At 38.6% G+C, this 120302-nt stretch overlaps 6 protein-coding genes across 6 annotated transcripts; 1 reads left to right on the top strand and 5 right to left on the bottom strand.

Annotated features, from left to right (window-relative positions):
• Nucleotides 1–2297: 2297 nt before the first annotated feature.
• LOC128736113 (uncharacterized) lies at nt 2298–8654 on the bottom strand. The gene has a single exon (XM_053830594.1). It carries the CDS (start codon nt 8652–8654, stop codon nt 2298–2300), a length of 6357 nt encoding a protein of 2118 aa, XP_053686569.1.
• Nucleotides 8655–15075: 6421 nt separating this feature from the next.
• LOC128737393 (transcription factor grauzone-like) lies at nt 15076–17309 on the bottom strand. The gene is made up of 6 exons (XM_053832020.1): nt 17116–17309; nt 16906–17053; nt 16126–16849; nt 15892–16071; nt 15629–15827; nt 15076–15328 (listed from the first exon to the last, which is right to left on the bottom strand). The coding sequence occupies exons 1-6, from the start codon at nt 17254–17256 to the stop codon at nt 15134–15136; spliced, it is 1587 nt and encodes a 528-aa protein (XP_053687995.1). The 5' UTR covers nt 17257–17309; the 3' UTR covers nt 15076–15133.
• A 2581-nt stretch (nt 17310–19890) lies between these two features.
• On the bottom strand, nt 19891–23344 carry LOC128733885 (alpha-1,3-mannosyl-glycoprotein 2-beta-N-acetylglucosaminyltransferase). Its single transcript, XM_053827735.1, has 6 exons — nt 23273–23344; nt 22086–23171; nt 21720–21824; nt 21567–21657; nt 21336–21506; nt 19891–21280 (listed from the first exon to the last, which is right to left on the bottom strand). The coding sequence occupies exons 2-6, from the start codon at nt 22997–22999 to the stop codon at nt 21167–21169; spliced, it is 1395 nt and encodes a 464-aa protein (XP_053683710.1). The 5' UTR covers nt 23000–23171; nt 23273–23344; the 3' UTR covers nt 19891–21166.
• A 2123-nt stretch (nt 23345–25467) lies between these two features.
• On the top strand, nt 25468–31072 carry LOC128734277 (nuclear pore complex protein Nup160 homolog). Its single transcript, XM_053828376.1, has 18 exons — nt 25468–25666; nt 25815–25917; nt 25982–26277; nt 26340–26535; nt 26594–26769; nt 26828–27040; nt 27142–27329; nt 27384–27896; nt 28114–28222; nt 28296–28566; nt 28626–28826; nt 28887–29005; nt 29064–29630; nt 29697–29878; nt 30013–30310; nt 30379–30539; nt 30602–30805; nt 30975–31072. The coding sequence occupies exons 1-18, from the start codon at nt 25573–25575 to the stop codon at nt 31017–31019; spliced, it is 3936 nt and encodes a 1311-aa protein (XP_053684351.1). The 5' UTR covers nt 25468–25572; the 3' UTR covers nt 31020–31072.
• Nucleotides 31073–35043: 3971 nt separating this feature from the next.
• LOC128736112 (homeobox protein MSH-D) lies at nt 35044–48716 on the bottom strand. The gene is made up of 2 exons (XM_053830593.1): nt 48431–48716; nt 35044–35897 (listed from the first exon to the last, which is right to left on the bottom strand). Exons 1-2 carry the CDS (start codon nt 48714–48716, stop codon nt 35044–35046), a joined length of 1140 nt encoding a protein of 379 aa, XP_053686568.1.
• A 54331-nt stretch (nt 48717–103047) lies between these two features.
• Nucleotides 103048–105510, bottom strand: LOC128736111 (uncharacterized). Its single transcript, XM_053830592.1, has one exon. It carries the CDS (start codon nt 105508–105510, stop codon nt 103048–103050), a length of 2463 nt encoding a protein of 820 aa, XP_053686567.1.
• Between the last annotated feature and the right edge of the window lie 14792 nt (nt 105511–120302).

Genomic DNA, 120302 nt, shown 5'->3' with positions numbered 1-120302 from the left:
GATGCGGCTCTCTACTCACGGGTCAAGATTCATTCTGCCTGATCTCTGACTGTGTGCTGGAGGGTGAGCTAAAACAAAAGGAGAGCCGAACAGTCATGGCCAGCAGGATGGCCGTACAATCGCTCAAACAATCTAAAAATATATAACGTAATCCTATATATCCTATCCTATATAAAAGTAATAAAACGGGGCATACCACAATAGTTCAAAATACTGGACGCAGTGGTAAGAGTACCCAACAGAAGAGGAAAATATATCAGCTTTTACATGAATCGGCTGCTGGCGTCATAAGCTAGCTATTCGTTATGAAAACTTTGGTTAAAATGCATTTATGTCGCCGCATTAATTAGAAGACAGGGATACCAAAGGGAGTCTCTCAGTGTTACTTAGATTCTTTTGCAGAGGTGGGCACCGCTAATCAGCTAACCGCTAACCTTTTAGCCAGCGAGTAGTGCGCTCGCTAGGTTTTAAATATGTTAGCGCTTTCATTAGCTTCCGATAAGTTAAAGTGCCACTAAATAAACTACTAGTCGCTAATTTTAAAAATAATAACAAAACTAAGTGTGCGATTTCTTGTAAATTGATAAAATTGGTCGCTGCTGTTCGCGACGCGAGTAAATATAATTTATTCATGGCTAGTTGTACTATTTCTAAAAATTATTTGTAAAAATTAGTGGCTGGTAGTTTATTTAGTAGTACTTATATTTATAAGAAGCTAATAGAAGCCCTAGCACATTTAAAACTTAGCGAACGCACTACTCGCTAGCTAAATTGTTAGCGGTGATTAGGGGCCGATTAGCGGTGATTAGGGGCTGATTAGCGGTGCCCATCTCTGTTCTTTTGAAAAGTTTCGCGAGATATCTTCCACGCCAAATTCCCGAAGAAGATCTTTCTGTGGCTGACGATCAGAGTGAAGAGAATGTTCAAGTCACGGTTATTTTGTTCAGGGTTTCCGGTGAACGAGGAAATACGAAGATACAGTATGAATTACCTACCGGAAATTGCCGCCTTCATAAAAAAATATCTCGAAAAGAATGTGGTCTTTTGGCCGGACCTGGTCTTGGCCCATCAAGCCTAAAGATCACTAGAGGAGATGGACCAGCTGAAGATGAAGGTTGTACCGACGATCATCAACTCTCCCAACGTCCCCCAACTGCGATCAATAATTAATTTTAGGGTGAAGCTCAAACGGAGCAATTACTACAATAATTTTGTGGCCAAAACGGAAAAGGACCTGATCGCCTATCTTTTGATCGACTATAGCGAACATTCCGGAGAACAGCTGTAAAGTCAACTGGCAGGGCGTCGAAGCATTTTGACGGAGGACTACGTCTTTGTTTACTATACTGGGACTGGGTAGCACTTTGTGAAAACGAAAATAGAAGTGTAACGTTTGAATGAAAGATTTCAAATGCTAATAACTACCAAACTACTGAACGAAATTGAACAATTTATATGTCGTTGGATAGATAAAATGACCAGCAATTTTATGGAGGGCGTAAGAGAGCAATTTTGTGGAGGGCGTAAGAGGGGGGGGGCTCCTATACAAATGAAACACAAATTTCCTCAAAGCTCGAGAGCTAATCAAGCAAATGGAACCAAATTTGGTATGTGGTGGTTTCAGACGGCAAAAATTTTTTCTATGGTGAATTGAGACCCCTCTGCTCTTTAGGAGGGGGGCTCCCATACAAATGAAATACAAATTTCCTCATAACTCTAGAACTAATCAAACAAACGGGACTAAATTTGGCATGTGGGGGTTTTTAGAGGTGAGAATTTTTTCTACGATGTACTGAGACCCTTCTCCTTCTAAGATGGGGGGTGTTGCGAATGACACCGTCTTTTAGTTGCGTACTTGGCAGCTTTAAAGCTGTAATTTTATTTAATATTTTAGTTATTAATATAATACGATAGGTAAGTATAATCAATTACATATTCAGTGTTCTTTCCGTAATTTTCCAGGTTCTACGTCTGCGGCCAACGGATTCACCGAGGATTTTCTACAGGTAAGTATGGTAAGTATCGTTTTAGGTTACAAACTCAACGCAACTTTATGCAGTATTACAATCACTTAACGTACCAGATGTTTTCTGCTCACTAGCTATTTACAGCTTACTTTATTCGACGGCTTGGCAAATTATCTATGATGCTAAATCAATTGCTTTAATAAGTTTAACTATACTTTCGAACGGCTCACTTACAAACGACGATCAATTTTGCTGACTAATGAACTACTTTGTAAACAAACTAACCCGTCAATCCGTCAATGTACTTGGTCGTAATGAAAGGTAAGTTGTTCACTTCTCCGTGACGAGGGGCTCGTCGACATCCCCCGACCCGTGAACCACTTCCGTTTCCGAAGCAACTACCTCCGTATTTTCACCGGCCGACACATCCAACAGCGCCAGCTTTACGGCAGGCCTAGCGAACACTCCTCTACTTGTCTGCACCATAGCCCGTCTCACCTGACCCGACTTATCCGGAAAGATTTCGAGTATACGCCCTCGTTCCCATTGATTCCTAGCATGTTCGTCGACGATTATGACTAGATCGCCCGGTTTCAGCGGTTTTACTGCTTCGAACCACTTTGTGCGCCTCGTTAACGTCGGAAGATATTCCCGCACCCATCTGCGCCACAAATTGTCCACGATCTGCTGCGATAGCTTCCAGCTGTCTCGTAGGACGTTTCCGCTAGTCATACCAGTCACTGGTTGCTTGATACCGATCGATCCGTACAGCAGGAAGTGATTTGGCGTGAGAGCTTCATCGTCTGCTGGCTCCAGAGGAACGTAAGTCAGTGGTCGCGAGTTTACAATCGCTTCAGCCTCCAACATAATCGTTTCTAGCACCTCATCGCTGAGAAGTCGCGGGCTCTCCGACACAGCCTTCATCGCCGCCTTCACGGACTTAACCATTCGCTCCCATGGTCCTCCCATGTGCGGAGCTGCCGGAACGTTGAAATGCCACTGGGTATATGCGTTGGTAAATGTAGCTGCACAGTCCTCGACTATTCGCTGGATCTTCTGCTTTTCTTCTGACAATTGGCGGTTGGCGCCCACAAAGTTTGTGCCATTGTCCGAGAATACTTGCAACGGCGCCCCCCGTCTGGCAACAAATCTTCTGAATGCCATGACGCAAGCTTTCGACGAAAGACTGTGAGCCAGCTCGAGATGTATGGCCCGTATCGTTAGACATGTGAACAGACAAATCCACCTCTTCGTCACGCTGCGCCCGACTTTTACTTCGAAGGGTCCCATGTAATCTACTCCGACGTACGTGAACGGTCGAATAAACGGTGTTAGGCGAACTCTCGGTAAGGATCCCATCAATGGTGGGGCAGGGGCTGCTTTCTTGACCTTACAATGCTGACAGCTTCTTCCCACTTTCCGCACGAGTACCCGAAGTTTGGGTATGTAAAATTCCTGCCGTAGCTCATTGCAGACAGTTTCGCCGTTGGCGTGCAAAAACCGTCGGTGGAACGACTGTACTAACAGAAACGTGATACGATGATCCCTGGGAAGAACTACAGGATATTTCGTTGCATATGGAATGTGCTGTGCACTTCCAATCCGACTTCCTACCCGAACAACACCACATTCGTCGAGGAATGGTACTAGCGAATGCAGCGAGCTGCTTCTCCCAACACTGCGACCATGTTTCAACTCATCAACCTCTGCCGAATACATCTGCCCTTGAGCCTGGCGCCATAAAGTCACCTCCGCTTTCATGAAGTCGTACTGATCCAGATTCTGCCGCCGACAATCTCCGCCCAAAGCTCGCTTCCAGACTCTCACTGCTCGGTGCACGTAAGCCATCGCACGCACTAGACGATTCCAGTTCGAGAAACGTTCGACGTTAACTATGGGTTCTACCGGCTGGTGTACGGCCACCATGCGAAGTTCTTCGCATGCAGCATTTTCTTCATCAACCGCTACTGATTGTTTAGGCCACCGCTCTTTCGATTCTCGTAGAAACGTCGGTCCTTGGAACCAACGATTTTCCGGGTCGAACGACGGTCCGGTGTTCCACTTTGTGGCATCATCAGCCACATTGAGCTTCGATGGTACGTAATACCATTCGTCCACGCTGGTAAGCGAGAGAATTTCACCGACTCGAAATGAAACGAACTGATGATAACGGCGGTTATCCGAACGAAGCCACGCCAAGACTGTAGCTGAGTCTGTCCACAAATACCGCTTCTGAATGTTGATGGTGAGCGCCAAACGAATATTTTGTATCAAGCGCGCTCCCATCATGGCAGCCTGCAGCTCCAATCGAGGAATTGAAAGCGTTCGCAGCGGCGCTACTTTTGTTTTTGCCGCGACCAATGAGGACCAGGCACCTTCATTACCCGACATTCTTAAGTAAGCTACACAAGAACAAGCGGCTGTGCTCGCATCCGTGAACACATGTAGTTCAATTTCATTCACTTCCTCTGGTCGAAGAGGTCCGAAGAAACAACGGGGCACCTTTACTTCGCCAATCGCAACGTACAGTGCAATCCATCTACTCCATAGATTATACAGATGCTCTGCTATGGGCTCGTCCCAGCCAGTACCTGTTCGCCAGATCTCCTGCATCAAAACTTTGCCTTGTACTACAAAGTGCGCGACAAATCCCAGCGGATCGTACAACTTCATCACGGTTCGTAGAACTTGCCGTTTTGTTGGGACTGTTTCATTGTTTAACGCTTCTTCTAACTCTGGCTGATCAAAAGTGAAATGATCCGCTGCAGGTACCCACACCACACCTAGAACGCGTTCGTGTAGCTTTTCCTTTTCGAAGGCCAGTGATTTACTGTCTGGTGATCCAGTCTCTCCTAAGAGATCGAGTACATCCTGCGAGTTGGACAGAACTTTCCCGAACTCAAACCCTGCTGCGGCGTGAATCCGTTTTACTTGTTGGACAAGCTGTACGGCTTCTTCTACCGAGTCGACACTGCTGAGGAAATCATCCACGTAGTGGTCTTTGATTATTGCGTTTACTGCCCTGGGGTATAGATCTGCATAGTCTAAAGCGTTTCTGTTTTTTACGTACTGTGCCGTGCACGGAGAGCATGTGGCCCCGAACATTGCCACGTTGACCACGTAGACCTGGACCTCATCCTCTGAATTGGCGCGCCATAGAAAGCACTGCGACCACTTATCCGCCTCACGAATGAGAATTCTCAGGAACATTTCCCGAATATCGGAGCATACTGCGTATTTGCCTTCTCTAAACCGCAACAGAACTTCTACAAGTGAAACGAGGAGATCCGGACCTTTCAACAGCATGTCGTTAAAGGAAACACCTCCTGCTTTCGCCGCGGCATCCCAAACCATTCGGATTTTGTTCGGTTTCTTGGGATTTGTCACCACTCCTAACGGGAGGTACCACACTCGTTGCGAGTTGATGTTAGTCAGCTCATCCGCTGACACCTTACGGACATACTGCTTCTGTTCGAAACTTTCGATTTGCTCATTAACCCTTCTGCGCAACTCCGGATCTTTTGCGAGCCGTTTCTCCAAACCTCTCAACCTGCTAACTGCCATTGGGAAGCTATCGGGGAAGTTAACATTTTCACTTCGCCAGAGCAGGCCCGTTTCCATACGAGCTCCTTTCCGTATCGTTGTCGATTCTAGGATGCTGCGTGCTCGCTTGTCTTCCTCAGCTTCGAGCTGTTTCGTCACCACGGCATCCTCCACGGCGAAAAACTTCCGCATTGACTCGTGCAGGTCGATATTAGTCATTTCTTCGCAGGTGTGAACATGCAATTGTTCAACAGGTTCCTTATTTCCGGAGTTTCTTCCGTATACGCACCACCCCAGCCTAGTTTTAGTTGCGACTGGCTCATTGCTAAGGCCCTCGCGCGTCTTCAGACTGGTTAGCAGATGCACATGCTCTAAACCGACGATCATGCCTGGTTTAGCGCTAGCGTAACTTGCCACTGGAAGTCCCTGCAGATGCGGGAAATTATTCGACAGCTCAGCGTAATTCATTGTTTGACTGGGAAGTCCCAGGTCCCGCACCGTCCGCACGTTGCCCAGTTGAAATATTTTCTCACTGGAACCGGATATTTTCACGCTTAAGCGCCTGGAAGTCTTCTCGTGTCTGCTGATCTTTCCCGTCCAACTCAACAAAAGATCGTCAGGCGTACCTTCGATGCCCAACTGCGCAGCGATTCCTTCTTCCAGCAACGTCGATGACGATCCGTCGTCTAAAAACACGAACGTTTCGACTTGCGTCCCATCTCCATACAGCGTGACTGGTAGATACCGAAACAGGGAAAACGACTTCGTTTGGTGATGATTATGATGAACGGTTTCATTAGATCTCGCGCCGTCTGCTGCGTCACTCCGGCTACTATGCAACAGCATGTGATGGTGTATACGGCATCCATCTACTCCGCATTCTTTTTTCGAACGGCACGGCCATTTCCGATGCGGTATCAGGCACAATCTGCACAAATTCTTCTGCCGCATTGCCTTCCACCGACCTGCAATGTCCAACGACTTGAAGTTGTAGCAATCGATGATCTGATGGCTGTCTTTGCCACAGTAGGAACAGGCTTTCGAGATAGATTCTTCGGCTGAACTCTCCTTTCTCACGGTACTCGCCGACTGAATCGCGTGTGTGAACAACTTTTCCTTGTGCTTTTTCTCCACCTTCGGCTGCTGGGCGTAATTTTGAACTGAATCTCCTCCAACGCACAACTCAGCAGCAAGATTCACTAACTCTGACATAAACCCATTGAACGTCGCCAGATTGACGTGCACAAATCCTTGCTTGAAGGATGCCCACTGCATCTTCAACGGAGAAGGTAGCTTCTCTATCAACTCCTGAAGCAGCATCGGGTTGGACAAGTGCGCTTGCTGGTCGGTCAAGACAATGTGATCAACGAGATTTTGAATTACTAAACCGTAAGCGACTATGCTGCTCAGGTTTTCCGACTTCGGCGGAGGAGCATTCCTGACCTTCTTCAGCAATGAACTGATCAGTATCTCGGGCCTTCCGTAGAGCTTCTGTAGCGTTGCCATTACGTATGGAACGGATGCGGGCAAGAGCAGACGACTTTTAACTGCTTCCAATGCCGCACCCACTAAACTACGCTGCAGCCGAGCTAAATTCTCAGCATCCGTGTACCCGCAGACTTCCGTCGTGTTCTTAAACGAACTGTAAAACATAGGCCACTCTTCGGGATCCCCGCTAAACTTCGGCAACTCCCGCGGCATGACTTGCCTAGCCGCCAACTGGGCGCTAGTTGGTCCTATCCCACTGATCGACGGATTGGTTCTAGCATCACCTACTGCTGGTATTACTGGAACTACTGAAGACGAAATTGCCGTTCCTGGATACTGAAATGGAGCTGAATGTCCAGAATGAACATTCGGATCGCTTGCAATGCCAACCATTGAGGACAACGATGGATATCCGAATAACATAGGCGCTCTATAAGTCGAAGTTGGGTTCGGTACTTGCAACGACGGTTGAGATACAAAACTACCAGTCAAACCATGTGGAAGCAGCCCAGGTGCTTTCGAGACTACACCTGTTGCAGAATAAGAGTACGGGTCTGCATTCGGCAAATGAGACAATTGACTAGTAGTAGCATAAGTAACGCTCGGCCCGTACGGAATTGCCGGAATCAACCCATCTGAGATGGCATTCATTACAGAATTCGAATAAACTGGTGCCGTACCTAGATGACCAGAAACATTTTGGACACCGATCAACGCAGAAGTAGGATTCATTGGCACCGCTGGTACAGACGACACTATCGTCGTAGAAACGATCGGGGCAGCAACCGCGAACGTTACTATACTTTCACCAGTTGTTGCTACTACCGCCACTGGAACTGTTGAGATCGCAGATATACAGGTTGAGGAGCTTCCGGGCATCGATGTAACGGCTAAAGCTTCGTATGACTTCGCCAAAGCTGTGACGTTACCACCGGGAACGGGGATCGTTAGATCCGGATACAGCATACCCTGATTCAGCGCAATCATCTGGGAGGAGGTTCCTACAATCGAACAAACTGTGGTCGATGGCAACGCAGTAGTTACAGGATTCACCTTACTAACGGCGGCAACTGGTAGGGTAGCTTTCTGTCCGGATATAGATGGCTTCGACTGTCCAATTCCGTCCCTTTGAACGTCTTTGGCGATCCACTTCTCCATCCGTTCGCGTTTACTTTTTACGCTAACTCCGCTCTTCCTACTGCACGACTCCTTTTCGTCTTCTATCTGCGCCATCAACTTGTACTTTTCTTTCAAGTACTCCTGCTCCTCCTCTATCTCCTTCAACTTAGCCTCCTCTTCCTGCTTCCGCGCACGCAGCTCTTCTTCCGCGCGCTTCTTCTTTAACTTCCGCTGCTCCTCTAGCAGTTGCAAGCTGAGCTGCAATTTCTGGGACACCCGGCTACTCTTACTGACTGACGACTCGTTGAACGACACAGCCGACTTCGATCCAACCTCCGAGTTTGCTATGCAATCACTGCACTTCCAGCTTTTCTCTGGCTCCGCAATCGATTCGTTCACACCCGCGCAATGGAAGTGTACCCACGAATCGCACACGTCACAACACACCATACCTTCCTGCACATCGGTACGATCGCACTTTTTACAGAACTTCGCGTTGCTCGCGGTGGTCGTCGCGTTATCGTTTCCGTCTGACATTTCGAAACGCGATTTAGTTCTCCTACCCGCTGATTGACTATAACACTGACTGATTTCTAATTTCTAACCTTACTTAGGTAACTATTCTTAGGACTAGCAGCTTACAATGGCTGGGCAGAACGAAATGATACTGACTAGTTGTTGTAGTCCGCACCCAACGCTGCAGATGAAACCCGTTGCTCTGGCAATGACGTCCTACTTCGAGGCTGGCAAACTTCACAAATCATCCAACTCCGGATGAATATCTTTAAAGAATGTTGCGAATGACACCGTCTTTTAGTTGCGTACTTGGCAGCTTTAAAGCTGTAATTTTATTTAATATTTTAGTTATTAATATAATACGATAGGTAAGTATAATCAATTACATATTCAGTGTTCTTTCCGTAATTTTCCAGGTTCTACGTCTGCGGCCAACGGATTCACCGAGGATTTTCTACAGGTAAGTATGGTAAGTATCGTTTTAGGTTACAAACTCAACGCAACTTTATGCAGTATTACAATCACTTAACGTACCAGATGTTTTCTGCTCACTAGCTATTTACAGCTTACTTTATTCGACGGCTTGGCAAATTATCTATGATGCTAAATCAATTGCTTTAATAAGTTTAACTATACTTTCGAACGGCTCACTTACAAACGACGATCAATTTTGCTGACTAATGAACTACTTTGTAAACAAACTAACCCGTCAATCCGTCAATGTACTTGGTCGTAATGAAAGGTAAGTTGTTCACTTCTCCGTGACGAGGGGCTCGTCGACAGGGGGCTCCCATACAAATGAAATATAAATTTCCTTATAACTCTATAACTAATCGAGCAAAAGGAACCAAATTTGACATGTAGGGGTTTCACAAGGCAGGAATTTTATCTATGGTGAATCAGGACCTTTGTCTTCTTTATGAAGGGGGGATCCCATACAAATGAAATACAAATTTGTTCATAACTCGAGAAATAATCAAGCAAATGGAACCAAATTTGGCATGAGGGTTTTTTTTGATGCATGAATTTATTTTATGATGGTTTGAGACCCCTCACATGTTATATGTTCTGCTCTGTAACAAGCGGTGAGCTGTGAAAGTAAACTAGTAAAACATTCTCAGATCAAAAGATAATGATTCGACGCCGCTAACTTACGTACCTGTAGCCATTCATGCTAACAAAGGACATTCGAATGGCACGTCGTATTTGCTATGAACGTGCTTTGGCTTTAATATTATTTGTGACCAATGGCCCTTTTAAAGGCCACAAGCGAGTTAAAGTAAGATTATTGAAACATGTCAAACTACGCCTAATTTTAATTTTATTTCACCATCTTCGACTACGTCGTACAGATTGCATACTTAATAACTAATTTATGCCTCGGATTCTATTACTAAACACATTTCTAGGCAGAGTAAAATCGAACACATTACAAACGTCGTTGAAGGAACGCAAGCAGAGATTAAAACAATTATTCACACCATAATTTGTTCTGTGGAATTGGATGGCCAATAACGGTGGATTTCGAAGCCGACGAGGAGGTACACGGTATCTGGTACAGGAGTTCCGGGCAATCCACATTGCCTGTTATAAGGTCGAATATAAATAGACGCTGCTGTTTGACGCGCCGGACTCCTAGTGTATCCAGGCTAATCAGTTGACAACGGTCTATGTAACTGGGAAGATTGACTGGATCATTCCACGGTAGCTGACGCAAGGCGAATCGCAATTTTTTTTGTGAATTCGCTCAATCGCAAGGATCTGTGCTACGTGTGCATGAGCCCAAACCGGGGAAGCATACTCCAAAACGCTGCGTACGAGAGAGCAATATAGCGTCTTGAGGCAATAAACGTCAGTAAATCCAGACGCATGGCGTCGCATAAAACCAAGCACGGTGTATGCTTTAGCAGTGACTCTACTTATATGCTCGTCGAACCTCAATTTAGAGTCAATATTAACGCCTAGTTCGAGAATAGGGTTAAAACGTTCCAGATAATCCGATCCCATGCTGTATTGATGAAGAAAAACAGTGTTACGGCGACTGCATGATATTACTTTACACTTATTGCTGTTAACACGCATCCCGTTGTCACTGCACCAGACTAGCAAACGATTAATATCCTCCTGTAATGCGACACAATCGGCAGGGGCAGCAATCACCCGAAAATTTTTTAGATCGTCGGCAAACGATAATTTCGATGATGACAGCAGCTCGACCAGGTCATTAATATAAATCATAAAGATGAGCGGGACAAGCACACTGCCTTGAGGGACACCAGACGATATGTCAAATGTTCTGGAGCGCACAGAGTTTACTGTAACGAATGCTTTGCAATCGGATAAGTATGAGTAAAGCCATTCGGTAAACCATGAGGAAAATCCGATGTAGTTCAGTTTTTCAATAATGAGGTTGTGTGGTACAGTATCAAAAGCTTCCGCCAAATCAAAATAGATCGTATCCACTTGCCGCTTAGTTTCTAGTGACTTAGATTCTGAGACGTAGCACATAAGATTTGATGTTGTCGAACGATACTTCATAAATCCATGCTCTCTGTTAGAGATGATCGGTGCAACTGACCTGTATATAGTTGTATGGAGTAGTTTTTCGAATACCTCGCTGAGGCTGCAAAGTATGGATATGCCACGGTAGTTGGTGACCGATTTGCAACTTCCGGACTTATGGATCGGCACAATGGACGCCATTTTCCATGCATTTGGGAACGATCCACTACTGATTGGGCGGTTAAAAACAACGGTAATTGGTGATGCAAGCGAAACGGCGCAGTTTTTTAAAAATACTGGTGGTAGAGTGCCTGTTCCGGGTCCTTTCGATGAATCGAGATCTTCAAGAGCTTTCCGAACCTCGTCTATAGAAAACTGCACTAGTGGTAGATTAATATCACGGAGCGATATATGCTCGAAGCCGTTGTGTTGCTATACAGGTGATGCTTTACCAAATCATATGTTGCGGTAAGGACAGCTTTGTACTCATCCTCATGCTCCCGAAATTTAGCTCTATCAGATTCGCTTTTAGTAAAGAAATATTGGTTGTGCATTTTACGGAGGTTGTTACGAAGGTTTCGAAGCTGAGGGGTCCACCACGGTTGCTTGAAGTTGGAGACCAACACTTATCTTTTTTTGGGCACATGTCTAGTGATAACACCTAAAAGTGAATCATAGACAGTAAGTAGCATCTGGTCAACTGAATCAGTGTGAGAAAATCGATTGTCCCACTCCATGTCCGCAAAAATAGAGTTCAACAGATCATAGTCACATGCAGAGTAGTCAAATCTGATCTGATCAACTTGGTCGTCAGATATTGTCGCGTCCATCTCGTCAAGTAATAAAATGTATGGTTCGTGATGATAGTCTACAGGCAACAGTGAAGAGAGCGGTGCTACTATATCAAGATATTCTGGGTTATTGGTAAATACCAGGTCCAAGAGCCTACCATTCGTGTTGACAATATGATTAATTTGTCTCAAGCCATTGGAAAACATTGCGTCTGTAAAGTGTAATTCCATCTCAGCTGCGGCACACGAAGGAATAATCTTATTTAATACAATAATCTGTGGGCTGGTCATTCATTACTATTTCAACCTTTATGATCCATATAAGCGATCTTTAAAAGAAATCTCTATGTTTCAATGGTTGCAGGCGTTGTACTTATGAACCCCCGTCCACGTATTTTCAAATCCACTCTTGCATTCAATGATATGAAGAATTGAATCTGAATATTTCGCTCTTCCCTTTTAATAATTCACTTAACCTTCCTAGTGCATTGGGGTCGTTTTCGACCCATCGGCATACTTACAAAGCTTGATACTCAGTAACGGAACGAGCTAGAGACTTGAAATTTTCTGACTTTTCCTAACTTTGGAAAATTAGCATTGTGGGGGAGTTTCAGCTTTCAGCGACATCTGGAAGAGCCACAGCAAAAAAAGTTACATATTATGCATTAAGGGTCGAAAACGACCCAAGTTTTGAAATTGCTCTCATTCATCCATTTTCAATCCGAATTTCGTTTTCTTTACCTCGTTTGAAAGATATGGCCAAAAACTAGTACCCAAGGTATGTTGGGGAATATTTGTTGACTGATGGCCACTTCTGCGTCGGTTCCGGAACACCCCCTACCAAGTCCCGGGGAACATTGTTATATTTTGAGATAATTCATTTTGCGGCACATCAAATCACATTGGCTTGATAAAATAAGACTAGTGGAAGTACAACGGGGACATTTTGGACCCGAATGGCCCCTTCCCCATCAGTTACGGAACATCCGGTACCTGGTTTTTGAGGCCAATTTTGAATTTTAGGATGATTTCTATTGCGGCACGTCAAATTTCATCACATTGATAACATAAGACTATTGAAAGTATAATAAACACATGTTGAAGGCAAATGGCCACATCAGCATCGGTCCTGGAACATCCGGTACCCGGTTTTTGGGGACATTTTTGTATTTTAGAATAACTCATAATGCGACATATCAAAACACATCGGCTTGATAAAATAAGACTGATGGAAGTAAAACAATGTCATTTAGAAGCCAAATGGCCACTTTACCATCGGTACTGGGTCATCCGGTACCAGTTTCGGGGGACATTTTTGACTTTTGAGATAATTCACCATGCGGCACCTCAAATCACATCGCGTTGATAAAATAACAACAATGGAAGTATAATGGGGCGTCAGTCGCATATAATCCGGTACCCGGTATTTATAATGAACCGTAAAACGGGGTAACTCGGGGCATATGATTTACCCTGTAATCCAAAAATGTCCCCAAAACCCGGATACCGGATGTTCCGGAACCGATGGTAAAATGGCCATTTGGCTTCTAAATGACCTTATTTTATTTTCATCAGTCTTATTTAATCAAGCCGATGTGATTTGATGTGTCGCAAGATGGGTTATCCTAAAATACAAAAATGGCCCCAAAACCCGGGTACCGGATGTTCCGGGACCAATGCTGATGTAGCCATTTGCCTTCAAAATGTCTTTATTATACTTTCAATAGTCTTACGTTATCAAGCTGATGTAATTTGACGTGTCGCAAGATAAATCATCCTAAAATTTAAAATTGTCCTCAAAAACCGGGTACCGTATGTTCCAGAACCAATGAGGAAATGGCCGCTTGGGTCCAAAATGTTCCCATTGCACTTCCATTAATCTTATTTTGTCAAGCCAATGTGATTTGATGTGCCGCAAAATGAATTATCTCAAAACATAAAAATGTTCCCCGGGACCTGGTAGGGGGTGTTCCGGAACTGACGCAGAAGTGGCCATCAGTCAACAAATATTCCCCAACATACCTTGGGTGCTAGTTTTTGGCCATAGCTTTCAAACGAGGTAAAGAAAACGAAATTCGGATTGAAAATGGATGAATGAGAGCAATTTCAAAACTTGGGTCGTTTTCGACCCTTAATGCATAATATGTAACTTTTTTCTAATGCATTAGGAAGGTTAAACAATGGCACTCACAGATTACATTAGTCTTTGATCAAATGATCTGATATAGTCCTACGTCACCCTTCCGTACAGACCTTACGGCTGTATACCTTGTAGTTTTTTTATAGAAGGCTTAATAAACGTAGGATTTAAAAAAAATGTTTCATTGAATTATTTTTTGTGATTTTTTTTCATCGCCTGGAAGGAACACTGATTTAAGATACAATGGGGCGGTTGGGTTTCCGCCAAGGCCGCCACAATGTCACGCTACGGCTCTGTCTATAATTTCCCGCTACCTCTCGTCAAAGTCTGATATAATTTTTATAAATACAACTGGTGGTCAGAAACAATAAAACTCGCAAAATAATTATTTTACTGTTTTGTTTTTTATTTTGTTTGTCTAAACTATGGAACTGAGCTACGTTTAGTTTCAGTATCATCTGCAGAAGTTTAATAAACGTATCTATATGTATTGAATAAACATTTTACTGTACGTTGCATAACAGTCATACAAACGCATCTCCTACGCAAATAATCAGCATTGTGCTGTTTAAATTTTTCTAACCCAATTGAACAGGCATTGAACTGAGGTGTTCAGAAACAGTTTGAAAGCAGTAATGCAGCATGTGCTGAATTAAAGCTGCAGGTTAAACGTTCAAAAAGCAAACATTGTTCCTTGGGATGTACGCCTCCCTCGTACAATAACCGTCCGACCAAATAGAAGTGGTAGAAGGGTTCATGTGTTTGGGATTCCTTGCGTAGATTTTTCAAACGATCGGTGTGTAAATATTGAAAATCGACCAAGAAACCTCTGCACTATTAACGGTCTGAACCTGACCACTTTTCGTATATACATTTTTTGGAATGACACCCAACACCTAACCTTGCCGTAAGGCGCAGTCCTACGTCAAAAACATAAGAAAAGCATAGCGGATATACCTATTTTGCCACATATCGTTTTTAACAGATTTATTTGTTCGTTGTAATCGATTTTAACATTGTATGATCTTAATGTGAAATGGTTCTACTCTTTCTCAAAACCAACAGGCTTAGCTGTTAATCTCCGCTTTAGTAATTGCTTCATTTTCCCCAATAAATGGCAGTTGACTTTTTCGTTTCAATTCCTCCCATTCATGCGGATGTGCTTTTTTCTTGTGCGCATGCATGTTTGCTGAAGAGTTGAATGTTTTCGCACAAAATGGACACTGATATAACACTTCTCCCGTATGGGTCGCCATGTGTTCCTACAAACAGGTTGCATTTTGCAGTTATAAATAATTTCACCATATTAAGCCTGTCCGCACCATATTCAAGACAGTGCCCAATTCTGGACAGGTGCAAGTTTGTCGTAAATATTGACAGAATGTTGAATATTGACAGCTATTTAAATAATTTAATTACTACCTCTACTAATTTATTACAAAAACTGTTTGTCGATATTAGAGAAAAAGGTACAGCTATTCAAAATTCAAGCACTGTCTTGGAGAACTATATTGGCACGGGAATTGTAAATTATATACTTATCACATTAGCAGTTAGCTTACTATCAATGAAAACTGCCTTTTGAATGCCTTTGTACAAAGGCTACATTGAAACAGTTTTTCTTTTTTATGAACGAAACTAATATGACTTTGTAGGGCCAACACGTTGGGGGCTTTTTTCCCGCAAATTTCACATTCGTGTGTACTACCTTCCCCATCATGACGCAGTACATGTTTACGTAGACTACTAGCATTTTTCATCCTATAAGCAGACAAACAAAATACTATTGTACAATACAGTTTCTGTGATAATGCAAAAAACATACCATTTCAAACATATTTTGCACTGCATTCTTACTTGTTGAAAGGTAATATCATGCTCTTTCCGGTGTTTCTCGAATTGCGAGCTAACTTTGAAACTTTTTGCGCAAACATCACAAATTAACATTTTTGCAGGTTGGTGCCTTAAGCGCATATGAACGTTTAGCAGACTAGTGTTGGCGAACCTGAAAATAATTTATTTACGTATTATTTGATTCTTTCAGTATGTCTTTTCTTACGGCTTGTTGCATATTGGGCAGATGCACTTTTTATCTTCATCAGATAGGTGTTGTAACTGATGTGCATTTAATTGAAACTTTTTTGCAAACGAACGGTCACATTTGCTACACTTGTGCACAAATGATTCGGGAGAACCATGCTGCGCCATGTGAAGGTTTAAACCTGCGCTATTGGAATAGGTTTTATTGCAGGTTACACATTTGAAAGCATTTGGATTAACGTGTCGCGTTACATGCTCTACCAAACGGAATCGTTTGCTAAACTTTCGGTTGCAGCATGTAACGTACGCTCGTGTTTGATGCACTTCTCGGAAGTGTCGCTTAAACTCTAGAAATCTGGTAAAGCATAGAGCACATTCTTCACACTGTAACTTGCAATGATCTGCGATTTTCAAATCTTCGTTTTCGATTTTTTCGATAGCTTTGTTGTTGTGCTTTGTTTTTCCGGTTTTTCTAATGGATTTGCACTCGAATTCTTCGTTGAAATTTTCAGCTGCAGATTCATCTGCCGGGTCTCCTGATTCTGAAATCCTGCCTTCGATAATTGTATCAGAGGATAGATATTCTGAAAACTCCAGATGTTCTTCTTCTAAAACAACACCATCATTTTTACCATTGATTTCAAACATCTCCTTCGCAGGACTAGGAATTGTAAAAGAACGTACAACTGCTTTCTCCGAAGGCTCGGTTTTTATACTCGCCGTCTTAGCAGGAAATTGCGTTTCTAAATGGTTACAAGCTTATCATTAATTCAATATAATAACATGTCATGTAACGTACCAACTTCTAGCTCGATGTTGAATTTATCTTCTTGTATAGATATCCTTTTTTCATTATGAGCTTTCCTAACTGCCAAATAAAACATATGAAAAAGTTTTACTTGCTCCCAGCATTCTTCACAAACACATTTGAACTGAAGCTCATTATGCTGCAAACAATAGCAAGTTATATTATGTTACTATGGCCTAAACATTATTAATCATAAGTTACCTGAAACCAAAGGTGCTGCAACAAAACAGGACCTATGTTAGGGTCCAGGTTTTCATCGAAACCAATAGCAATTAAATCACACTTTTCATTTAAACATACGGCACACATGTTTACCTCTAGGTATTCCACTTCAATATCCATGTTTAACCCCAATTCCTAGATTTAATTATGATTTTTGTTCAAAAACATTTCGATCAACAAAATATTTACAAACAGAGCAAACAGCTGTCCTCTCCGAGGCAGCCCTTTCCGTTAATTTTACTCTGGAATTAGGGATGCGCAGTTAGCCAAAGTTCGATATTGTTGACAAGAGTATAGGGTAATCGATTTTATCGATAAGTTTTTCAGGGTTTTGCTCGTCGTTTTTGTTTAAAGTTTGAATATTTAAATATTGAAAAGAAAAAATTGAATAAATAAATAATAATAATTTTATCCCGCATGTATTTTGCAGTAAGGACACTGCACGCAGTCTAAAACCACAAGCGCTTCATTTATAATGGTACTCACCGCTATGTTTCAAAATTTAGCGAATTTTGAGTGCCTTGCCGCCTTTGTAATCTATATAGGTATCTAAATGTCTCTGCAAGTATCCGTCGCAACAAATGGAAGTCGAATAACGACGACTACAGAGACTATAGATTACAGAGGCGTTGAGACACTCAAAATCCGATAAATTTTGAAACAAAATGGAGAGTACCATCATAAATAAAGGTAACTCTCCGCTTTCGTTTAATGGTTTTTGAGTGTCTCGGTGCCTCTGTAATCTATAGTCTCTGTAACGACGACACTTGATTAAAAGCCTGCTCCCAAACGCCGTTCATGCTGTAACTAGTGCGACTGGGTGGCAATCTCAACATTGCAGCGCTCGTGGTTGAACATTTATATTAATCTGTCCCAATAACATAGGGCAGTCAATTCTACATTGTAAGCTATCCGCAGTAAAGTGCTCTGGCGGTAGTCCTGCGAACACGGAGAGATTCTAGATCGATCAACTGACAACGGCTTTCATAGCCGATAGGGCTATGAAGACGGAACGGACTTCTCCATGACAGCTCTCGCCAAGCGAATCTAAGAAGTCGACGATGAACTGACTCAATTCTCTCAGCGCTGTTGTTGCAGTAGTTAGGATTCCAAAAGGAGGAACACTATTCCAGAATTGACCGCACTAGCGAACAGTACAGCGATTTGAGGCAGTATATCAGAAAATTTTTTCGCGATCCTAAAGGACCTTGAGGCTTTGACGACAGCATTCGAGATGCTTGTACCACAGATTGTACGTTAACTGCGAATCTAAGATAATACCCAAGTGTTTGATATGCGAAACACTTGCAATTACTGCGCCTTCGAGTTCATGACGAAACAGAATCGGATCTTTCTTTCGGGAAAATGTGATTGCTGAGCACTTCTCCGGGTTCACTATCATATAGTTCACGTCACAGCAGGTGGCAAAGACCTCGAAGTAATTTAGATGAAGGTGACAGTCGTCAGTCGAGCGGAGCAGAAAAATCAGAGGGTCTAGGTGCCTTCCTTGAGATATTCCTAACCACCAACTGTCGATCGGTGAGATATGAGCAAACTCATTGCAAAAAATTATCGCTAACACCCAGTCTATGTAGTTTTGCAATTGTGATGGTATGGTTTATTTTGTTAATGGCGGCCGGCAGGTCGGTGTATAAAACATCTGTTTGAGCTTATTGGGCCATAAACCTTCCGTTATGTATGATGACACCGCGGATTAGCGCTGGGGAGTGATCAGCACTTACAGTGCATCAGATATTGCTCACAGTGCGAAAGCAGAGCTTCCATGACCACCAGCTCAAATAGTTTCGAAACTCCGCTCAGCGTTGTGATAGTTACGTACCGATCAGTTAGATTCGAGGTTCCATGTTGTTCTAACGAACCAGCCGTCGTATGTTCGAATCTCGAATGGGTGGTGGTGCTATAGCTATATAGTCAGTAGGATCGTTACACTGGCCTGCGAAGTCGGTCGATAAAGAAGGGTAATGTATAAATATGGTTATAGTCAAGGCTTTACTTTAGTATTTGACAGGGGACGTAGGTGCAAATTTTCAATACGGTGGGTAAATCCCAATGCAGATGGACATTCGAAATAAACGAGCAACGGGGTCAGTAAGCAGGCTGCGTCTCTTCAGGAATACGGAAGGTACCTCATCGGGTCCAGGATTAGATGGCCACTTGAGCATAGTCACGACGGCCATCGAAATTATCTCGACATTGATATCAATCATATATTGGGACATTGTTGACTGCTAGGGCAACACGTTCTACGCTTGGTGAAAACACTTGCAAACTTCTTGTAAAGAAAACGGGCTATATCCTGAGGAGCGGCAGCATCTTTCCCTTTGTATTGCATTGATGACGGGAGCCCAGCCACTTTACGTTGCTTGCTTACGTAGTTCCAGAAAGACTTCGGGCGGTGCTTCAATAATCGAATACTGCGTTGATACCGCAAAAAGAATTGGCGACTGACTCGCTTGTACAAAGTATTAATCCTCGGATAATGGAGTTTTAGTGAAAGCGTGCGATACTTCGTGAATCGTCTTAATGGTGCTCTTTTGTATAACTTCAACCTGCGTGGCTTATTTCTTGTGTCAAGAGGGATTTGCACCTAAAATTCCGGGAATGCTTGCCACAGTAATTAAAGAATTGGCTAAACGGTAAAATTTGTGAGTCAAGATTGAAAAGTAACATGGTGCTTAGGAAGTTTCTCTGATATAAAAAAGTAGGACTGATATCACAGCCAAACACTGGCTTACATAATACAATATTATATTATTGTTTTGTGTTTTGTTTAAACAGGCAAAATCATCTTTCAGAAATCTTTTTAAAATAATCGGGCGAATTTGAATTAATTTAATTATTCTTGCCTCATACGAATGCATTTCAGCATTGTGTAACTTCGCCAGTGTAACAAACTGGTTAGCCAAGTATCTTGGATAAATCCTAAAGTATCCTAAATATGCTCATATTTTGATTTCACTGATAAACGTACTCTATTGTATCGGCTGTACACTAGCATTAATGTAGAGTCAGTTCTGGTTTCATACGAATTCGCTGATGGCTGAAATAATTTCAATTTAGTGTTAAGCTACCTTTACTTGGTTGACAATCCTAGCTTTGTGAATCATTTATTAGCCCATTTAAAATGTTTTCAAGGTGCAATGATTTTTCGCGCAACAATTATTGTTACGTTTTTTAACAATTTCTGACACTGCATAATCTTCATCATACTGATGTTCTACATAATGCTTGCGCACTTTCACTACTCTAGTTATGATGCATGTCAAAGAAAAGCCTGCAATGCGTGAGATAATTTATAATTAAGTTTACATTTTTATTACTTCATGTTTAGTGTTGAATACTCGTATTATTACGAATGTACAAATATTATACATATGTTCAAGAAAACTAAATATTAGATTGTTTTTTAACTCATGGTTTCTTTGCAATGAAAGGAATCAAAATAAACTCGTTTATATGTTTAGTACATTTTTTTTATACATGAAAAAAGTTAATAGAAAAATGCTGCCAATGAAGACAATAATGCCGGTTTTGAACTGACTAGTTTCAAACATAATTACAATTATTTTAAAGATTTATCATCTTTTTACCTAGTTAAAAAAATAAATTTTAATTGCCGAGACATTTTTAAAACAATATTTTTATACCTTATTATTAAAACAACCTTACTATGCATACAAAGTTGTGAAAACGAAAGTGTTTTAGGTAAGATTTTGAAAGCAGCTATGAAAACTAATGACCGACAGAAAGGAATGAAATGCTATGAAGCATTTGATAGGTGTCGATGAGGAATAAAAACAGTACAGTCTCATTCTATCATAGAGCGTCTTGTATCTTGCGTTAGATTGAGCATATTGCTTCGCGGGAAACAATAGAATTTCAGTCCATTAAGACGCCCCAGAAATAGTTTTCCTTTCAGAAAAATGTACCAGTTTCAGTTTTGCAACCCCAGTAAATTGCTTAAAAATACGCTAAAACTTTCTCGTCGTTGAAAATGTGCCCGTTGCTGTTAACTCCAAGTGAGATCATAGCCCTTCCAGTTAGTGTTTGGCGCCAGATAAACTCTCTGTCCATTATAGAAGAATGAAACAATACCATGGTATGCTGTACGAGGAACTCCACTCTAAATAGAAAAAATTTCTAGTATTAAGTCAACAACATTAAGCTTTAGGTTTCACCTTGAAGTCGTCCATTAAACCCAAGCTTTTGGTAGCTCGTTTGTACTGTTCTTTGGTAAGGTATGTAATTCTGATTGGCTCTTTTGTTGCCACCTGACCTCGTTTGAGTTCGTCTAGAGTCACAATTGGGCTCTGGTAAACTGTGTTCAGGAACATATTATCGTAAATGGTCTAAAAAGAATAAATGGGTGATCTGTTTTGAAACCTAGCCGATTTTCATCTTTGAAATACCTTTTGCAAATACGTTAAATTCATTTTGGTGAAAGTGGTAAATTCTTCGCTTAGTTTAATATATTTTAGGTGTTTATCAAAAAAGAGACCACTGTAAAACAAGAATGATAGAATTAGCTCTAAGAATCGTTTGTTTAAAAAGTAAATACATACTTTGACACTCCAATTTTTCCGAACGTTCGCGTTCGTGGCAGTTCCGGTCGGATACAAGCTCTTTCTTTACGCTGTTCAGGCTGCCGAATCCAGTCATCCCAAAATCTGGAATTAATATAATCAATAAAGCCCGTATTTTTCCCGTGTTTCCATGTATATAATGGTGCTTTTATCACATCATTATGTAATGTTTATTTGCAAGATATTAACCATAAAGCTTATATAGTTGAGAAAACAAAATGAAAATAATACATAGCTTAAAAGTATGAATCAGATACTGACAAAACCACTTTATTGTTCTGAGCTATCTCTTTCTAATCTCAATTCAATAAAATTCTAAAAAATGTTTTTGAAAATTTAACTTACGCTTTAGGCCATTTTGGTGCCAATTCTTCCCACAAATCCTTAGTCATCATCCATCCGAGGCCTGGGAAGAAATCAGACCGGTAAAGTAGCTCACTGGCAGTATTGTCAATTAACCCATCCTTGCCATTGTCATTCCAAGCTGAGATACACCACAAGGAGCGATCTTTTTTTAAGACGGGATATGTTCCTAAGAAGTATTCGTAAAAGTCCGGAGCAATGCTCAAGTCGTCTTCTACGATAATAACAGATTCAAACCCTTGTTTGAAAACTGTTTTTAGTGCCCATTCATAGTGTCGGGAAATTTTGTAGTATCCTTTGTATTTCTTTTCTTTCGGCAGTACAGTAATATCTGACTGATCAGGTTGTCTAATTAGTGTGACGTTCTCTTTATACGACAATATTAAATTGCGTGTCGGTTCGTGTTCGCAATCCTGAGAAACAATAATCGGAAATTGATCAGCTCTGGGACGATATTTAATCAAATCGTCTAAACATTTGTTAACCGAAAGCCTATTGCAGGCGAATACTAACACTGGTATTATCGGACTGTTCAAGTCATCATTTATGTATTTCAAATTAAATTTGCTGAGTATGACTTCTGCCTCTGGTCTTACTGGAGATTCTGCAACCTCAGCTGGTGTATTGTTTATTTCAATTTCATTCGCTAGTGTAGGCAACGGTTCGGAACTAGTAACTTTTTCTTCTTTCTGCAGGATTCTAATAATTTCACGATAGAGCTTTTCTCTGTTATCCTCCTCTATTTGTATGTTCTGCTCTAGTAGACGAACTTTTTGCAAAACTTCCGACCTTTTTTGTGGTGTGGTATCCTTGAAGTTCCGAAGGAAAATTAGATACGTGGTGAAAATCCATCCTACCAGAATCGCAGCTATAAAAATAGTTTTACGTGGACGCATTTCCAGTATTTTCGGTATTCACAACAACGTTTAATTATTCGGCTGAGCTAAAACTCGTCTTCCAGCGTGTAAGATTCAGCCCATCAGACATAACAAAATGTCTCGAAGGCTACGCTCAGGGATGTCCAGTAGAACAGTAATCATTTTCAGCATAGCTCCAACGTGCCATGTTCTATAAAGTAAATAATCAGTAACAAGTAACGAATTACCTTGAAAATCGGAAATATGAAAGAAAACTAATAAAACAAATAATTTAGTAGGTACGTGGATTACTTTTTGCTTATCTTTAATTAGGGCTTTTGCTTACACAGCTGACAGCGACGGTCTTAGGCTAGAGATGCCAGTTTTCTGGAATAGTCAAGAAAGAATAATCAAGATAAATCATCGAAACGGATTCATAGCCTACACTCTAAAATAGGTTTACCAGAGCAAATAGCTAATTACCAGGGGCTTGCGATGGGTGCCATGTTTTTGTTGCCAACATCTCAGCACATCTCGACAAGGTTGGCAGCAAATCTACCTGTCAGACGGGCGCTATTTTCTTGCATTTCTTGAAATAGCGCCCTTCGTTAAGTCGACTGTCAAACACCGTTCGTTAAGATAGGGATAGCACCCCGCTGCTAATTACTCGTATATCATAATACATCGCACGTTTTCTCTCCGTACATTCCTTTAGTTTTACCGTGAACACGCGGAAAGAAAACATGCGATGTATCCAGCTTTTTACGAGCCATAATGGCGGTCGTGTTCGTAATATTTGAACAAACATTTTTGACATTTCCCTAATACATCGCACATTTTCTTTCCGTACATTCCTTTAGTTTTGCCGTGAACGCGCAGAAAGAAATTGTGCGATGTATTAGGCAAATGTCAAAAACGCTATTCAAATATTACGAACACGTCCGCCATTATGGCTCGTAAAAAGCTGGATTAGGGAAACACAGACTAAGACGTAACACTTCGAACAAATTTTCTAGCAAAACATCGTTTCAATGACACCCCTAATACTTGGAAAAAACACTAGCATCACCTGGTGCAGTCTTCGCGCTACGGAAAGCAGCTTGCTATCCAGCTTTTTACGAGCCATAATGGCGAACGTGTTCGTAATATTTGAACAGCATTTTTGACAGTTCCCTAGTACATCGCACGTTTTCTTTCCGCGCGTTCACGGTAAAACTAAAGGAATGCACGGAAAGAAAACGTGCGATGTATTTGGGAAATGTCAAAAATGTTGTTCAAATATTACGAACACGTCCGCCATTATGGCTCGTAAAAAGCTGGATAAATTGAGCAATGCTATCCAGCTTTTTACGACCCATAATGGCGGACGTGTTCGTAATATTTGAACAGCATTTTTGACATTTCCCTAATACATCGCATGTTTTCTTTCCGTGTGTTCACGGTAAAACTAAAGGAATGTATCCAGCTTTTTACGAGCCATAATGGTGGACGGGTTCGTAATATTTGAACAGCATTTTTGACATTTCCCTATAATACATCGCACGTTTTCTTTCCGTACATTCCTTTAGTTTTACCGTGAACACGCGGAAAAAAACATGCGATGTATTAGGGAAATGTCAAAAATGCTGTTCAAATATTACGAACACGTCCGCCATTATGGGTCGTAAAAAGCTGGATACGGAAAAAACGTGCGATGTCTTAGGGAAATGTCAAAAATGCTGTTCAAATATTACGAACCCGTCCGCCATTATGGCTCGTAAAAAGCTGGGGTGACATTACGATTCTCGTTTCGAGTGATTTTGGTTCGAGACGCCCATTTGTTTAACGTGGTCGAAACGAACCAAAATCACTCGAAACAAGATGCGCAATGTCACCCCTGGATAGCGCATCAATGTGCGAACACAGCGCACCACCTGCGACGTAGTTGCGACACACAGAACTAGAATAAAACCGAATGTCGCACGTCGATTATTACAGTTTTCAATTGCAACAACTATATATACACACTTAAACGATTCGGTAAAACTTACCGAAATCTAAACAGCTGAACGTTCGGTAAAATTTTTTATCCAGCTTTTTACGAGCCATAATGGCGGACGTGTTCGTAATATTTGAACGGCATTTTTGACATTTTCCTAATACATCGCACGTTTTCTTTTCGCGTGTTCACGGTAAAACTAAAGGAATGTACGGAAAGAAAACGTGCGATGTATTAGGGAAATGTCAAAAATGCTGTTCAAATATTACGAACAGGTCCTCCATTATGGCTTGTAAAAAGCTGAATTGCACAAACATTACTAATGATCTGTAAACGTCGATTGGCCCCATCGAAATTTTTACCGAACGTTCAGCTGTTTAGATTTCGGTAAAATTTTACCGAATTCGGTGCTTTTTGTTAAGTGTGTAACAAGTAAGCCCACCGTGCGTGTTATAAACATCGCAGTAATGCTGTGTCCTGTGTGTGTTTGAAGCCGCTGTCAAAATGGTCAAAAGAAGCCGCGCGCTTGTTTATCGCTGATTCGCTGCATATGTTGAATGCGGTGTCGGGAACTATTTGATTGATAATTAAATATATTCACGATTTGATAAATTCCAAGTTAAAGTGATTAAAAATGAATACCTATCTTCCACTGCAGTATCGTGAAGTTCCGATGAGGCATCTTTCGCCAAATGTAAGTAGTTGGCGAGAGATCAACGTAAGTACGGGTAAGTTTGTTTACAGCATCTCAGAATTACGCAAATAATTTGGATAGTTGATAACTTTTCTACAAAAGACCACCCGGTATAGGACACATCTAGTTTTTCGCCGAACTTAATATTTAATCAACTAAAAAACCCGAGTTAATATTTTTAGGAGGGATCCACAACATGCTACAAGATGTAAAAACTTCAGAGCAATGTGGAGGTTATAATTTTGCTGAACGTGAGGACTATCGGTCGAATCGCTTTATTTACTGGTAACATTCCTAATATACATATTATTTCTGACGGAAAAATTTAAATGCTATAGTTTTTTTGCAGGCGTACTTGCGGGGATTCCATTTTTCTCTGTGAGATTAGTATGAATTTAAACTTGGCTAATAATCATTTGAAAATTAGTTTCGACGAAAGCCCGATTTTGTCGGTCGATATTAGCGGTAATCAGTTGCAGGTGATTTTACTAATTGTAACTGTAACAAGTGTGCACCGGATTTTGTTACGACACCCAAAAGCTAACAGTGTGAATCCTGATGGAATGCACGAGTCGGTGTTGGCATCCATCACCAAGGAGCAGATATGTGATGCGTCTTCGTTCTATGTTATAAGCAACGATATTGGTATTGTTATTGATTCCGCATTGTGGCGTTGATAATTCAATTTTGTAAATTCATTCCTATAGGTCAATCTTTGCCCTTAATTGCGGCTGCATATCGGTTAGAACATGACGCCAACGATTGTGACGCCTTTTATGCAGTTTCGACAGTGTCGGCGCTATATTTATTTCAAATGGGAAGTCTAGGAGGGGTGAAAATGACCGAACTAAAACACAGTCAACTAATTTCTCGTTTGTTTTCTAATTTAACGGATGCGTGGAGGTAAATGGTTTGAGTGGCGTTTTATAACGTTTCGGGGTAATTCCATTGTAAATTTTAGAAAAAAGAACGCCAACACTCCTGATCAAGTAGTTTCATTATTATTCGGCCAAATAGAAGGCCAATCAGTATTGTATGCTTTCTATCGTAATAATATTGCTCGCATTTGGTCTCTAAACGGATCCTGCATTGGAGTAGAATGTCTAGTTAAACATTCTGATCAACGACTGGAAGGATGTAAGCTCTTTTTCTTTAATGCTATATTCAGCTATTAGCTATTAGTTTATTATTACAGCCCAGAATTTAATGGTTCGAAAATCCGGTTCCCTTCTTTGCGTATTTTTGGCATATTCGGACTGTTCGGAATTTATCATATTCCGCCCTGTTGTCGATGATTCAAGTAACGTCAGTTTGAATAAAGAAGCTGATATTTGGGCCCCAAATTACGATCTAATCGATTACAAAATATCGGATCAAGCTATTTGGGCCTTATGGTGTAACGCTGAAGGTAAGAATAAACTTTTCCTAGATTAACATTTTCATTATATGGCAATTGGAAGTCATGCCATTTAAGCTGCCTTGTTTGTTTTGTTTTTATTTTCACTACAGGTGAGATGAAAGTGTTAACATGTTCATTCAACAGTGAGTCGTGTAATTTTTGGCTTCCCATACTACTGGAAACAATGGACGACAAGTATATGGCAAAACTGAAGGGAACTGATTTGAAACATGAATATTGCAATCGTATATTTCACTCTGGCAAGTTTCATAACAATGTTATTGCAAAAACTCTTTCTGTACGTATATTGCATTAGTTTGCTTCTGTTTATATTAATTTATGGATCTTGTAGATGTTCAACCGAAGCTTCAGTTATTCCGGTTCTGTCATCTCTACGGCTGCTTTGAAACGTCACGTATGCAGCTATATCGATGGAGAGTTGCAGAATGAGCGAAAAATGCAAAATATTACAGATGAAGAGTTTATAGAGCTATCGTCGACCTTGTGGGAAAAGTTTTATTTGTGCTGCTGTCAATACAATTTCGAAGCTTGTCAGCCTGTCGGCATGCTCGTACTTGAAGAGATCAATGTTTCCTGTTTGATACGGAAGAAGTTAATTTCCTTTTTTCGACCATGCGATGAATTAGAACGGGCACTGCTTTCGGAGAACTATCCTGGAAGTATAGCTCGTATTGGGGAAAAATCTGTGCAAAAAGATGTCGCTGTACTAGTGCGAGTCTTGAAGCAGATTGATAAATTTGTACCGGAGGATGAGGCAACAGAAATCGAGTCCTGCTTAAGCCAGTTGCGTTCAATTAAGGATGTTATGGCAACCATTTCTACTTTACAGAATCTTGAAAATCAGGTGCGTATAACCATAGATTAACTGAGATTTTTGATAGCTCTTTTTGGCTTTTTTCTGTTGAAAAGAATATGAAAACTATCAATTTGTTAAAAAGAATGATTCTGTTGTTGTGTGAATGGTTATTCATCCAGACGTTTGTTGGTGGTATCCGTTTATTGTATAATAATTAACTATAATTCAAATTGTAAAATGTTACATCAACGTTGCTTCTTTACAGTGTAACCTGACAGCTGTAATTCAATCCATCGATGATCTTCCCAGGTCTGTAGCTGTTGTCCTTCAGATGCTCAAGTTGGATTATGATTTGCCTCCAGCGGAGACCAGTTGTATGTTTGTCGATTTAGTAGTATTTGTTTTTATATAGGTACCTAAGTGCAAGCTATACTTTTATTTCTACAGTGTATCCCAGCTTGAGAAGTCTTCCCTTTGGTGGTCTTTTGGGAGTTCAGCTGCTAACCGAAACCGTCCGCCAAATGATTCGACTTCGTTTTCTAGCCGTAAGGAATTTAATTATTTTACAACATCTATTGTTGAACAATTCTGCACTAAACTGCAATGCAATGGAAATTATTCGTTCCAAGTGTATTCCCGATAGTGAGGTGTTTCTTCAATCATACTATGTAATGTATTGGATCGCCATGTCGACTGTTGATTATGCAGCTGTTCGCAGGTATTCAAATATTATTTTTAGGCCCACGTTTTTCTTATTTAATCCGTAATCCATTTTAGTAAATCGTTAGAGAGCGATGCTTCCTTAGTGATTGGACATGAAGAAGCTTACGGTTTCGAGTATATTTCATTGTTGCATCTTTTTGTTGCTACAAAGGGACTTAAAGCGAGTATGGGGAACGAGATGAAGCACAGTATGATGAATAATTCCGACTGGTTCAACGTTTTGCTTGATATTTGCAACGGATTGTTACGTCTAATGTAAGAATACCTGTTTGTGATGCTTGAACTATTTATAAATATAACTATATAATTTTTCAGCTGGCCTGTAGCGGGCGATTTCACATTCGGACAGTGGCTCATGCAAGGCGAAATGCATATCTTCATAGAAGAGTATGTTCGCTTACTGAATTCTTGGTGCGAGTGGAACAACTGCTCTCGTAATATATAAAGTCTTATTTTTAACAACAATTGTCACATTTGATATTAATTTTTAAGGGAATTTTATTCTGGCCAAATCATACCTCTTAAACGGCGAAAACTCGAAAGCTTTAGATTTGTTTCCACAATCAGCAAAGGGCATCCTCAACGAACCTTATCTAATCACTTTTACCAAATCATCGGACACTGTCTCTGTGCCACCGGATGAGATGCTTAGCCTTTATTACCTTAAAGTGATACGACTATTCGAACATTATGGTGCATACGACTGCATTAATGTTCTGGCTCAAATCGCAATAGGAACGTCAGTACAAAGTAAACAACAGGCGATGTTTCAAAGCATAGATTTTAGTAGTCATATGGAGTTGGGACACTACGAAGAAGCATATCATTCGTTAGTTTACAACTGTGAACAGACGCGGAAGAAAGACTGTTTGCGTCAATTAGTGTGGCGCTTGTTCCAGGCTAGAAAGTTTAACATTTTGATTGATCTTCCGTACTACGGCTTAGAGATGGAGTTTCAAAATATTGTGGAAATGCACGCTCGCTCAGTGGAGATCACAGAAAATAGCCACTATGACTTTTTGTATTCCTACTTTATTTTGAAGGGTAATATGAGGAAAGGTAAGTCATGCTATTAAATTTTCCCGTCCAATCTTTATAATTATTTTTACTTGTGTTGTGTTCTAGCTGCTCTTATCGCGTATGAAAAAGCTATGAGATGTCAGTTGGAATGTAATTCGCAAGTGTTTCTCAAAATGCGTTGTGAGTCCTTGTTAAAATGTGTTAATGCATTGAACCTAGTAGCTGCTGATTATGCCTGGATCGCTAAGCCCACTGTTTTCAAAGAAAATAAATCTCAGGAGGAACAGGTATTTTGATTACTGTTTTCAATATCACTTTTATTTTTAAAAAACATGGCTAATAAGTGAGTCGTGCAAATCATTCAAAGCTCTAGTACACTGTTCTGAGGCCTTTTTTACCCTCAATATTCAATTTTTTGCAGAAATCACAGATTGTAGTTATCAGTTTGGCTGATGTACGGAAGGAACTGATGGTGACGGAAGCTATCCTGGTAATTTCAAAACAGCTAGAAGACTATAAGGCAATTCTAGATATCGATATCGACGAGCTCATTGTCATTTTAGCGAATGCTAAGCTATATGCAACCGCATTTAAGTTAGCGCATGCTCTTGGTAGAAGTGTACTTCCAGTTTACGAGAGTCTTGCAGTTGCATGTGTAATGTGTGCTATGCAAGATGCAGCTGATAATTGGGATTGGTTACATAAAAATAATCTTGAAGGTAGAATAGCGCGTTTCATTTGTTTTGTTTTGTTTGTTTTGTAGCGCGTTTGCGTTTGTTTTTTGTAGAATCGATAATCAGTTCTGACAGTACGGATACTGCATGGAACTTCCTGCAATATTGCCTATCAAATCAAACCAATGACCAGGATGCTTGCTATGGATCAGTAATGAATCAAATCATTTCCAAAAATGCATTTCCTCCGCAGTGGCTCACAGATTGGTGTATGGTAAGTTTGGATAATATTTTATTTTGTACAATAATGGTATATATGTTGATGTTCTATGGTAGAATAAAACGCCGACAAAGCTACTGCAACTATACATCGATTATGGACGGCTCGAGGAGGCATATGACATCGCAGTTAAATTAATCCAATCCCACTTAATTAGTCGCTCTTCTATAACATCGCTCCATTTCAACCGGTTTTTGTTACCTATCACGCTGATCGATCGTCTTCTAAACGAATTTAGCAAGGACGTTAAGTTCCAAGAGGTATGTAGCAGATGATAAACATGTTTAAAAATATAAATGCAGTTTTTATTGCCCTATCCTTAACTAAATTTAAATTATTGTCCTTTTCTACTTCTAATTATTTGTTATCTAACTTTATATACAGGTTTTATGGTGTGCTAGAATATTAATTTTGAATTTCTGTTTGCAGCAAATCAACATTCTCGGGGAGCTGATTAATTGCATTGCAACTTAAGGATCTTTACTAATTGTTTTGAAATAAAAAAAATCTAACAAGTCTTGAAATGGTAATCAAAAAAAAAAACTCTTCCACCGAACTGTCCTTCATTAGTCTCACAAGAGTAAAGGGTCAAACAGAACGCGATTCCCATTTGTCGAATTGGCGCTGATGGATGCCTTAAAGCAGCATTCTGTTTGGCCGTTAAGGCCGAGCCAGCGCTAGCATCAAGCAGCGTTGGAGCGAACGAGAAAGATAACATTTTGAAAATCTTGAACATTTTTTAAATAACGCTACAACATAGTTTTTCGAATGCATCATTGTGTGAAAACGCGTACCTGATATGATATGTCACTACAGCTGAGTATTCAAACCATCTAGTAAAAGTGCACTCTCATTGAAAGTTTTGCTTCGTCTTTTTTCTCTCTAGTGCGCTGGCTTGGCCTTAAAGAACACAATAACGTATGCATTAAAAAAATTGACTTTTTTCGGATGGTGATAAAAAAAACTAAGATAGCTAATTGAGTTTGACCAGTTTCCCATTTTATATTATCGTGCAAGCACCATATTTAAAACATTGCCTAATTCTGAACAGTTGCAAATTTTTCTTAAATATTGACAGAGCTCTAGCTATTTAAACCATTTTAATAATAAGAATTCATCAGATGTGATTAAATTGTTTAAATAGCTAGAATTTTATCAATATTTATGAAACATTTACAACTGTTCGGAATTAGGCACTGTTTTGAATATGGTGCTTGCATAGCTTACTTGCAAAAAGAATTCTACGCCCTTGCGAGCGGCTTTCCGCCAGTTAACCGGAACATTCGCCATGGCGGACGAAAACATGCGTGTTGGCATGTTTTTGAGTTCTTCGTTTTATTTATCAATTCCTCTTCAGTTTTCGCGACAAAATTGTTGGAGTAGATCTTACGCTTCAGGTTAGCCCAGAAATTCTCGATGGGACGCAGCATGGGGGACGTTGCGCGGGTTCGCCGACTTCGATATTCAGCCGCTCCATCTCCTCCAACAATCGCTTCGAGTAGTGGGCCGACGCCAGATCCGACCAGAACACCGCGTCATCGCCCTTATGGTGTCTCTTGGTGAGCGACGCAACTTCCGGCAGGCACTTCGTACTATAAATTTCCCCGTTTACGGCCAGTCCGGAGCGAAAGAAGAGCGGCTTTGACAGCCCATTCTCACTGATTATCAGCCACAGCAGCACCTTCTTGGGGAACTGGGTGTGTGAAATGAACTTCACCTCGGAGCTCACTTCCTTCGTGGGGGGAAGTGAGATAGGTCTCGTCGTGCATCACCACCACCACTTCGTGATTCGCCGGGAAAATCGTATTGACAATCTTATTCAGCCGCTGCCGCTGTGTCGTTGCCTGCAGCTCCGAGACCAGTGGACGAGACTGCCGCTTCCTGACATGCATGTCCATGTGCGTCAGGTACTTTTTCACTGTTTGGCACGTTACACCGACCTTCCGATCAAGCACACGCACCGATGTAGCCACTTTTCCCTCGGTCTTTCTCTTCAGTTTGGAACTTGTCGCTCAGGGTCGTCTGCCGTCCGGAACCGGCCTTTCTTTTGATGCGATCCGATTGTTGTCCAATAGTGCCAAGATGTTGTAGACGCCGGCGCAGCACGATGTCCGTTTTCGACGCGACAGGGTACTGTCCTTTGAACGCGCACACTTCTGAACGGAGTAGTTTCACTGTTTTCGCAACTGCAATGTTATAGCCAAGACCGCACTGTTGTTACCGCAACTTTCCTCTTTTCGCATTAGCCATGACTACCCACTACGATGTTGTACTGGGTTCTCCCATATATTAGTTCAGAAATTCATGATATCTTTAACCTCCGGTAGGCCATCTCTGTAAACGGGCTTTTCGTTGCTAATTCGCTCATAGAACGCTTTCTCGTGATCACTGAATATCTTATTCTGTTGTCGTTGTTTTGCAGAGTCGGTGTAACGCCTTTGATGCTTCGATAAAACGCTTAACTGCTGTATTAGTGTGTCGATTCTCTCCGTTAGCTGGTGCGCTCCCAGTGGACGAAGCTCAGTAGGCTGCCTGATCGTAGCTACATGGCGGCACAATGGCGGCTGTTCTTCCGCCATTTTTATACGCAGTCTTCTAATTGCAACTCGTTTTTTTAGATTCTCTGCTCCAACCGTCTCGTCTCAGGTTTCTGGCGCTAAGGCTCACGCGTCACGCCGTTCCCCAATTGGGGCATCTCACCTCTGGGCGTTGTGCGTAATACTAAGCTTCTGGCAGCCGCGCCAGCTGCACAAAACACTATAAACTGCAAATCTTCTAGGTGCTAGGCAGCATCCAAATGCAATGACAAAACGTGCCCATTAAGGATATTGATTGCTTTTATTAGCTTGCGGGAGAATCGCAATTTTGGTAATTTGTGCCGCAATAGCTGGTCAGTATCGCGAAACTGTGCGACTGCTTCGTCCATATGGAAGTCCAACACTCCTATTCTGTATCTCGAACGAGTTTTTATTTCGTTCGACTTTGCCTCGATACATCACTCGCTCTGTCGTTCCTCCTGTCTATTTTGTTACAGACCTGTTATTGTTGTTTTTTTTTAAGTTTCCGACGAGGTAAATTAGGAATTACGCGATGCGGTAAGCGCACGCACGGTAAGCGACCGGGACCACCACTCAAACAAGGATGGCGAGGATCGCTCGGGATGCGTCATACCTGCAATGGATCAAAACGTTACTAGAGGGTTTGACTTAACTCTGGAAACCACTAATAAGGCAAGGATGGCAACACTGGATAGAAGCAACCCAACAAACAGTTTTTTTGTTTAGTAGCTTATTCAACCATGGCATAGCTAATTACCGGGTAACAAGCGCTTGATAAGCCGTTATTCAACACAAATGTTTGTTGTGAAGACAATGACGGTTTCAATGGGAATGGTAATTAAATTAAGGTAAAATCCATCATAAAAGGGTAAGAGAAGATGAATAGGAATACCCGAAGAACAGGTATGAAACACTTAGGGTAGATGCTCCAGTAATGGAGGGATTATGTCAGGGGATAGTATTTAAAGACAATTAGTTCTAAAAGAATTTGTAATTTCTGTACCAACATGCTACATTTTAGCTACATATACTTTAGATAAAACTGTTTATAATTATATACATTTAACTCCATAGTCAATTCGCTACTGCGTTTTATTGGCTGTCGTAAGCTGTCTCGGCAGGCAGAAATGCCTCAGGGAGGCTTCGATATACGTTCACCCCCTGGGCTTAGGCGAGCTCTTATGGTCTTGAGGTGTAGGATCCTATATCGTATGTATAAATTGCGCGAATGTAGTCAGGAGAAAAACACACGACAGGCTGCAACGGGTTGAACATGTAGCAAGAATGCCGGATGAGTAAGGATGCCCCGATAGAGCCCGTCGGCCTCGACAAACCGCGTACTCGTTAGGAGAGTGCTGTCGACGAAGATGTTAGTGTAGCGGGTGTTAAGGGAATAATAGCTCAAAACTGAGTAACTAACGATTTCCTACTTACCGTAAACGTATTGTAAAGAAATTATTTTTTTTTCAATCAATCTATTTGCGAGAGTAAATGGGTGATTTATTTTTTACGTTAATATAAGTACGTTATGTTGTTTCTTTTTTCAAGAGATCACAAACTGTAAATCAACCTGAACGTTTTATTTTGTGTTCTTTGGTATGAGAGGAACATTAAAAATATTAAAAATATTAAAAATACAGTCACACAGCGATATTTCGATTTCATAACGGTCAACAAAGTATTGCGTTATTAATTGGCAGCGCGGTACGCTGGAAATTCAACAATTTTTTATTTCTTTTATAAGTTAAGAATGTTGAATTGAAAGAGTTGTCAATTATAGCACACTTTCAAAATAAAATCGAGAAAGTATGTTTGATCGTGATGAAATAGAAATGTTACTGTGTGATCTATTTAGTTTTCAATGTTTTCTTAAAATTATAGTAATTGTGCTTTGTTCGTCACATTTGTAAATACTCGGGAAGAAATCCATAGAATCACTGTCAATCTTTATCATCAACTTCCTCACAATCTATCTCACTGGATGAATCCATCGAAATATCTTTCAGTCTGTTGTGTTCGTCAGAATGCATGGTGCCATTCAGGATTTCCCTTTGCTGAGTTTCACTTATTCGTGAGCTTTGACCACCTAGCAGACTACTAGGATTTCCGAAAGCTCTTTCTAAGTCTGCTATACCGGAACCACTTGTTGAAGAAAGCTCTTCGTTAACCAATTCGGAAGGACCAAATTTGAATGCTCCATAGTAACCGTCGATAGTTTCCGTTGCAGTTTTATAGAACCTGGGATCCTCTTCCATAGTTATCGGTTTGAACGAACCAGGTATTCGGTTAAGAAAGCTAGTTGGTTGAGTAGGTACTCCGGATTTTTGAAAATAGTTTACGGTGTACCCATTGCTTGAACGACTGGCAAACGATGGAACTCCAGGTTGATTAGAGGGAATTGGTTGAAACTGTCGCATCGCTGGATGAGTTGGGCCTATCGAAGGGGGTGTATTTAAGAGCAGTGATTGCACTGGAGTGGGACCATTTGGACTCTGACTAAAGAGCCATAATCGGTCCCCAACTACCATCGGTCGGGCATAGTTTCCGATTCCTAGTTGCGAGTAGTAGTGCGATGCCAGTTGCTCAACATCAGCGGTGTATTTGCGTTTCCATTTGGTTCGACGATTTTGAAACCAAATCTTGATCTGCGTTTCAGTAAGGTGGAGTGATTTCGCTAAAGCGGTTCTTTTAGCAACAGATAAATATTTTCCACGTTCAAATTCTGTTTCCAGGGCTTTTATTTGAGCAGCAGAGAAAGCTGTTCTTGGTCGCTTCTTCCGATCATCGCTTGTACCTGAAAGAGAAAGCAAATCTGTTAATTTAAAGACAATTTGTGTCCCATTTGAAAATTGTCATCATGCTGATTCTGAGTAAAAATAAGTCCAGAAAAATTCTAAATTTATACTTATACTACTGCTTTGCATGGCACTAATTATGTCGTTTAGGGTTTTTTTGCATTCTGTTTCTACGGCTGAAACCGTTCATTCTGTCGAAAAGCAATCAATCATTTTTGAACAGCATTTGATCGTTTTCTAATTGCCTTTAAACTTCACGACCAGAAAGTCAGTTGACCTAAACGGAGGCATCTGAATAAGTAGAGCGGAACAGAATCGTATAGTTGGTTGGTATTTTAATGATAGCCGTTGTCGCTTACTACTAACGCTTGGGAGCGCAAGCGGATTTAAGTTAATATGGGAAGGATTTAGATTTGCTGGGCACCAGCGTAGTACTAAGTTGTGATGTACAAAGTGGTATAGATTAATAACCGCTTCGAAAAGATAATTATTTGTCTTCGCCTTTCGGATATTTTGAAATGAAAATTCCGAAATTCCTAGCCTAACCCTCTAACGGGCAACATCGTAAAAACGATGCGATCAAGCTAATGACTATTTTATCATGAAAGGACACTCAAAAGAACCTTAGGTTCTGATTTTCATGCAAAAATAATTATCTGGAGCAACGCCAGGTAAGAAAAAGTCCAATTTCTCTTTTTCGTTTTTCATGTCTATCGCTCTACCCAGATATTTATTCAATTCAAATATATTCCAAAATTGAAATGAAGCATAAAATTTACTCATAGAAAATTTTTTAGGTCAATCATTTTGTTCCAGATGTTCTTTTTCTTCAAAAATAAAAACGGGAATATTCGCGCTTTGATTATTTTCGGAATTTTTGTTTTTGACAGATGATAACTTTTGAATGCACAGTCAGAATGTTGTGATGTTATTATCAAAACGTCAGGAAATCTGTTCTGAACACACTTAGCATATTTTCAATTCAAAGCAAAGTTCATATGCGGCTCTGGAGCTCCAAAAGCGATGGCCGTCTACAGAAGGTTGGTTGGTTCGCCCCAAGATGCTAGAATTATAGACAAGTGTTGGAGTATTTTGGTTACTAGTTAAGGTATATTTGAAGATATATTTTGTATCTTTTGGATACCAGAATAGTGATTATCATGCTGGTGGCAGGCGGGCGCGTGAATCCCCTTTGAAAATAGTTCCTTGCTGGCGGTACGTGCCGGGAACCAATAGAGTATCGTAGAATGGATTTCGAGGATGATTTTGAAGCATTAGGTCAATAATTAAATTGTTACGTAGCGGAAATTCGAAAAATTACCAAAATGGCGCCCGTTTTTCCAAAAGAAAGATTTTCATCAAAAATCGCCAATTGGCAGCTCATTAAAATTTGAAAAATTGAGATATCAAAAAACGGCTATGTAACAATTTAGATAATTCATTTTTACATCTTGAAAAAAAAATTCAGCCAAATCGGTCTACTAGATTCTGAGATACACGTAGGGTAATTGATCTTGAGTAGACCTATTTAGTGACTTTTAAGACCACCACTCACACTCCTGCTTAATTTACTCGTCATTTATAAATAATATGTGGAGATGTTACTATTTGTTGGAAAGTACCAGCTTTTTTCTATATTACCAGTACTTTAAAAAAGTATAACAAATATGTATGTACTACACAATTACAATTTTGCTTTAATTTTGCCTAAAATTGTTCAGATAATTAAGCTTATACTTAGTTCTATCCAAAAATATATATCTTTGCTACCTCGGAGCTTTCCATGCGCCCCTGCAAGGTATGACACTAACCGCATTGCTTGTTTACTTGCTGACGAGTGATTTTCCTCTTGTAATCCTTCTCTTTTAGTTATTCCTGCATAAGGGTTGTTGGTGTCATACCTTGCTGGGGTGCATGGAAAGCTCCGAGGTAGCAAAGATATATATTTTTGGATAGAACTAAGTGTAAACTCAATTATCTGAACAATTTTAGGTGAAATTAAAGCAAAATTGTAATTGTGTGGTACATATATATATATATATTGTACCGGGATGTTGAATCTAAACATACTGTCGATAATTGTAAGTGGTAGGCACCATACAATTGTTCTAGCGCTATCGAAACATCAGTATTCAGTCTAGATTTGATCCCTTTTGAACATCTTTTTAGATAATTTCATTTCTATAATGAGAAATCATTCGATTTCTTATCAAAATGACTTAAACCGAGCTCTTGTAAAAAAATGGCCGGCAATTCACAGAAGGATATTTGAAAAATTGTTAATTTTATCCCAAACAGATTAAAACAGGTCATCAAGGATGTAAATGGTCCTACAAGGTAGCAGTTGAGCGAGAAAGGACATTTGTTTCAACTAATAGTTAACTGTCCGAATACTTTTTTGGCTGCATTTTTAGCCAATTCAAACTATATGTACTCTATCTTCAAAACGGAAAGCTTTTCCCCGAATTTTTGTTGTGCATCTAAATATGCTTTAGTTAAACATTGTTTTAAAAAATATGTGGTTCCATTCTTTGTAAAAATACTGCGCAAAATTACTAAAAGAAAAATTTATGCGCTGCTGTCCGAATACTTTTTTGGTTGACTGTAGGTATCTGTGTGTTTCATTTGTGTATTGGAAATTTATTATTACCTATTGTTCAGATACGGTTGAAACGATTTCCAGGTCATAATCTAGTCTGGTCTATTAGTTTCAAAAATTTAAACCATTCATTAAAAAATACGTAATATAACTTGTATTATACGTAGTTTATCAAGTACACAGCGTTGAGTTTTTGTTTGGAATATTTCGAAAGGTAAAATTTTTACTGATGTAAGACTACGTCTTACTGCAAAGTTTCAAAAGGTTTGCGACAGCTCCTGTCGAACTTTTTGAACATAAAACCGTTGAATCGTGAAAAATTCGTTGATTAGCGGTAGGGTCTTTTTCTAATTCCCGTCGTAATAAGGAAAGCCATTCTAATTTTCATCATTTGCTGGATGGATTTAGTGAATACTCCAAAAGTTCTTGTACTGATTTGACTAAAACACACTTACCTTCCGATCCGTGAACTTTGAAATCACTGAAAAGCGACTATTAAAGCATATTATTGAAATTACGCAACTGACTTTATTGCTAAAATTCGTCGTACCGTTTTAAAATTCGTCCATCAAAATTTTTCATCGTCCGAACTAAAAATCACAACAATGTTTACGAAGCTAACGCGCATGTATTTGTGTAGGACGGCATGACAAATGTTATTCTACAAAATTTCTGCAGGTCAGGCAAGTTTTCCTGGCTGTAGAATAACGACAATGCCTTGCGTTAGTTATTTTCATTTATGAATGACGGAAATTAAAACAATTAGTCGACATTGTTTTCTTCCTAGCACGAAACACGTAGGAAATTTGGCTGGTAGGACTTCTTTAATGATAAAAAGCATTTAAATGGATCTCAGCTCACTTTGATTGATTGCGTATGATAGACAACTAACTAAAATATTAGGGGATAACTAGTTTTGCATTGTGTGTCATAAAAATGCAGATATTTTTAATAATTTGTGTTGGGTAGGATGGGAATAGGCAATTACGACGATGTAGTAACATACCCTAATTATTCAATTTTTTCAGTTCAAAAATGGTCTAGATGATTTTGCCACGGTTTCGATTTTGGCAACATGGCCGACACGCATTTGTTGTCAAATTCGAAATCAAACTGTAAATGTTGCTTGATAAAATAAGACTTGGTAATTTTACTAGGTCTATAGGTTAGGTTAGAAACTAGGTTATAATTCTAAACTATAATCGATGAAGAACTATACCAGATAGAAAGTAGGAAGAATAGGAAGTTTCAAAAATAAATATATTAGATCTCAGGGTCACTCAATTTAGGTGGAGAGGGAGGTATTAATTTTGTCACAAGTCAGAAGGGTGCTTAAAGAAAATTTTAGAATCCCCAAGAAAAGAATTAGTGGGGTTGTGTATAAGATACGACCACGAATGTCGTAGTACAACGTAGTTTTGAATATTTTACTAACCTGATTTTTAATCTATCCATCAATCAACTAAAAGGTGACGTGAAGTCAACCTACTTACTTATAGGCGGAGTATAATTTTACTTTATTCTGAGCCTCACAATTATTTTAACTAAACTATTTAGAAAATTATCAAACACAATATTATTTCTTTAGGCATATCCAGTTCGAAAACGGTCCAAATACTGATCCAAATTTTATATTTTTGCACCATATCATTATATGCTTGTTTAACGTGTTTAAACTATTTCTTATCCGAGTTTTGTCAAAACTTAACCTAATTTATTGCTGTATTTATATGGAAAATACAGGACGTTATTCGTTCATGAAAAAATTTGTTTGATTCCAACCATTTTTACGATTTTGCCCGTTGACCCCGTAGAGAGTTAATATTTCAAATAACTTCTTTCATTCTTCTGCGCATTACTTTTAATGATACAAGAATTGCCTCGTTTAGCATAATTTGGGATGTTTTTACACAGGGCGACCAAATTGGGAAAATTTTACTCTGCCATTGCCAGATTACCAAAAGTGCTTCGTGCTAAAACAAATACGTAAAATCCAATTGAAAAAGTGAATTGTAACTGCTTTTCTGCTAAATGCGAATGACGCAAAAATAGCTCTTTTTACAGAAGGCAATTTGTATCCTTCTTATCTTTTAATCCATCTTAGCTTTCAATCAATAATGGTTAAAATTTTTTGTACAATACAGAGAATAAATTAAGTTTACATAATTTTAAGCATAAAATAACATATGTTATGCTAACTAGTTAGGAAGACTTTTTAGTTTCAAAACTAGAGGATACAATGTACAAACACTACGAAGCAACTACGAAAAAGGAAGAGTAATAGTTAGTTTTATTAATATAAGTTTTTATTTGGGCTATAAATTAAGTTTACTTTCAATATACCAGTGCTTATAGATTAATTATAAACGGAGATACAAGTGACAACAAGCAGTTTCAATGAATATTCAACGACGTGTTCGTTAGTGGTAGGCAATGATAGCTACCGTCAGTGATGTCTCGAAGCGCAAAACTAGGTCTACTCTAAAATCAATACTATGTCTACTCAAGATCACAAAAGGGATTTAAATTTTTAAGAAATTTGACCATTTTACTGGTTTTACTGAACTTTTAAATACCTAAATTGAAATTACACATATTTTAACATCATTTTAAGTCTATTGTTTTATTTCAAACCAGAAGGGTTCCGGGTAGTAATAGATAGAAAATACTCTATGGTGACTGCCAAAACGCTGAAAAACAGCTTCTTTTAAATACGCGGCAATAAAGTAGTTTTAGCTATAATTTTAATTTAATTTTAGTATATTTACGTATATTTAGTATATTTGGAGGTTCAAACCCCCTCCCCCTCAGAAGAAAATTGTTTCCACACTTTCAAGCTTAAAATTTCACAACCAGCTGGTTAGAGCACAGGAAAATGTTCGAGGCTGGTTGTACAATCCTGGTCGGCGTCGTCAGCAGCTTAGAACCGGGATGGTTCGTGCTGTTTTAAGCTCCATACAACTCGATCTTGGATTATTCGTCGCCCATTTCCCAGCGTCTCTAAAGTCGCAGTTTTTTACTGAATAAATGTCGCTCTAGGCCTTTAGGCCATCTCGCGCCTGTACGATTGATTCATGCTTGTACGCCGCTAAATGTCGTTCGCAAAGGCGCGTAAGTCCTCCGTGAGCACGGTCTGTAGATCTAATTGGGGGTTTGTACATTGTCAGGTTCGCATGTTAATCGCAGCGTTTTGCGAAGGGTAAAGTACTCGGACGAACCAAAAAGATGCGCACAGATTCTCTAGGATTTCTAGCGCTGGAATCGTGTGAAGGAATTGTGTAGAGGATTCGCACTGAATGTCTCGTTTATAGAACCAGGATTCATATATGAGAATCCAAGAGTTGAATCCACGGGATACCTATAATTCGGTAAAGGAATCGCCTGCACTATGAAATAAGAATCTATACCTATAAAGAAGGATTTCTGTCTGTCTGTCTGTCTGTCTGTCTGTCTGTCTGTCTGTCTGTTTTGTGTTCCTTATAGAATCAAAAACTACTGAACCAATCGGCGTGAAAATTTGCATGTAGAGGTTTTTAGGGCCAGGAAAGGTTTTAGTGATGGTTAGAGACCCCTCCCCCCACTAAGAGGGGGGGCTCCCATACAAATGAAACACAAATTTCTGCATAATTCGAGAACTAATTAAGCAAATAGAAACAAATTTGGCATGTGGGTGTTTTCGGTGACAAGAATTTATTCTAGGGTAATTTGAGACCCCTCCCCTCTTTATAAGGGGAATTATAACTCCTCTCTCCTTTAAGAGGGGGGGTTTCCATACCAATTTCCTCATAACTCGAGAACTAATCAAGCAAATGGAACCAAATTTGGCATGTGAAGGTTTTCGAGGGCAAGAAAATTTTCTATGTTGAATTAGGACCCCTCCTCACTTTAAGAGGGGGGGCTCCTGTACAAATGAAATACCAATTTCCTCATAACTCGAGAACTAATCAAGCAAATGGAACCAAATTTGGCATGTGTGTGTTTTTGAAGACAAAATTTTTTTCTATGATGAATTGGGACCCCTCCCCACTTTAAGAGGGGGGGGGGCTCCTATACAAACGAAATACAAATTTCCTTATAACTCGAGAGCTAATCCAGCAAATGGAACCAAATTTGGCATGTAGGTGTTTTTGGAGGCAAGAATGTTTTCTATGATGAATAAGAACCTCTCCCCACTTTAGGAGGGGGGGCTCCTATACAAATGAAATACAAATTTCCTCATAACTCGAGAACTAATCAAGCAAATAGAACCAAATTTGGCATGTGGGTGTTTTCGGTGACAAGAATTTATTCTATGGTAAATTGAGACCCCTCCCTCTTTATAAGAGGAATTGTAACTCCTCTCTCCTTTAAGAGGAGGGGCTGCCATACAAATTTCCTCATAACTCGAGAACTAATCAAGCAAATGGAACCAACTTTGGCATGTGAAGGTTTTCGAGGGCAAGAAAATTTTCTACGGTGAATTAGGACCCCTCCCCACTCTAAGAGGGGGGGCTCCTGTACAAATGAAATACAAATTTCCTCCTAACTCGAGAACTAATCAAGCAAATAGAACAACATTTGGCATATGGGTGTTTTTTTTGGTGACAAGAATTTATTCTATGGTGAATTGAGACCCCTCCCCTCTTTATAAGAGGAATTATAACTCCTCTCCCCTTTAAGAGGGGGGACTTCCATACAAATTTCCTCATAACTCGAGAACTAATCAAGCAAATGCAACCAAATTTGGCATGTGAAGGTTTTCGAGAGCAAGAAAATTTTCTATGGTGAATTAGGACCCCTCCCCACTTTAAGAGGAGGGGCTCCTGTACAAATGAAATACCAATTTCCTCATAACTCGAGAACTAATCAAGCGAATTGAACCAAATTTGGCATGTGTGTGTTTTTGGAGACAATTTTTTTTTCAATGATGAATTGGGACCCCTCCCCACTTTAGGAGGGGGGGTCCTGTACAAACGAGATACAAATTTCCTCATAACTCGAGAACTAATCCAGCAAATGGAACCAAATTTGGCATGTAGGTGTTTTTGGAGGCAAGAATTTTTTCTGTGATGAATTAGGACCTCTTCCCACATTAGGAGGGGGGGCTCCAATACAAATGAAATACAAATTTCCCCATAACTCGAGAACTAATCAAGCAAATGGAACCAACTTTGGCATGTGAAGGTTTTCGAGGGCAAAAAAATTTTCTACGGTGAATTAGGACCCCTCCCCACTCTAAGAGGGAGGGCTCCTGTACAAATGAAATACAAATTTCCTCCTAACTCGAGAACTAATCAAGCAAATAGAACAACATTTGGCATGTGGGTGTTTTTGGAGGCAACCATTTTTCCCATGATGAATTAGGACTTCTTACCTTTTTAGGAGGGGGGGGGGCTCCCATTCAAACGAAATACAAATTTGCTCATAACTTTAGAACTAATCAAGTAAATGGAACCAAATTTGGCATGTGAGAGTTTTAAATGGCAGAATTTTTTTTCTGTGGTGTATTACGACCCCTTTCCCTTTTAAGAGGGTGGGCTCCCATACAAATGAAATACAAATTTCCTTATAATTTGAGTACTAATCAAGCAAATGGAACCAAATTTAGCATGTAGGAGATTTTTGAGTCTTGAATTTATTTTATGATAGTTAGAGACCTCTCACCCCTGTGGTAGGGGGATATGGACTCTCATACAAATAAAACAGAAATTTTGGCGAAACTCAAAAACTAATCCAACTCGAGAAATTCGAGACTCTTCCATAAAACATTAATCAATAACAAGACCATAAAAACTATCTATAGTAACACTAGATCATTCAGGACGAGCCGGTCGCGAGTGTTGCCGGTGACCCGCCGTCGGAAGCGCCGCCCACTGGGGGACTTGCAAAACTCGAGAAGTGATAAAGATCATCCGAGATTCATGATTTATGTACAACACAGGTTAATTTGTGGCAATACGAAGTTTGTCGGGTCAGCTAGTCCTCTATATTCTAAAAGCAGGATTCCTGGAGTGTTAGTAAGGGTAGGCTCGATGCTCTGCTTGAATATACCGCAGGATCTCCTAATTTGTGTTGTTGTCCGCGGCTGTCAGCGATCCCACATGCACGAAGCACGAACTCAACTACTACCTCTTGTTTGTCGCCGTCAAAGATTACCGTCTGTGAAAAAGGCACGTTCGTCTCATTAGAACCTATATCATTCATGTATTTGGTCTTCAACACGTTTATATCAATCCCAATCCTTCAAGCCTTCGCTTTAAATCTAGCGCAACTAGCCTTCCCGTGGTAAATTTTCTGTCTTTAATATCTAACTGACATGCGTAGCCAAGGAGGTTGCTACCTTTCCTGAAAATCAGGCCTCTCGTTTCGATATCCTGTTCGTCGGATCACCTTAAGAGCGATGTTAAAAATCATTCAGGAAAAGCTGTCTGTAGCACCCTCGTCGCGTCTCGAAAAGACCCTGGGCTCTAACAGCCTCATCCAGCCGAGATTCAACATGCAACTGAGGTACGTACGAGCCAACTGGGAGGCCAAAATTCTAACATTTGTCTTCTATTATTTCAATTTAATTTTTTGTCAGTTGAAGAACATTCCATTTCAACCAAAATAATTTTTAAATGAAAAAAAAGATGAAATTTAAATTATAATTTAAATTAAATTTAAATGAAAATTATTTTGGTTGAAATGGAATGTTCCATTTCCTGAATAAACTTCTTCCTAACTAAACAGTAAGGCTATGTGAGATTTCTTTAGGATTTAGGATTTCTTTAGGAAATTAGGAGAAATACCAAGCACAGAAAATTGACATATAAGGAAGAACTCTTTAAAAACAGATTTATCAATTATAAGTACCGTACCGTTACCATTTTGTCACCTATTTGATTTCAATTATCACCGAACAACGGTTTACTAGAGTAGGTACAACCCAGATAACACAAGATCGTAATAGAAAGTGCACATTAAGTCGTATGCATGTCAATTTTACATTGGAATTGCATAATGATTAGAGTATGTCAAGGCGAAGTGTACAATAAGTTGTTTTGCGGTCGTGCGTGTCGTCATATACAACTTATTGCTATGAATTGTAGAGCAGTATAGATGACTGTAACATTTAGTTATATCTTAATCGTATATTGAGGATTATTAAGTTGCGTGTTCCAAAAATTGTTGTATAGAATGCTAGACAGAATTATCAAAATTTTTGCACGTATATTGCCTCCACTTTGGTACTTATATGTTCTTATGTGGTGTGAAATATAACTTTTTCGTGCGGATATGATTTCGTATCTCTCAGTTGCAACCGAAATATACAAACCAAATTGTTTACTGGGAAAAATTATTGCATTGAATATTATTAAATAATTAAAATTAATTAATATAATTTTGTTTCCCAGTATCTTTCCTTTTTCAAATTTAAATGTAGTTTTAGGTTTTTGGTTGAGATTTTGTTTTTTCAATTTTTATACATTCGAGCGTATAAGGGAATCCTCGAATTTTAAGTTCTTTTAGCAACAAGATAACTTTCTCCTCTTCCTTTAATAGAGGCAGAACCATTTATTGTTTTGCGTTATAATTTTCGTTTCTTAGGAATTTCTCATTGCAAACTTCCGCACACATTGTTCCGCTAATCAACTGTGGATTAGGGATACGGATATAATTTCCTATTCACGAAAATTTTTGCACGCCGGTAATATCATTAGGCTTTCGCGGATTTAGTCTCCAGAGAAATAGACAATTATTGGTATTGTTTTAATCAGACGTCCAAATAGTGGTAAAATTTGAATAAAAGTTGAATCAAGTAAAAATGGTAAAGTAGGACCTAGCTTAGGGGCATTTGCGAATAATGTGCAAGAAATGGACAAAATCTTAATTTTTTCCCAATTATTAACCACTACGTATTAGAACACAAAAATAGGAACATATGGTTATTTATTTAATCAAATATTATGAATGCGGATATATTGAAAAGTATAGAAAGTAATACGGGGAAAATTTGCTTTTCGTTCAGATCTAAAAGCTTAAATTCGATGAGTGATTTCTTAATGCAAACTGTAAGCTTTCGACGTATTTTGGCTTTACTAAGAGTTGGATTTTATGAGGTAATTTTTCTATTCCAAATATTTGTTTCCTAACAATCATGTTTGCACATATTTGAAGGTAATGACATATATTTGTGTTTTGATTGTTTGTAGTGCTGCGATAATATAGATATTGTTAGATATTATTCAAAAACCGAGAAGTGGGCAACAATTGGGTGGTGAGCAACAATTGGCAAACTACCCTAATTGCTTATTCCCGTCCGGTTCATCTCCCCAAGTGATTTCTTGTCATGATAGACCAAGGCCAAGTCCGACTGTTCTCTGAGCGATTGCCTGCTACTCAGATACAGCCAGCCTCGACTGCCGCATCCGCATGAGCATGTCTATTTTGGCGAAGTACTTCTTCACCGTTTAGTCGGTGGCTCCGACCTCCCAGTGCAACGCGCGGAACGATGAGACTATCTTGCTCTCTGTCTTGAACTTTAGCTTTTGCTGCACTTTACGGTCGCGCAGCACTGTCAGGCGGCCAAGACCAGGCTTTCGTTCAACGCTTTCACCTTTCTCGCGAAACAGGATGTTGTAAATCCCAAATTGGCTCTATTCACTGGATATGAAGAGCTTCACCATGTTTAACGTGTTCGCTCCGGTGGTGTGGAGCTGGTAGTACGAACAAAGCATCGAGCGTAATTATTTGACTGTTTTCGCTAGAGCTGCTGCATGCAAATCAACTGACAACGTGGGCTGAAAAATAGCCTGTGTTATTGCTAATGCTTTACTGATATGCAGGCCCTTTTTGACGCCCCCAAGAGCGAGCAACCTAGGCGGGGGCCAGTCTGACCAAACGCATGCTAGGGTGCTGCTGACCGTTGACATGATGAATGATTGCTTCAAGTAATCGTCATTTTCCAGGATGCTTTCAAGAATTGGCTGCGTTAGTGTGAGATTCGATTTAAAAAACTGAATCGATTTTTCTAGGGGGGATGGCCCAAATCTCCCCTAAGGGGGGCTTTTGACGTATCGTTATATCGTGTCCCAGTAGGCAATTACCAGGTTTTTTATATCATTTTCCTTTGTTCTAAGAATTCTCCTCTTCTGAGAATCTTGATTTTTCATCTCGCAATTTTGATTTTCATACGCTGTTCTAGTCGATTCTAGCCAGTTTTTTAATTCATACGCTGGAATTTCGGTAAACCTGCTAAAGAACAACAAAATTCAGAACATAGTTCATCGCTTCTCTGCTTACTATTTACTGTACTGATAATGCTGAAGCTTGAAACCAATGTTAAAAGAAATCATACTAGGATTCATCAGAATTGAAACCCAGTATATAACTTGCCACCATCAACATGCAGATGTTTCTAACTAATGTGTTTAGTAACAATGATGAAAAAGTAAGATACGTAATCACAAAGATGTTCCTTGCAATTTTGCTTTTTTAATAAAAGTAATTGGTATATAACTTGACAATTTTGTAGTTGACCGTTATTGTGTAATTTAGATGAATGACGTCTTCCGGAAGACTTCAAAGACACCAAATCTGTAGAGCAAGCCAGTCATTGCGTATGTTCGAATCATAGTTTGAAGAGTATTGCGAAGTGCTTCAATAAAAAAGCGTCGTCCGCTTAGAAGCAATGAAAATATTTTAGAACATAATCCCTTTTATTCGGCAGTTACACTTATAACTTGGAGCAAATTATCGTGCTAACCCCTCCTCATTATACAATCATTTCACAATTGACTTTTTCCCATTTTGGATATTTTTTCACTGCCACCCATAGGGAATGTTTGTGAAAAATTGTGCAAAGTGTGTGTGATACTTTGGATGAAGGCTAAATGTTAGAGGGTTCTCCCAGCCCTCTGTCGAGAAGCTTTATTTTATTATTAAAAAAATTGCCGTTGACATAACAATCATTACCGCTGGCACTTTCTTCCGATGCTGACTCGCTGCAGTTATCCATAAGTTCATCATTACAGCTAGAATCTGGTGAAGTGGCATTTCCCGTTAGATATTCACTGTTTGATTTTTCGTATTGATCTTGTTTAGAGTGATATTCCGTTTGCAGAGCACCAACGTTCGTTTCACTATCACATTGAGCTTCTTCAAATTTCTGCTTTTCCGGTTTTGCCAATAAATGTTCTATGCTAAAATTATTTTTCACTTTTTTGCTGCCTGCACTGTTGACATTATTCGTTATATCCATTTTAGTACTAGTTCAGTCAAGTATTAATATTAATTTACACTATCCTTCTAAAAGACGCACGTGTTAATCCGTTGACGCACCAACTTTATCTGAATTTCATAAAACAGCTCGTGCACCGCCTATCTCATCATTGAAATAACGAAATCTGCATTCAGGCTGACGCAGGAGATCATGTTGTGTTTTTCCCATTCACACTATCTTTCCTGCTTTTCCCATGTTCATTCTTCGATAGAGCGCTCAGTCTTCTAAATTCTGCGACAAGTGAGAAACGCCCTTTAGCCGGTGTCATTTGGCTGTGGGCGTGGCTATTTGAAATCGTTCGCATCATTTAAGAAAAGCAAGGCGATAAATCATGCTAATTACTACTCAAGAAATGATCTTCTCTTCGAGCGCGCGGGGATGCCTCGGTTGTGGATGTTTACGGGGTCTCGACCGAATGCCGTCGCACTAATTTTCTCTGCTGATCATCACTTGATGCTAAATGGTGGCTGATGGGTTTGAAAATATTTTCCGAATCGAAACTTGGCTATGAAAGTGTCGTGATTTTTCGAGATTTTAGTGAATAATTTTCAGAATATTTCTTCAAAGAAATTCTTGATTTAGTTAAACCTGGCTTCAATATTTTTTATCACTTGTTAAAATTCACTCATTTAAACTAACCTGTACCTTTTATTAACAACAAAAGAATAATTTCAGTTCTCTAATGATGGCAAAAAGATGATCGTTCACCTGCTGGGTGAATAGAACTTTGGGGATATTCCAAATTACCGTTCTCTATGGCAGTGCTAAGCAGGGCATTTTCAATTTTCTTCTCGTGTTCGTTTGATCTTATTTCAAGCAATTATCATCGCTTCATTTCATCGTTAGTATCCCATATGTTTGCGTTATAGGCGCGATATTTATTTTGAAAATTGAGATGTTGAATTTTGACGTCGGAAATTGCGCACCCTACCGAACGTTGGGAAATTAACGGAATGAGGAACAGGGTACGGTTACTACACAGCGAGGCGTTGATGTCATATAGACGGGACACTCCGCCAGTTGAACGGTAATGAGACTATGCGCGTTGTACGGATAGGCATTTATGTGACCGTAATTAGGACCTCATTTTTCAAGCTCGCGCGCACTCGGGAATGGCGCATGTGATTTTAATTAAGTCTGAATATTTGGAGCGATGCCTGATAGTTTAATGGCAATCTGTTCGCGAATCAAAGCATTTGCGGAAGTTCTGGCAGGTTATGGACGAAAGCATGAGATATTGCTGTGATTTCGTAATGAACAAAAAATTGAAATTCGTCACGATGTTCTGTACAGTATTAAGATGATACACTATTTGGTCGGTGCGATTGTATTACCGGTGATCTTTTGCATGTATGCGTATGCCTATACCTATCTACCTAATATTAGTCTAATATTGTTAAAATAAGATTAGTATAACAGTTCAGTTGTTACTTGCTAAATTTTTAACTTGTCCACAGTTGCTCAGCGGTGGTATGGTGTGGGAGGATGTACAGTTATGGTGCGGGTGGCAACCCCGGCTAAACTGAAACTCAACACGTAATTGCGGTACGCTGATAGGGAACAAATAAATGCGAATCTTCAATCGATGCAACACCAGTGGAAGAATTATTACAGGGCAATCCTAGATATTGGCTGAAAAGCTATATCCGGAGTGAATCTTAATCCACGATTGGCGTAGCAAAAGATTATATAAGTAACTTAGCCAAAGACATAGTAGGCGTAGTTTTTATAGTTTCTATCTTACAGGGCGTTTTATATGAAGGCCTCTCAAAAATCACTTTTTCGCTAATTACTTCAAATTTAATGGTTTTATTGCATCATAATGTTTTACAAAGTTGTTTCTCTTATCAAAAGACAAGTTTTTGTAGAGCATTGTATGTTGAAAACTTATACGTAGAACTCGTTCTAACGTTTTTCCTGTGTTTTTTAGTCTTTTTCAGAATAAAATATCTCAAAAAGGGACAAACGGAAAAAATTAAACTTATTAAAGTTACTTATATAACCTTTTGCTACAACTTTGTCGAAAAAATTATCCTTCTATCTCTTGTCAATAAAAAGTTATTATGTATTATGTGTTTACAACTTAGTCGTTGGTTTCACATTAATTGCCTTTTAGAGTTGAAGAAATTTGCTGAACATTGCAGGGAGCTATTATGAACCGCTTAGCCGCAAAAGTAAATTTCCACTTAGTTTTCGTTTCTGGACCACTGTGCATCTATCTTCTATCTATCTTCTATATATATAAAAATGAAATGCTGTTCGTGTGTCCGGTATAGACTCGTAAACCGCTCGATGGATTTTGATGAAACTTGGCATACACATTGCGTTTGATGTGAGGAATGTTGTTAGCATGGTTTGAGACCCCTCCCCCTCTAGAAGGGGGGGCTCCCATACAAATGGGACCCAAATTTCTTTTTAACTCGGGAACTAATCAAGCAAATGGAACTAAGTTTGGCATGTGAAGGTTTTCGGAGGCAAGAATTTTTTCTATGGTAGATTGAGAACTCTCCTTCCTCTAAGAGGGGGGGCTCCCGTACAAATAAAACCAAAATTTCCTCTTAACTTGACTATTAATCAAGCAAATAAAACCAAATTTGGCATGTGGGAGTTTCTAGAGATAGGATTTTTTTCTACGGTTGTTTGAGACCCCTCCCCCTCTAGAAGGGGGGGCTTCCATACAAATGAAACACAAATTTCTTTATAACACGGGAAATAATCAAGCAAATGGAACCAAATTTGGCATGTGAAGGTTTTTGGAGGCAGAAATTTTTTCTATGGTAGATTCAGAACCCTCCTTCCTCTAAGAGGGGGGGCTCCCATACAAATAAAACCAAAATTTCCCCATAACTCGACTAATAATCAAGCAAATGAATTTGGGGGTTACTGGAGGCAAAAGTTTTTTCTATAGCGTATTGAGATTCCTCTCCCCTCTGGAAGGGGGGAGGGCTCTCATACAAATTAAACAGAATTTTTTGCAATATTCAAAAAGCAATCGAACTCGCGAGTGTTGTCGTCCATACCAAAAAAATATAAGATAAATTTGGAACAAAATTGTTAAGAATAAATCGGTGAAGCCTAGATAATGGGTCAAATTAAATAAAAGTAAGATAATATAATACTTATTTTAAAAACAAAATTGAAGAGAAAATACATTGTTGAAATGAAAATAATGTTGAGATTACACTAAGTTTATAGTTTCTGACCAGTTTTCAACTGATTTCAATCGAACTGCACTGATAATTTATTACGATTTTGCCAACATTATCATTTTAAGGGTTGGTAATAAAACCCAAATCGTTACGTTGGACTTGCTGCTCGAATCACAAATGCTGATGCGTTGGATTAGAAATTTGCGGCATGATTTAGGAATATCTTGGGTTGTCAAAAAGAAAGCTCTTGGTTGCAAGATTACAATTAATCAAATCTTCAGGATTATGCATGTACCCCCTTTTCAGAATGGCGTAGCAAAGCGCGCCGGGTCCTCTAGTTGTATATAGAATTTACCTTTTGTTTAACATTTTATAATTTTTGATTGTAGTTTCTGTAGTGTAGTCGCTTACAATTTGTTGTAACAACATAATACAGAGAGATGGGCACCGCTAACCGAAACTTTAGCTTCGCTAACAACTAATCCGCTGATTGAAAACATTAGGTTCGATAACCGCTAACCGCTAAATTGACCAAAAATTTAGTGGAAGCTAAAGCTAACCGCTTACCGCTAATTTTGTTCGCCGGTTGAGATTTGTCATGTTTTTATAATTGTTAAATTGATCAGGGAAAGCAGGGAAATTTCTTTACCTTTTAAAAACTATTCTAATATATTTCTGAAACAAATGTATTTTAAAAAAACAACAAAAGGCATCAAATTATCGTAATTCAGTAGTTTCTCCTCTGTTCTGAAAATCCTGAGGTGGGCACATTTCCGCTAATTCGCTAACAGCTAATTAGCTCAACTAACATTTTGGTTAGCGGTTAGCGGTTTCGTTAATTTTTAAAACCGTTAGCGTTTTTGTTAGCTTCCGCTAAATTTATGTACCGCTAAATAAACCGCTAACTTTTTTTAGCAGGCAGAAAATTATTGAAGAATATGAAAATTTTCTTTTAATTCTGCTATTGAGCTAGGTATCTATCTATCAATATTATCGGACAGATTTGGGTCGAATCTTAAAACTTCGTAAAGTTAATGGACCTATGAAACAAATTAATATTTGAAAATTTGAGGTCACCCATATCCTCAGAAAACATTAAGAGAAATTTATCGATTTGTTCACTTCACTTATATCACTTATTTCACAAATTCACAAGTCTTGAACCAAGCACAATTGAAAAAAAAATATGAAAATGTTACTAAGATTTCTCAGCAATTATTATCTGGAAAACAGTTTTTCACAAAATTTTCTATGACAGCGGAACTCCAAAGCAAACTTTAAAAAACTCTTATCTTATGGAACATTCCCAAATGTTTTTTCTTGTTTCTTGTCCTTGTACCTGTGTCATTCATTGACAAATGTTACCATTGACTCATTGACAAATTTTATCATTGACAATCCGGATAAAATATTATTTGGAAAAATCTTTTACAAAATTTTTGTAAATTTTTGTGATAGAAAACTACAAAGAAAAATGGAAAAACTTATAACCTGTCTCTTGGAAATATTTTCCATTTCTCCCATTTTCAATGTGAAAATATTCTTCAAAACATTTTTTATGAACGCCTGTGAGTTTTTCCATGGATTTTTTGCATGATTTTTCCAGATATATACTTTATCTTATATCTTTGCAACTAAGATTTTCTTTTTTGTCAAAATTGGCGCTTAACAAAGTATTGCATAATTTGCGCTACTAACCAATTTAGCGGTTAGAGGTTAGCGTTAGCTTCCGCTAAATTTTTGGCTACTTTGGCGGTTCGCGGTTATCGAAGCTAACGTTTTGAATTAGCGGATTAGCTGTTAGCGTAGCTAAAATTTCGGTTAGCGGTGCCCACCTCTGTGAAAATCCATACTTTCAATATGTTGCTGATTTTCTGTCATCACAACTAATTGTTCAAAATTGCTATCCGATTCGATCGTCTTTACAGAGCATCGACTGCATCCAGTTGTCTCTTTCTCCTTAGTAATGCTGCGGAAAAATCATCATCTTCATCGTCATTGGTCGTGCAACTGCCCAGGTAACCAATAAGCATTTCCAATGCAATTTAAATGCAAGCCAATAAGCATTTAAGTTGCCTTAAATGCTACTTAAATGCTATTTTGGCAAAATATGCGGCTGCTTTACTGCTAGCCCTCTTATAGTGCTGACAATGCTTATTTGCAGCTAGTTACCCACAAAAACCTGGGTTACCTGGGTGGTGTCAACTTCTTCTATCTGAAGTATATCTTCCACTGCAACCTCTATAACTTTTTTTACTATCGGAACTTGATTCGGATCATACTTTTCCAGCCAAAATCATTGGAATTTAGGATGGAACACTGCGACTAATTAACATTTTTTTCTATTTTTTGAAACGATGGTTCTACAATTGATGAAGGGACGGTAAGGGAAAGTAATGAAGAAGGATTTTTTGGGAATGGAGGGGAAAGAGTAGGAAGGGGGGGGGGGTAATAGGTAGCTACACTTAACAAATTGTCTTTGTGATTCCTACCTTTTGTCCAATGCTGGAAGGTGCATGTGTCGAACCAAGCTATAATCTGAGATTATAACTGGATTTGAACCCACAACACCCGCCAGGGCATGTGGCTCGTTGGTACCCGTGTACCTATGAAGCACAGAGGCGCTGGCGGGTTTGTGGGTTCAAATCCGGTTATAATCTCAGATTATAGCTTGGTTCGACCCATGCACCTTCCAGCATTAGACAAAAGGTAGGAGTCACAAAGGCAACTTGTTAAGCGTACCTATTACCCCCCCCCCCCTTCCTTTCCACTCTTTCCCCTCCATTCCCAAAAAATCCTTCTTCATTACTTTCCCTTACCCTTCATCCATCCCTTCATCAATTGTAGAACCATCGTTTCAAAAACTATTAATATATACCTGACCGCATTTCAGGGTCAAAAGACTAAAAAACACGAGTTTGGTCAATTTTTTTCTACAAAATAATGGCCAAATCAATCATCAATCACATCCCAAAGAGCATCAACTTATAGATCGCAAAAATTAAAGTGTTTCGACTTGAGTTCCCTTAACTTCATAACAGTAGCGGCTACAGTAGGTAATAAACTACCCAAGTAAGCTTGATCTTCTCCCTGAACCTTATCATGAGCTTTGGCCATGATCGACAAATCGACCAAAATGTATTCTTTCATAAATCCAATATCATCGTCCGTGAACGCCTGCAATTTAAGTTGCGCTGTTACTGTGCGAAATTTTTCTTTGTTTGACTCCTGCAGATCATGTAAAACAACTATTGAATCGTAGACAGAGTTCCATCTTGTGCCAATTGGGGTAACCAATCCGTTCCTTCAATAACGTCTGCTAAAACTGAACTATGGGTTTGAATGCGGCTTGCGCTTTAGCCATGGTCCGTCTGTACGCTGATTTGAAAACCTTATTGAAGTGCCTTATTAGCATCAACACTTGCCACCAGGTTAAATGTGTGCGCGGCACAACGCATATGAGGTGGAAGTATATTTTTGACACATCCTGTATCATCAAGAGCATTATCTAAAGAGATGTATTCCACACTCTCATCAGCGCTTACGTCGTCATCATTAAGACCAAAAGAAAGATTTGAGTTATTTTCAGGTATGCATGGTAAAAGGTCAGATTCAGGGGCAAACTGCACGAATGCCTTCACGAAATTTGTGCTATTGTCTATTGTCGTCTGAATAACCTTGTCTTGAATACCATATTTTTCATGAACATCTCCCATATCATCGAAAAGTACTGAAAACGTATGATGTCCAGTGATTCGATTGCAAGCAAGAACGGCATTGTATCATTTTCGTGATTTTGAGTCTAACCAATGTGCAGTCATACCGAGGGACGATCTGTGATGAGCTGTCCAGCAGTCAGCAGCACGCTCTTCATTAGCCTGAAATAAATACACAATTTTAATTTTTGTGTATGATGCAAAGTTACAAGTCATGTTGCTTACCTGATCAGATATGCGTCAAGATCTTCCTGCTTTTGGCAAATTCTTCTACCAAGCGTACGTCGTGACATCGTGGTTTTACTCGGATTCAAAGTTTTTAGTAGTCTGATGAAATTTCTGATTCCACTACCTGCAGTGGGATCATATTACACATAAAAAAATCAACAATTTTGGTATCTACGATAGATTGGGGCACTCCTTTCCCAGAAACTGATTTTTCAACAATTGCTCCTAGTGTAGGTTGACACATCTTATTGGCTGACGAAGCAGAAGTTGTTAGCTTCAACATATCTCTAGTTTCATTGGCGATCCGTTTACTGCGCCCTTGCGAGGAGCCAGATTTGAAAAATTAAACCATTAAATTCATTGATGTATGCACGGTGGATACGTCTAATATGTGATTTCAGATTGTATAAGCTGGTTTGATGGCACTTTATTTGAACTATTTTCGACTTGCAGAGAACACATCGGAACTATAGACAATTATTTTCAATTGCTGCATCAAACGCAAAATAGCTGCTGAGATGTGGCAACAGGTTGCGATCATCATTGCATTTTTTGGATACTTACAATGTTTCAACCATCAGTGATATGTTCAGTACGTATAACAAAATAAATCACTCGAATTGAAATAAGGCACAAAACTGCTAATGCTCGCCAATTTTCCATTCACTTCACACAGTCGTTTTTTGACGTTTTAAGTCCGATTTAGATTGACCGTCAGCCACCGTCAATTCAAGTCGCCAGATCGGATCAAAAGAACGTCAATGATGATTGCATGCATTCTCAAGACACGCGTTCGTAAGAGGCATTCTGTGATGTGACGTTGCCCACTCGTATAAATACGTGCATTGAACACCCCTAACTGACGTTCGTTTCTGCTGACTTACCGGTGACGGTAGCTATGGTTCATCGTAATTGTTGGTCACAGCGAGAAAAGAATCAATTCTATGAACTTGTAGATGTATTTCAAACGTAAGTTATAAAATTCCTGTCGAGAAATATACAATTACGTTAACTATAGCCTTTAAAATTTAAACCGATATGCTTTACTATTAATGATTCTCGCTGTCTTCCGTGACGACAACTTGATTACTTATTATTATCCAACCGTACTATAACTTTAAGGTATCTATAGTAGGATTAAGTTTGGTTTACATATCAGTCGTTTATACTAATTTTCACTTTAGATATATGAAGCCTCACCTCTCAACAAATTCTTCTTTTAATTAATAGAGCTTGCTAATTTGCGGTTGTGTTGGTGATTTGTTTTCCCCCAGTTTGAAAAACGTCATGGAAAAACCAACAGCAGCAGCAACAAATCGCGTGTACGTATACGCGGTATAGTGTGCGTACGGTAGCTGTCAGCAAAGTCAATACTATCCGCTGAACCAAGCCTTTCCGCGCAACGGTTTTAATAATCATAAAGCAGGAACGAATTCGAGTCACTTCACTACTGCAGATTTAGGCATATATAGGTTAAGCATACTAAACATTATTTCGAGTTACCTTTAACTACTAACGCACGCACTACGTTTAAGAATTAGATTTTAGCTAGTTTTAGTATAATTTTAAGATAATCGCACTATCAGTTTCTTCTGCATGGATTTAGGTTTACAATTGTTTTTAATGTTTACATCTAAGTAACCTTCGTTGACCTATCGTCTGGCGACGATCCCTCGTATGACAACAGGAATGGTCAAACAATCAGTGGTCTAGAATTGCAGTGGTGCCAGATGTGCATTTCGATAGGGTGTAACCAACAGTAATCGGCCGTCATTTGTGCCAATTATATAACCAACATAACATAACATGAATGATGCTATCATGTTTGTACCTACACAGTTCGAGATGATAGAGTTTTCAGAGAAGCAAATAGCTTTCCCGGTCTATTTTACGAGGAAAATGATTAAATATTTTTTCCCAGTGATGGTTCCCTCTTGCTCACATAGGTCAAAATAGAAGTGTCGTGCAGTTGTTTGTGTGTTAATCCGTTAAACGTCATAAAATTTAAAGTCAATGTATAGGAAATGTATCGTATGATTGAAATATAGGTGTGCTTATATAGAATTTCGAACAGAAGTTAGCGGTTCAGTTAGTGGTTTAAAAATTTAGCGGAAGCTAACGATTTTAAAAGTTAGCGGAAAAGCTAACAGTTAATCAAAATGTTAGCTCAGCTAATTAGCAGTTAGCGGATAAGCAGAATTGTGCCCACCTCTGCATAAGTTAGAGACACTTGTTAGCATAACAATAAGTTTTAAACAACAGACTATTCGACTTTTACAATTGACACAATAAGTTCAATGGTTACACAGTGTTCTCGCTCTCGATCCAGAGCAGCTCAGATCAGTCGCGTCAGTTTGTCCGGAAAACCGTATTCGTGCATTATCTGCCAGAGCTGTTCGTGTTTAGCTGTATCCTACGCTGCTCTGAAATACGAAAATATGATACGTGTGCACGTTGTACTCCCGACATTTCTGGACATATCTTTTGCAATTGGGGATGGACGACGTAACAAAATCTGGTAGAGCACCCTGCAGGTAGCGTTGACCAGCGTAATGCCACGGTAGTTACAGCAATCTAGCCGATCGCCCTTTTTGTAGATGGGACAGACTACATCTTCCATCCACTCCTTCGGAAGTTTCTCCACCTCCCAAATCTTTGAAATAATCCAGTGAAGTGCCATGGCTTGCGGTTCTTGGTCATTTTTGTAGAGATCTGCCGGGAGTAGGTTCTTACCTGACCGATTTCTCGCCGGATCTCTTCGAGATCGAGAGCCGGCACGCTGTTATCGTTTGTAGGCACTCCTAGGTTAAAGTCCGTTGCGTCTCATTCTGTTATATCGCTGATGAGTTGCTCGTCGAAGAACTGCTATTAAATTCAAATATGTGTCGCGTGACAAAATGGGATCTTTCCATTTGTGGTTGCAACTAATGTACCTTATAATCAAAACGACTTAATGTCTTTTTTAGACAACTTGATGGGTATACATTTCAAATAGATTGAAGAGCTCGTTAATAACTATCATCAAAAATGTTGTATTTTTTTTAAAAAAGGTGTCTTTCCCCTACGTTAATTTAAAAGCGAAATATACTAACAACTATTGTTTTCCTTTTCAGTTAACATTTAGGGTATGTTGCTGCTATGTTGCTTATCCCCTAATGTTTTAGTTTGTTGCCTCTCATACGCGATCAATCAAAGTGAGCTGAGATCTACTTAAATGCTTTTTTTCATTAAAGAATTTCTAGCAGCCAAATTTCCAACGTTTTTTCGTGCGACGAAAAAGAAAATGTCGACGAATCGTTTCAATTTCCGTCATTCATAAAATGAAAATAACTCACGGAACGCATTGTTGTTATTCTGCAGCCGGGAAAACTTGCAAAAACTTTAGAAATTTTGCAGAATAACAATTGTCATACTGTCGTACACAAATACATGCGCGCTAGCTTCGTAAACATTGTTGTGATTTTTAGTTCGGACGATGAAAAATTTTGAAGACGAATTTAAGATATAAAGTCAGTTGCGTAGTTTCAATCAAATGCTTTATTAATCGCTTTTTAGTGAATTCAAAGGGCACGGATCGGAAGGTAAGTGTGTTTGAGTCAAATCTGCAGCAGAGCTTTTGGAGTATTCATTAAATCCAACTAAGAAATGATGAAAGTTAGAGTGGCTTTCTTTACTATGACGGGAATTAGAAATAAACCCTTCGAGATGTTAAAAAACAGTTAAAAAATCTCAATAGACGTGATCTACTAAGCAATTTGCGCTCTCTGCCAATTAACAATGTGTTACAACTTTTTACGTCCAAGTGTACTATGGATGTAGCATATAGTCTGCTAAATACATTGTAATCGTGGTGAAAGAACAGATCGATTTGATTTAAGACCGGCAAAGTCTAAAACGATCCATTTCCATGTGCATTACGAGGGTGACTAGATAGAGGATACAAGTTTAATGAATGAAATTAACAACAACGTTTTGAACATTAGCCTTGCTGTAGCAACATCGTGTACATAAATCCACAAGATTAACTAGAACTATAAATCAATTCAGTAGTAGCACTTGCAGATGCCACTGTCATAGACAGTGAAAAATCATCTTCACAGTTTTATTATAATAAAATTCATAACAAATAGGAAAACTACACAACTTGTTAAGTTGAGCAAATCTTGAAAATCTAACCCAAATCAAACTGACATTCATTTGTTTTTGCACTTTTTTCCACTTTTTCTAATTTTGCAATACTAGGTATGCAAAACAGTTAATGTTTCCCTTCTCTCATTGATACACTGTCGTGTTTCCGTTTGAGTTAAATTGTTTTTGGTTTCTGTTTTTCCCTTTTACTGCCACGTCGTCACCTTACATTCTGAGTATCCAATTTCACAAACCACAAGACGGTCTCTCTTTCCTATATTCGGTTTTCATTTTCCCATTTTCAGTTCGTATCGCCAGCTTGTAACCGTAGTATGCTTGTCTTGTTATGTTTTGACAGTTATTTGATTCTAACGATGACTCCAAGATGCATTAAATGGGCCTTTAATTTTAAATTTATGGTTTCTCTGCTAGAAGGATACGTTATTATGGTGTTAAACAGTTTCTGTAATAATCTCCGCCACAATTTATTTACTCGTTACGCGCGGCATGTACACTGTAATGCGACATGCGATTTAATAGTTGATGTTAGATTATTAATGCTGCAAATGGTATGGTTTTTTGAATAAATCAAGTTTATCAACTGAAAATTAAATATGCAAGCACTCTGTAACACGTTCTTTAAAAGGTTAAAAACTTCTTACTTACTTTTTGTCTTTTCCACTAAACCGCATCGAATGAATGAATGAGTTTATTTTTAATTCCAAACAAAATTCTAACTTTTTTGTTGCGTTGCTTTTTTTAGCTCGGTTCGTTTGCTACATTTACCTACTGGGAAACTCGCTGTTGCTTCTTGCAGAGAACTGTCACTTGGGGAGCAAGCAATAAATTACCGACGGGAAACATAGCATCACAGAAGCGATAATTGTTGAGTAATTAGAGTATAATTAATTGCCTTTCACGGGGGCATGCCCGAATCGGTTGTATTTTCAACAGGAAATCAGGAAAAGGCGGTGCAGTTCTAAAATACGTATCTGCGCATCCACGGGGAAAGAGTTTAACTGTAATACGATCGCCGTTGCTTCATCTACCATAAATTGCTACTTTGGGTATTGAAACATATGGTTTCATTTGCGATATTATTTCCTAATAATAAATGTTGATGAATCTTAAAATTCATCATTCAAATACTGCAGCCTGTCTATTGTACTTGTGATGAGAATTTGCAGAATATGCATAGAACCAGTTTTTCATTGTAATAGCTGATGGTGTGCTAGTTTGTGCTAGAAATGATGTCCTGAACCAAACAAAATGTTTTATTACTTCCTTCCTCGACTTTGAACATATTTTTCGCATTCCTAACTAATGGAAATATTTGTACGGCTCTTTTAATATTCTACAGATCTTGAAGGCGCCACCGTATGAATCAATAAAGAAACATATCTGTCACCAGCAATGAAGCTATATAGAGGATCTTTAAGAAATCTTTCTGTCATCTGTTGGTGAAGACGGCAAAACGTGTCTTTTCCGTGTTACAAAACTTACCTAATTAACGAGCATTCAATGGTATGGCTATATGTGTACTGAGGGACACATACACGATAACCGACTGCCGGCTTTTTGCCTTCTGCAGACAGAATGGAATGCTGAAAAATTCATAAGCAATGAAGAAAAAAACAACGTCTTGATAAATTTGTGCTATTAATTTTAATCGTAAGTCAGCCTTATATTAGAATAATACACCACATCTGCAAATCTCTAAATTTTATGTTCTGTTAAGATATAAGAATTTTTTAAATACTGTAGTAATCTTATTATTTGAAACACTCTTCAAAAATATGGTATACAAAAGGTTAGGAAAAATGAGAGAGGAATAATTGTTTTAATTAGTCTTCCGTCCGATTAGTCCGATTTAGTTGAAAATTTTCATAAATGTTCTCGTGTATAGAAGATTTCATTTCATGATATTAGTTCTTTATATAAGATCGCGATTACTTTCCGAAAGGGTTTATCCAAAAATGGCAATAATGAATATAATATATCTTGGAAAATTTATATTGAAAAAAGATTTGTTAGGTCGAAATGATATGTTCGGTAACGTTGTAGATAATAAATATGTACTTCTAAAACAAATATAAAACCCGAATTAATCCACCTAGCGGCGTGACCTAGCCTTTCTACTGCCACAATAATCACTATTCAATTTCTCAGGAACATCCATAATTAACTTGACTATATTTTTAAATATGCGTTCCGTATTCCTCAAAATCCTTATTTGCCAGTAAAATTCACAACGTATTGCGTAGAATAATTATATTTTCTTTCCTTGGGTGCGTAAATACTTGTAAGTGTCATTTATGCTACTTGATGAACACCTTATTTAGTTTCATAATATTTACGTGATTTATCGAGAAATAATGTAAACACAAAAGATAATTTTTACAGACTTGAATGAATATATATAGAAAATTAAAAATTAACCCTCTAACGGGTCTACAGACGGCCTTAACTTTCGGGCTTCAGAGCCATATACGAAACTTGTTTTGAATTGACAATGTGAATCATGTGTTCATAGCAGATTATTTGATATTTTGATATTAATACCATGCGTTCAAAAGTTAGCATCTTTGAAAAACAAGAGTTCAGAAAAATTATTATTATACTTCGCTTTTGAAGAAAAAGGATATCGACAACAAAATGATTAATCTCAAAATTTTACTATTAGTTTACTTGGCTTCAATTTTGCAATATATCTGAATTAGAAAAAATAACTGAATAGAGCATTAGATATGAAAAAGAGAAATTGAACTTTTTCTTAGCTGGCGCTCCTTCAAATAATTATTTTTGCATGAAAATCAAAACTTAAGCTTCTTTTGAATGTACCTTCATGAAAAGATAGTCATTAGCTTGATCGCATCGGTTTTACAATGTTAGAGGGTTAGGAAAACAAAATGAGGTCGAAAAATAGTGCCAAAGCTGCGCCATAAACATGCTTGAGAATGGGAAATATGATCGATATGATTCCCAGTGCTTGTCTTTTTTTGATTTATTTATTAAAACATGATACATGACATAAGACATCTGTCCTTCAAAATGTCACTAACAAAAATAAATCTTACAAAATTACTACCATGCAACGTATACTTCCAATTTTTCATATAATATTTCTAAGCTCTAGTATCTATTGATTGAAAAGAGCATCTATTGATGCGCAGAATTTGTTTGAATTTTGTATAAATTTATTTGGAAAAATCGACTCACTAGTATTTTTAATCCTATACGCTACTATACCTACATGCTTAAATTAACTGATTTTCTTCGCTTTTTGCTTTTCTTGTACAATTGTGAGTAACAGCAAGTGAACAAAATGACAATTGAAATCTGAAATCAAAGAAAAGAAAAAGCTTTTCGGTTGAATCCCACTATTTAATATTTATTTGCGACAGATACGTAGTTCGCCTACGACGTGCAGGCTTCATCAGTGTCTTATTTCAAAGCGTATACGTATCTGTCGCGAATAAATATTAAATAGTGAAATTTAGTTGGTAAAAGTTTTTTCTTTTCTTTAATTTCAAATTTCGTATTCCACTAAGAGGCTTCAAAAACTTCAGACAATTGACATGTTTCTCACTTTTCTTGAATTTCAATGCAAATTTAAAAATTGCAAATTGTCATCACATACACACATACATACATACATACATACATACATACATACATACATACATACATACATACTTACATACATACATACATACATACATACATACATACATACATCACACACATTGCATACAATCAACATTTGTTTTGATTTCACACGTTTTAACGGTTTAATATACGGTGCTTAAGTGTTAAAGTTTAAATAACTTTTGAATGAACCGTCCGATTTTAAATAACTCGGTTTCGTTTGATAGATCTCAGCAGTAATTTTCAAATAATAATAAAATGTGTGATGTTTTTCATTGAATTAATGCTTATATGTTACAAAAATATGTTTTAAATACTATTTTTTCACATTTCTTTATGTAACTTTCAAACTACAAGTCCAATCGTCATGAAATTTGGAAGTTAAGGGTTTGCAATGCTCCTCTTTCATATGCAATCAATTTTGTTCAAATCGGTTAAGGGACCTATGAGATAATGAAGTCCCATATTTTTCGTATTTTTATACATAACTTTTGAACTAAAATTCCGATCAGTATGAAATTCAATAGCGACCAATGGGACACCTAGACCTTTCATTTGACACTAAGAACATTAAAATCGGTCCAGCCATCTCCGAGAAAAGTGAGTGAGATTAAAAGCGTCACATACACACACACACACATACACACACACACACACACACACACACACACACACACACACACACACACACACACATACATACACACACACAGAAAATGCTCAGTTTTCGAAACTGAGTCGAATGGTGTATGACATTCGGCCCGCAGGACCTTCTTTCCATTTCCGGTTTTCCAAGTGATTTCTATACCTTTATACTATATATTTATATAGTAGAAAGGCAAAAAGCAAAGCCGAGGGCTTAAACCGTCATTAGACATTACCCTTCTTTATCGGCAGACTTCGCAGCCGGCTGTTTAGAGTACAGGAAAATTACGGGGTCAGTGTAACGATCCTACTAACTCTATCTAGCCGAGATTCGAACATACGACGACTGGCTTTGTCAGTGGTGCGCACCGCTAACCGAAAATTTAGCGTCGCTAATCGCTAATCCGCTTACCGAAAAAGTTAGCTCGCTAATCGCCAAACGCTAATCGATAAACTCAGAACTCGCTATTCGCTAAACCTAAATTACCTAAAAATTACTACATTTTTGTTTGAGCATATACTATATATAGCGCAAATAATTATCGACAATTCATAATTTTTGGAAATAATATAAAAAATTAAGTGATTTTAACAATTTTTCATGCGATTACCCCACCAACTGGTGATGAAGCAACCTATGTACAACCAAACGTAGAATTTTGTTCTTAAATAATTTGACAGCGTTTTTCGCGTTGACGAACGTAAGCTGCTGCTACCTCCAAATGTTTACTGTAGGGGTGAAGCAGAATAGGAATTTGTTAAAGAGCGCAAGAGATCATAACATTTTGGCAGATTTTCACCCGCACTCACATATGGGAATTTCTAAGCGTGTGCAAGAGATCGATTAATGCCGTCAATGCGATTCAATGGATTTTTAGCAGTTGTGACGAAAACAGAAAAACAACTACACTCGATGCTTTGTTCGTACTGCCAGATGCAGCCCGGAGTGAAGAAGTTGGATATCGTAAGGCATTTCGTGAAAGGGACACAAACAACAAGGTGCCCTTAGCCCTCCGCGCATTGGGGAGGTCGGAACTAAACTGTAAAGAAGTACCTCGTCAAAATGGATATTTTTATGTGCAGTCAAGGCTGGCTGAACGTGCTGATGAAAAACATCTTTCCGGCGAAGGATGACTAGACCTACTTGATGTTAGACGGCAATGACTGGCAAAGCACTGGGTACATTACGCTCCACCAAGAAGGTAAGCGTCCTTCTGTAACTGACGATCAGCGAGAAGCGAATGTAAAAGCTGCTGTTCTTTCCTTCGGGGCTTGTGGTGAACGGGGATATGTGCAGTATGAAGTGCTTTCTGGAATTTACCGCCTGGAGGACGTGGTCTTTTGGCCGCCCTGGTCTCGGCCCAATATACCAAAAGATCAATGGAGGAGATGTATCGGTATCGGCTGAAAATGATCATTGTCTCATTGTCCCCCATCTGCAAACAATAGAACCTTTTTCATCGTTTCATCGGCCATGACTAAGGTTCCGGCTTATCATCATTTATCATTCGCATCATTTATTCGTTGACTTCAAAGCCGCATATGATAATATCGACCAGAAAGAGCTATGGAAAATCATGGACGAGAGCAGCTTCCCCAGGAAGCTCATCAAACTGATTAAATCTACGATGGATGGTACACAGTGCTGTGTTCGGATTTCGGGTTAATTCTCAAGTTCATTCAAATCACACAGAGGGCTTCGTCAATGTGATGGTCTTTCATGCCTGCTGTTCAACATAGCGCTACAAGGTGTTATGAACCGAGCAGATATCAACACGCGGGGCACGATATTCAACAAATCTAGTCAATTCGTCTGCTTTGCCGATGACATGGATATTATCGGCAGAACATCTGTGGCGGTGGCTAAACAGTATACCAGACTAAAGCGCGAAGCAGAAAAGACTGGGTTAAAGGTAAATACGTCTAAAACAAAGTACATGCTGGCCAGCGGAACCGAGGCCAAACGACACCGCGTGGGCAGTAGTATATTGATCGACAACGATGAGTTTGAGTTAGTCGATGAATTTGTCTACCTTGGCTCACTGGTAACGGCGGACAATGATACCAGCCGTGAGATTCGGAGGCGTATTATCAGCGGAAGTCGTGCTAGTAATATGGGTAAGTAATATGTAATATGTAATAGTAATATGGGCTCCACAAGCAATTGCGGTCGAGCAGACTAAGTCCCCGTACAAAGTGCACCCTGTACAAGACGCTTATTAGACCGGTTGTTCTCTACGGGCATGAAACATGGACAATGCTCGAGGAGGACCTGCGAGTGCTCGGAGTTTTCGAACGACGAGTGCTAAGAACGATCTTCGGCGGCGTACAGGAAAACGGTGTATGGAGGCGGAGGATGAACCATGAACTCGCACAGGTCTATGGCGAACCCAATATCCAGAAGGTGGCTAAAGGTGGTGTTCGCCTCAAATCCGGTAGGAACAAGACAACCAGGAGCGCAGCGAGCAAGATGGTTAGACCAGGTGGAGCGAGATCTGGCGGATAGTACTAGGTGTCCGAGGAATTGGAGAGTGGTAGCACTCAACCGAGTTACATGGAGAAACTTTGTTCAACAGGCTTTGTTTTATGACGGCAGGCCACCTAAACAAACAAACAACAAGGTTCCGGCTAACTGCCGTAAGTTTATATGCCTGACCGCATTTCAAGGTCATGACTAAAACATGTATCCAGTGACCGTATGTCAACCCAAGAGCCAAGAATGCCGAGATTAACGCGAGTAGCTCCCTCTACCCTCTCCCTCAAACCAGATTACCGAGATTATGTAAAATACTATTTTTTCCCTCTAACAAATCCCACAAATGACACGACGAGAAGCAACTGCAGTACCCACCGCCAGAGGACCCAGGCGAGACAACGGACAGCCGAAGAAAAGCGATGTAAACGATGGAATATGGGGGAGGAATTAATGGGAGCACGGTTGGAGAGGGCGAAATGTTATCCGCCATCCTGAACGATCCAATAATCCGGCTAACCTAAAAGCGAAAGGTCGCAAAGATTAAAGACTGCAAACCAACATAAAAGGAAGCAGTAGAGCTACAAAGATTGATTAAATAAAGAGTAGAGTTAAAGCTGAAAGGTGAAAGAGTGGAGAAGAGGATCGTGTCGGATATACTGGTCGTTTAGGTAAAATGTAAAGCCGGAATTGACCTCCAACCTCCATTTTCTATTTCGCCCCATTGTGCTCACAGGACCTCATTGTATACCTCATTTTATACTGAGGAGCAACCAAATCCCGTGGCCCGGTCGCTACAATACCGGCTGTAGGTGTGAGAACGTTGGCACCAGGGACGGCGATCGACGCACAAACGTATGCATTTCGAACATAATTACTGAAGTACCTCAAACCAGATTACCAAGATTATGTAAAATGCAATTTTTTGACGAAATATCGTTAAAAATAATCTTTACCGTGAAATTCGGTATGAAATTTTACCGAGAGCAAAAATCTAAATTAAGTGTGTATCCTCCCAATATCCAGAAGGGAAAGCGGCGGCAGTGTCCGGAAGGTGCGAAGCGGAAGTAGGCGACTGCGGATGGAAAGGGGGCCCCGAAGTGAAAGTAGAAAAGTTAAAGAGGTAGGAGATAGACAGTAAGAAAGTGTGAAAAATAAAGCGTCGACAGAAAGAGAATGAAAAGGGAGTTTGCTTGAGACCGATTCCAAGTGTTTTCTTGTCCAGTAGCCAAGAACGTATGCCGACCCTGAGGCAATGAAGAGGGCAGTCTCCGTTTTGCTGTGTGTGTCCTCTACCCGCTAGTTACAAACACGAGGTTGGTCTATGCCGTAAGGCCGACCGGCAAGGCGTTGAAGCATTTGTTGTAGAAGACTTAATAGCAGTAGCATTTAAGAAAACCTTTTGTAGTTCTTTTCATCGCCGACCGTATTTTATTTATTTTTGTAATGCATACCTTATCACCACATCTTATATAGCTATCCTTAAAGAAACAAACTTAGAAGTCTTAGTCTAAGTCTTAGAAGACTTAGATACAAAGTGTATCTGTTATCCAGAAATATTCGTGTTTCAGTTCCATATTGCATGCTTTATCAGTGTCTGTTTCTTATGTTATTATTGCCGGAAATCAAATTTCGATTCAATTAGGCCTCGTTTGAATTCGACTTGACCGGAAAAGATGTGAAATTTGTAAAATTATTTCTGACCAATGCATTATAAAAACGGCGAGGTAAAGTTTGAATGATTTCACAATTTTCAAGCTGCTTTAGCGATTTAGCAGTTAGCGATTCAAGGATTAACTTTTAGCGAAGCTAACGGTTTCGCTGAAGTACTCCAAATTTAGCGAAAACGCTAACTCGCTAACCAGAATTTAGCGTCGCTAAGTAGCGATTTAGCGAATTAGCGAAATTGTGCCCAACATTGGACTTTGTTAGACCAATATCGTACCTCGAAGCTAGCTGGGCGGTCTAAAACAAATTGATACTGTTACGGGGAAGTAGAGGATAAGATAGTCGCATAGTCCACTAACGTGTTTGACGCGACTTTACTAACACTTCGTCTCATAGGCACAAGGCTTCAGGACGCCAAGAGGCTGCAGCCCCAGCCGGCTGGGGGGATAGATGTGCCGAGATGATGAGTGTGTACATTGGAATGAGAGTTTAATACAACAAAAAAAAAAACGAAAAGAGGCAAAGTCCCAACGATTGCGCGTACTCAAAACGATCGACTTCGAAAGAAGTCAAATGATCGTAGTCACGTTTGTGGCCACAGCAAAAGCTCTCATTCCAGGGTATACACTCTAGGTTAAGGCGGCGAGGCGACGAAGACGGTGAATGCAGCAGACCACTCACCCTAATGAGTCGATCCCGAAGCTCCACCGAATTCGCACCCGAGCCTGTACTAAAAAAAGCACACCCGAAGAGAATTGGATCCCGGATCAGCACCCGAGCTTGTACTCGAATCCGCACTAAAAATCGCCCTCAAAAATAGTAAGTTCCTAATTGAGAGAGTTCGTTGTCAACCATCGAGGATAGCACACGTATATTGAGTGTGGACGCCAAAAAGTCGTCTAAGATTATAACTATAAAAATGTGGTTTTCAACTTTACTATTTAATTAAATTATGGTCAATCTTGAGTAGCTCTATTTGCACCGGAAGTGCCATTTCCGAACATTGTCCTGCTAACTTTATCTAAAGCTAGCAGTGCATTGTTTTTCCTATGAAACAATGGAGCATTAAATTCGTCGTTAGGAGCATTAATTAGCATTAATTGAGCATCAATTAACTGAATGGTGCAGTTAATGTTCTGCTAACTTTGTACTGCCAGCTTTAGGGACATTCTGCCCGCTTACAATCCCGATAGTCACAACTCTGAAACGGTGCACTCTGTTTGCCACATGAGCAGATCGCTAGCCAAATCATATATGGCAAACTTTAAAAGTTTCTGCATCTTTACTTCCTCCGGAACATCAGACTTGTGCTGGGCGGTGAAGTACAGTGACCCGGAAGCTTCCGGAAGTTCGCCTTAACGTAAGTCTCATCATCCATGATGAGAGAGTTCCAGGTGCTTAACGTAAGTCTCATCATCCATGATGAGAGAATTTTCCAGGTGCTTGCGCAAAATAAATTCGTGGCGTTGCTTTTCGGGTGACGCCATTTTATCCAATCTTCGAAAAACAGACAGCGATAAAAATACAGTGTAAACAATACAGTCTAAACAACTTCTACCCAAATTTTCAATAGAAAATACCCAATGGGTAATTTTCTGCAGAGTTTTTTTTCCATGATGCAATTTAATGTGGGACCTCCTTTACCTAAAAATGAATTACGATGCAAATATACAATTATGAATAAATTTGATTTTATCTAGCCATGTCATTATAATTAGCCTTATTTGAGTTAAATAAATATGTGTAGGAATTAAAATTTAGACAATTGTATTATGACCCAAATAACAACAGCTCAATTATGGTTAGTTGTACTATGGTTATGATTATGGTTAGATTTTCTTTTTCTAAATAATCTAATACGAAATAAACATTACTGTTTATTTTCTGTGGAGTAGGGAAAAGCCCTCGGGAGTGATACTCTATGTCGTTGTATCTTCTCCCGTGGGCACAAAACCTCTCATCTTTTAATTGTACAACAGATAACGTTACATCCTCCAGTACAACATTGCTTATATACTATCCTATGCGCTAATTCACAAACAATGCACCTAATTTATACACACTGATTAAATACTTATGAGGCAGATATAACAAGACGTAATTTCTTCGTAGCACGAGAGACATTGAAATCGAATTCTTCATTACAAAGGTTAAACACGCGACATACACTTACTAACGGTTCATTGTGGCCGTAGTTTTCGCGAGAGCCAGGGACGAACAGGAGATTATTACGACGTAAATTTCGAGGCATCACATTGAAATTGAGCCGGTTAAGCAAATCGGGGCAGTCAATATCCGAGCGAATTAGATCGGCAACAAAGGTAGCCTTAGCAACATCGCGACGAACACTTAGCAGGTCAAGTCCAGCTAGCTGACATCTACCTTCATAAGAAGGTAAATTATTAGGATCATTCCATGGAAGGAAGCGATTACATTTTAATCATGAACATTTTGTGGTATAATTTCGTTCAAAACTTTTTCTACCCTCATTCTACTCTAAGACCCTACCTGTAAATAATCCTCGGTGGACAATTTCATAAAAGTTGCATACTAGAAAAACTAAGAATATAAATTACTCTAATATGTGGTTAATGCAAAAAGTTGCCTTTGTGAAAACTATTACGTCGTCTCTAGAAATCATACATTTTTCGGTGCTTTTTTCGGATTTGAGTAACTTGATAATAAGAATAATAGTACTTTATATTTCATTACTTCCAAAATCACATTAAATTCACAAGAATTGATTCATTTCGCGAAGAAATTAGTGATATTTGAATTAGGCATAACAGGAATGAAATAGTCCGCGGGCTAGCCATAACGAAACACAGCTAAGTCGATACACCATACACAAAAGTAGGCGTGACCACGCTCCGGTTCGGCACATTCTCAGCGCCGCCGCTCAGTGTAATTAGCTCGATCTCAGTGGAACAATTTTTCACTTTCACACTTGCCTTGCCTTGATCATTCCGCTTTCCTGTCGTGGAGGCACGTTTCATGCGATCAGTCGTATACGTATCGTTTTCGGTGACTCCGCTCACACATGTGGCTGTCTTTTCCGAAATGTTTGTTTTGCTCAAGTGGCAATGAGAACGATAAATTCATCTCAAATTATTTAGCTGGCGTCGGGCAGCAATTAAGAGCAAACAGGACCGCTTACTACGGGGCCGGCATCAGTGGAATGCCAAAATATGCAGAATATGCAAATAAGTCCTCATAATGAAGTTGTTTGAGATACCTAGAAACGTCTTATATAATAATAATTGCTGTTATATTAATGCTCTAGCTAGGCGTTTTTAGTGAACAAAATCTTATTGACGTATTCATAACTGACGAAAAAACTAGTGAAAGACTAACTGCGAATTACATATGATAAATTTTTCACTGATATTATCGAAATATATGGTAAAACAAAATACAAAGTTTTACATTATAAATTTATCACCATTCTTATAGCTTTTGAAGATTCTATGAACAAGAGATAAGTATCTTATTCAAGATTTTCAAACAATGTTTTCAAACATCAGCTAATTGAGTAAATTATTAATATTATCGTTTAAACTATTGTTGTTAAATACTCGAATGAGAATGCTCTATATGTTACGTTCATTTAATGGTAAAATCAACTTCTCTTTGCTTATTAAACCAGTTATTCACTGTATTCTATACAAAATTTTGAAAATGATATGAATTTATAGCATTTACTGGTAGTACACTGCATAATTAGGAGTATTTCTTGGTAAAAAATTCTCTGGACACATTTAATCCTGAATACGGCCCTTGGCAAATCTCGTTAAATTTAGTTCGTGTGTTGTGCGGCAGTTTTTTACCGCGACACGCTCGAATCCTTTTTACGCGTGTGCACGACATGCAGTAATATTTTGTAAATTAGATGCTTTTTTAAATCATTACACCAATCCTCAATAATAGGTGTTGGGATAAGGTATAACGAATGCTTATGACAAAATATTGCCATACTACATCTGCAAGTAATAATTCAATGGTAAAAGATATTTATTATCGTTTAATTTTGTGTTTAGCTTTGAAACCTTTGGTTCATTTGGTTATAATTATTTAAACTCCAATCCGACTCCAATTATTTAAACATATTTAATTATTCATTATTATAATTGGCGAAAATCTGCAAAGAATCTTATTAGGCAAACTATCTGTTATTTTCGGGACCAACTTTCTAATAGCGATAATTACAACATAATGAAGCTGTTTCTGCTACTGATTTATTGCATGATATAAATTTCTTTAAATCACATAAATTGTCACCCACTTCATCATACTCGGATATCGTTAAGATATTTTCATAATTGCACCCATACAGTTTATTTATATAAACACAGCCCTCGATGCGCTGCGAGCATCAGGTTTTCTCCGCTCGGGCTAAAAAATATTAAAAATATTTTAATTAATATGATTTTTCGTCGCTTTCCTCGGATGAGCCGCATTCTTGTTCGTCATTTTGGTGACAATTTCTCAGAACGCCGAGCGAAACCAGATGCATATAAAAAAGAGTTTAACTTGACGGATACTGTCTGAGTGAAACGAGATTAAATGCACTATCTATTCTGTAACGTGCTTTTTAATATTTTGTATCATTCGATATTTTAGCATTCGTGTGGATTGAAGTAAGCTAAATGTTCAATCTAATCCGTCGGTTAATTTATCACGCGCAGTCTAAACTGTGTTTTAATTGGTTTGTTAGAAGTACAATTTTACCCTTCATTACCCAGTGGTATGAGAGAAGGGTCCTAGTTAAGTAATGCTGAGCGCAGCATTTACTCATTATTTAGTCGGTTGTTTGTGTGATATTAGTTTCGTTTGGGTTGAACTTCAATTGCTTTAAAAAATCGTCAATATAAATTAGCAGCCAAATCATATTTTTGGTACACTTAAGCGTAATACTAGCGAACATGAGATCCTTTCGTCCATCTTTGCTCTTTGTGGTTATCGAAATCTTTTGCCTATTATAAGCTCATAGTATTTGGAAACATTGTTGCAAAAATCAATTATTCCGAAACAATGGGTAACTACAACTGCATCATGCATATCGCTCGGATTCAACCTCTAAAATAATATAACTCTTAAAGGCGAAATATTGATGATGAAGACCTGTAGATATCGCTGATACTAGGCGAGTTTGCTGGATATCTACCATATGATATCTCTGGAAACCAAGTCACTACGCCGTAAAGAATCATTAGATTTTTATTTATTTTTTTATTATTTTCAATATTAGTTTTTTTCTTAGTGTGATGATTAATGTGTTAACAAAAATTTAAGAACCTTTAATGAATCCAAAGGAAATGCGAACTCATGGATTTGCTAAGATATCACCTTGGCTTACTAAGCCATCAACATTTTAAACGCTACCAATATGTTGTATTGAAACTGGTTGGATAAATTATCGTCCGTCTCCATTTTTTAGGAAACTGATGGAGGCTGATGCTTCTACATGGTAACAACTTTCTGGGAACTGACGAATGCGCTATTTTCACCGCGGTTACAGTGATAAAATGAATGTCTGATGTAATTTTCATTTACTGAAACATCAAGAACAACCCCAGATTTCTTTTTGAACTGGAAATTCAAGATCTGAACTTGAAGTTCCGCAATAGTACGCGTGAATTTTTGAAGCAGCAGCAAGCGGTAATTTTTTTGCAGCAACATTTCTTGCAAAATCCAGGTGAGTAATTATATATAATACAAACAATATTCGCTGATGCAAAATTAATTACAACTCCATTGCACTATGGGCCAGAAATTAAAATTTCGGGACAAATATATTTGCGGTTAAACGGCGTGTCTCAGCTCAATGTAGTCTTCGGCAACTTTTTGAATGAAAAAATGATGCATCTTTTGAAGGATTCGTCCAATATTTACGTGTTACTTTAACAACAATTTAAGTAATAACTTTTTGAGTAACTTTTTTTTTCACCTTTTTGGTTTCAAAATATTAAAGATAAACCAATTTCAAGTATTTTTTCTGAAGATATCAAACTTCTATCTTTTACCCATTTTCAGCAATAGACCTTATAAACGACCCCTCAAATCACATTTCTTCTTGTAACATGTTTATTTCAACAGACAGCTCAATGTGATGTTCTAGACAACATTTTGCACATTAATGAGGAATATTTTTGCTGGAGACGGTTTCGCTTTATATGCATTAATTAATAAGATATAACTGTTTTTAGGCTAAAAACCGTTTGATGAAAAATGTGTATTTTTTCAAGGGTGGTGTCTTCGGAGAAGTCAAATAATAAAATATAGGGCATCTTCGTGCAGTATTAGGGTGACCATGAATTCACCTATTAGGGTGATACAAACTTTTGTTTTCTTAAATAATTAAAAAAAAAATTTTTTTTCTTCAAAAGTTGCAGAAAATACTAAAATAAGCAACTTTGCTGAATAAAGTAACTATCTATCTCTTACTGGTTACGAAATATAATGATGTGTTAAAAAAGAGCATTTAAAAATCAATTACACTCAATAACTTTGCACACGATCATTTTATTGCTTACAAATGTTCTACAAAGTTATTTAGTATGTTGAAATACATATTTTTTGTGAAGACTGTTTGACGCTAGGACGCATATTTATTAGGTTATAAAATGTATGAAAAAAAATCCGCACTATTCCCAGGTATTCCCAGCCATGGTATTCCCAGGTATTCTCTGAAATACACATTTGGGCAGATAGCTTTAATAATTCCCTACAACTTGGTATGCAAACTAATTGCAGATACTTGCAGATGGCTAAGATATTCGGATTTTTCATCAGACGGTTTTTAACCTAAAATCAGTTATATCTTATTAATTAATACATATAAAGCTAAACAGTCTTCAGCAAAAATATTCCTCTTTTATGTGCAAAATATTTTCTAGAACATCACATTGAGCTGTCTGTTGAAATAAACATGTTACAAGAAGAAATGTGATTTGAGGGGTCGTTTATAAACAAAGGTCTATTGCTGAAAATGGGTAAAAGGTAGAAGTTTGATATCTTCACAAAAATTACTTTAAATTTGTTTATCTTTAATATTTTGAAACCAAAAAGGTAAAAAAAAGTTTACTCAAAAAGTTATTACTTAAATTCTTGTTTAAGTAACGCTTAAATATTGGATGACCCCTTCAAAAGATGCATCATTTTTTCATTCAAAAAGTTGCCGAGGACCACATTGAGCTGAGACACGCCGTTTAACCGCAAATATTTTTGTCCCGAAATTTTAATTTCTGGCCCATAGTGCATTGATTAGAGATATGCCATTCGCCGTAGTGGAGACTACGAACGCAAGGGGCCACAATGAGCTTTCGGCGGTGCCAGAAAAATATATCCAAAGCAAGGTTAGTCAAGAGAGGTTTTCTGATGTTCAAATTTTTCGCTGGGGGTGAACGATCACGGAAATTTTCAAAGCGGAAACTGTTGAATGTATAAACAACGTCGATGGTTGCTAACCAATCGTTTCGCGCACTTCTGTTCTACAAACTATGAAAACTAGATCACCTATTTTAACTCACCTTGATCCAAAGCTCCAAATCCGGAAAAATTATGCAGTGGCCCAATTTACAGCAAGTTCAAGACCTGAAAAAAAAATGCTTCGGTTGGCATCCCGTGAGAAAACCATACGAATATCAACCGTTTACGATATTACACACCAAAACCTGGCATGTGATAGGGACGAAGAAGGCAATCTGATCACAAACGAGCGCGAGATGGTCTTCGGATGGAAGCAGTTCTTCGATGAACACCTCAATGGCGAAGTTGCAAAAGGAGGCAGAACGGAAGTTAACCTGGGAGTGCCCATGGAAGATAATAATGTCCCAGGACCTGATCTCCAAAAAGTCAACCGAGAAATCGGTTTGCTGAAGACCAATAAAGCCGCTGGTAAGGACCGTCTACCGGCAGAACCGTATAAATTTAACTAAGAATCGCTGGCAACGGTTCTACGCTGGGTTATTTCCAAGATATGGGAGCAGGAGAAGCTACCGGAGGAATGGATGGAAGGAGAAGCATAACGCTGGTAAAGCCGCCTAGAAAGTACTCTCCCAGATCTAATTACACCAGCTGTTACCGATAACATGTGGTTTCGTAGGGAATTACCAGCTAGGCTTCATGGGGGCTCGGGTAAGTGCGGACCATATTTTTACCATCCTACAGATCTTGCAGAAATGTCGGGAGTACAACGAGCCCACGAATCATATCTTTATTTTTTTACAGCAGCATACGATACTGTCGACATTGGATCGAGTGTGCGCTTCGTGTGCATCTCGGAGACACTTTCGAGTCCCTTTGAGGCGTAGCGAGGTCAACATCCTGCATGCTGGTCAAAATCGCTTTTGAGAGGGTGATCCGACGAGCGGGTATCAAAACGATAGGCACAATTTTTATCAAGGGTAGGCAACTCCTAGCCAGGAACTTTGCGACAATAAAATGCTACCATCAAGAAGCTACGATCGCCGCTGTACGAAGCTGATAATGTACAAAACCATTATTAGATCAGTAGTTGAAGCTGGGACGCTACTCACGGAGGACATCCGCGCCATTGTCATGTTCGAGCGGAAAGTGCTGCAGACGATATTTGGCACAGTACAAACTAAAGGCGGAAAGTGGTGGAGACGTATGAATTACGAGCTATAGGCACTGCACGGAAAGAAATTTGATTCTGATGCCATGAATGAAATCATGAAATATGAATTCTTGTCTAATCATGACTGAACAGCTAATATCAGACAGCACAAAATTATGAATAATAGTTCATGATTGTGCGTTGTGTTGTACTGCAAGAAGCGCGTGATATCATGATTATTATTCATGGTGTATTTTCATAAATCATAAGCTAAAAACGGGGTTACTTTCGTACCCAAGGGTATGAACACCCCCAACGCACCGGTCCCAAGGCCCATCGAAAATTTTGGGCTATTATGAACCAGGCATTACGGAAGCATCCCAACGAGGTCGTATCTGAGACTTGAAGAAAAAGTGGGTTTTCGTACAGAAGAAGCTGCAGTCAGATGTTGTACATAACCTTACGAGTGGAGTCAAGCGTAAGGTGCGAGCATACGCTTATGGTATTGAAGTTGAATGGAATAAATATGACAAATGCTTAGTAATTGGTTATATTTTATTGTCTACAAGTTAGAAATGGATTGGCCAACTAGGTAATTTTCTACAGCGTTTTTTCCATGATGCAAACTGATGTGGGACACTCTTTAGAGCTTACAGATTCTTCTGAAAATGCTGGCAAATTTTCTCACTATGAAAATAAAGTCAAATTGGACAGAAAAGAAGAAACAATGAGACAAAACAGTAAAAAACGGAATAGAAAAGGAGAACATCAAACGAGAAATAACGGGGCAGAAAAGTAAAAAAGAAGAGAAAAGAAAAATAAACACGGTAGAATAATGATGAAAGTTGTAAAGGAATGAAATCGAAAGAAAAAACAAAACGCGACTTAATAGGAGGAAGAAAGGAACAGACGACTGCAAAAAACGGGATGGAAAACGAGTTAAAAAGCGAAAAACGACAAAAACCTAGACCGAAGAAAAGACCGGAACAGAAAGTGACAAAAAACAAGACACGAAAAGAGGAAAAACCGGCTTGAAAATAACGAAAACGGAGGAAAAAAGATAAAGAACAGAGAAACAGAGGAAAATCGGGATTCAGGAAAAGGGCGAAAAACAGGACAGCAAAAGAAAAGAAAAGGAACAGACAAAAAGGCGGCTGCGTAAAGAAAACAAAATAAAATTTGGCATGAAAAAAAGAAAAACGAAAGTAAAAATGTGACAGAATGAGAGGAAAAACAACGGGACATGGAAAGAGAAAACGAGACAAGAAACGGAATATGGGACAGAAAACAAGAGAAACCAAATGGAAAGAGAAGAATAGCGAGAGAGAAAAAAGAAATCGCAAGAGGAAACAAGGAAAACGGGATATAAAAGGAGAATCATGAGTAAAAAAGCAAAGCCGTGTGCTTAAACCGTCATTAGACATTAATCTTCTTTATCGACAGACTTCGCAGCCGGCTGTTAGAGTACAGGAAAATTACGGGGCCAGTGTAACGATCCTACTGACTCTATCGAGCAAGCATCGCCTAGCCAAGATTCGAACATACGACGACTGGCTTGTTAGACCAGCATCGTACCTCGAAGCTAACTGGGCGGCAGATGAAAAAAGTAAAACGAAGCAGAAAAAGACGAAAAACGGGATACATAAAAGGAAAACCGGAGAGGATAGGGTAGAAAGGGAGCTAAAAACAAAATAAATGTCAAAGAAGGTACGGCAAAATGGTGTATCAAAAAAGGGTAAAACGGAACAGGCGAACACAAAAAACGAAAAGGAAAATAAGTTAGAAAGAGACGAAAACTAAAAATGAAAAAAAAGAAAAAGAGAAAAGAAAAGACGGAAACGGGGAAAGAAAATAGCATAAAAAGAGTAAAAAACATGAGTGAAAACAGGACTGTAAATAAGAAAAAATGAATAGGAAACGAATAAAACTCCACAACGGAATAGGAAACATGGGACAGAAAAAAGAAAAAAGAGGAAAAACGGAAAGAAAGTGAGTAAAAATCAAGAAAACGGTACAAGAAAGGAGATAAAACGGAACAAAAACGGACTGGAAAAGAGCAAAAAACGGAAAAGAGGTAAAACGTGTGAGAGGATAACACGAAAATGTCAATTTTAAACTCGAGTAATACTTCGTATTAAATGTTGTGTCCATGTCCGGTTAGAAGTAAAACTTCAAGTTCAAATTAGTCCCGACTAAAGTTTATTTTAGTTGAATGGCATGTCCAATTTAAGCCCCATTTTATATCTAATATAATATTCCAGTTGTATTGCGGATTTTCGGCTTTCCAGTCAGTTTTATATAGAAAACGGCATTTTATACTGCCTGACGTTTCGGCCTTTGTTTTTGGCCTTTTTGAAAGGTAACTGCAATAGTTTATTTATTTTAATAACAGGATATAACTTTAACACATTGAACATAAAAATATATTTTGACTTCTACTCACTATGGTTACGTTTTTTTTGTCTAATCGTGGATTGCCAACGGAAGGAAGTTCAAATTTTAACAGCTCCAATTGCATTGGTTTGGTGACAAAATGATGTACACACCTAAACCATTTACCATGTTAAAGTTATATCCTGTTATTAAAATAAATAAGAAGTGGAATAAAGAGAAGTGGATTTTGCGGTCTCCTTTTGTCCAGCGCCTCTATGGTTCAAAAGTACAAGTACCAGCGAACCACATGCCCTGGCGGGTGTTGTGGGTTCGAATCCGGTTATAATCTCAGATTACAGCTTGGTTCGACTCATGCACCTTCCAGCATTGGACAAAAGGTAGGAGTCAAAATGACTACTTGTCAAGTATAGCTACCAATACCCCCTCCCACCCCCTTCCTTTCCGCTCTTCCTTTCCTTCAACAAAAAATTTTCATTTCTTTCCCCTACCGTCCCTTCATCAAGTGTAGAACCATCGTTTCAAAAAATATTAATATATATGTATGACCGCATTTTAAGGTCAAGACTAAAAACTTGAGATTAGTCTAAAGGCCGAAACGTCAGGCAGTATAAAATGCTGTTTTCAATATAAAACCAGGCTTCATTCTCGGTTTTTTGCTCAATAGATGTTCATTTGACTATAGCGCCTCAACTAAACAAAATTCGAAAAAGTATTGTAAAGGGCGATTGTAGAGCTAATTATTATCTACATTATTGTTGAAGAAAGTATAGTTCTATCTTTTGTATTTACGGCGCTATGTGGCTGCTACCCCGTTGGTAGCAAAAAGAGCGCTCATTTGGCTACCAACGGGATAGCAATCGCATAGCGCCGTAAATACAAAAGATAAAACCATACTTTCTTCAACAATAGTGTAGATAATAATAACACTGACGAACTGACATGACACTTAGAAGAAAATCCTTTAAAAACCATCGTCCTGCACATTTTGCTTGCACACTACCACCCTCTGCTATGCATGTTGCGGAGTAGCTTGCATTTGCAGGGTTTTATGCTGGAGGGTTTTGTACATTTGAATGGTTTTATACTAAAAACTCAAAGCAACACGCGCGCGCCGCGGTGTGACCATGTTGCGAAACATGCTTTTTTGAAAAATGAGTGGTTTTTGAATGGACGATGGAATTATCGCGAGTGTCTCGTCTGTTTATCTGTGATAATAAGCTCTACAATCGCCCTTTACACTACTTTTTCGAATTCTGTTTAGTTGAGGCGCTGTAGTCAATTGAGCATCTACTGAGCAAAAAAACCGAGAAAGAAGTCTGTATAAAACTGACTGGAAAGCCGAAAATCCGCAATACAATATATGTACCTCAGTCGATCTTAACAGCATAATATTCCAATTATAGGTTCAATTTTATGTCAAATTTAAATACTGATTTCAAGTTCAATTTCAATTCTAATTTTAAGTTCAATTTCGAGCCTGATTTTACATCCAATTTCACGTAAAATTTCAACTTTAATTTCAAATCCCAGTATAATTGAACTCCAATATCAAATAAAAACTGTAAATACTGTTTTAAGTTCAATTTCATGTCTAATTCCAAGTAAAACTATCAGTCCAGCTAGTCATTACTCTAAATTTAAGTCTTATTTTCAGTTCAATTTGAAGTAAAGCAGGCTTGCCATTTCCTCACTCTTTGTGCAAAAAGTGCAACTTTTTTCATTCAACACAATGAGCAGAACTGCTGCCACAAATGAGAAATACATCCACGCAATGAGAAACAGATAAAAAATAAAGAGAAATATAAACAAACTTTAGATTCTCATTGTGCGAAAAATGAGAAACTTTCGAAATCGCTCGTACTGCAGCAAGCAACGGTACGGGAATTACATTGTTGCCATATCTATCATCCACCATCGTCATATGCAACATTTTTTGCACTGTTGCCGCTGTGAGAAGTTTAAAAAGTTTTTTTGTGCCATATCATGGGCAGCCAAAAAGTGTATTAACACTTTGTTGCTCAGTTTATTCCTCAATGAAAAGAACAATGAGCAGGTTGCTGAGCAATCGCGATCAGTAAAAAAGAGAAAAGTTCAAACAAAACGGAGCAACATAAAACGCGACTGAGTAAAGTGTGAATTTTTCTCTTCTCTGTTTTATTCTGAGGAGGAATCATCCCTGAAGTAAAGTTTCAAGCCGAAATTATTTCAAATTCAAGTCTTATTTAATATTCTATGTCAAATTCGATTTCAAGACTAATTCCAACTCTAATGTCTAGTCCAGATTCTAATTTTTTTTTTCTAATTAATTTAAATATTAAAAAAGTTTCTAATTAAACATATCTAATTGCTAGTCTAATTTTAGCTTTGATTTTAAATCTAATTGCATCCAAAAGTTAGGCTGCCTCTCAGCTGGCCTCGAGGTACCACGCTGGTCTAACAAGCTAGTCGTCGTATGTTTGAGTTTCGGTTTAGAGAGGCGCTCTTCCAGATAATTATTTTTACATGAATATCAAAGCTCGAGCTTTTTTAAGTGATAGTTTTTCATCATGAAAAAATAGTAATCAATTTGATCGCATCGTTTTTACGATGTTGCCCGTTATTGGTTCGCTAACGGTCAGATCAGGATCACGAAAGCCAAAGCCAGCTTTCTGCGTGCGTAGCAATGCGACGCCGACTAAATAGAGGGCCGACTTTACGTTGTTAGTTTGTTTGGTTGAATCACCCGGTGCGCTGTCAGCGTTTAAGAGAAGCTTGGAAAGTTTTCCCTGCTGCATGCCAAGATGATTAATTCGAAGGTAGATTATTTACAACGTTAACGTACAACAAACATTAAACTTTTTTTTAATAGAGCGAATACAAATTGTGCACTGTTATTTAAGAATGAAATGATAGTGAATTCTAATGCATTTATTTAAATCGCTAATCTATAATCTGTAATCTTAGGCGAGCATCTTGAGAGCTTTTCTTTGCAGGACTGGTATTGTAAAATAAACTTTCACCTTGCTGTAGTCGTTTTCAAGAATCTGATATGTGTTCACCTTTTAATATAGCGGTGTATATGACGAGCTTTATAATCAATGCCATAAACATAAAAGGTGAGTTGTGAGTACTGCCTGACAAAACCAACATAGTACAAGGAGAAAATAATGGATTCGATGCGTACAAATACACAATTATTTTGGATAAACTTTTAAGAATTTCAACTACGAATGTTTGCATAACGCCCAATATATGTCAATATATTTTCTATGTTCTTACATACCTACAGGTTACATGACATATAATATTTTTGTACTTCTGGGTGAATTTTATTTATATGTAATAGGTACAGGTAAATTATCACATTCAATTGTTTGCCAATAAATATGCGTTGAGTATTTTGCATTTCGTATTCTGTATAATTTCGGTCCAACATTAACGCACCAGTTGTGTATATCACATTGCATTGCACAGCAGCAACTATGTCTATGTTATAAATAACAGCATGATGATGCCGAACATGATGGGTGGGACGCAACAGGTCCGCGTGAAAGGGAAAGTGTTGAAAACGTGTTTGTCGGGCGACTGGCTTTAGCGTTCGAGACAGGCCAAAATGCTTTGGATGCCTTAGTATGCAGGTTTTTAGCATGTGTGTAGGTAAGTATCGTTACTGGTCGTTCACTTGAATCATGATAATCTAATAAACTTGCGCCGTGAACTGCAAGTGAACAAATACGACTCATTCGTCTTATCTGCAACATTTCAAGTGATTTGGGATCGCGCAATCGCTACGTTGACGGTCACCACCGAAATCAAGGTGAACCCAAAATGCTATCAGTAAACAGCTACAGTACGGTGGTTAAGCAAGAATACACTGTATTTGTTACTTATTCTTTAACACAACTAGGTGAGAAGAACATATTCAGAATACATATATTTTTCCATCGGGACTGGTGCCTACTACATGGTTTGTTATTTCTAAATAGTACAATCGTCTTATTGGGTCCTACCAGAACAAAATTCCTGGTCACGTGCTTAATATGACAGCTTGCTACCTTGTAACCTGATCAAATTAGTATTCTTGCTGACAAATATGGCAATTACTTATTGATACAAGTAAAAAAATGAATTGACGATGCTACTACACATATTGAAAATGTTCTCACTTCTATCATACATTATATTGGACTCGAATCGGAATGCTATTTTTCTCGTTTAAAGACAGTTATTTTACTCTATTACTTTGATATTCTCATTATTTTCAAACTATGCAAACTATGAATGTTATTGCCACTTTCAGCGGAATGTAATCTTGAATTTTAAGAGTAATAGACGTGCTTTTGCAAGAAAGATTTATAATTTTTTAGCAAAACATTCATTATCCTAAACAAAACATTCGTTTTTCATCATTGTTATAAAAACTAAAAAGCTTCGTATTCAGATCTTTCAAAATAGAAAATTTGCAAGTCTGTTCACTAACCTTAAAATTTTATGTTTTTATTTGCTTTTATTTATTCTCTTAGTGTTTATTTATAGAGCTCAAAAATAATGGTTTTACAAAATCTGAATACATCTGAATACACTCTATTCTCATATACTTCCGTCTATTTTCATATACTTCCCCTGCATGGATTGTCATAAAATTAATATAAAAATAAGTGGTTAAGTCTACAGAATCGGAAATAGAAAATAAATAGTTTTTTTTGTTTATAGGAGACTAGACCACTGCGACCAGCATTTAGATCTATTGTGGTATAAATAAATAGTTAAAAATACTTCAATGTACATGTTAAGAAATGTTTAGAAATGTGACAATTTCAAGATTTCGTATTTTTAAAGAAATTAAATTAAAATATTTTGATTCCTTCGTTTATCTCGACGAACTTAAAGTTAGGGTATAGCTACGCAAAATTATGCCTCTTCGGTAACGGAAATCAATTCGCTCAAAGTGGGTTCCACTGTTAGGAAACGTTGTGCTTTCCATCCTTGTGCCACCGCCTGATGAATGGGTATTTTGGAAGGCTGTGCCATTATTGATCCGGCTAAGACTCTGTTCCACTCTGGCAATGTACGAATGAGTCAGATTGAAAAGTAAGGTGCTGACAACAACAGCGACGACCACGATGCTGCCGACCGGGTATATGTGCTCGGAAAAAGGAATGATCTTGAAATGTCAACTAACCGTGGTTGGAGCCGCTTTCGTATGCTCAGAGCTTGATTGTCGTTTCTGTATTTTTTTGCCTCTTCGAATATTAAAAAAGATTCGATGGCTTTCCGCCACTTGGTTGAAGGGGGAAAGATTTGCTACGCGCGGGTGAAGGGTGCCGGACATGTGTATTCGCCGGAACAGCGCGACGCTGGGTGGTATTGCCTCGGGGAGTTGAAGCTGGCTGACCTTAGCTAGGTTCAGAGTCACCAAATATGGCAGCAGTTTGAGAGAATGTTTTGTACGAAAAACGGCTTTAAAAAGAATCGATTTTGGTTGTCTAGCAGTGAGAACTTTAAATCGATGAGGAGAACTTGTTATTATACGAATCGCTGAGGGGAAGTAAAAAGGTGTCTTTTGCAACTACATGAACTCTGTAGGAACTACTTTTCTCAGGGAGACTCTATAAATGAAAACAACAACGATGAAGGTTACGATCGTCATTATATGCACTTGTGCGCCAGCATTTGTGTCGCTAAAAGAGGAACAGACATGATGTATGACATCTGCTGGGTGCGGATTATGCGTTTGTAGAGCTTGGCGTTATTGTGATTTTTAGAAACAATGCGAACAAATGCGATTCGTTGAGACTGTCATTTGTTGGTTGTTTACGAAATGATAAAAGTAATGTAATCTCTTCATAGTTACAATATTTTGGAAAGTTACAAGAAATATTTTTTTGAAAATTCGGTCGTTTGATTCAAGAATATCGTAAATCTATCACGAAATGATTGACATTTAAAGCCTGACTATTTTTGTAGATTGTTCAACGATTAGTTGTATTTTTGGATTGTCATTTTATGTCCGCTATACTCTTAACAATAAAAATAAAAAATATTCTGTGCATATTAGGGTAGATGATCCATTAGTTGCGCCACTAAGCACAATATACCTTCATTTTGCTTGTTTATTGAGGTATATGCTTCAATTAATGCTTGTGGGATATAAATTTATCAAATACAAGGTATTTGTCACAAGGCAAGACAATTGCTTTCGTTGTACGAGAAGCTTTATAAAGAAAAAATGAATTTTCCGATTCAATTATATTGTACCAACAGTTGCGCTAATGTTTCCTTAATTAAGTTTGATGTTCCTTTAATTGTGTTATTCCATATACATTGCTAGGTTGCTAAGTGAAAAAACATCGTAGCAAAACTATAGATGAGCGCCTATAGTTGTGCGCTCCAACTACACGTTAGATTTTGGAAAATTGGCATTTTAGCAAATAATGCTTTAATTTTAAATGGTGTAGTCTAACTACCAATACTTCTAAAAACCTGTTTAATATAATGAATGTAATTGTTTTACCTAAAATGCTACGGTGACGAAAATATGAATTAATAATGAATAGTAGCGCAACTATTGGTACTACCACAACTACTGGATCAACTACCCTATTTCAGTATTATCAAATCATTGTTATCAATTTTACCAAAAATACACTCAAAACAATTTTCACGTCGAAATTTCGGAAAAAGTTATGTGAATATTTTCCATCTAACTTTTCCCGTACGATTTACGTGGATTCCACGTAGTTTGCATTAGTATGCGTGCATGTACGTGGAAATCAGATAGATGGCATTGTATTTTCCAATAATGTTCAACTGAAAGTCATTTAACTCCCTGCAGAGAAATTTACCCATTTACCCCCTTTACCCATTTGAACCATTCTCTCCCCTTGTAAGAGACCGTCTCCCTCATTTGTCAACCCCCCCCCCTGCACTGATGCTTTTATGGCCCAAAAACGGGCTGGGACCGACTGGCCAAAACACAAATGGCCGAATCACGAAAGGCCTAATTTTTTCGGTATGCCTAAATAATTAGCAAAGATGCTACATTCCGTTATCGAAACTTGACTTTCTGTTTGTATAGGACAGACTTCGCAGTCAGCTGTTAGAATGCAGGACAATTGCAGGGCCAGTTGCTACGGTCCTATTGACTCTAACAGCCTCTCTCAGTCGGGATTCGAACATACGACAACTGGCTTATTAGGACAGCATCATACCTCGAGGCCAACTGGGATGCCAAAATAATTATTCAATAATAAACTTGAATTGGCAACATTGGTTAACAAATAATTTTAATCATACAAAAAAACAAAATAGGCAACATAACTATTTATTATAGAGTATAGATAATTGAAAGTTCTTTGTTTCCCTAAGCGCACATGGATTCCGTTCATTATAAGGTGCGAGACCTATTTACCGTGTCAGTAACAGATGTATCCTAGATGATTCAGGTAGAGAGGGCCACAGGCCGCGAGTATGCGTCGGTGACCTGCCGTCGGAACTCGGAAGTGTCGGTCAGCTCTCCCGCAGAAACCACTTCTATTTAGGTGCATGCATTTTCCTAGGTTTACTGATTAGTAGGGATTATTCCTTAGTTAAGTCCGAACGAGCGACAGCGAGTAAGGACAGCATGTACCCAACGTTTTTGCAGGCTGAAGACAGTGAATATTTTCGGCCGAATATGGCGCTCAGCCATTCGTGTTTCGATCATTTGGGATTTGGTCATTCGTGATTCGGCCATTAAATATATTATGCCATTTGTAATTTCGGCCATTTGTGTTTTGGCCATTCGTGAATCGGTCATTGGTGTTTCGGCCATTCGTAGGTAAGGCTTGTTCGCGACAAAATCTGGAATTTTATATCATTTATGTGTGTATCGTTAATAATTATCAAACAAATTAACATTACTTATTTGGTCTGCATGAATAATTGGCAAACTTTGGAGTTTACCCTTACCATGAGGGTCAGTGCAGACTTGTTGGCAACCAATTTAGCTGCGTTTGTCCAAGATTTTCGAAATTTAACTATAGTTGTTGCTTGTTGTTTGTACTGGGACAGCTCTCTCTTCACCAAAGCCCAATACCGCTCGATGGGGCGTAACTCTGGACAGTTAGGTGGATTCGCCTCCACCGAGGGTACATCATGGCTGTGTAGGAACGGTAACAATCGTTTCTGCAAGCATTCTTCACGGTATATTTCCTTGTTAACCGTTCCCGTAGTGATGTACCTTTTGCTTATTCGACCACAGCTGCATATGGCCTGCCATACTAAATATTTTTTGGGGAACCTAGTTTTCTTCTTTGTCCTAAAATGCTCTGTAACGCCATTCCGTTTCATGGCAGTGTAAAAAGACATACCAGGAAGTTGTTTAAAGTCTTCTAGGACATACGTTTCATAGTCCATTATAACGCATGGAAACTTCGTTAAATATTCGCGATAAAGCTTACGAGCGCGTGTTTTGATTGTCGTATTATGCTTATCATTACGGTTTGGCACATTCCTCACCTTAAAAGACTTCATGTCTTGTCGTTGCTTAGAAGTGTGCACGAATGTTGACGACATTTTTATTTTACGAGCAATGGTACGTACAGAAAGATCTGGGCTCCTCCGTAATATTTGTTTTACCTTCGCATCCTTGTGGTGGTTCCTCAGATCCGTTTTTGTTCCATTTCCCTTCTTCCTTTCTGTTGTCAAGCGAGTATCGAACGATTTTAAAACACTGTGAACAGTGCTTGGAGAAAATCCAAGCTTTTTGGCAAGTTTTCTTAACGAGAGATCCGGATTTTCATTGAACCGCACACAATTGCTTTTCGCACGTGCTTTTCTTTCGACGCCATTTTACGGTGAGCGCTTGTAATATAAACAATAATATTTTCAGTAATATTTTCAGAAAGAACAGACATACGTCTACCACTCTGCAAAATATTTCACTTATTGTTAATGTATTTCCTAAGCTGTGTGTGCTTAGGGGTGTCCAAATCTTTGTCGCGAACAAGCCTTAATCTCCAAAAACATGTCAAACACATGACGTTTAATGAAGAACAGTACAGAAGTTCCGGAGCTATGGCGCAACATACATTCATACTCACGTTCCTCGTTCCCCAACCTGTCGGTTCCTTCCCAGTCTGCTCCCACTTCTGTCACATAGCTAATTATGTATCTGTTTGCTTTATGAAAATCCGTATAATGGAAACGAAACAGAGATTCCCCTCTTTTCTCAAAGTCCTTTCACAACTGCAATCGGTTCACATGCAAGAGAAACGCAGCCCCTTTTACCCCCATTTGTCAACCTCTAAGTGCTGATTCCCTCATGTCAAGGAACATGTGTCTCAAATCTGATGAAGAACCGTCCAGGTGTTTCAGAGTAATAGCCTCCCCACCTTTTATGAGCCCCCATCCTTTTGTCAACCCCTTCAGTTTTGATTCCCTTATGCCAAGAAATGTGAGTACCAAGTTTGGTGAAGAACTGTCCAGGCATTTTGGAGTTTTGAGCTCCCCCCTGTTATGAACCCACCCCTCTTGGGTCAATCTCTTGAATTCTGATTTCCTTATACCAACGAACATGTGTGCCAAGTTTGATGAAGAACCATCCAGGTTGGGGTTTCCCCCTGTTATAACCTCATCCCCTCCTTTGTAAACCCTTTCAGTTTTGATTCCTTTATGTTGAGGAATATGTGTACCAAGTTTGATGAAAAACCGTCCAGGCATTTCGGAGTTAGAAGCACCCCCCCTCCCCCCCGTTATGAACTCCTTACCATTTTTTTGGTAGGGGAGACTTAAACTACTTTGTCATTAAATTGAACTTTTGTAGTAACCCCTTATTAACCACTTTAGTTCTAACTTCCTTATGCCAAGGAACATGTAGGATACGGGAGGGTATTTTCGGCAGGTTTCTAAATTCAGCCTATTTTCCTTATCTTTCGCTCATAAAAATACTTTGCCTACATACAATTTTAATGTTATATAACTATGTTCTCAAGACAGCAAATAATCTATTGACACATTCCACGCATTTGTACACCAAGAAATCGGTATTTAAAACTGGATATTTCAACTCATATTATACTGGATATGAACCAGTGATTATTGAACTACAAAGAAAACGTAGTTCTTAACATAATCAACATATAGAACGTTTAATAATTGGCACATTGAAGTGTGCATGTGGACATGGTGTAAAAAGCGGTATTTCCATTGGCGGAACTAGGAGGGGGTAGGCTAGGGGTGGGGGGTGCTAAGCCCTCCCTAGGAGAGATTTTGCTCCCGTAGAAAAATTGATTTGGCCGACCAATAAAACGTTCGAAAAAAATTCCGGGGCTATAGCCCCCCCCCCTAGAAATGAGCGCTAGTTCCGCCAATGGGTATTTCTGCGATGGTGTCCCGTTACAAAATGTAACTTGTTATACCTACCTAAATAACAATCCAAATCAAAAAGTAAATACTACGTTAGAAAGTACATTTAACAGACATAATTTAAAACTTGTTTAATAACTTAGTCACAAACGTATTTTTTGCTAGAGGGAGCAAAACTTCAATGAAAGTCGGGTCCTCGTCGCACGCTATGTCCGAAGGCGCTTATTATTTAACTTACATGCACTTCAGATTTCTCTTCACAGGATGTTAGTAGTAATCAAAACAATTAATTTAGAGAAGGTCTTAAAATATTCTAACTTGGGTTTTTTGAAAAATTCAATTTCCAAGGTTATTTAGGGGTCATCCCCTCTCAAGTGATCATATCCGTTGTATTCGACCACCTCCAATTTCAACCAAATTTGGTATAATTGCTCACTCCGACCCCACATTCATTTTCCCAAAGTTTTGTACGGATTAATCAATCCCCATTGCAGTGACGCTTCTCCATTTTTATCAGATTTTCGAAACTACTCATTTTTCACTGCATGTCATTGCAAGGGAAATTGTTCAATCCATACAAAACTTTGAGAAATTAAATGTGGGGTCGGAATAGGCAATTATGCCAAATTAGGTTGAAATCGGAGATGGTCGATTACAACAGATATGATCTCTTGAGAGGGGATGACCCCTAAATAACCTTGAAAATTGAATTTTTCAAAAAACCCAAGATAGAATATTTTAAGGCCTTCTCTAAATTAATTGTTTTGATTAATACTAACATTCTGTGAAGAGAAATCTTAGGTGCATGTAAGTTAAATAATAAGTACCTTCGGACATATCGTGCGTCGTAACGGGACACGCTGGAATGTGTCTATTGTTTTTTTATTAAAAGAGCGTCAAAACCACTTGTTCTTCCACTTCAACAAGGCCATAGACCGAAAAACAGAAGCAATCGTAAAATGGGCCGAAAATACTCTCCCGTGCCCTATGCCAAGTTTGATGAAGAACCATCCAGGCGTTTCGGAGTTATGGTTTCCCCCCTGTTAGTGACCTCCCCTCTTCTTGTCCACCCTCGAGTGCTGGTTTCTTTATGTTAGCGAACATGTGTGCCAAGTTTGGTGGAGAACGGTCAAGGCGTTCTGGAGTTATACAAACATACTCACGTTCACTTTTATATAGATAGATAGATAGATAGATAGATTGAAAACAAGACAGCGAATATTTTTAAAAATATGTCCCTTGATAGCTGTACCCGAACATGTCTTTTCTTAATCGTTAATTAGTAAGTTAGATTTGATTTACACGATGTACTTGTCGATCTATCTGCAATCTGTTTTAGTAATGTCGTAGTAATTTTCCATTTGTTTACATCGATATTTATACCAGTAAGTCCGCATTAGGACAATAAGAAATTGTGTTCTTAAACAAGACCAATACAAACACCTTAAACAAGACAGGCTATTCTTTAGAATCAATGGGTAGTTTACTTGTAATTTCTGCAAGAAACGAATTTAATCAACAGTCTCTTCATATTGATGCTCAACTTATCATTATAACAGTGATAAACAAGGCGCCTCCATCGTTTCCTAAAAAAAGGGGACGAGAAAAAATTGGCAGTATGGTATTTAAAGAAAATCATTTGACAGTTGTTGGCGCAGCGAATAAAATTTTATTCAGGGTTTCAATTTACATATATTGAGTAGTTTCTTAATTATTATTTTATCGTAATTAATCATTACTTAGGTTTAAGTTATCCTTTAAGTTCTAGTAATTCGGTTACTAGTAATAGGCAATACTAATATGTATAAGGAAATTTAATATAGGCACATAATAAATTTAATATTATCTATTGTTATATTCAACTCGTGCGATTTCGATACAGTTCACCGGGTCATCGTAACAAAATGATTAAAAATTCGCGCATCCCAGGCTGGTAGGTTTTCTGTTGACAGTTTATAATAGGGACCACAATTTATAAATGATCGGGCTTCATATTTTCCAAATCCGATTTTGTTGTCGGATCCGAACCCGGTCGGAACCCATATTGCTTTTACCGATACAATTAGAAAAGTAATTCGATATAAATACAAAAATACATACTGATAAACCCTACCAGTCAAAGGTGAAATCGGAATTTGTTAGTACATACTCGCCTATTTTACAATGTAAAATATATGTGTTATATAATTCAACAAGCTATTTATTACACTTATTATAGTCCTGATTTTACAGCATCTCCACAAATAAAAAGAGAAATGAAGTTCGTATTTCGTCCTACCAAGGTAAGCACTTCCTACCTGCGTGATTTCCTTGGTAGGACGAAATACAACTTCACTTCTCTTTTTATTCGTGGAGAAGACTCTCATACCAGGCATCACAATTACATCACAAGAATGTGAAACAAGCTACAATGCAAAGATTTGTGATTAAAGCGAACTTAGAGTGAAAATATTTCAATTATACAATAATTACGTACGTGCTTAAACATGATTCAGTGGTCGTTAACTTTTTTATTTGTAAAACATTTGATTTTTTATGTTGTGTAGTAGAAGGAAGTAAGACGTAGGAAAGTACTTAAAAGATAAATTTATGTCACCAAATATGGTATAAACGATGAATGACATTTCTTTGCGACGTCTCATAGAAAAATGCTGTGCAACGATATAAGAGGTACGATCAAGCGTAAGTCCATCACAATCAGTTCAGCTAAGGGATGCAAGGTAAAGGAGACTCTTCGGACCGATTTGGGAAGTCATAAGACAATTTATGCGATTTTGTTACGATAAATGTATATAATTTCTTAAAATAGGTGAATGCTATTATCGAATCGAAATAAATCGTTGTACAACGCACGTCAGTTTGCTTAGTCAATATCAAGCTTGGATTTTGGATTATTTAATTTAGGTTTTCATGGGGAAGTTCCATCGGTTCTGTTGAAAATATTTAATTAAAATATAAGTGGCCTGGATGTATAAAACTGCCTTCTTCCGGTGACGTTTTAAATATGATCATTTGATTTCAAGGAAAACGTGATCTTGAGAAATGCTTTTAATTGGGAGCACAGCTCTACGGGTTAATTTATATCCGTCCTATAGGCGTTGCAAATTTTTCTTTCTGCGTCACTTTCTTGCTCGACGAACACCGAGTGACACTCTTTGTAGAGAAAATCACTTTTCTGGGTATGAATCGTTAGAGTTTCGTTACAAATTCAAATTTTGTGTTTTGTACTTTCACAACCATTTATTGCAGATTATTAATAGATAGGGATTTTCGGAACTTAAATACAAATGCTAAGAGCAAAAAGTCAGTTCATTTCATTATGAGATAGCATCCCTGTTTTTTTTGTGAAACAACCAGTATAAACTAATTTTACTAATCCCACAAAACAATGTTATCCTGCGAAAAAGTCATTATGGGCACTCACCAAGGATGATACTTTACCTTGTGTATATTTTGTTGCTACTGAACGTCAAACTACGACCGTCGTCAGTGGTTTTTCACTAACTGCGTTCGCACATAAATAAATAACTCATCTAGATTCAAACGCTTATTGCCTGGCGTTGTGTAAATCGGCCCTTGTCAGGCATGGAGACAGTTTATTTACGCCACTTGTGATCCATTTATAGGTCAAGCTCATAAACCTCTAAATCCAACCGCACCGGACTTGCGTAGATCTATAATTATTTCGAAAGTGCCATAACATTTGACTAGAAGGTAACCGTTATTTTAGGAACGTGGTCTTCTTTCAGCTCACAAATTTCGTCGTCCTTGTGCTAGACGGTTCCAAGTCATGTAGTGGTTAGTTTTCAATGCAAATTAATACCAAGTTAGCAAATGTCGCTAGAAAGTAACGGGGAAAATTCGATTGATACAAAATAGCACGCTAACGACGAAACGATGAAAACAGAACTTTGAGTAGATGATGCCAGAAGGGACCGGGCGAAGCGATTCAGTGTACACCGGTGACATTGACGGGAGCGATTATTATTAAGGTTTTCCTAGTGACTTATTCACCAAGGTAACAACGGGATATGTCATCAGTTCACTAACAAGATTACCATGGATGCGCCTGGTTAGCGTTTAAAAGAACTATATTTCTCGGTTTAATATATTTGTTGACATGTGTGAAATGCTATTGTAAACGGTTGGTTGAAATTAAATTGTGATTGTGGTAATTTCATAGTTACATAATATCAAATATATCATAATATTCAATAACACAACACTAATGGAGTATAGTTAGAACAGTTAGAACGTTAAATCACCGCTAATAGAGTACTAATGGAGTATTTTACTGTGTTTATTAGGAAGCTTACCGTAAAAGCTTAACAACCAAAGATGGTCTTTTTAGTGACTTTCATTATTACATTAATCTATTTATACCTGTTATATCTGTTGTTTACTTTTTTGTAGCTTATCCTTTAGCTCTAACTACATACAGTCAACAGAACAACCACATGTTTTTGTCTTGACCTTTGGAATGAGGTCGTGTATGTAATTAATCCCACTCCATCCTACCCTGTGTCGGATACTATAAACACCTAAATTTGATTACTTCCTTCTGCCGTCCTCTCCGTAGATTGCCAAAGTTGCCGTTATAAAAAATTACATACACTAGAGTCGCGAAAAATACTTTCCGAGTAAATCAAAAAACGCGTAAATTTCCGAAATCGCATAAAAATCTCATGAATTTCGTAGTCGTGTAGAAATAGACGCCAAGAGGATAAAAACCGCGTAAAAAAGCAACTTTGTTGTATATCAGGGGCACAGTTAGAAAATATTTCCACAAAAAAATCGGACACAACCTCACTTTAATAGGTTTATTCAAGAATGGGGAATTACTTTTAGTCAAAATCACTGAAACTTTAATTTGCGTTCACCGTTAGGTGGAATGTTGAAACTGTCTAAGGATAATATGATTCGATTAAATTATTCATTAATTTAATAACTTAATATAGGTTGGTTTACCTATTTTGGACAGTGCGTTATGCGTACTTTATTTTGGATACCGTTCGCTTTTGCCTTAAGGTGAAATTAGTCGTTATCGCCTGACGCCTCATCGTATATGCGTGATCGCATTTCAAGGACAAGACTAAAAACACGAGGTTTGGTCTAGTCGTCATCGATTTTGCCGTCATCGGGCCTGCGCCTGGACTTGGACTTGGACATGAATTGGAACTTGGAGTTGGACTTGGACTTGAACATGGACTTGGGCCTGCGCCTGGACTTGGACTTGAATTGGAACTTGGAGTTGGACTTGAATTTGGACTTGGACGTGGATTTGGACTGGGGCTTGGGCTCGGATATAGACTTGGACTTGGACATGGACCTGGACTTGGACTTGAACTTGAACTTGGACTTGGACTTGGACTTGGACTTGGACTTGGACTTGGACTTGGACTTGGACTTGGACTTGGACTTGGACTTGGACTTGGACTTGGACTTGGACTTGGACTTGGATTTGGATTTGGACTTGGACTTGGACTTGGACTTGGACTTGGACTTGGACTTGGACTTGGACTTGGACTTGGACTTGGACTTGGACTTGGAGTAGGACTTGGTCTTGGACTAGGATATGGACTTGAACTTGGACTTGAATTTGGGCTTATAATTAGACTTCAACGTGAAAATGGAACTTTGCTTTGGACTTAACTTTAGACGTGGATATAAGCTTGGCTCAAATGTGTAGCTTGTACGAATGACTTGCCAGCAACGATATCTAAGCCGAAATACCATTGGAGGGCTGCAATGGTAACTGGGGAGGAACAGCCAACAACGAGACGGGACGATATCGCTCTCCTTTTTCAGCAAATGCCAAATCCAGAATGTTCAATTAAAGGGTATCTCACTCAATTTGAACTCTCAACACTCAACACCACGGATGGAACGCTGTAGAAAATTACCTTTTGGGTATTTTCTCTTGCAAATTTGGGTAGAAGTAGCTTAGAGTGTACAGTTTACACTGTATTTTTATCGCAGTCAGTTTTTCGAAAATTGGAAAAAATATCCCACGTAACAATTCCAAGTTTTATTACCTTCGAATATAACGTAGAACTTTCTATTGACCACTATAAAACTGCCTTCTGACTAAGTGGCCCACTCTTCAAAAGGTTTTCATAACCGCTTTAAGAATCAGGTCATAAACTCAAGTAGTCGTATCACGCTCTACTGAAAGCAGCAATAAAACCGGTTAAACTTTCGCTGCTTGACAGTCTTCGCCATAATTTAAAAAGGCTTTCCGCTTTTCGCCTCTGGTGAAAGCTAAATAAGTTCGCCAGCATTATCAACTTGAAAATACATGCGTGAGCAGCAAAGTTATAGTTTTTCTGTCAGATTATTCTTATCGATTTGGTTTAGGTATAGCGACCATAATAAAATATCCTATAGAATATTTCATAAATTTTAAGCAATTGCGTTGGTTTGCCGCATGTGCGCATTTAATTTCATCGTGCATATTGATATGATAGGTGGATAAAATCAACGCGCCACTAAAATTTTGCAATTTTCGAAAACTGGTTGTTTTACCAAAATAAGTATATTCAGTTTGTCAATCTCAATTTCTAGCAAAATCATTTTAGTTGCTTCCTGTGATTGGAAAACCAATTGATAATAACTTTCTTTCTGCAAAACACTTTGCTTTGATGAATTTTTGTTTGCAAGCTAAAACAAAATACTATAATATGGCAATATGGCCTCGCATAAAAAATGATTTTGGTGTTGAACTGCGGTATTCTTCATAATAGCAGCAAAAAAACTGTTTGGTCAGGGTGCTACCGATTTAATAGCTCTATAAAACTAACAGATTTATAGCGGTTTGACAAGCAACTGCAATAAGATCAATTTTGATTGGTGCACCATTTTGTATTGCTACGCCACACTTATGGTAAGTTTATAAGAGACGTGGTGCAGCCAACAAGTTTTAACGTGATAATATAAGCAACCACAATAAATTTGCTTTTATTACAGTTTTGTACAGTTTTATTATGGTTTTATAACTAGCTACAAGTGTGTTTGGACTCGTATCCTTTCGGTATTGCGCAATATCACAATAAAATCAAAGGTAATGATTAATACCGCAATAAAAACTTTAGAAAATTCAAGTAAAACCAAGTGGCTTTAGAATTGTTACTTGGGCAGCGTTACCCGAAAAGGAACGTCGTGCATTGATTTGGCGCAAACACCTGGAAAATGCTCAATTATCTTATCGGGACATCGGAAAATAACTCGGAATCGTGCACTCAACCGTGAGTCGTGTGATTAAACGTTACGTCAGAGAGCCAAGGAACGGGAGGAACTGCATTCGTAAAAAGTGCAGAAGGCTCCAAATCGTGTGGAATGGCAAAATACGGTGAAAAGTCACGGGCCCGGAAACAGTACACCCAGGTGTTGATAAAGCCTCATTGTCTCATCATGGATAATGAGACTTACGTCAAAACGGACTTCTGGCAGCTTCCAGGGTTACTGTTCTTCACCGCCCAGCACAAGTTTGATGTTTCGAAGAAAATAAGGAAGCAGAAAGTTTCAAAGTTTGCCAAAAATACATGATTTGGCAAGCGAGCTGCTCATGTGGCAAACGGAGTGCGCCGTTCGTGACTACCGGGAATGTAAACGGGCAGATCTACCGCAAGGAGTGTCTACAGAAGCGTCTACTTTCTCTGTTATAGCAACACGAGGGCCCTACAATCTTCTGGCCAGATCTAGCTTCGTGCCATTATTCAAAGGATGTCCTGGAGTGGTACGAAGCCAACGCCGGAGTCACTTTCGTACCCAAAGGTATGAATGCCTCCATCGCACCGGAACTAAAAAAAGGTGGCTTTCCGTACAGAAGAAGCTGCTGCCAAATGTTGTACAGAACCTTATAAGTGAGGTTAAGTTCAAGGTGCGAGCATACGGTTATGGTATTGAATTTGAATGAAATAAATATGCCAAAAGCTTACTAATTGGTTATTTTTTATTGTCTGAACAGTGTTTTCCGGAATGCAACTTGATGTGGGACATCCTTTAGAAGGTGGGGTACGTGTCCTAGCTTGCCCCAGTCTGGGAACGCCAGTGCTGATAGTTCAAGTCAATAAGTTTCCCTAGTTATATGTGCAATTATCTAATTTTAATTTTGCTATAGTCTATTACTATTGCACAGTCATGTGTCACAGAATAAGAAACAAAGTGACGTCGGACTAATAAGATTATGACGTGGCAAGAAATACCGGAGAATGTGTCAAAGCTGTGAAACCCCTTTACGTTTTGTACAAAAAAGCACTAATTAAATTTTGTCGGATTAGACATATGGCAGGTTACCTACAATTTTGCTCTTCTCACATAACACGATGTTGCACAAGGTAAACGAGGACAATTTCAATTCTGAACTTATTTAATAGGCCGGGCATGACCTGTTCATGGTGCAGTTTCGTGACATAAAGCAAATAAAAAAAATCTTGGGTAAGAGAATGAAATCGAAATTTTATGTCACCTTTTTTGCACTCTAAATTATCGTGAAAAGCATTTTTTTATATTTCCTGGACTGCATTGAAGTATGAAAAGTATCCCAAGTAACAATTTAAGGTTTATTACACTCTTATGATGGCATTTAAGACCAAAACTGGTCATGAATACCGCCATAAGCGCCATAAGAGTACAATAAAACTCACATTGTTGATAGGAAGGTGGGCTGATCATCCTCCAGGAGATATGTGGAGGCAGTTTCTGATCTTAACCTTTAATACGCATTCCGTGCAACCGTATTTTGACCTTGAGAGCAAGTGGGTAGTAGATTATGACAATATCGATGAGACAAATTGCAGTGCCAAATTCATCTTCATGTCATCGGTTCATCTATCGTATTAGAACACCACCGCAAGACATAAAACTTCCAGCCACAGCAATAAAGAAAATTTTCATCCCTTATCAATCCTCGAACTAATTAGGAATTGAGCACGAACCAGAACTAATACAAATTAAGGGAATATAATTCCTGAAAGTCGATAGTTTTTCTACTTGTTTTTACGCTGAATATTATTTTTAAGATTAACTAAATTAAATTAAGATGCTAAAAGATAACATTTAGACCAATAGACTTAATCAGAGAAACATAAAAAGGCAAATTAGCACAAATCAAAATTATGTGCGAAATTCAGTCAAATCTTAAATCAAAAGTTTAAAAGCAGATAAAACAAATAGAACAAACAAATGTGAAAAACGAGAACGGAATTTTTCCGTTTTTATATTTTGAGATGCTACTAAGACGTTCAACAACAAAATTTTGATTTCAAATGAAACATGGAAATAAATTGAGAATATTTATTTACACCATTTGAATTTATATTCAGACGAAACATTATAATCACGTATCGTTTTAAATTCAGGAGCACAATATTTAAATGCAAACATCAATTCCTATTCCATTTTTTCCAAAAATTTATAAGAAATTTGCAAAGGTTTAAGGATTTTGCCAAAAATTTTAAAAATACCTATAGAACGGGAGGCAAACTTACCGTACTGGTCAGAAGAAGCTTGTATCTCACAGGGATGTGTTGTGATAGTAACGAAATAAGAACTCAAATATAAAACTAATGACAGTAGTTTTGTTTAATGTATAAAATATTCATGCGTTACATACAGAATACATAGTTTTTATTTATCACTACTACCCTAGACTAAACGATAAGTTATGTGATAAAATAACATCGTATAAAAATAGTAGTACGAATTTTAGGTTCTAATTGTGTTTTATTATCTCACTTCACAGTTCTTGGTTTGTTCGTTCGTCCTGTTTTTGGTTTTTCTTATATCTGAAATTGTTGAACAGAACAGGATCGTTCACTGGTTTACTTGCTAGTCCTTTCTTACTGAATTAATGCTCTATCCTATACAGTTGTTTTACACAAAATACCAAATTGCTTGTATTGTTCGCATCATTAGCCTTTCACTCTAGAAATTTTGAACCGAGATGTAACTATTCATAATAATTAATATAATTATTGCATGTCATATATAAATCAGCCCCAAATATGCTTTACGGTTTTGATTTGGGGATCTTGAAGACACTTCTTGATTTATATTTTTTTCATGTTGCATTCATCCCAGCATTTATCATAGCTTTTTATTTATTGAATTAAATATTACATGATTATTTACTTTAATTTTACCATACAAATTTCCATACAGTACATGTTTTATAAACTAACTGTCATAACAGCCACTTTTTCCAGTTCATTCCAAAATTCATCGTTACAAGGCCATTCTTCTCGAAACATTAACATCGAAAGCTAAGACTATCCTAATTGTTAGATGAAGTACAAATCACAAATTTGTGTTCAGTTTTCGTAACACTTCCTGATTGAAATAATTAGCAGCGGAGTTTGAATGCAAAGCTTTTGCTCTCCAATTTTATTTATCAAAATTATTGTTTCTTTTGTTCCGATAATCACGCAAGCTCAGGTCTAGACGGGAAGGTCACTTACTTTTGAAAATTAATCTTCTGCCATGTTTTTACATTACTGACGATCAACATGACCTGTTTAATTGAATATTTTTCCATCATAAATTTGTTGAAGTGAATTTTAAGTACACCCCAATGTAGACATGGTGGGGTGCGTCCATTTTCCGGAAAACCCATGATAGTGCATCGCCAGTTGAATGTCTAGTTAACTTTACAGTCAGGCAAACTCACGTGCCCAACGTCAATCTCGATGTATCGCAACGTGGAAGTGTATGAAGCGATAAACTATTGTTGACGTTGGCTGGTTCGGTTACAGCTTAACTAGCTTCGAATAACGAATACCTACATACGTATTTACGATACATTCATTAGGTTTCATTAAAACTTGAAAGAAATGGCGTGCATGCTGTTCGATTTGGTTCGGTTCGACGCGGCCAGCCGCCGAGAGGAGGGAAAACTGTGCCCGCCCGGGCGTGCGAGGTCTTTGCGCTTTGGGGAAAAATTCAAGACTTTCTCGATGCACCGGGGTAGATGGGTTTGCGCATTTTCGCGTTACTTTTCGGTTCGGTTTGGGCTCACAGCACGCCGAGCCGCAATTATTTTCACTACACAGTCCAGCTAGGTGTTATTGCTGTAGTCTTTTTTTGCTTTTCTTTCTTTGTCGGCCGCGAGGAAGTACCGCATATTTTGTACATTTATAATACCGGCCGATGTTAAGAAATGCGATCAGCTGGAAAGCGAGCAACCATAAAAATGATGGCTTGCGCAGCAAAGCAAAAATATATACAAGTGACAGGTTTATTTTATTTTCCGAACAAATTTCCCCTTTCACATAACAGCAATTGGAGAGTATTTGGCTTTTGACATGTTATTTGTCGGTAAGAAAAATTGCAATCGGTTGGTTCCGTTCAATGATAAGAGAAAACTCTTCTGTCGAGCTGCAGTTGGTTATACATTTGAAAAATGTGCATAACAATTCAGTGACAGAGAAAATATGAAATGGTAGAAACGCTCTTATAACACTCGACTAGCAATTATTAAAAAGGTTTAACCAATTTGTGCACAAGAAAACAGCCCTAGTTTCATTCTGCAATTTATCAGTACAATGCTCAAGAAAAGAAAATGTTTCAAATAAATTCAGAATTGAACGAAAATTTGTAAAAATGTTTTGAAATTAGTACCAATTAAAGCAAAAAAAAAATATTAAAACGACATTGGAAATAAAACAAGTCTTCCTGTCACATAAAAATGAACAAGGGATCGTTACGCTTTAAGTAACAGACTTATTTGAACTTTAGTTGATATATTTTAAGTTTTTAGTTTGAACCGTGTAACCCTTTTTTTTCAAATTAATGAATGATCGACTCCTAATTGAATCTGAATGCAAATATCGTGTTATTATATTTTCTCTGGCTGGCTGGCACTTTTTACGTAAAAAAATATCAAGCAGTGTTGCAAATCTTAAAATTAAAAAATAAATTGAAGTACTTCTCAAAAATAAAAATTGTTGCTTATTTTATTACGAACCCTTAGAGTTAACAACAATATAACGAGAGAGTCCATTAAAAAATTCTTGTGGATTTACACAAAAAAGGATCCCTGCTGATGATTCTGTTCGTGTTGCAGACCGTGTTATGAATGCTTGCATTTAAAATCGAAACAAAAGTTTTAACAGTTGAATTACAGAAAATATCCTATGAAATAAATGATGTGTTACGTTTAACTACTTTTGTTTTAAGTTATTTTTCGCCAGAATTAAGCAGTTGCCACCAATAGTTGCCAAAACTGTATACGATGGTCGATGATAGCGAAAGGGTCCACTATTGGTAAAGAGACCCTTGATGTAAATGATACCTAAACTAGTTCTTAGATTCTAATCTTGACGCACAGATTCGACCGCCTAACAATTTAGTAATGCGCCAGCAAAACTTATAATAAATACGAGTATAAAATACAACAATGTCGCGAGATACAAGATCGATGATGATAGTAACAGTGAAAATGTAACGTAACGAAAATCCTTACCTAAATAAAAATAGAAATCTTCAACAGCATTCAAAAACAAAAAAAAAAAAACACCAACCACACACTCGCACAAAGAGAATGTACCTCGCACATTCCGAGATCCCTCACCCTTGCGCTACTTAGTGTGCACACCCGCCAGCATTCGATCATCCGCGCTGTCGTGCTCAAGTCTACGCAAATCTCCGCGCAAAGACAACGTTCGTGGCGGCGACGGCGGCGGCGACGACGACGGCGCGGCGGCACCCATTCATCATTGTGCCTGCCAGCCACGAAGCAGACGCAGTGAAAAAGAAGAAAAAACAAAATCTAGAAACGTACGAAGAAAGACGCGATCGGGAGAGTAGATCCAAGTCGTCAAGTGAGGCCAAGATTCTCTCGTCCTCTCGCTTAAACTCGTGTTCGTGAACTCCGCTCACGTGCCACGCCATGCTGTCTGCCTTCCTTCTTATACAGCTCTCCCGAGTGAGCGAGCACGTTTTTATCTGCAGACCTATCTGGGCGCAATTTGCACACTCTGCAGGTCTGTGATCTGGCCTGGCCAGAAAATGCGGGCGGTGCAGTACGTCACCGCCGACGCCGACGCCGTTGACTTTGCGCAACTACATATTAGTGAGTACCTCCTCTTCTTACCGTTCATGAATATTCTTATTCATCGTAGGCCCAGGTGGTGCTGCAGTATAAGCGTGAGAAATCTGGGACAGTGAAAGTCTTTACAACAAGCGGGGCACATAGGATTCTAGAGTACGCTCTTAGTACCTCCTAGTAAACATTCTCATTCACGTTCTCTCATCAACACACCTGCGTAACGAACATATAGCTGAATAAAAATACTAAGTGCGATATACATACAAGAAGCAGACAACGACATTTAGTCACGTGAGTTTACATCATTCCAGCTCAGGCAGGTGGTACAATCTGTCCAACGCGACGGGTCCTGGAACCGAATCCTTTGCTGCCATCTGGACCAATCGGGGTGCGCACTACCGTTTCTCCCTGACCGTGCTGCTGACACTGCATTTGTACCGCACTCCCGGAGCGTGACCTTGGTCCACCATTCGAACACTCCGAAGCAACAGAAATGCGTCGATCGTAGCCTGAATCGGTTGAAATGCGTCGGCCATTGTAGTATTCCGAGCTGCTTGATAATTTTCTCAGTGGATCGAAGCCATTGGAGTACTTTCTGGGCGAAATATTTGGACTTTCGTACATATTTGGTCCATTGGAGAATTTTCGTTCATAGTTGGACTCCATCGAAATGCGACGTTGGGGCATACCCATATCCGGTGAGTTCGTGAATTTTCGGTCGTAATTAGATCCAACCGAAAACTTGCGCTGGTTGTGATCTGAACATTGGGAAATTCGACGATACATATCCGAGCATTGAGAGACACGTCGTGAGCATGTACAGAAATCCGAACAATTTGATGAACGTCTAGATGGCACTTCAGAGCAGTTCGATGTTCTTCGTGATATGCTGTCGAGCCCTGACGAACATTGGGACATCCGACGTGACATCTCGCCACAGCTAGAGTATCCTTCGGAACAGCTGGAGTATTTACGGGAAGCATCACTGCTTCCCATTGAAAAGTTGCTCGGGCGTCGATTGAAGTAATCATAGTTTTCGTTTCCATATGAATACTTTCTCTGCTGTGGTGAGTGTGGTATGAACATAGGCTGTTGTGGTGGTGGTTGTTGCTGTTGCGGTGGTTGCATCTGCTGCTGCTGTTGAGGTTGCAGCGGCATCATTGGTTGCATGCTTGGTTGCTCTTGTGGAGGCATGGGCTGTGGAATCATCGGCTGGTATACATGTTGTATTTCCTGTTTAGGGTAAAAACCGGAGCCTCGACGCATCTTGAATCGATCCAAGGTTTCGCCTCCTCGGCTACGCTCAATGTCATGACTGGTAACGTACTTATAATTTTCCACGAACCGGGTTACATTGGCCTTCTTGCCAGTTTTCTTCTTGGGTGCGACCAGCTCCAGGACAATGAACTCGTCGATATTTTGAGCACGACGAGCTGATATCGATTCGGTGAATTCAATTAATGCGCACTCATTTTGCTGCAGCTCAGGATGTTTGTTGATAAACTGACGAACATCCGCTGGAATAGGTCCTCCTGGACGTAAAACTCGAATAAGCGATATTTCACCGCATTTGGAGAACAGTTCGGATACTTTTTCAACAGTATATTTGTCATACGGTAGACCCGTTGCAACGACTGTTCGGGATGGGGTTGTTTCATCATATAATGGCAGTGGTTCTAGACGACGGATTTTAGTACCCAAATCGTTTAACTCAATCTTAACGCTTTTACGTTTGATGGCGTAGCCTACGACTCGCCAATCTTTTGTTAATTGTCGAACACGTTTAAAGCTAGATACCAGCTTTAGACTTACAAATCCTTCCTTGTTTCGGCGAACGTGCTTCAATAGGAAGGCATCCTTCAAAATATTTTCGTTGGAAAAATAAAACTCCACCTGTTCTATAATTTTTTCGCACATATCATCGTCGGGGATCTCGTAAGCATCCTCTTCAGCAGGTGTGTTTTCCTCTAACTTTTTCGTGATTTCACAACCGGAGTCCTTAGCATTATCGTCAGATGATCCAGTTCCGACATCTTCCGGAGGATGCTGGGATTCAGTCGAATCTCTTCGATCATATGACATAGAGACATCACTATCAATGGAACTGATCGAATCTTTCGTATCCGAATGTTTCATATTGACTGGCGGAACCGCCGAAAGAGGCACCATATGGTCGTCGTCTTCCATGTACATATCGTCATCTTCCTCTTCATCGTCATCGAGATCATAGTCGTGGATCTCGTCGTGACCGTGATGGTGATGATGATGGTGATAATGGTGTTGAGGATTTAATTCACCTTCTTCTAGCACCATTTCCTGATGCTGAAGGTATGTGTAGTTATCGGTCATCAGAGGTGAAAGTGTGTCGGGTTCTTCCGCGTGAGCAGCATCGTCCAGTTCTAGTTTTTCCATCTCTTTGACGGTTTCTTTGATAACCATTTCACTATTCTCAGTGATAGTAGCTGGTAACACGCACTGGATCTTAACTGGTGGCTGTAGAGGGGCCAGCTGGGGCAGCGTTTTGCTTTTCGCCACATCTCCACTCACGCTAGGTTTACTACTCTGTGCAACACTTTCACTTTCTTCTTTTTCTATGGGAAACATATCAGTCATCGTGGCCATTTCCACTTTTTCAACAATTCTTACACTGCCGTTGCTATTCGCCACGCTCGTTGGTTGCGACGAAGCGACTGGCTGTGCTGCAGCCGTTTCTGTTATAGCAGATGGCAGTGTGCCCAACTGAGGTACTGATTCACTATGTGGTACCGTAGACATGTTGGTTACGATTTCTTGCTGGTTCAAGTAGCACTCTAATAAACTTTAATTGATTGCTTTATATCGCAGGGTTAGCTATCTAATATGGCTTCGTTTTTTTGTAAACGGTATTATTTACTTTTCAAGCAAGCTCCGTTTTATACAGTTGAAAGTACGTTATCAACCTTTTCTTTTGTTTCGAACAATTTGTATTTACAACGACGAACAAGTGTTTTTTTTTGCACAGCCGATTATCACTTTTGAGTTAATTAACTTTTCAATTTCGTTCCTGCACGAAACTATCTACCAATACCGCAATGAACGTTTTTCATGCATTAAAAAGTACCATACAGTTTTCCGTTTTCCACTCTCTTCGATAGTTTTGCGTTAGCTGGGTACATCGACTAGCCAGTACAGAGTGCGGCAGCCACAGTTAGTTAGTTTGCCTTTTCCGCTTCTACACTCGTCAAAGTCTCTCGAACAAACGGTGGTGACGAGTTTGGGTTTGGGGTACTTTCACAATTACACTTTTCGCCACAACAGCCCACGTGTAGCTACGGGAAGCGGTATGTACGTAACACCGTCAGCTATTGATTTGGAGTAGCGGAGGAAGTTGAGATGGTAGAGACGCAAATTCGGTTCACTGCCTTTAGTTTTTTCTCTTTCCCGATTTTCCGTTTAGTTCATTCACTATAATATGTACCGTTTCCTGCTACGCCTAACTAACAATTGATTTGAATAATCGTTGATTAAAGTGAAATGCAGTAATTTTTCTTTATTTCACTTGCTTTTTGCCGCAGTTATTGCACACTTATTCTTTGTCCCGAAAGTTAGTAAACTGTTAACAATAAGGTTCGAATCACACTGCTTCTACGTTATTGCGGATTTTGTTCTTCGGAAAACTTAGCTACTGCCACTTTCAGTTTTATTCCATATGAAGGACCTAGCTCTCCGAAAACAGGGCAGTTCACTTTGCAGGAACACCGTTGCAATCTCTCTGCATACACTTGCATTTGTCAAAACAATCTTCTTTTGATCTCTCTCTGTAGGTACGTGTTTCCCGAGCCTGCTGCAACAACTTTAAAATCAGTTTTTACTATTCATCTTTTGCTGCACCACCAGCTGGCACAGAAAATCACTTTCCAACTTGCACTAATCAAAACATCAATCAAAGCCTTCGACCGGCTTCACTTCTTCTGATAATCGAATCAAATATTACAATTTTGATTGCTATTCTGGCACGCGACCGTAAAAACCGTGACTGGATAGAGGGTGTTTGAAGTTTCAACGGATTTGCAAGCACATTAAGTGAGTTCTATACTGTAGTAGATTTTGCCAGATCTGATCTCAGGCTCAATTTTCACTGGTTCGTGAGTGCGTCCACACGCATACAGAGCAAAAGTACAATCTTTTAGGGTGTTTCCACGACAAGTGTTGTTGAAAGACTGAAATGCAGCATTGAAATTACGCCGGTTTTATATTGTCTCTCCCACTGCGCCTGCCGACGCTCGCATACATACGAGAAGGTGCGTCATAATCGGCAGGCTAGGAATTCCGGCCGAAGCGTCTGCGGCTTCTGCTCGTTTGAGCTGGCGCTACGATCGTCACCGTACACAGCACAGCACACCCAGTCAATGAGATCGTTTCACCTATACACGCACCGTTTGTAAGTATGTTTACCAGTTTTATTTTGCTTCTTGTTGTTGATAGGAAACTGCAGGATCAATGAGTTCGGATGGTATTCAGTGAACTGGAGATTTTTTTATGCTACAGTTTACATTAAAAAGTCAGATGAAATTCGAGTTTCTAATTTGACACTTTCAATAATTTTTCCTTTATCATTTTCATTTCAAAGAAAATTTAAAATACTCCTTGTAATTGAAAGAGGATAGGACCGACTCAAAATTTAAAAAATAACATATTTTATTTCAAATTTTGGTACATTTCAAATTTTGGAACATTCTATTTTTTTCTAAAAATACACTAAGTGATTTTTTGGAATAAAATAATTTTATTTCTAAATATGCCCTTTTAAAAATTTATTTTGTTTATTTGTTTATACCAACAGGTATATCGTTGTCCTAATGATACTTTAGTCTACCAGTACGGAAAATCTTCAAAAAGTTTCCACGAATAGTCCCACGAGTGAGGTTAAAATCCAACCTCACGAACACTTAGCTAAAAACTCGTTGTAGCCCGACGATGGACCCGTTTTCTGAATAATTTGTCCTCCGAAACGGTACTTGGAGGAACATTCTGCTACGAAGAGGTCTTGGTTGAGCTCGTAGACTAATATGGTTGAGAATCCATGGACAATCGCTCCTCGCCATGAGGATATCAGCTACGAGGATTGCTCGGCACAGATTTCTCCTGGTTGCTAGAGTGTCCAACTCCATTTGTATTAGGTGCATTTCGTATCTTGGTAGCTGGATCGGTTTGTTCCATGGCAGGCGACGGAGGACGAATTTCAAGCAGCTTTTCATCGTTCTCATAATTAGGCCAAGACTACGGGATGCTTTAGGAACGATGTAGTTGATGTGCTGCTTGTACGTGAGGTGTGAGTCAAGGAGGACCCCCAGGTCCTTGAAGTAGGAATCTCTTTTAATCACTTCACCGCCTAGATAAAAGTTGAAAAAGATTGACCGTTTTTTCCTGGAGAACGATACAACAGAACACTTGCTAATGTTGAGTACCATTCTATTTTCGTTACACCATCTTGAAAAGCTCTCCAGATGCTTTTGCAGGAACATGGCGTCTTCTACTTTTTTGACCTCGAGATAGATCTTAAGAACATCAACAAAGGAAAGCCTGGGTTCTCGTAGCGAAAAGTTTACATTGATGAAATATAGCACGAAGGTGAGCGGGTCCAGAAGACTGCCTTGTGGAAACCCCGACGCAATCCAGATGTCGATCAGTCAAGAAATACTTCAGTCAGAGCAATAGGGTGCCGCCAAATCTCATTCTGTCGAGTTTGGCAATCGCAAATTCATGATTCAAGTTATCAAAAGCAACACAGAGGTCGCTGTAGATTGCATCCGTTTAGAAACGCCTCGATATGGTATCCGAAGCATAAGAAGTAAATGAAAGGAGATTCGTCGTGCTTGATCGACGTGGCGTGAATCCATGTTGAGAATCGTCAATGAATTGCTTACAATGGTAAAACCCTAGCCCCAAAACTACTTTTTCGAATAGCATGGATGCTGCACACAAAGCAGCGATACTTCGTAGTAGTAGTAGAATCGTAGCTGCACCGTGTTGCACAAGTGTCGCTGAGTCAATATGATGTGAAACGATATCGTTTACAAATAAGACCATTGCATATTTACGACGCTCTTTATTGTCTTTATTGCATTTCCCCTTAGACTTTTGGTATTTTATTCATAGACGTCAACATATTTTCACACATGCATTTTCCTCTAGTCGCTCTAAATTGTAATCGATAAATGCATCTGCAATTCCATCACCAGTTAATCTGTGGTCGTTTACTTGTAAATCTTCGTTATCCCCATGTCGTTCTGAATCAACAAATACAGCAGTAGAAAGGAAACATAAATCAACAACCCAAGTAGCACACGTTGTCACAATTGAGTCGCAGCGGCTGATATGCGACAAATTTAAATGTAAAACTTCGGTTACAGTAACCTAAAATATAACAGTTGTGTAACCGAAATAGCGCAACTTATGTAACTAAATCTGGTTGCATTAACAGTTACTCAATAACCAATATGTAACATGTATAGTTACAAAATGGTTACTATTGAAGTTACACATAAACTGAAAATTGACTTTCAATTGGTGGCAAATTAGTAATCTTGTAACTTTTATTGCATAGCGAAAATGTAACAGGTTTATTATTTCAATCTATGGCTGTCAACGTCAAGCAGTAAATTTAACTGTTGAATATAGAAGAGTGTATAAATTATTATTTCAACACAAATTTTAATGCAGTTTCAAATTTATGGTGAAATGCATGATTCTAGCTTTGAAAAATTCACGCGCTCTTATTTAATATAGCTTTTCGTTACTTACTTCTTTGAAAAATTGATGTTTTGTAAATCAAATATAAAAATTTAAATTTTAATTTTTTGATTTTTTAAATTTATTCTTAGCAATAATGAATTAGTCGAGCATTCACCTAGAAACCATTAAAAATCAAGTTGTTTTCGCTATCACTTCTATCACAGTAAAATTCATAGCCATTTTGCCTTTGGTTCTAACTACTACAACATCGTCCTTGAAGTTTTGTATCGTTTTCGGCATATTGCATGAAATGATTTTAAGCAGCCATTGTTCATTGTTCACATTGTTGATATCGGGAAAAGGTATTTTTTAGTGATTGTTGTGAAAAGAAAGTGTTAATTTAATATCAAAGAATAGTTTCAGTTTGAATAAAACAGTTACCACCAGTGTTAATCATAGAAGGTTACATTTCAGTTACATTCTAGTTGTACGTAACCTTAGCCTTCGACCTGGTTACGGTATCGGTTATACGGTAACCAATATTAAATCTGTTGTAGTCACTTATTTCTTATGTCGTCATTTCTAAGTTACACTGTAACCTATTTTCATTGCCGGTTTCGTTTCGATGTAACTTGATCGTTTTGACGTTTGAGAATAATCATCATTTGTTTACTTAATACCAATGTCTGGGCGGAGAAGATTCCAAGTACCATCAATTAAGTAAATAAACGCATTTACAAGAGCATTTCACAACTCGTGTACCAATTGTTTATCTTTACCATTAGCAATATTCTTCAGGTCTAGTTTTTCCTTAATCCGTTGTGTTTACAAGCAACAGTGAACAAATTGTTGCGAAAATGTTACTAGCCGACTTTTTTTGACTTCGTAACTGCTCGTAACGGAAAATTAACTGTTTTGCGACCAGCAAGTTGATGACAGTTTGGAAAAAGGTTTCATTTGTGTCACTTGATAACTATTTGGTAACTCGTAACTGAAAGGTGACTGTTTTGCGACGACCAAGTTGTTGACAGTTCGAAAAAAAGGTTTCAATTTGGTCATTTGGTAACTACCTGGTAACTTTTTGAGATTTTTGTCACTAGAAAACTAAAAAGTAACTATTTTTAATTTTATGTAACCTAACTCGTTACAAGTATCCTAAATGTAACTGCTGTGCAACCTTTTTGTATTTTTTTATTTTTATGATTAGTTACAAGTGCTACTTGGGAAAGGCCTCTCGCTTTTAATGGGAAGTCGAATTACAGTAAATACCCGCTGCATGGAACCGACATATTCAATAATTTTATAGCATTTTGGTCACAACACTTTTTTCGTCATTTTTTCAGAATAATATTTTAAGTTTACGCATCAGGGGTCAATTGTAATACAAATGAAAACCCAATATTGCCGTTTGACCACCGATAAAGTTAAAGTACGCTATTGATGTCGAATTTTAACTAGCAAAAGCGTACTGTAAGCTGGGGTGAGCATATTTTGATGTGACAAAATTATTTGACTGTGAGTCTATTGAGGTGTGAGATCCGGATTAAATGACTGTATATTTATAAGCATGCAGCGTGCTTCGTATGATGGAAGAGGAAATGTAGTCCAGTATAATTTACGAATAGCATATACCGTGTACGTATCATATTCTGCGCAGTTAAGACATTTTTATGATTCTTCCGCTATTCTAAGTATTCTAGATTTAAATTAACAATGTGGATAGCAGCAACGTATAGTGCTACGGTCTATAATATCTGGTAAAAACATGGGAATTATAAGTCGACCAACAATTGAGTATATTTTTCGTTTTGTAAACTTATCCACGGTGCCTAATTCTGCGCACTTTCTTGCCCATGTTCCTAATTCTGCGCATGTTTGCTCCTAATTCTGCGCAGCCAAAAAGTGAAAATAAATAGTCCTGCCATGCTGTTTATGTCTTTATACGCTGAATGCACACTAAAAAATCCGGCATTTGCCATTATCATAATTGAATCCATGATCCGGCCTTCTTGTGCTGTCCGGCTGGCAAAGGAATATTGTTATCATTTTGATTGCCTCATTTTAAATATTTTATTCTCGATAACGTGAAGGGCGAATTGATTTGGGTTTTCTGCATACTGAACATTGCACTTTAGACTAATACCAAAAATTGTGTTTTCATATAGAAACCACTGCCCCACTCTCTGACACCCACTTGAGGTTGGACATTAAAAAAAATAGAAGACATGGTTTCATGAATTGGCGCTCGTGAGTTCGGACCCCGAGACACAGCACAGGATTCCAATCAATGCAAGTTAAAGATTCTACTTGAATTTTCATGCCTCTATACCTCAGCCATTTGGGTGAGGTTGCGTATTCTTTCGCGCTTTCTTCGTAGGATACATTACTGCGCAGAATTTGGAACATGAATAAAAAATCTGTGCCTAAATCTGCGCATTATTGCATCGCATTTTTCTAAGGAAAGCAATGCATGCAATCACTCTTTTTGTCTAAAACATGACTAAAACTAATTACTCTTTCTAATTATGCTGGGTAATTTGATCATTGCAAAGAATTTCGATCATAAATTTGTTAATTTTCTAGCAAGACAATCTTAGCGTCGGTGCTAACGACGATGTTTTCTGTGATATAAAATACTTTCAGTTTCACGTTAAATTATTTCGCTCACAAATATTATGGCCCGTTTGTGAATAATGGCATAATATTCAACAGACATTTATAAAAAAATAACGCAATGATCATAGTTATGCACAATGTTAAAAAATACTTATATACAGAAAAATGCGCAGAATTAGGAGCTGCGCAGAATTAGAAGCGGTCACGGTAGTTCTAATAGGCTTTTTTACGCCATATGTAGAATATATGTATTTAATTCTGGAATTCATTGCTGTCTTCTTAATTTCTTATCATAAAGAGCTTCATGTCGTCAGCATATATTAGCACTTTAAGTTCCTTGAAAATGGAGGAAATGTCGTTTACATACAAAAGTGGTCCCAAATGAGAGCCTTGAACTCCAGAAGTAACTTGAATAGGATCCGTTACATTTAATTATTTGAAGGCGCTTAGTAAAATAGATTCAAACCATTTCAGGCGACCTGGTTAAATTCCCATTTTTTCAATTTGAAAAGCAGTATTGGTATGTCAATGCGATCAAATGCCTTGCTAAAATCCGTATAAAGTGCTTCTACATGGGTTCCATTATCCATTGCATTCAATGAATAGTCTATGAATTCCAGTAAATGTAACGAAGTCGAGCGTTCTTTGAAGAAACCGTGTTGCATTTTACAGCCGGCTACGAAGTGAACCTGCTGCAAGTTAAAAGCCTCTGAAATAACGAATCATAGAAGATGTGATAGTCTGCAGACATTTCCGGGTGATTAAAATATACGAAACATTGATCAGCTATGGGCGTCTCGTTTTAAACAAATAACAGTGCCTTACTGCTTTATGATCCTGGAAGAGCAGAGTGTTATACGTGTAATTCTTATTAAAACAGGGTCACTCTACTTTTAGTTAAACATATATAGTTCAACTTTACTAAAACTCACTGAATTCTTCCAAATTACAAAGTGTTGGATAGATTTAAAGATCACGAAAATAAAATGTTCTTTCAACTATTTACAGTAAATGAATACCATCCTGGAAACCACAATCGAGATTATTTTGCCGAAGAGTTACACGATAGCGACATGCGTGCGTAGCTTTGGTCATTTATACATATTTTTGCGTATACTACCACGTGTATGTTCCACCAATACGCATACAACATTCTACCGACCGACAGCATGAAGTATTCCACCACGCACACATATAAAGATTTTTTGACATTAGCTGAGGCCCTCGCTGAGGCTGTTTGCGGTAGGAGTAATATCAACAACATCAAATTCCAAACTCCCGGATCCCCTCCTCCACTCTTTGCTCCCCTCTCACTCCTACATAAGCGATCCTCAGCAATTGTCATTCTCGTTGGTGACGAAACCGCAAATTACTTCATTCAAGTGTTTCAGTGGCGATGTTTGGTTCGTTTATTTACTGAGCTACAATCGACTTTTCACTGCCCTAGCACTACTAACTACTAGTAAACAGCTCCACGTTGGAGTTCGCGCTTTAGTTTCGATGTTGAAAGGGGTTCGGGTATGTTTATTTGACGTTCGCAGTAAAACTTTTAGTAATAATCATGGGAGGTGAGGTGTGTATCGAGTTGATCACCTTTACTGCAACGCAACGGGCTCTTAATTGGTTACTATTTTCGTCCACTGAGTAACGCAAAGTAGTTGAAAATTAGAATTGAAATTCCTCTGACCGCAGAACAGACAACTTCTAAGCATATTTTCATCTGAGATTATATTTGCTTGCACTAAAAAACAAACATCTATGTCATGTGACTAAACTAGTTATATCATTATCGATATTATTTTTAACTACTAGTAATTCTAAGCATTTGAAATGCTATAAAATTTATAATTTAATACTTTTATACAAAACGCACATCTACACCATTACAAGTAGGAGTTATTCGAAGGTTGGGTAAGGTCAGTGATTCAGAATGAAAGCTGCAACGCTACAAGTGCTTGATTGCAGTTAAATGTCACCCAGCAAAAGGAACAAAACGTTTCAAGGCGAAACGCACTTCGCTACATCCGGACGAGTTGGCAGCGGAACTATGCTGTACGAGAGCATGTCGCTCTAGGGATCAGCGATTATTTATATTGAAGTGAATGTAAAGGTGGGGGAAGGATATTTTAAAAAATGCAGTGCAGGTCATACAGCAAACACCCGAGCGATATCACAATAGATCAACTATACTGGTCGCAGTGATGAGTCCACACATGAAAAAAAAAAACTCTACGATTGACGACCAACTTTATAGCCGGCTTTCAGTATGTATAATCAAATTGAATTGAGCCTTTTAATTTATAATTTTTATCAATCAGGTAACGTGTATTTTTAATTGCTTAAATAATTTCAGTCCTTTATTTTATAATTTTATCTTCATCTATCTCAAGAAGTATTGCATTAACAGATCCTAGAGTATTTATAAACACATTAAATGTATGTGCCTGATATACAAAATTGTTTTCAAAAAATGTATTATTTGTACGGTAGAGCAACCAATCTATTTTAGACCTAATTTGCAGCTGTATATAATTTGGACACTTCCATTTGATTTTACTGTATACACAACTGAAGATGAAATTCAAAATATGTTGATTACCCTACACATCGACTACTACCGTCTACTATCAAAACACCCTGTTGTAGAATAATCATTATCACTATTAATACCTCAACAGGTTCGAGAAGGTCGCAGGGCTTGTCGAGTAAAGGAGGAACAACCCGTCTGGGGAAAGACTGTCAGGGCCACAAGCTTACCGCGTTGCTTTATATATAATACATAGGACGAAGCAGGTTGAGCTTTACTAATGAAGTGCGCTTCAAGACTGCTTCTTTTTCTTAATCAGCGAACTTTTACTGGGTGTACTGTAAAGTGGTTGATTGATAGTGGCAATGCGTCGGATGCAGCTAAATATTGCGTGTAAAGCAATCAACATGTAGACATTGTCGCTCATTGTGGTGTTGTTGTGTAATAGGAAAAATATTTCGTATATACTGCGGATTATACTTTACAAATTTTACAAAGTGAGCCGTTTGGGAGATATTTTGAATATTTTCTTTAACGTCTATATTAGATAGAGGTTTCAAATCAGAAAACTCAAACGAAAATAGTATTAACCAAGCTATTAAAATTTCCTACCAACCTAGGCTGTATTTACCAAAATAGAGATCTAAATTTTACCGGTTTGATAAGTCCAAAAGCTTTTTCGAATATCTTTGACACACTTCAAACAAATTATCTGTCGAATTAGTAATATTTAAGAGCCATTCTGCCCCATCAATAGCTTTATTAAGTTACTAATTTAGCCACTAGTACTCACAATCACAAACACCAACTTAGGAGTGTTTTTTTTTATAAAATCGGAAAGAGAGAACAAAATAATGTTGCGTGAAGATATATAAAAATTTTCTCGCTCTTTAATAAAACTAGATTGATACCATATATTATAACTTATTTCAATTAGTGTTATGTTGATTTAATTTTGAATATTAAAAATTCTCCATGGTTCATTTTAATTTGTTTATTCATCTTCAACATTTAGTTGCTCAGATTGTTTGCTAGCTTAATGCCTTAAGACGACGAAATACGGTACATTTTATTTCTTGATCATAATTTCACTGCTGGATAATTTTTATTCTAATCCTGCCGTTCTTCAACCCTCTCGAACACCAGCCGAACGTGCATCGTCCTCGACAGCGCACATTCTTCGGGTGCGAAGTCTACCCCGAAGTTCAAAACCTCTTCCTGGTTCACTTCACTATATCAGTAAATTTGTATACTTGATGCAGCTCATGGTTTATGCATCTGCGCAGTTCGCAGAATTTTACGCTCAAAATCTCCAAGAACTCGTCGATCAGCGTCCTTCAGGGTTTATAATTCATGTCCGTAGAGGGCCACCGGGAAAATTAGTGCTCTAATAGAGCGCCAGTTCCGCGCGTATTTGCAAACGTATTTGTAGATTGTAGCGTATTTGTAGATTCGTGGTTCGCGGCTTACATCGTTGTCACAGGTCACAAACATACCAAGATATATGAATTCCTCCACTACTTTATATCGTTCCCCATTCAGCTCCACTTCGGTACCAATACCATTTGGACTCCCACGTTTCCTGCCAGCAACCATTTACCTCGTTTTGGCTATTTAAAAGGCCTAAAGGCCTCTTCCACTGCTCAACGGTTGATTCTGATGATATCGATGTCATTCGTCCCACCAATCAGCATGTGAGATTTCGTAAGGACAGTCCCATTTCTTTCTAAGTTTGCAAGTAGTTTCGGCGGAAAATCATGTTCTAGCATTATCTGCCACAGCTCATTTCATTTGACTGAATCGTACGCCACCTTAAAGTCCACAAAAGTTGAGCGACCCTCACGAAAATCAGCTTGGTAATCGCAGGCAAAGGACTCTGCTGACGGTCTCAGTCTACAGAACAGAATACGGGAGAGAACCTTATAGGCAGAATACCCAAGTAACAATTCAAAGCCACTTGGTTTTACTTGAATTTTATAAAGGTTTTATTGCGGTATGAATCATTACCACTGAATTTATGGTGGTATTGCGCAATACCAAGAGGATACGAGTCCAAACACACTTATAGCTAGCTAGAAAACCATAATAAAACTGTTAATAAAGCGAATTTATTGTGGTTGCTTATATTACCACGTTAAAACTTGTTGGCTGCACCACGTCTCCTATAAACTTACCATAAGTGTGGCGTAGCAACACAAAATGGCGCACCAATCAAAATTGATCTTATCACGGTTACTTGTCAAACCGCAATAAATCTGTTAGTTTTATAGAGCTATTAAAATGGTAACACCCTAACCAAACAGTTTTTTTGCTGCTATTATGAAGAATACCAAAGTTCAACACCAAAATCATTTTTTTATGCGAAGCCATATTGCCATATTGTAGTATTTTGTTTTAGCTCACAAACAACAATTCATCAAAGCAAAGTATTTTGCATAAAGAAGGTTATTATCAATCGGTTTTCCTGTCAGAGGAAGCAACTAAAATGATTTTGCTAGAAATTGAGATTGACTATCTGAATATTTTCAATTTGTTAAAACAACCAGTTTTCGAAAATTGCAAAATTTCACTGGCGCGCAGATTTTATCGACCTATCATATCAAAATGCACGATGAAATTAAATGCGCACGTAGTGCAAACCAACGAAATTGCTTAAAATTAATAAATATTCTATGGGATATTTTATTCTGGTCGCTATTAACCAAATCGTTCAGAATGATCTGTCAGTAAAACTAAAACTTTTCTGCTCACGGATATATTTTCAAGTTGACAAAGCTACCGAACTTATCTGGCGTTTGCTAGTAAAGCGAAAAGCAAAAAGCGAAAAGTATAAAGCGAAAAACAAAAAGCGAAAAGCTTTTTTAAATTATGGTGATGGCTGTCAAGTAGCGAAAGCTTAATCGGTTTTATTGCTGCTTTTAGCAGAGCATGATACGACTACTTGAGTTTATAGCCTGATTCTTATAGCGGTTATGAAAACATTCTGAGGCGTGGGCCACTTGGTCAGAAAGCAGTTTTATAGCGGTCATCAGAGAGTTCTGGTGGAGCTCATAGTTTTATTAGCGGTTTTATGAAATTGGTCATGAAAACCGCTATACGAACGTAATAAAACTTGGAATTGTTACTTGGGTAGAGTAATACCTCGATAGTTTTTACAACCCAGGTGACACCCTCCGGTATTCATTCTCCCTCCCAGATTCTGACAATGATCTGATAGATTACTTCATACAGCTGCTTCCTCCACCCTTGTATAACTTAGCCAGGATATCCTCCTTCACAGTAGCCTTACCATTTTCAGCTCACTAGTTACCTTCATAACTTCCTGGTGAGCTGGTGGTCACAGCATCTGGAAGTCCTGGTCCTTCAAATTGACTGCTACCGCCGTTTTTTCAGTAAACTTGGTGAAATTCCTGCTTTTACCGTTTTGTAGAAACTTTGTGTTGTTGCTGGTGAATCACTTCCCTACGCCGGCGAGCAAGTGCTCTTCGTTTTAGAAGATGGGTTCTTTCTTGCGCAGCTCTAGTCTCTCTATACCTTTCTCTGTTCTAACGTGTAACCGCAGCGAACATGTAACTCCTGGGGTAATACTTCTCATCTGTCACTTTCTGGCACTCGGCTACAAACCAGTTGTTAAGCTGTCTTCTTACCACTTCTGTCGCAATTATTTCAATGGCACTATGGAGGTTCCTCCACAGCCCACTCATATCTTCCCTTTCTTCCAGCTGTTCTACGATTCGTTGATCAAGCTTTTCGATGTACTCTGCTGCCACGCCATCTGCCGTCAACTGCTGGATGTTGAAACGTAGCGTCCTCTCAGTGCGAGCATTCTCAGCGTTCAAAAACCTTGCCCGAATCTTCCACACGACGAAATAGTGGTCTGCGTCGATATTTGGTCACCGAAAAGACTGTAAATCGATGCCATCAGAAAAGTATCGACCGTCAATCAAGACATGATCGATCTGAGAGCCTTAGTCTCCATTTGGATATATTTACGAATATTTAGACATGGAAAGTAGGTGTTACAGATGGCCATTCCGCTGGCCACGACGAAATTGGTGAGCCTCAGACCGTTATCATTGGTCGATAGATGAAGGCTGTGGCTGTGATGAAGTGTAACAGAATGGAAGAATTCTTCCCTCCCGATCATTTGCATCTCCGATGATGATTTTCACATTACATTTTGGGTACTATCCATAGGCCCTCTCAAACCTGTCGTAGAAATCGTTCTTACCATCATCGGATTCATCATTTGTTAGTGCATATGCGTTGATTAGTATGATAGTTATTATAGTTATAAATCCTTCCTTTGCCCTTAATTCTCAACAGACATCTACAGTCATCTACGGGCCTCCACCGAATAACTCGTTGCTTTTGCTTTCCCAACACTACAAAACCGACTCCATGTTCTGCCTTTCTACCGCTACTGTACTAGATGTGCTACTTGAAAAAATTGCCTGGTCTACTGCACGGAACTCTCTCTCTCCGGAATTTGGCTTCCTGAATAGCAGCGATCTACAATCCGAGTCGATGCAGCTCTCGAGCAAGCAAATCAGCTTAGTGTCGCAATACCTACTTCCCGCTGTCAGGTCTGCCATACTTGGTATAGCTTGCGGGATGCAGCATATCATATTAGTCGCTCGCTCCGAGACAGACGATGTTTGAGCCGCCCCTCACCTGGAGAACAGGCGCTCAAGTTGACACCTCCTAGCTTAGCTGCTCCAGTATGTACATGAAGCATATCGAGGTATGACTATCGATCGTCATCGTTTGACTTAGATTTTTTTTTGAATAAAGTTACAGAAAATGAACGAAATTTAAAAATATATATTAACATCGATATACTATTTTGAGTATCACTTTTTTAACTGCAGAGTAAAAGCGGATTCAGAGATTCTGGGTGTTATCAAGGAACTTTTAGTTTCATTGCATTGCAGTTTTTCTAAACATCACGTAGCTTTCCAGTGTACTCAATGTAAATTTCTAGCCATCTAACACAATCGGTAATTGAATCACATGGCAGCCGTATATTTGCAATTATGATATTATTTTACATAAATTCTGCTTCCATTTTACCGCATCCACCAGTAGCGGTTTTATTTCCTATATTCCTCCATATTCTGTGTGTTGTTTACTTCATTAGCAGGAAGTGAAAAGATTACAACCAACACGTTCCGGTTGCGCTTGCTTTCCCGTTACCGCTTTCGTCCCAAGCTGTCAAATGATACAGGGCGTCGCGCGATCCCATCGAAGCGATTGATTTTTTTTCGTTTGCGTGAGGAACCCTTTTGTAGATGGTGCCCTTCAACTAGGGTTTATTTATATGCGTTATTTTGTTTTGTAAACCTATACGTGCGAATGATATCTTTATGTATGTTATGTCGCTCTTATTTGCTCATATTCAGATCTGCTGGGTGCTGTCAATATATATTAAAAGTTCTGGTAAGCGATGTGCTATCTGGCACGGAATGTTTTGCCGAGTTTTTCGATTAGTTGCGTATTTATTCCGCAAGTTAAACCCGGAGCACTTCGCGATTAAGGTCTAAGAGATTTTGTATACAAACAAAATGTTTGTTGTTGTCTAACAAATAAAAGCTCAGTCCTACAAATAAAGCAAACCAAAACATAGGAACATCAGATAACTATTTACCTGTAACATTAGTTGTTGAGTCCAAGCTTTTATTCGCCAGCAATCAGTGATCAAGCTGATTGT

This window comes from Sabethes cyaneus, chromosome 2, assembly GCF_943734655.1.
Source record: "Sabethes cyaneus chromosome 2, idSabCyanKW18_F2, whole genome shotgun sequence".
In the NCBI taxonomy this organism is placed as follows: Eukaryota; Metazoa; Arthropoda; class Insecta; order Diptera; family Culicidae; genus Sabethes; species Sabethes cyaneus.
Note: the sequence above shows the minus strand (reverse complement) of the source record. Positions and strands in the feature narration are given on the sequence as shown.

Bases quoted from the DNA above. Each gene is read 5' to 3' on its own strand.
- LOC128736113 (XM_053830594.1), bottom strand. From the start codon at position 8,654: ATGTCAGACGGAAACGATAACGCGACGACCACCGCGAGCAACGCGAAG.
- LOC128734277 (XM_053828376.1), top strand. From the start codon at position 25,573: ATGAATACCTATCTTCCACTGCAGTATCGTGAAGTTCCGATGAGGCAT. The intron at 27,897-28,113 runs GTGCGTATAACC...GCTTCTTTACAG, and splicing joins TACAGAATCTTGAAAATCAG to TGTAACCTGACAGCTGTAAT. The intron at 28,827-28,886 runs GTAAGAATACCT...ATAATTTTTCAG, and splicing joins AACGGATTGTTACGTCTAAT to CTGGCCTGTAGCGGGCGATT.
- LOC128737393 (XM_053832020.1), bottom strand. From the start codon at position 17,256: ATGGATATTGAAGTGGAATACCTAGAGGTAAACATGTGTGCCGTATGT. The intron at 17,054-17,115 runs GTAACTTATGAT...TATTGTTTGCAG, and splicing joins TGCAGCACCTTTGGTTTCAG to CATAATGAGCTTCAGTTCAA. The intron at 15,329-15,628 runs GTAAGCTAACTG...ACCTGTTTGTAG, and splicing joins AAAGGCAGTTTTCATTGATA to GAACACATGGCGACCCATAC.
- LOC128733885 (XM_053827735.1), bottom strand. From the start codon at position 22,999: ATGCGTCCACGTAAAACTATTTTTATAGCTGCGATTCTGGTAGGATGG. The intron at 21,825-22,085 runs GTAAGTTAAATT...TATTAATTCCAG, and splicing joins GCACCAAAATGGCCTAAAGC to ATTTTGGGATGACTGGATTC. The intron at 21,281-21,335 runs GTGAAACCTAAA...TTTTCTATTTAG, and splicing joins GTTTAATGGACGACTTCAAG to AGTGGAGTTCCTCGTACAGC.
- LOC128736112 (XM_053830593.1), bottom strand. From the start codon at position 48,716: ATGGATATAACGAATAATGTCAACAGTGCAGGCAGCAAAAAAGTGAAA. The intron at 35,898-48,430 runs GTAATGATTGTT...TTTCTCTTTCAG, and splicing joins ATCGGAAGAAAGTGCCAGCG to GTACAAGCGATGATCGGAAG.
- LOC128736111 (XM_053830592.1), bottom strand. From the start codon at position 105,510: ATGTCTACGGTACCACATAGTGAATCAGTACCTCAGTTGGGCACACTG.